General features: G+C 34.9%; 2 protein-coding genes across 3 annotated transcripts; one reads left to right on the plus strand and one right to left on the minus strand.

Annotated features, from left to right (window-relative positions):
• The first annotated feature begins 4,546 nt into the window (after nt 1-4,546).
• On the plus strand, nt 4,547-100,631 carry RASA1 (RAS p21 protein activator 1). Its single transcript, XM_063082929.1, has 25 exons — nt 4,547-5,629; nt 44,033-44,185; nt 45,130-45,265; nt 45,909-45,979; nt 50,718-50,835; nt 53,895-53,926; nt 57,648-57,700; nt 60,123-60,273; nt 64,595-64,673; nt 71,180-71,300; nt 72,031-72,187; nt 79,013-79,100; nt 81,212-81,289; nt 83,619-83,776; nt 84,325-84,401; nt 85,642-85,814; nt 86,137-86,296; nt 87,448-87,590; nt 88,754-88,869; nt 89,628-89,714; nt 92,179-92,246; nt 93,905-93,993; nt 95,462-95,539; nt 97,952-98,086; nt 99,530-100,631. Exons 1-25 carry the CDS (start codon nt 5,109-5,111, stop codon nt 99,611-99,613), a joined length of 3,126 nt encoding a protein of 1,041 aa, XP_062938999.1. The 5' UTR covers nt 4,547-5,108; the 3' UTR covers nt 99,614-100,631.
• On the minus strand, nt 99,318-121,299 carry CCNH (cyclin H). Of its 2 annotated transcripts, none has more exons than XM_063082922.1 (9): nt 121,014-121,299; nt 119,993-120,115; nt 118,210-118,283; nt 116,866-117,076; nt 112,825-112,988; nt 109,402-109,472; nt 106,608-106,719; nt 103,809-103,866; nt 99,318-103,228 (listed from the first exon to the last, which is right to left on the minus strand). In XM_063082922.1, exons 1-9 carry the CDS (start codon nt 121,128-121,130, stop codon nt 103,205-103,207), a joined length of 954 nt encoding a protein of 317 aa, XP_062938992.1. In that variant the 5' UTR covers nt 121,131-121,299; the 3' UTR covers nt 99,318-103,204. The 2 variants fall into 2 exon arrangements, with proteins under 2 accessions (XP_062938992.1, XP_062938991.1); XM_063082921.1 differs by having other exon boundaries at nt 99,318-103,232.
• Nucleotides 121,300-144,179: the final 22,880 nt, after the last annotated feature.

Below are 144,179 nucleotides of genomic sequence, written 5' to 3' on the forward strand. Positions count from 1 at the left end.
GTACTAACTAAATTTGGAGGTGAAAGGGTTACCAGGAGACTCTCAGTAGACCAAAGACAGTAACCTGAATTAGAGACTTTGCAGGATTCCTGAGGTGAAAAGGTTAGTTGGATTTCATGACTGTGCTTCAGGTAGTGTTTAAATTGTTGCTGACATATGCAAAGAGTTGGAGTGTAATAATGAGGGAAATGGAAGAGTCCTATCCTCCCTGACTTCCCCACTTCCCTTGTCCTGAAACCAATTCACTTCCTTTTTTTCTTTTACTTCTATTACGTGGTATTATCACGTAAAGGAGCCAAAGCACAGAAAAGGAAAATAAACAGATGTTCCTGCTCAGAGGAAAATAATAGCCAAAGAAAAACAGACTAGAAATAACAAAGAAAGAAAATTCTAATAAAGAATAATGAAATATGTGCAAAATAAAGACAGAAGAGTAGGGATAAACTAATAAAAAACAAATACATTTTTCTACTCTTTAATCTTTAAAGAGAAGGGATATTTAGAACTAACTGTTCTAAGCTTCTTTTACTATATATAAGTTTAAGTATTTCCAGAGGGCTCCTGATAATTTCCTTTGAAGTTTATTTTACAGCCTCAGAGATCATACTATTCTTTAATTTCTTTATGGTGTTTATAATTTTCATAAATCTTATTTAGTTATATCACATACTATTCTATTCTAGTCTCTGTTGAGCTATTTACTTTTTTCATCAGAATAGTTCCTTTAAAGTGCTTCTCGTCAATGTTATTTTCTCAAAAGATCTTCCTAATAAGGAAATTTGTGCCCTCGAGGATTTTAAGACGAGGTCAAGAAATGCAGTGAGGATATTAGGGTAAGAATTAAAGGCTTCCTTTCAAAATTGTTGGATCAATGAAAAATTTTGACACTATGTTGACGAACTTGGAAGCCTATTTGTATAGCTGAATGTTTGCAAGGGCACGGAATACAATTTGGGATTTTTACAATACAGCTGTAAGCTCCTTGTCACTTCTTATCAGAAACTATTCACATATTTGCTCTAAACCCCTTGAGTTTCTCTAAAATTAGTCACCCTTCCACATATTCAAGGTATCCAAAATATATACCAGCCAGCTGCCAAAAAAAAAAAAAAATTGCAAAATAGTTTGGAACGTATTACATTCATATTTGAATTGCCAATAAAATCAAAATGCGTCAACTTCATTTTGTTAAATTAAGTTTTCAGTTTCTTTTCATCCACAAGTCTTTGCCCAGTATTCTTTAGTATTTAGTCTTCATTAAATACTATATTAAAATATCTCAAGTAACTTTTCCAAAATCATGGATATAATAGATTCTTTTACTAAGGATAAAAGCAATTTTGAATTTCCTCTCTTTTTGTGGTATATCATTCTGTTTTCAGTACCTCCCTGTTTAGTATTATCTGTGAATTTAATTAAGACTTTACTTCTCTTTGTTCACTGATACTGTATGAGACCATATCTAACACCAATTTCTGCAGAATTCTTGTAATGCCTCTTTCCAAATAGATATTTCAGAGTTTTTTTGTTGTTAATTTGACTTGATCTTCAGTTTTTGAATCATGAAAGTTCAAGAAGAATATTATGTCAGGAAATTCAAGGGCTTGAAAGAATAGAAAAGGGAGACACAGAAATAGAAAGTAAAGGAGAAATTAACAGAAGAGAAAGAGAACATGAGATATAAATGAGAGAAGGGCAGAAAGTCAAGGCAAGGGAAGCAGGAAAAAAAAGCAAAAATAAAGAAGGAACATTAAAACCTTTTGGAAAAAATTAGTTATTAAAGATAACTCATTTGGGATTAAGAAAGTACACAAGCAGTAGTAAAGATCAAAGCATAGATCTGTTCAATAATAGGAATATGTAAAATATTTTTAAATATCTTATAAAAATATATGTGCTTATCTCTTTGGATGAAAAGGACAATACCAACTCTAAGGTTAGACAAACTAGGTAAGATATTGATCTAGGCTGATTTACAAACAGACATAGTAGCTCCTTCCTACTAGTCGAGAAATTGATTTGAAAGATTTGAGCTGATCTGATGCAGTATTTGTTAAAAGGATGGAGATCTGTTTAAAGAAGCGTGTTGAGGATGCCTGGAACTGGGCTATGCAATAGGATAGACGACAGATTCTATCTGTAGCACAGTTTTGTAGATACATCTAAAAGTAACTAGAAAACAATGTAACTCAGTGTATATAGGGTTAGACTGCATTAAATATTGACCTTTAAGTGCTAAACAATTTCAAAAAAGGAGGAAATTCTGCAATTAGAGTAGTGAGCCCGATCAGAACTCTCACACAGCATACAATTTGTGTGTGAACACTTAGAAAAGATTGGTGATAACCAAGAGCTGGTGATAACCTGCCAGTCCAATGTCCTGCATTCCAGGGCTGATGGTGGTGATTGGGGCAGTGGTGTTGGAAGACTGGGATGCTAACACCCTGTGGGTTTTCAAGCACAGGCTACATGAACATTTGTTGGAGATGTTGTACTTGGAGTTCATGCATTAGGCAGTAGGCACAGTAGTTACTTAGATGGTTTTGTCTAACTCCGAAGGTCTAAGTTTAAAAGTAAAAGGAAAATTGTTCTTAGGGAAGCCACTGTAAGTAATGTCAATATTTTCTTAAATATTGCGGAACTACTTCATTCTGCTCTTTCTCAGATCCTAACCTCCTTTATAGAATAGCACCCACCTAATGAATGACATCCATTTTTTTTTCCCCCAGAACATTTTGTAGGTATTGCATACATCCTTCTTAATTAGCATACCATACTCCAGTATACTAGTTCTCAAACTTGTGTGCAATCACTTGGAGAGCCCATTAAACACAGATTGCTGCACAGTTTTTGATTCCGAGAGTCTGGGGAGGGACCCGAAAATCTGCATTTCTAAAAGTCCTTAGGACATTGTTGGTCTGAGTCCACCCTGAGAATTCAGCTCTTGTGACAAGTCCATCTTCACTCTCCCAGCAGTTACACTGCATAAGAGGTAAGCACAATGGAGTCCCCAGGACTACTGTTGAGTCAAGTTTGATTGTTGTCACTAAGTAAATACGCCTATGCAAACATATAAAGGAAATGTCTTGCCTGCACCTTGCCACCTCTTTTAGTGGGTCTTTTCCCTTTTTCCTGGGTTTCTATTAACAGCTCCTTGCCATTCGCAATGTGCTCCTGTGTTGGTTTGATCATCCTTAACAGAGAAAATGTTGATCTCAAAGATCAGTATTCAGTGGTATTCAACGTGGAATCCCTATTGGAAGAATTTAAAAGGCAAGAACAATACGTGAATCCAAAAGGGCAAATTGCCTATATTGTAACTACAGACAATGTGAATGATTCCTCCATCTATATGATCGCATATAATTGTTTCTATTTATTTTAATACAAAGAGCACAACAAAACCTCTCTTCGTGGCTGTATTAAAGGTGAGATTTGTTTATGGATAATTTTTTGAACTATATATAATTAAACTGGAACTCTGGGACATTTTTGTAATGGAATCTGAATTTTTAAATTTCTATTGACGGCTGGCCAGTACAGGGATGGAACCCTGGACCTTAGTGTTTTCAGCACCATACTCTAACCAACTGAGCTAACCAGCCAGCCCTGGGACATTTTTGACATTTAACTTGTTGGAAGTGCTTGCATGGTGGATCAAGCCTGTGGTCTTTTGAGCAAAAACCAGGACAAAAGTGCATTGATTAGTGTTGTCTGTGGCAACATTCCTCTTCACACCTCTTGGTCAGTAGGCAAGAGACTTGTAATAGCACAGGTAAATGTGGTATGAGAGACAGTTGGTGGAGAAAACAAAACATAGGTATACAGTGGTAGAAATCTGACTTCACAACCACTATTTCTACCAAAATTCTCAGCCCTTCCTATTTGGCCCCCTTTATCCATGTCGTTCCCTTTTCTTGAGTTCCACAATCTAGTTTTTAATTTTATTCTTTAGTGTGCTACAGTCATACAGTGATTTATATCAGGCAATGAAAATGAAGAAAACATTAGTAGTAAGTCTGACCCTGACCTTCGCAGCAGCTCCCTGCCCTCCTGCTGTCTCGTTTTTGCACCGTCGTTTTTCCTACCGGTCAGGAAGTACGAACTAGCTTCCGGGCATTTTCCTTTCCCTTTCCCCACCCCCCCTTCCTCCCTCTCCACCGCCTCCTAGTCCTTCTCCTCTCTCCGATTTTTTTCTGCGCTGACTAGCCACGTGCTCAGGTACCCATCCCTCCCCTCCTACCCATCACACAAAGCCCCGTGTGGCAGGCGCGGGCCGCTCGCCAGCCACACCGTGGGGAAGAGGCTGCCGCGCCGCCTCGCGCTCAGAAACGGAGATGGACAGCTAGCGCGGCCACGCACCGCGCGTCCCCGCCGCTTCCTTCCCTCCCAGCTCTTCCTTTTCCTCCCTCCAGGCCCGGTCCCCGTCGCCCCCGCGCCGGGAAAGCGCCTGCGCAGAAGCTGTCCTTCCCTCCTCCACCCTTCCTTCCCTCTGCCCCTCCTCCCTGCCCCGCCTTCCTTTCTCTGTTCGGTTTCACTAACTGAGAGCTCCAGGTAGAGAGCAGTTCAGCCAATTTCCCCACTACCCCGCCCCCTTTCCTCCTCATCTCCCCACCCCTCCCATCTCCAGCCTTGTGGAGGATGAAGCGGCTGCAGTGGCCCCAGCCCCAGCAGCGGCACCGGCGGTGGCTGCGGTGGGGGTGGCCGGAACTGGGGTGGTGAAGACGCGGTGGCGGCGGCTGAAGGGGCGGCAGCCGCCTCAGCCGCTTCCCCTGTGCTTTCCTTCCTCTTTAGTGCCGCCAGGAAGTTTTCCGCTTCTGTGCATGTGTGTGTGCGTGAGTGTGGGTGTGTAAGGTGAAGTTTGGGCGGCGTTTGTGCGGGCGTTGGGTTTTTTGCCCACTTCGCTTCCCGTAACCCGGGCAGCTCCGGAGCCTGGGCTGTGGCCCGAGGAGGAGGCGCGGCGGCGGGCTTTCTCCTTTTGTTGTTGTTTCCTCCGCCTGAGGAGCTGAAGGGGGGACGCGCCTGGGTGGGGCGGCTCGGAGCCCCGGCCTGGTGGCCCCCGGGGCTCCCGGGCGGGCGGGGTAGGGTAGAGTAGAGCGGGCTTCAACATGATGGCGGCCGAGGCCGGCAGTGAGGAGGGTGGCCCGGTGACTGCCGGAGCAGCAGGAGGCGGCGCGGCAGCAGGCTCCAGTGTCTATCCGGCAGTGTGTCGGGTGAAGATACCCGCGGCTGTGCCTGTGACGGCCAACCCCTATCCTGGGCTTGTGGAGGCCGGAGTGGCCGGGACTCTGGGTGGCGGAGCCGCTTTGGGGTCAGGGTTCCTAGGATCCGGGTCTGTGGCGGGTTCACTGGGGGGAGCCGTACTGACAGGAGGAGGTGCTGCTGCTGGCGTGGCTGGTGCTGCTGCTCCCGGACTTAGTGCAGAGATGGCTTTAACCAAGGGAACCACTTCGTTGCCTGCTGAGACCCTCGGACCAGGCGGCGGATTCCCCCCTCTGCCGCCGCCGCCTCCTCAGCTGCCCTCTTTGGGCGCTGGCCTGGGGACAGTGGACGAAGGTGACTCTCTGGATGGACCAGAATACGAAGAGGAAGAGGTGGCTATACCTCTGACTGCTCCTCCAACTAACCAGTAAGTCAAGACTGCTATTTAGGGTTTGGGGAAGCTGGCTCCAGGAAAGAAGTGGGAATGAAGAGGTAAAACTAATACCTTATTCTTTCAGTTGTGATTTATTCTGAAAAGTTTTGAAGCTTCAGGTTTCCTGCGTAGGGATTTAATTTGATCACTCATCTTCCCTACAGGCACATACTCCCTGGCGTCTTCGCAGCATGTTTATTGCTCCTCTGGGAAGATGTAAAGTTTTTAAGATGGGAAGCATGGGAAAATGTGTATCCAATGAGAACCGGATATGATTCTGCACCTTCCAAATTGTCCCAGGATTCAGCCGTTTGTAGCTGCCAAGGCAGTCATAATATATATTAACCCGCGTGTGTTCCCTGCTGAAGCTAGATGATTAGTGAGAAGCTTTGAATACAAATATTTAAACGTGTACTGTAATGCTGTGACTTGAAAAGTGCGTTGGTCAGAATGCTTTGTTTTTGTTGTACTTTAAATCCCAGCTTCTGTCTACTGAAAGCATAGTGCTGCAGAAAAGTTTTTAGATCACTGATGAAAACGTGGGTCAAAGAGAAAGGAAAGGAATTCTGTGAATTACAAATGTGATTAAGGGCCCATACTCCGAACAACGTAAATCATTCCATAGAATTCTCATTTGTTGATATTCGTGTCATGCTTTTATAGTTAACACTTCGGGAGTACAATATTGAGCGAAACAAAATTAATAGTGCTTTCCTCCAACACTTTTTCTGGTGGCCAGTACAGTATTCTATTTGAAAATTAATTCTGACAGTTTACTGCAGAATGTACAGGACAAATGACTTTTTTTTTTTTTTTTTTGTATGAGTTAGTATCTCCTCCTTACTTGTTCTCTTCATAAGGGAAATTAGGTATTTATTTATGAAGGTGGACCTTGAGATGTTGAGATGGAAAGTGACAGTAGCAGGCAAAACTTGTTTTATAGATCCTTCACATCAGTCTTAATTGATCCTGAGTATTTCAACAACCTTGGTGAATATCAGGAAAGATTTGGTTCATATGTTGACAGTCACTCTGGACGATTAGTAGTAATTTTTTTTTTTTGTTGTTGTTGTTGTTGTTTTGTTTTCTAATAAGCTTCTTCAGAGGATTTAGAAAGGACTTAAAAAATTAATTAGGAAAAGGTTCTGTAATTTTAATCCTTTTTTGACTTAAGGTTACATTTTTTGATACTTATGGTAGAAAAGTAAAGTTAGTTTTATTTACGCCAGCCACAGTATAGGAATGTTGTATTCCTTTTATATTATTCACTGCAGATTTCAGTTTTTTTGTCTCATTCCAACTTACTTCATATTTATGTGTTGCAGAGTGTTCTGAGAGTGTTCAGAATTAAATTTCACAGCACTGCTTGCACACCTTCAGTCTTTTTGAAAAAAGTCAGCTAAATGTTAAGTGCTCACTGCATGCTTGGTACTGTGGTTATAATAAACAAAATGAAACTTTTCATACTGGAAGAATCTACTCTTTTGCTGGTTCATAACTGATTGATTTAAGCATATTCAGGATATTGTAGTTCAAAAAAATTTAATAGACTTTTTTAGAGCAGTTTTAGGTTCTTAGCAACATTTAGTGGAAAGTACCATGTTCCCATTAAATTTTTAATAATAAGAATGATTGAAAAATTGTTTGTGAGAAGTCTGTTGTGTGATATTTTCATCATTATTATAGGTATTTGGGAATAAAAGTAATATTTGTATGGCTGTATATGATTTGTTTATGTTCTGAAAAGTACCACCTATTGCTTGTATGTTTTTAAAATTTGCCACTGAGAAGTACAAATTTCCCTCTCTTTTTAAATCTTAGATATCAACCCAGCGTCACTGGAGACAATACACAGTGTAGTGGTTAAGCATGCAAATTCTGAAGTTAGACAAGATTTGGGTTGGAATCCTAACTGCCACTTACTAGCAGTGTGATCTTGGAAAGGTCAGTTTCCCCTTCTGTAAAATGGGGATAATAATGGTACCTCCCTCATATGGTCTTTTTAAAGATTTAATTAGAACCCCAATCATATTCAGCATAGCATCTGGCATATAGTAAGTGTTTAATAAATAAATAGTCCCCCTTCCAAATAACAATAATATAATTTTATTGTCGTTAAATTGCCTACTTACTCTTTTGATATAGGGACTCCCTTATTAATAGCTATTTTAGAGAACGTTTTGAACTTCAAAGGCAAGTCTACCATGATTAATTGTATTAAAAATTTCAATTTATCTTTATAAGAGCTTCCAAAAGTAGGTTCTGCAATTTTAGAGGTAAAATATCTGTTTTTAAATGAAAGGAAAAAAGCCTTAGTAACTTGGTTAAATAATGTTATGTCTTTTGTAAAAGTATTGAAGAAATATTTTAGGAGTAACTGGTCACCTTAGTTATTGAAAGTATGGTATTAAGGAGGTTTAGGTCACAAGTGGTTTGTTAGACTCAAGTTCCCCGGTCAGGGAGTTGAACCTTGTTTCCAGCTGGTTTTGTGCTGTTGATCACAAGAGAGTCAAATGACAATATGCAGATAGACCAAAGCAAATATATTAACACTTACTATTTTGTATCTTGTTTTTCTATGTACATGGTGAATCATTAGTCTCATGTTTATTACTAAGCGTTTTCAATAGTTTGGTTAAGGCTGGAAAAGTTTGTGTAATTTTCACTATTACATTTATTAGATTTTTTTTATTTTTGCAAGTTTTGAGAAAATTAAAAAAAAAAAAATTCTACCACACTTTTTTCTGCCACAAAATGTTCTATATCTAAAACTGCTAACATATTTCTTTTTCAAGCGAGAAAATGTTAAAGGAGTTTGTCACTGGTACTCTCTGTAACGTTATGGAACTGCTTTTTATGTGCCTCGTTATGTCTTTCTCTCCTCTGTAGCGGTGAAGAATGGTGGGAAAGGAGTAGGTATAATACACCTTCAGTTAAACAGATTTTAACTGTCAGCCTTTAGTAGCAGGGAGACCTTGGCAAGAATCCAATCCACAGATATATATTGCTTGCTCTTACTGTATTTGGAACACTCAGTAATTAGTTGCCACCATTTAGAAATAGGAAGATTTAACACTTAAGAAGTCTGGATTTCTAGCATCTCTTGAAAAATCACAAGATTTTGCTATACCTGGTAGCCATTCCTGCTTGAGAATAGATTGCTAGAGATGAGTAGTAGTTGCCCCTTTTAGGTAGGTACTGAGCTCTCCAGTTTGCTGTATTCTCCACTCCGCCTGCTTTGCCTTTGATATTGCTATTTCCCTGGCATCTGGCCTAGATCTTTCCCTGAACCTAATATTCAGGCTTCTCAAGCCTGAAACTTTAATGGAAAGGAAACATGGAATGTAAATAGTACCTTTCTTTTTCTTAAAAATCATTTTACTGTCTCTACAAGAATAAAATCATACTTAATTTAGTCAACTAATTGCTGAAGGTTAATTTTAGGACATGTAATATTTATTGATTTTGTTATTGAATTCATTATAACTATGAGTGAGTCATTGTTTCTTGGGGGTGAGAATTGCAAAGATTAGTTATGGACAGAGTGGTTGCTGACTAGTATTCAGATATTTTTACTGTATTTGTATGATTATTAGAGCAATATAGTAGGTGCTTCAAGGGTTATAACAATGAGTAAAATGCCTCTTTTCTCAATGAGTGCCTCTTCCAGGGGAGTTTTAGGTCTAGTAGGAAGTTAAGTAAACTATGATTCAGGCTAGATTAAGATAAATGTCATGAGTGAAGTATGAACAAATGGTCATAGGGGTTAAAAAAATAAGAAGTTTGTATAATTAGGGTCGGTAAATTCCTTGAGGAAAAGTGTCAGGTATTGTTTCTCCTGCTGCTTAATAATTTTCTGAGCAAGAGTTTATTGGGTTCTGATGCCCTTTTCCTAATGATTCTATCAGGTCAAAAAGAATTGAGTTAAATGAGTATAAACTTTTGGCCCTTAGTGACAAGTCTGTTCTACTGAACTCTTAATTATTATTTACTTGTGGTCGGTCTGGAGAGAGGTTGAAGTGGGTGCCTGTAGTTACTGAGGTACAGAACACAGCCAAAAGCTAGAATTGGTCTGGATCATTGATTAGCCACTCTGAGGAAACCAGGCAAACATTACTGACAGAAATAAAAAGAAAAAGGACAGACATAAATTAAGAAGAAGAAAGGTAAAATTTCTGGTTGTTTTATTCCTTTCTCCTTACCGCATTAGGGAAATGGGCAGAATGTCTTTAAGAATACTAAAATACCCAAAATAGTACTTTGGGGGGAAATTTTTTATAATTATTAACAATAACAATTATTACCACTGGCATTTCTTGGTTGCTTACTACCAAACAGGAACCACTCTAATTGGTTTACAAGTATTGTTTTGGTTATTTATGGCTGCGTAATAAAGCACTCCAAAACTTAGTTACTAAAACAATAACAATCATTTATTTGCTTTTGATTCTAAAATTCAAGCAGGGTTTGATGGAGTCTGCTCTACCTGTCGTCTATTGGCTGTAACTTTCAAGGTGGCTTCTCAACTCTGAAATCTGATGGCTCAGCTGGGGTGGTTGGGACAGCTGGCGGATAGCTGGGCATCTCCCTTTCTTCCTCCCTCCCTCCCTGTATCTTTTCCAATTGAAGAAGCTTGGGCTTTTCATAATGAGGGAGCATTCTAAGAGGACAGACTCCAGTGTGACAATACTTACAAAGCCTTTGTTTTTCTCATATTTGCTAATGTTCCAATGGCCAATCCTAGTTACATGATCCAGTCAGATTTAGTATGGGAGGGGACTATAAAAGGGAATGAATACTGGAAGGTGAGATTTCTTGAGGGCATCAAAGTCACAGTATACCACATGTATTATTGTATACTAGTGGTAAAGGATGGGGTGGGAGAAAGGACAAATAATTATGAGTGTTCCCTTAGAACCCAAATAATAAATTGTGTTTCCTTAAATGATTCAAATATCACCACAATCGATGTTACTTTTTGGCTACCATTTTCTTAATTTTAAACCAAAAATATTGAATATGGATGTTGGTTATGATTCATTGTTTGAATATGCACGTATTTGTATGATAGGTATGTTATTCTGAAATCACTTGTAATACATTTCAGTTTGGGGCTAAGTTAAAAATAGTTATTAGATAACATACTTATGGTAACTTCTCCATGTCTTATCACATCTCAACAGGATTTGGGGTATGATTTTAGGCATTTTAGTGGTTATGTGATTTAGTGAGTACAACAGTGAACATTATGGGGGACAAAAATAAATGTAAAAGAATGTACAATCTAGTTGGGAGATGAAGTAGAGAAATAAGATGATAAAGTTGGTCTGCAGACATGTTGTACAGGTAGGTTTTTCAAATTCAGAGGATAGTTGTGGAAGAGTTGAAAAAATGAAAGTAAATGAAAGAATGATATTGAAATTTCTTGTCATAGTCCTCTTATTGGAATTTTATAGAGAGAAAGTTTGACTGACTTTTGTAGCATTGGTGTTTGATATTATAGTCCTAAGATGATATGCATACATACATAGAATTTTAGTGATAGAACTCTTTCATTACCCAGGTACAGAAGTAGACTTAGATAGAGTGTTGCTTAAGTTCACGTAGCAAAGTTGTGGTAGAACTTGGACAGAACCCAGTTCTCATTATTTTTCAGATATCTTCAGATTTGGGTAATATTTATAATTAATTTTTTTTTTTTTTTGAGGGAACCAAATGACAAAGGCCCAGTATTTACTAATCTCATTTGCTGTATGTCTGATACTTTACATAGATTATCTTACAACTACATAGGTGTTCCTTGGTATCTATAGGGAATTAGTTCTTTGTGCTTGGCAGATACCAAGATCCATTGATGCTCAAGTCCCTTATATAAAATGACATAGTATTTGCATATAACCAATGCAGGTATACTTAATCTCTAAATAATGCCTAATATAGTGTAAATACTATGTAAATAGTTGTTATACTGTATTTTTTATTTGTATTATTTTTTATTGTTGTATTGTTTTTTTTTATTGCTTTTTTTTTGCCAAATATTTTCCATCTATGGATGCAGAATCCATGGATACGGAATCCATGGATACGGAGGAGGGCTGACTGTATAGTGAGAATAGGTATTATCCTCATTTTTATTGCTGAGAAAACTGAGTGATAGAGCTGGAATTCTAATGCAAATACTATACTTTTTTGCTTTTTACTCTGCCTTGCCCCCTTCCAGTATGTAGAAACACACACACACACACACACACACACACACTCTCTCTCTCTCTCTCTCTCTCTCTCTCTCTCTCTCTCTCTCTCTCTCTACATACACACATGAAGGTAGTTGAAAAAGTTAGTGGAAAAATGGAATTGTCTATCTAAATATGATCTCTCTAATTTTTAAATTAAACTTTCTATTTTGACAAAATTGTAGATTCATATGCAGGTTTAAGAAAATATAGAGATGTATTCTTACCCATTTTACCTCAGTGATAACATCTTGCATAAGTGTGGGATAGTATTACAACCAGGAAATTGACATTGATATAATCCACTTATCTTATTCAGATTTCAGCAGTTTTACATACACTCATTTGTGTGTGTTTGTGGTGCAGTTAATTCCATGAAGTTTTATCACATGTGCAAATTTGTGTAATCCTCACCATACTAGAGATACAGAATGGTTTTATCACCACCTGGCTTCCTTGTGCTGCACTTTTATAAGCAGGCTGTCCTTTTTCTTCCCCTCCTTTTTTCCCTAAGCCCTGGCAACCATTAATCTTTTCTTCATTTTGTCATTTAAAGAAATTATATAAATGGAACTATACAGTATGTAACATTTGGGGATTAGCATTTTTACTCAGCATAATTCCCTCAAAATTAATCTAAATTGTAGTACGTATTAATACTTTGTTTCTTTTCATTGCTGAGTAGTATTTCATGGTATGATGTACCACTGTTTGTTTATCTTTTCAGCCATTGGAGAACATTTGGATCATTTCCAGTTTGGCTGTTGTGAAAAAAGCTGCTGTAAACATTTGTGTATATGTTTTTGTGTGAATATAAGTTTTCATTTCTGTCAGGTAAATGCCCAGAGTATTATTGCTGGATTGTATGGTGGTTTCATGTTCACTTTTATAAGAAACTGCCAATCTGTTTTCTAGAATGGCTTTATCTTTTTACATTCCCACCAGCAATGTATGAGTATGAGTGATACAGTTTTTCTGTATCCTCACCAGCATTTGATGATGTCACCATTTTTATATTAGCCATTCTGATAGATTTTTGGGATATCTCATTGTGGTTTTAATTTGCATTTTGCTAATGGCTAATGATACTGCAAATTTTTTCATGTGCTTATTCGCCATCTGTATATTCTCTTTGGTGAAATATCTGTCTGTGTCTTTTGCCTATTTTCTAATAGGGTTTTTTTTTTAATTGTTGAGTTTTGAGAATTCTTTACATATTGTAAATATTAGTCCTTTGTTTGTTGGATATTTGGTTTGCGAATATTTTCTTAGTCTGTAGCTTGTCTTTTTTCCCTCTTAACAGGGCCTTTTGCAGAACAAGAGTTTAATTTTGATAAGGTCAAATTTATTGATTTTTCCTTTTATAGATTGTACTTTAAGAGGCAAGTCTAAGAACTCTTTGCCTAGCTTAGGTCTAAAGATTTTCTCTTGTGTTTGTTTCTAAAAGTTTTATAGTTTTGCAATTAAGTGCATGATCCATTTTGAGTTAATTTTTGTATAAAGTATGAGATTTAAATTGAGCTTCAGTTTTTTTGCCCTGTGGGTTTCAAACTGTTCCAGCACCATTTGTTGAAAAGGCTTCACCTTCCTCCATTGAATTGCTTTTGCACTTTTGTCAAAAACCAGTTGGGCATATTTGTGTGGGTCTACTTCTGGATTCTCTGTTCTGTTGATCTGTGTCTCTATGTGCTAATACCACATTTTTGATTACTGTAATAAGTCTTAATATCAGTCAGAGTGATTCCTTCAATTTTACTCCTTTTTGTTGTGGTTTTAGCTATTCTAGGGCTCATGCCTTTACATGTAAATTTTAGAACAAGCTTAGCCATGGCTACAGGATCTTTGTTTGAGTCTTCATAGGAATTTCATTAAACCTATAGGTCAGTTTGGGGGAGACTTGAAATCTTTACTGTATTAACATGGTATGTGTCTCTTTATTTAGGTCTTCTTTGGTTTCTTTAATCAGCATTTTGAAATTTTCAGTATATAAGATTTGTACATCTTTTGTTAAATTCATCCTTAATTTTTTTGTTTTCTTTGGAGTGAGTTTGACTTATTGTCTTTTAATTTTAGTTTCCACATGTTCACCGTTGGTATATAGACACATAATTTTTATTTTTATTTTTTTTTATTTACTTTTTAAAAAATAACCTTTATTTTTTAAAAGCTAAAATATAATTTTTTAACAAAAAAGAAATACAGTTGATTTTTGTATGTTGGTCTGGTATCATAGTCTTACCTTTCAGTCGTAAGAGTCCTTTTATAGATTCCATGGCATTTTCTACATAGACAACCATGTCACCTGCAAATAGGGACAGTTTTATATGTTTCTTTTTGATCTGTGTGTCTTTTATTTCTTTTTCTTGTCTTACGTCAATGGCTAGAATTTCTAGTTCTATGTTGAATAAGAGTGGTGAGAGTGGACATCCGTATCTTGTGTCCAGTTGTAGGTAAAAAATATTCAGTGTTTCACCATTAAACATGATGTTAAATGTAGGCTTGCTTGCTTATTTATTTATTTATTTAATGGGTGCTTTTTATCACATAGAGGTAGGTCATCTCTCTTCCTAGTTTACTGAAAGTTTTTATCATAAATAGGTGTTGGATTTTGTTAAATGTCTTTACTGAGTCACTTGTATAATCATGTGATTTTTTTTTTTTTTTTTCTTTAGCCTGTTGGTATGTTAGATTACTCTGATTTTTGAATGTTGAATGAGCCTTGCTTACCTGTAATAACTCCTACTTGGTCATGGTATAGAATTCTTTTCAAACATTGCTGAATTTAGGTTTCAGTCTAAGTTCATGACAGTTAATGGTCTGTAGCTTTCTTGTGATATCTTTCTCTTTTTTAAATATCTGAATAATACTGGCTGTAATAGTATGGGGTAGGATGTATTTCTGCCTCTACTCTTTTTTGGAAGAGTTTATAAAGTATTGATATTATTTCTTTTTCAAATATTTGGTAGAATTTTCCAGTGAAACCATCTGGGCCTGGGACTTCTTTTTTTGGGAGTTTTAAAGTTATGAATTCTTTTGTTTTCTCTCTTTTTTTTTTTGTCAATATTGCTAAAGGTTTATTAGTTTTATTAATTTTTTCAAATGATCAGCTTTTTGTTTTATTGGCTTTTCTCTGATTTCCTGTTTTTAGTTTCACTGATTTCTGCTCTTTTATTATTTCCCCTGTTCTGCTTGCTTTTTCTAGTTTCTTGAGGTTGCAATTTGAGACGATTGATACCTTTCCTGTTTTCTAATGTCAGCATTTGATGTTATACATTTCCCACTTAGCACTGCTTTAGCTGCATCCTACGTCTTTTGATATATTATTTTTACTTTTATTCAATTCTGTTTATCTTTTAAAATATACTTTGAAACTTACTCTTTGGCCCATTGATCATTCAAAAGTGTTTAATTTCCAAGTGTTTTGAGACTTACAAGACATATTTTTATTACTGATTGCTAGTTAGAGAGTTTTATGGTCAAAGAACATACTCTTATGATTTTAATTCTTTTAAGTTGAGTTTGTTTCATGGACCAGGATATGGTCTATCTTGGGGAATTTTCAGAAGGCACTTGAAAAAAATGCATATCATGCTGTTGTTTGGAGGAATGTTCTATATATGTCAGCTAAATCCTGTTGATTGATTGTATTATTTAAAACTTTCAAATCTGCTGATTTTCTATTTAGTATTGAGTCTCTCAGAGGGGAGTCTTGAAGTTCCAACTGCAATTGCAGGTTTGTTTATTTCTCCTTTCAGCTCTGTCAGTTTTTACTTAATATATTTTGAAGCTTGGATGTTTGGTTTGTACACACTTAAGATTGTTATATATTTTTGGTGGATTGATCCTTTTATCATTATATAATGTCCTCCTTTTTTGTCTTTGCTCCAAAGTATATCTAATGTTAATACAGCCACTCCTGCTTTTTTGGTTCGCTTGCAGGTATCTTTTTATGTCCTTTTACTTTCCCTATGTTATATTTTAAGTGAATTTGTTGTAGACAGTTTATAGTTGAGGCTTTTTTAAAAAAAATTCACACTTCAATCTCTGCCTTTAATTGGTGTGTTTGTTTATTTTATTTTATTTATTTTTTCGGTCACTTGCCTATATGGGGATCTGAACCCTTGACCTTGGTGTTATAACAGCACTCTGTAACCAGCTGAACTCACCAGCCAGCCCCCTAATTGATGTATTTAAACCATTTACATTTATGATAATTATTGATATGTTAGGTCTTAAGTCTGCCATTTTATATTTTGTTTTCTGTTTTTTATTTCTCTGTGTCTTTTTTCTTGCTTTCCTACAGGCTCTTTGAATAGTTGTTAGGATTACATCCTGATTTATTTATAGTGTTTTTGAATGTATCACTTTGTAGCATCTTCTTAGTAGTTATCCTAGATATTAAAATATGCATACATAAGTTACCACAGTTTACTGATATAAACATTTTACCAGTTTGAGTGAAGTGTACAAACTGTACTTCTCTTTATCTTCTCACTTTGTAAATATCACTGTCTTGGATATTTCTTCTACATGCATTAAGGAGCGTATCAGATGGTGTTATAATTTTTTTATTTTGGTAAAATAAATGTAACGTAAAATTTTACTATTTTTAAGTGTACAGTTCCATGTCATTAAGTACATTCACATTGTTGTACAAGTATCACCAGCATCAATCTCCAGAACTTTTCCATCTTTTCCAAGCTGAAACTCTGTACCCATTAAACACTAACCCCCTATTCCCCTCTCCCCCAGTCATTGGTAACCACCATTTTACTTTCTGTCTCTATGAACTTTATTACTCTAGGTACCACATATAAGTGAAATCATACAATATTTGTCCTTTTGTGGCTGGCTTATTTCACTTAGCATGTCTTCAGGGTTCATCCATTTTGCAGCATGTGTCAGAATTTTCTTTTTCAGACTGAATAATATTCCATTATATGTGTATATCACCTTTTGTTTGTCCATTTATCTGTAGATGGATGGACGCTTGGGTTGTTTCCACCTTTTGGCTATTGTGAATAATGTACATGTAGTGTACAAATACCTGTTTTGAGTTCCTGCTTTCATATACCCAGAGGTGGAACTGTTGGATCATATGGTAATTCTGTTTTTAACTTTTTGAGGGATCACCAAACTATTTTCCACAGTAGCTACACCATTTTACAGTCCCACCAGCGATGTATGAGGGTACAATTTCTCTAGACCTTTGTCAATACTTCTTGCTACTTTCTGTTTCCTTGATAATAGCTATTCTCGTGGATGTGAAGTGGTATCTGATTGTGGTTTTGGTTTGCATTTCCTAATGATTAGTGATGCTGGGCATTTTTTCATGTACTTATTGGCCTTTTGTGTATCTTTTTTTTGAGATATGTTTATTGAAGTCATTTGCCCATTTTTGAATTGTATTGTTTGACATTTTTGTTGTTTATTTGTAGGAGTTCTTTATACATTCTGGATATCAATCCCATATCAGATATATGATTTTCAAGTATTTTCTCCCATTCTGTGGTTTACCTTTTTACTCTGTTGACAGTGTTCTTTGATGCACAGAGATTTTTAATTTTGATGCATCCCAACTTTTTTCTTTTGTCTATATATTTGTATTTCAGCCATTGGCTATGATTTTACAACCTCTGGAGTAGAAAGTAGTCTCTTGTTTTTGCCCATCTTTGCTTTTTCCATTGTTTTTTCTTCTTTGTTCTAAAATTCCTTCTTTTATTATTGGAAGAATTTTCTTATCTGTTATTTAAGGATATGCCTTCCAGTGACAATTTCTCTTAGTTTTCCTTTGCCCGTGAATATCTTTATTTCACCATTGTTGCCAAAAGATAGTTTCATCAGGTATAGCATGTGTGGTTGTTAGTTCTTTTCTTTCAGCACATAAAAATTTTGTGCCACTTTCTTCTGACTTGTGATATTAGATGAGAAATCTGTTGTCATTTTTGACAATATAAGTAATGTGTCTTTTCTCTGTGGTTGTTTTAGAGATATTTTTCTTCGTCTTTTTTAAAAATTTTAATGATGATTATGTCAAGACATAATGTCTGTGGGTTTACCTGTTTGAGGTTTGTTCACTTCTCAAACTTGTAGGTTTATGTTTTTCTCCAAATTTGGATATTTTTGGCCATTATTTTTTGAATACTTTTTCAACTTCATCCACTTTCTCTTTTCTTAATGGGTCTCCAATGATATGGCATTAGATCTTTTGTTATTTTCTCACAGGTCATTGAGACTGTTAATTTTTCAGTCATTTTTTTCTTCGTTGTTCAGATTGGGTAAATTCTATTGATCTGTATGTTCTCAAGTTCACTGATTCTATCCTCTGTGATCTCTACTAATTGAGCCTCCAGTAAGTTTTTAAAAAATTAATTAATTTTAAGTTGACAAATAAAAGTTGTATGTATGGTGCACAACATGATGTTTTAAAATATTGCATACATTGTGGAATGGCTAAATTAAGCTAATTAACATGTTCAATATCTCACATACTGAGCATTTTTTTACACTGAGAACACTTAAAATCAGTGATTTCAAGTATACAATACATTGTTATTAACTATAGGCATCGTACTGTACCGTAGATCTCTTGAACCTATTTCTCCTGTTTAAATGAAATTTTGTTTCCTTTGATCAGTATCTTCCAAACCTCCCCTCCAGTAAGTTTTGTGTGTTTGTCATGGTAGGGTTTATTTTTTAATTGCAATTTTCAATTTGATAATTTTCAATTTTTTTAACTTATATTTCTTTTCTGAGATTTTCTCATTTTGCATCCATTTCAGCAGAATTTGTGATTGATTGTTGAAGCATTTTTTTATGATTGCCTGCTTTAAAATCTGTAAAAAATCTTGTCGGAAAAATAGAATGATTTAATCATGACCCCTCGCCTTCCTCTCAGGTTGCCCGTGGTACAGCACATTCTTTGTAAGCAAATTGTATGTTGGGGGTGGGGCTAGTGTGCATGCACGGCACCACGACCTTGGCTGGCATCTGCCTTGAGCATCCGCCTGCGCGGGCATGCTCTCCAACCTATGGCTTCCAAGGACCTGTTTGCTGGTTACCTAGCTCATAGACCTGCATGTAAGGGGTCTGGTGACCCAGCCTGGCGTGTGAAGGGTTTGTGACCCAGTCCGGACAACAGGCTTGAGGGGTCTGTGAGCTTCAGACCCAGCCCGAGCCCGACAAATGGATCACTCAGCAGGATTACGGGCCGGTAAAAGAGCTCGACAATTGGGGACGTCAGTAGGATTCTGACACTAGCCTAGCACCACAACTGGTGTGGTCGTGGAGATCCCCCCCCCTTTTTTTTTGGAGGGTGGTAGGTAAGAGGATCTAAACCCTTTTCCTCCCTAACCAACTGAGCTAATCCGCTGGACAACCTCCCTACCTTCTTGCCCCCAGAAATGATACCTCTTTATATGCATTTACTTATGGATATTTGAATAAATAAATATGAGTACCTCCTTAAAGCTGAATGAGAGCAATAATAGATCTTTTTTTTTTAAAACAGGTTTTTATCTCCTTTTAAGAGTATTAGTGTTTTTAAAACTAAATCATTGTTAGCTTTCTTTATTGAGCATCAACTGCATAAAAATTCTTTCATACATTATTTCACTTAAGTGACTATTGGTTGCTCTCTCTGAAGATAGATAGGTAAATAGGTAGATAGTGTGCTTGGTCGTTTACCCATATCAATGGAGTTTTAGGGTAGCTGCCAAAGCATGGATTTACAGCACATTCCTAATGACTAGGTTAAGAGTGACCATATGAGAGCTTAGGAATATTTCACTTCTTTTTAGTTTCTTCATGACTAAGAAAGCTAATCCAGGTATCTAGAGTGGAATTGCTACTGTACATATCACTTATGGGACACTGCAATGCTTATTGCTGGTGGTAGGAGAAATAAAATTTCAGTTAGATTTTAATAGTACTTTGGAATCGTGAGAATTCTCTACATTTGTCATTGTTGACAGTTAAAGAGAAGTTAACATGTTCAGGTTTGCCTCTGGAAGAAGAAGAAAAAAGAGTTAACTGTGTTTTTTTAAAAAGTATGTACAAGGGCACTTCAAAAAGTTCCTCGAAAAATAGAATTAAAATATAATACAAATCTTTCTATGAACTTTTTGAAGTACCCTCACGTTTGCTTTTAGTCATTATATGAATTTGATTAATTTCTCATGGAGTTTGGAAGAAAGGAATGCAAATTTTACACTGTCAGGAGACTGTATCCTCTAGTTAATATTATAATTCTTGAATATATCTTCCTTTGTGACCATTGGGATCAGAGTCTTTTATCATGAAGCCATTTTAAAAATAATAACAAAAGTGAATAGGAAATGCCCAATATTTTTGTTTTGAAGCTTTTTCAGTGACTTATTTTATGTAGTGTGATAAAATAACATTTGACTTTAACAGTGTCAGAAGTCCTACAAAGTCTTAGGGTACTGTGGAGAAATAGCATCTTTTAATAAATTAGTATTAATTTTTGTGGAAATTGTGTTATTTGCCTAGTGCACAAGGCTAGCAAGGGAGTTCAAAAGAAGAAAAGTTGATATGTAATAGCTAGGAGACATATTGTGTTATGCTTTGAATGTCAAGGTAAGGGTTAGCTCATTGTAGTGTAGATAATGTGAAATCCACAAAATGCAATCCGTTTCTCAGAGTTTCAAAATAATTTTTTATTTTTAAGATTTTAGTCAATTTGCCTCTTTTTCTCTGTCTTACCCACCCCAGTCTAATCAGTAACTAAGACTGTTCTGTTCTACCTTAAATTGCTTTAGAATCTTAACATTTTTTTTTTATCTCCTATCTTTTGGTTCAAACCCTCATTTCCTCTTTCTTCCTGTTGGAGTAGTGTGTTAATTTTCTCCTCGTTCCTGATCTCTTCCTCAGCCGATCAGTAACTTTTTGTTAATGGCTTTCAATTTTTTTTTACTTCATCCTAAGTAAAAATTAAGAAATTCCTTGTACATTGTAACACAGAACTTATTATGTGTATGTCTAAATAAAAACAAAAGAAAATGAAACCAAAGTTTAATGAAAAATACCCTTTTCAATTACTGCTTGTGATGCATTTTATTTTCTTTTTAATTCTGTGTGTTCTGCTTAAAAAAAATACTGATGGAAAGCAACTAAATTGAATTTGAAACTCCCAACAGTGTAAAAAAACTGCTTTGTATTACTTATATGATCTTGTAAAGACATTTTATACTCTTTCTTGAAACATTTTCATGAGTCTCCACTTTGTAAAGAGTAGTGGCTTTTAATCCAATTTTGACCATGATTCACCAAAAGAAATAGATTTTACGTCTGTGACCTAGAACACACATATAAACAGAAACAAAAGTTTGGTGAAAAACTATTTACCCTTACTACCTGTGATGCATTCTATTTTCTATTCTGTACTGTTATCTTCTATTTTACTTAATTAAGAAAATACTGATTGTGATCTAGTAAATTGATTTCTTTCCCCAATAACTTGAGACTTGCGTGCTGATACAAAAAATTAAAGCCACCTTATTATGTTCTCCAATATTTTATGTTTCATCAGTACTGTAGTGTTTGTTCCTTTAAGTTGCTATGTAGTTTTATGTCTCTCCATTTACCATTTCTTCTGTCTGGGACGCCTTTCTCCCTATCTTGATTGCATGACATATTCTCATTCATTCATTCTGAATACAGTTGAGACATTACGAAAGGTGGCATATTATGACAAAAAATAAAGGTTTCTTCTCAAATAATGATAACAATGATCTCATCAAACAAACTTGAAGAAAAGTGTTTTCTCAGCAAATTAAACCACAATATCTCAGTTAAGTCAATATGCAGTAAATTATAGAAGTTTTGTGGTTAGAAAGCCTGACAGTAACCTGCTTGGTGTAGTACTGATGTATAAATAATGAGGATTGTAGTAAAAGGCATGGTCATAATGGAGTCATAGAAAATGGAGCCTTATTAAGGATTAGCTTGTCAGTGATCATCAAGTTCAAGTGAGTGTGATTTTTCAGCCCAAAGTAAACCTATTTGTTTCTGATGCAGTTATTTATTGTTTTATTATGTAAATGTTTTCATTAAATATATGAATTGTCTATAACCTTTTGCTCAGATTGCATCTCACTAAGCAAACTCCATCATAAGTTTTTATGTTGAGAAATTTGAAATTACAGAGAAGTTAGGAATACTGTACCAAGAAACCATATATCCTTTACCTTTACAATTTGCCACATTTAGTTTATACCCTTTTTTTTTGTATATATTTAAGGTGTACAACACAATGTTTTGATAAACATATACACAGAGAAGTAATTACTATTGTAGAGTAAATTAACATACCCATCATCTCACATAGTTAAGCTTTTGTGTGTGGGGGGGGGTAAGAGTACTCCCCCAAATACGGAATGCTTCACAAATTTGCATGTCATCCTTCCACAGGGGCCAAGTATATATGCTGCCAGAGTGAGCACTGTATATGGTTCCTATAGAAGAAGGGGAACATTTGACACCTACCTTCTGGTGATAGGTGATATTGAAGTGAATCGTACATTTTGCATTTATATAGGAATCAGAAACCTATATAAATTTTGAAAGAGTAAGTCAAGTATGTAATGAAATGACATCTTAATATTATATAGAGGCAGCAATGCTAAGAAGTTATGCTGTTTTCTTGTGGTTTTTTTCATTGGATACGGTATAATTTATGGCCAAGAAGAAATGACCAATAAAGCAATAATAAATAGATATTTTAGTGTTGCTTATTAAGATTTAGAGGAGCTTCCCTAGCTGGGAAGCTTATCCTATTTATTAATGACGAAATGTGGTAGAAACATGATAGAAAACTTCTGGATAAAATCATATGCAATTGTATTTGAGCTAATATCTACAATTCTTTTTTTTTTCTTTTTTTGGCAGCCAGCCTGTATGGGGATCCAAACCTGTGACCTTGGTGTTACAAGGCTGCGCTCTAACCAACTGAGCTAACTGGCCAACCCTATGTCTACATTTCTAATTGCTTTGTTCTAAGAATGTTAAAATGATGAGTTTTAGAATAATGCCTATAATAGTTGGGGGTGGAGGAGCTTTTTTATATAAAGAGATACTCAAATTTTTTAGCACTGAAAAAGTTGAAAAAAATGAATGGATATGATTACACTTTACATAATTACTTAATGTACAGCGAAAGTGAAAAATGGTGACAAAATCCTGAGATATGTAAAAATGCACATGCCAAAGAGGCAGAAGCATGGAATCCTGTCATATCGCTGACCTTAGTGGGCATGAGGCATTAGTCATAGAAAGACAGAACAGATGAGACAGGTCTAGGGCCTGGCTCTGTGTCATCCATTGACTCTGATATTAGTATGCACTGCAGAGTCTTAGAGCAAAACGTATGTGAATTTTCAAAAGTTATTACAATCTTGGCCTATACAAACATTTTGCAGTATTGAGGTTTAAGGGAGATTAAGCCCAAAATGATGTAATAGATGAGCGGGAGGGCAACAGCTGGATCGTGCAGTTATGAGGTGTTAAGTGTGGATGTAACTTTGACTGCCTAATATTCTTTTACACATACACACGCACGCAAGGAGTTCTTCAAAACGTTCATGGAAAGATTCATATTGTCTTTTAATTCCATTTTTTGCACAAACTTTTTGAATTACCCTCATGTATTAGTCCGTTTTTGTGGCTTATAAAAAAATACTTGGCATTGGGTGATTTATAAAGAAAATGAAATTTATTGCTTACATTTTCTGAGGTAAGGAAAACCACATCTGGTAAAAGCCTTGGTGGTGGTGACAGTAATGGTAGAGTATCACATTGCGGATATGGTGGAGCAGAGAGAAAAAACTAACCTCCTCCTTCAGTCTCCTTTTAATGCTTTCCAAACCATGCCCATAACCATCATTTTTAATTCATTCGCTATGGCATGGTCCTACAATCTAATCACCTCTTCAAGGGCCCATCTTTCAGTTACCATAATAGGGTTTCTGATCCTCAACAGTTAATAGTGGGGATTAAATTTAGGGGGAATGTTCAACCTAAGACATCTCATATATCCACACATACTATTGTATATATTATATATACACTATTATATATTATATATATAAAGACTTTTCATATATATACACACACCATTATATATATAATATGTTTTATGATATATAAAACATATGTACACATACTACTGTTTTTAAGCACGCTTCCTTAAATGTTGAAATGAACATATGAAGAGTTCTTCTGTATTTAGAACTACTTTTTTCTTAAGTTTGCTTTTTATTGAAGTATAACACACATAAAGCACAAGCATAAATGTTGGCTCAATGAATTTTAGCAAGTGGATGTACCTATATAATCCATACTTAAAACCAAGAAAACAGTATATTAATGGCATCCTACATATCCTTTTGTGAATGTTCCCAGTCTAATACTCACACCACTTCTCCCAAGGTAAACAAAATCCTAATATTTTTGACTTTCTGAATTTTATATAAGTTGAATCATATAATACATATTCTTTTGTGTATTATGTTGTTAACTTTATGTTTATGAGACTTATCCATGCTGTTGCATGTAGCACTATTTCATTAATTTTCATTGCAAATAGTATTGCGTTGCGACTGTGTGAGTGTATTATCCTTTTTACTAGTGATGGACGTGACATTTAGGTTATGTCTAGTTTTGTCTATTATAAATAGCATTACTATGAGTTTTCTGGTAATGACTTTTGATGAACTTACGTATGCATTTATGTTAGTTATATATCTAGGATTAGAATTGCTGGGTCATCGGATGTTCATATGATAAGCTTGGTAGATAGGTAATGCTAGATAGCTTTGCAAAGTATTTGTATCAGTTTACATTCTGAGCAGCAATGTATGAGAATTCTAGTTGCTCCATATTCTTGTCAGTGCTTGTTATTGTTTGTCTTTTTCATTGTAGCAATTTTTGTGGGTGACGGTAAAATAGTCCTTGTGGTTTCAATTTATATTTTTCTGATGAAATGACTAGTGAAGGTGTGTATCTTTTTATGTATTTATTGGCCATTTGGATAACCCCTTCCATGAAGTGGCTGTTCAAGTCTTTTGCCTAGTTTTCGATTGGTTTGTCTTCTTTTTTCATATTAATTTCTGGTTCTCTATCCTTTGAGTCCTTTGATGAATGTGTATCTTACAGATATCTTCAATTGTCTACTTTGTCTTTTCACTCTCTTATAGCTGTTTTATGATGATCAGAAGTTCTCAATTTTAATATGTCAATTTTTCCCTTTAGGGTTGGTGCTTTTTGGTTATGTTTGAAAAGTCTTTACCTGCCCTAAGGATATGAATATATGTGCCTATGTTTTTTTCTAGAAGCTTTATTGTTTTATCTTTTTCTTCTAGGTATAACATATATATGGAATTGATTTTTGTGTATGGAGGAAGGAAGAGGTTGGATTCACTTTTTCAGAAAACATGGATATTTAGTTGACCCATTTCCATGAACTAAAAAAAGCCCATCATTTTCAGGTTTACCATTGTCATAAATCAATGGCCATGTATGTGTGAGTCTGTTACTCACATCTCAGTTCTGTTCCATTGGTCTACTTGTCTATCTTTGCAATAATTCTTGATATATAATAGCATAACTAATTGTTCTTCTGTAGGACCCTTAGGATGTGCTTTTTTCATTACTGAAATTGTAAATTTGTGAACTTTTTCTTTGCTCGTTCAGCCTTATTAGAATCTAACAATTTTATTAGCTTTTCCGAGAACGAATTATTGATTTTTTCCCCTGAAGTTTTATGTTATACCTTTGCTTTTGATTTCATTAATTCTGTTCTTTTCTATTTTCTTTATGCCTTGTCAGGTTTAACTTTTCATTCTTTTTCTAATTTCTTGAGGTAGATACTTAAATAATTGTTCTCAGTCTTTTCTTTTTTAATATAAGCATTTAAGGCAACAGATTTCTAAGTATACCTTCAACTGCATGTCACATATTGTTGTATGACCTGTCTCCATTGTGATATCTTCTTTGATTCAAGAGTTAAGAAGTATATTGCTTAATTTCCAAATATCTGGGAACTTTTAAGTTTTGGGGGGAGTTAGTGTTTCCTTGATTAATTTCGTCGAGGCCAGAGAACATAATCTGAATGATTTCAGTCCTTTGAAATGAGGCTTGCTTTTAAAATGCTTTAGCATATGGTCAGTTTTGGATAAATGTTCCATGCTCACTTGAAGGGCATATGTATATTCTTTTGTTCTTGATGGGATTTTCTTTATAGGTAAGTTATATTTATGAATCTTGGTCATATCTTATTATGTGTTCACTGATTTTTTTTTTCCTCTTGTCTGCTCTTATCCACTATTGAGAAAAATATGGAAAGTTTCTCATTGTACTGCAGCTGTGGATTTATTTTTAGAGGATTTGTCTATGCAGAACTATGTATAGTTCTGTTTTTGCTTTAAATATTTTGATATATTACATTTAGAATAGCTTAAATTCTTGACAAATTGATCTCTTTGTTATTATGAAATGTCCCTTATTATCTCTAATAATAATGCTTTATTTTTTTTGGTAGCTGGCTGGTATGGTGTTACCAGCACCACACTCTCTCAATTGAGTTAACTGGCCAGCTCTGTAATAAAACTTCTTGTCTTAAAATCTAGTTTGACTAATATCAACTTTCTTTGATTTGTGCTAGTATGGTATAATCTTTTTCCATCCTTTTACTTTCAACCTTTCTGTGTTTTTATATTTAAGATGATTTTCTTATAAAATATTATAATAATCTAATAATTATAATTGTTTCATTCAGTCTGACCATCTTGTTTTTTTAGTGGTTGTCCTAGAGATTTCAACATGTATCATTGGATTATTATTACAGTCTCTGAAAATATTTACTTTCATCACTTCCCTAGCAATGCTAACTTCTGCTTTTTATATTATTGTCCTGAATTTTTTTGTATATATGCTTTAATATTCATTAGATATTATTATTGCTTTTACAGTCAGTGATTATTTAGATTTACTCATATATTTACCCTTATTGATGCTCTTTAGATTATACTGCATTTTCATCCTTTGTGGAAATGTTTTTCTTTTGCCTATGGAACATGTTTTAGGGTTTTTATTTTTTATTTTTTTGGTAAACACCTACTGTCAACAAAATTTATTTTCTATTTATCTGAAAACATATTTGTTTTTATTTTTGAAGGATGTTGTCTCTGTGCATAGGATTCTAGGTTCACAGTTATTTTCTTTCAGAATTTGAAGATACTCTATTCACTCTGTCTTCTAATATTTCTGCTGCAAAGTTAGCAAAGATTTTTATTGTTTCTTTGAAGATAATGTCTTTCTGTTCTGACTTCTTATAAGATTTAGTCTTGTCTTTGGTTTTTAGCATCTTTGCTGTGGCTTTCTTTTTCTTTTTTTTATCTTGCTTGGGGTATATATAGCATCTTGAATCTTTGGGTTAATATCTTGCACTGGGTTTGGAAAATGCTTGGCCATTTTCTCCAGATTTTGCTTTTGTTCTGTTCTTCCTCTTGCCTCCTTTCTGGGACTCCACATGTATGTTAACTACTTTTTTTTTAAAACTGTCCCATTTATCTTTTATGCTCTTTTCTTCATTGTCTATTATTGTTTTCTTTTTGTGCATATTTTCTATGACAGTTTTAAAATTATTACCTTTTAAAAAATATCTCTAATGTGCTGTTAATCTCATATTTAGGTTTTTTTTTTAAAAATTTCATATTTAGTTCTTAAAATTACTTTTTCAACATTCCAATTTTATGGTTAACTTTCATCTTTTTATCTGTTCTGTCTTTTCCTATATTTTCTTGAATAATTATTATGTCTCTGTTTATAATTTTAAAATTTATTCACCTATTAGTCTGAAGTTGATAATTTGAGACTTTTTCTTTGATTAGTCTTGCTAGAATCTGTTAATTTTATTTGTCTCTTCAAGAACCAACTTTTGGGTTTTTTTCCTGATGTTTTCTATACTTTTAATTAATTTTTTTTCCCTTGTTTGTTTTCTTTCATTTTGTCCTAACTCTTCGTCTACTATCAAGTTTTATCAGCACCACACTCTCCCGAGTGAGCCACAGGCCGGCCCATACTATCAAGTTTTAATTAAATGCCAGATTTTATGTTTGACCATTTATAGAGTATCTGAATGGTAGTTTGCTGTAGAGGATAGTGTACCTTTTCTTCTGTTAAGCAGATAAAATGCAGTCAGATCACCTTAATCACAAAATATTTAAATACTCCATTTTGCTCTGCAGTCTTTGATTAGCTTCTTATCTGTTTAGCTGAAGAATTTAGTAAATGTCTCTAGAGGAGAGATAGTTCAGCCTATAGTTCAGTTTTCTGTTTGCCTTTTATGATTGGAATCCTGGCTCCTCAAGTCTGTGAGACTGACAAAAGTTCTGCTGGACCCAGGCAGAAGTCCTGGGTCTTTTGATGAATTCTCAGCCTCTTGCTCTCAGCCTATTTCACAGTAGGCAAATACTCTCATGGAAAAAGTGGCAGAGTGGTTGCTGAATGGCACCTTACGTCTTCAGGTTTTACTTTCTTTGAAATCTTCATTCCTGGAGTTCTGATTGCCTCAGTAGCTTTAGGATTATCTGAAATATCCAAGAAATGAAAAGAAAATCTCCTGTTACTTTTTTTTTTTTTTTGGTGTATTTTATTTGCGTTTTCTAGATATTCTTGGTTGGAAGATTATTCTTGCATATAATAATAACAAGTATTATATGGTACCTTTTGTTAAAAAAAAACAAAAACAAAAAAGAAAAATGCAAAAAAAAAAAAAAAAAAAAGCCAGGAAAAAGTCTCCACTTTCTTGTACCTCACCAATCTCATTTTTCTTAGTAGTAGCCATTGCTAATGTATAGGTATATGTGGATTTATATATGTATAACATATACATGTGTATATATAACATATATGATCATGTTATGAGTGTTAAGATTATTATATTTTCCAATAGGCAATATATATTTGCACACAGGGAAAAAATGCAATATACATAAAAAGGTATTCTTTAATTTAAAAAGCCTCTTCTACCACTAGCTCTCAGTTACCCAGTTACACATTATAGGGTCGGCTATGTACTATTGTTTTGCACATTGACTTGTTTAGCAGATAAATTTTTCAGAACCTATCTTATGCCAGGCACTATTCTAGATGCTAAGGGTAAATTAATTAAAAGATGAAGATACGTACTCCTTTGCAGGTTACATTTTGCTGGGAGGGAAAAGGCAATAAATATAATAAATACATATATAAATTACGCAGAATGCTAGAAAGTAATAAGTGCTATGGCAAAAATTTAAAAAATTGGATAAGATAAAGAGGTATTGGCAATGTCAGAAGACAGAGAGTTATTTTAAGTAGAATAGTCAAGAATAGGACTCAATTGAGTTGAGATTTTTGTGCACAGACTTGAAGCTACTATATGGCAGGCAGTATTACACAGGCAATATGTTTGTGTGCTTGTGAATATTTCAACCATCTCATCTTTTAAGTAGCTACGTAGTTTTCTATTGGATGTACATATTTTATTCTGATCTCAAGTCATTGTTTTATCTAATCTTATGATATTGTAAACAGCTACATAGTGATCCTTATGTGTGTTATGTGAGCACATGCATGCATTTAGTATTTTGCCTACTTTTATATTGAAATACTCATTTTTTTAAAGACAATTATTTTATTTTAACATTGATTTTGTACATTTTTGTGGGGTATAGTGTGTTGTTTCAGTACATGCATATACTACACGGTTATTCACTTTTAGAATATATAGCATAATTTTGTACCCTTCACCACAACTTCTCCTCTCCCCTCCTCTGGTAACCATTATTCTATTCTCTGCTTCTATGAGAACCACTTTATTATTATTTTTTTTTTTAGATTCCACATATGAGGATCGTACAGTATTTGTCTTTCTGTGCCTGATTTACTTTTGCATTGACATGCTCATTTTTTGTACTATCAAATCTTAATCTTCTTTGTGTGTGTATTTCTTTGTTTTTTTGGCTTTAAAGCAAAGATTGTCATATATGTCAAGATTTTATATATAAATCTATAGTTTTTATAATTTGATTTTTAAAAGGTACTTTAATATCTTAGGCATTTATTGTGTATGGTTTGGGAACCGAAGTTGATTATTTCTAAACATATAACTGATTGTTGCAGCAATATTTATTGAATACTTTTTTTGATATGCCTCTCATTATACATTAAATTTTTATATGTGATAGGGTCCATTTTTGGAATTGATATGTACATTATAGTTCAAATATCTGCTACTTGTTGGGTGACCTGGAGGGAGGGGAAAAAGAGAAAGAAGAGAGAGAGACATGTTTTGACCAGAGGAAAGACTTAATGTTGTTGGCTGTGGCAAATAATGTCAAGGAGCATGTTGATTTTGAGTATCAGTTAGATAAAAATTGGCTGATTTGAGTTCATTTCTTTGTGAATAACTAGATTTATCCATAAGTAGGACATTTCTAAATAATTGGTGAAATTATGTTAAAGGTAAGGAACACAGACAGCAAAGTGTCAAGTAGAAAGTAAGGAATTTTAAAAAGAGTTTTAAAGAATTCCATAAGTGTATGATTCAGCTGAGAAAAAGTAAACTAAAGAGACTGGAATTGATCATCAAATGTTTGTAGGTAGAAGAAAGATGTTGAAGCTAGGGAGTTAAAAAAAATCTGAAATATATTAGTAGAATATAAGGATGGTTGAATTAATAAATTATTTGGAAATAACTTACTTTTGAAGTTTCTAAAGTTATTTCTTATAACAGAGTTGACCTTATTTAAAAGCAGTGACAACCAATAATTCTTACGTAATGGAGGCTGGGCTTATTATAAAGAAATAGAGAGGAAGGAATTAAAATTTGGTTATAGTCTTGATGATAGTCTTGTCTTATGTAAAAGCTTACAGACTTAGCTGAGACTCTTTGAGTAAGGTTGGAATGGTTTCCCTGGGAGAGACAGTGTCTTGTAGTCTGCTTTCACTAATTATAGTGAAAATTGGTTCTTAAAGGTTGGAGTTCCCTGAGACCTTTTCAAGAGGTCTGTAAAGTCAAATCGTTTTTGTAATACTAAAGCATTATTTGCCATTTTCACTCTCTTGACATTTGCACTGATGGTGCAAAGCAATAGGAGGAAACACCTGTGGTGTCTTAGTATAAATTAATGCATTGGCACTAAACCGTACTAGTAGACATTGTATTCCTTGCTGCCACATACTGCCAGAAAAGAAAAGAAAAGAAAAGAAAAAAAAAAAAAAAAGCCAGTTTCATCAAGAATGTCTTTGATGGAAGAAAAAAAAAATTATTAGTTTTATTAAGTTGCAATCCTTAAGTGTATGTCTTTTTTGTATTCTGTGTGTGTCAAAATGGAAAGTACAGATACTGCTGCATCCTGAAGTGCAGTGTCTTGAGGAAAAGCAGTTGTATGTTTATCTGAGTTGAGAGCTAAATTAGCTACTTTTTTTTATGGCACACTAGTTTTACTTTGAAAAATGATTAACAGACAAACTATGGTTATTCAGACTTAAGTATTGGGTAGATGTTTTCCTGAAAAGAAAATTAACTGAGTCTGTCACTTCAAGGAAAATAACTTGCAGTTTTTGGTGCTCTTAAGCATAATTTGAGCTTTCAAGAAAAAAAAATAGAATTTTGGAAACCTTGTATCTGCAACTGTGAGTTTAAGAGCTTCTTAAGGACTTTTCTGATGAGATTGGTGGTGGTTGTTGGAAGTCCCTAAGGCCACCCTCAGGTTCAGTGATTTGCTATAAGGACTAACATAACACAGCAAAGCTATTATAATCAAAGTAATAGTTTATTATAGCAAAAGGATACAGATTAAAAGCATCGACAGAAAAAAGCGCATAGGGCAGAGTCCGGGAGAAACTAGATTCAGGCTTCCAGTTGTTCTCTTCCAGTGGAGTCATATGGACAGTGCTTAATTCTCCCAGCAACAATGTGTGACAACATGCACAAAATATTGCCAACCAGGAAAACTCATGTAAGCCTTGGTGTCCAGGGTTTTTATTGGGGGTCGATCATGTAGGCCTGTAGTGTCCATGAGACTGACCTTAGTAACTCTTATCAGTTTGACTCCAGAGGTCAATCTGATATTACATGGACCAACGCCCCCACCATAAATCACATGGTTAGCATAAACTGTCTGGTGTGGCCCAAAGCTCCCAGTAAACAAAGGCAGGATATTTTAAGGACTTAGAGACTTAACCTTTCTATGGAATATCCAGAGTTGAGACAACCTAGCCCTCCTGCATTAATCCTTTACCACATAATGGTGATATAAGGAATGCAATGTTTTGATATTGTAAATGAAATGTGTTAATGTCTGGAAGTTCTGTATAGCTCAGTGAACCAGTATTTTCAAATGAGTGTTTCATGATGCTCCTCATGATATGCATGAGTAAATAATAGACCAGTGGATTTTAATGGAATAGAATATGGGTTTTTATAGATATGGTCAGATTCTACATTTTATATAGCTTATAGGTAACTATATTAAGTAACAGTCTTCATATACTGTGAATCAAAAATACACATTAGCAGATTGTTTAGACAGATATGAAAATCCAGCTGTCTTCTGTTAAGTTAGAAGACAAAATGTAAAATAATACTTCTCTTTTCACATTTTTTTTGAAAATATATTTTACATAGAGTATGTTTTCTATATTAACAAAAACTCCATTATGTGTTATTTTTAAATTAATTAGTTAACATTTAAAATTTTCTCAGTTCTAATTTCTAATACAGTAAATATTGACAGATATAACCCACATGAAAGTTTTTTGGGGTCCAGTAGTTTTTTAAATATGTGAAAGGGCCCAGAGACCAAAAAGCTAGTCTAAAGGTTCAAAGGGTGGGATGAACAACTAAACTAAGGGAAACATAGGCTTTCAACTGGGATCTCAGGGATAATGGGAACCAGGAATTTGAGTACTGTCATGAATCTTGTAAACCTAGGCTAAAGTCGGCATCGTGCTGACTTCACCAATTGTAGAGCTACACTACTATGCCAGTTGTCAAACTCAGGCTCTTTTATCTGCCCGTAATCCTGCCAGCTGGGCCAATTGTCAAGCTAGGGCTGTGTCTGGCGCTCACAGACCTCTCAAGCCTGTTCACAGACTGGGTCACAAACCCTTCACATCCCAGGCTGGGTCCTCAGACCCCTCACATGTCAGGCTGGGTCCCCAGATCCCTCAAACACCAGGATGGGTCCCCAGACCCCTCAAACGCCAGGCTGGGTCACCAGACCCATCACACACAGGTCTATGAGCTAGGTAACTGGCAAACAGGTCCTTGAAAGCCTGGTTGGAAAACATGGCCGTGGGCGGTTGGATGCCTGAGGCAGTGAACTCCAGCCAAAGTGGTGGCACTGTGCAGGCACACTAACTCTGCCCCCACACACAACCTATTCACAGAAAATGCTCAGCAAGATTCTGAACATTGAGGGGTCCTGACCATTTTCCTATATTTTCCCAACAAATCTCCATTCCATCTCTTTATCTGTTTGGCTCTGCTGGTTTCATTCTTTCTTATTATAGACTGGCTCTTCCAAGTTAGTGGACATCCTAGCAAACAAACAAATACCCTTTCTTTGATCTTGCATCTTATAGCTTTCAGAGATAACTCATACAGTTCAAGTGTGAAAAAAATACTTGAAATTTTGATTCTGCTTGGTTCAGGTGTATACCATGGAATGATCAACTGTGTGTAGACCAAATTCTTGAAAAAAAATGAAAGCTTCCTTGTTGAAATTGGGGGAGAAAGAGTTCTCAGAGAGGGGTTGTGTTTTCCTTAATTAGAATGGGTAATGAACAGCCAGCTTCCAAATCATTGCCTTTGAGTGTTAGCAAGTTGTGTAGCTTGCAAATGTTATGGGAGTTTGGGGGAAGAGGGAGGTTGATGCATCCACATGATGGAACTCATATTTCTACCTCAATTTTTCTACTGACAAAATTGAGGTGATCACATAGCATTTTATGATAGGTGGTTTTTATATTTAAAACATCACTTTGGGCAAAGGTCGTCTTTAGCTGGTATTGAGGAGGTTGAATTTTGGCTTTGCCTGGAGGTGTAGATATTCTCTGGAGGGAAGAGTGATAAAAGATCTGTACAATGGGGTGGGAAGACAATGCAGGCTGAGGAAATAATAGCTTGAATGGGAGAATGAAAGCATTCTTCAGTTTGGCTAGATATGTGGATTCCAGAAGGGGATTATGACTTTAGAATTTCTGTGTAGGCTGAGATTTTTGACAGATTTGTTTATCTCACCTCCCACCCACCAATGCCTACTATGTTCAAGGTGTTGCTAGACTAAAGAATTATGAAGATGACTTAAATATCCCCAGTATCCTCAAGTACCTTTTAATTTAATGGAGAAAACAGATGTGATTTTGACTGACTATATTACAGATGAGATAAAATATCAAAAAAAGTGTAAGAAATAAGCTGGGTGCATGGTAGAAGATTAATTATGTGCACAGGATCAAGGAGGTTACACTTGAGGTAGGCACTGAAGAATGAAACAGATTTCTGTAGGCAAAGGGTAGCAAAAAGGGCATTTCAAATGAAAGGGATACCATGATCAAAGAGGTAGAGGCTTGAAAGTGCATGATATGCTTGTTTAGGAACTGGCAGGTAATCCAGTGGAGACTGACCAAGTCATAATGGTTACTGAATGCCATGCCGGTAGTTTGGACTTTATAAGTGATAGAGCTGTTTCAGTTTTTGACTTGGTATTCAGGCATAGCTTTTTCTGAAGGTAATATTATATGTGTATAGAAAGATGGAAGACCAATAAGCCTGGAAGACCTGCTGCAGGAATTATTTCAGCACATGAGGAAGAAGGATATTGACAGTGGGAAGGGAAAAGATAGGATGAAAAAAAGGGCATTGAGAAGGTGGAATTTGTAAGGCTTTCTGACTGATTGGATATGAGGGAAAGTCAGACAGTGATGAGAGGGTTCCGTTAGGTTGAATCATACCTAATTGCTTTTTTTGCCTTAAAAAACAGCAATATGTGGTTCTGTTCATTGTTTGGGTGACTGGATTGATGTTAATAACAAGTAAAGGTGAGAAGCAGGAGTGAAAGAAGAAGTTAAAAGAAAGGCTAAGGGAAGAATGATGAGGTCATTTTAAAAAATGTGTTGGGACTGAGTCGTTAGTTGAGATACCCCGATTGAAAGATCCTGCAGATGTAGGAAATGCAGTTCTGTCTTTAAGGTTGATGAGTTAGCATTTACATTGTTAAATACTCTTTATTGTGACACTGAATAATATGATGGATATGTGACCTCAATTATATAAGTGGCATTCCCCGTTTTAAGTTTGTTTTAGAGACCCTAAACAGAGGCTTCTTCAGTATTGTACAGGTTGAGTATCTGAAATGCTTGGGACCAGAAAAGTTTCAGATTTCAAGTTTTTTCGGTATTTTTTCAGTATACTTACCTGTTGACCATTCCTAATCGAAAAATTTCAAATCTGAAATGCTCCAAAGACCCATTTCTTTTCATCAATATGTTGGCACTCAAAAAGTTTTGGATTTTGGAGCAATTTGGGTTTTGGATTTTCAGATTAGGGATACTCAACCTGTACTTTTTTTTGGGGAGGCATTGTATTTGGAACTAGGCAGAATGTGGTTTCCAGATTATTCAAAATATGGAGGGTTTTATATTAAAATGGATACATTATCTGATTGTTATATTCGCTATGTTCAGAAATCAGTACAGAATTACATCACAACTCCTATTACTGGTTAATAGGCAAAAGCTTTTTTTGAAAAAAAATCTAATGTTTTAAAATAAGTATGCTTTCTTTTGAGTTTTTCAGAGAACATCTTAATCTGGAGTATATATAGAGTACTGTTTAATATCTCATATTACAATGACTGATAAGGGAGGGAATTGAGCACCTGCTGTTGATACCATCTTATGTACTATTGAACAAGAAGTAGCAGCTTGAGAATAGTAATTAGTCTGTTAGTTTTCCATTATTTTTACATATTAGAATTAAGTAAATTAAGTAGTTTCCAGGAATTATGGTTGTTTTGCTTTAGAAACAGTGTTGATTTAAAATAAAGTATACTATAAGTAAAAAGTCTAATTTTAAAAATGAATATATATGCTGATCCTTTGGTTTCTATTATTGAAAGTTATTTGGAATTGTAATAAAAATTTTCTATGGCTTCAATAATTTATTTGTAATTCAATTTATTTCTAATTTCATTAAAGTAAAAAAAAATATAGACAGTAGATGTTCAAATCAGTATATCAAAGTAATACATTTTAAACTGACATTTTGTGGATAAATTCCAAAGAGCTATTAATGTTTAACTTCTTTGTACTAGAATGCCATGAGACCAGATCTATTTATTTGAAAAGACAAGCTAGAAGAGTATAAATTTAAAGTAAATATGTTGAGTAATTAATCTGTGCCTTGGCTTCTCTTGCCTTTGAAAAATGCCCTTGGTTACTATAGTTATTGAGGGCCCCTTGGTTTCATAATGCACTTGGAAAAATGTGAAAAATAGTTGTGGAAAAATAATCGGCTTTTCAAAAGGCAATGAATATCTTATTCTGATTCCCATGTACACAATAGTTAAATTTGACAATCACATAAATACTTCAAAACCCAATCCTTCTCTTCATCTTTCTTTTCCTTAAATTTACGACCTCTCTTCCTCAGATTTCACAGAACTTCATTTCATGTGTCAGAAGTGCCATTATCTGAATATCTTTCTTTGAGATTTCTAGATCTGTCCCATAGACACTGAGAATTGAGAACATGGAGAGGTTCTGAATAAGGAAGTTGCATTATCCTCCCCTTATCTGTTTTTAGTACCCTGTGCCACAGGCATCCCTGTTCTGGGAACTTCCTGCATATAAACTGTCAGAGCCTCTCACTATTACAGATGCAAAGCTGTTTTCTGGTAACTTGTGGACTCACTGATTTCTTCTTCCATGTAGGAAATGAGCTTTGGGAATTAAAGTTACTCTGCAGTGCCAAAGAGTCTGAGTTTATGGGGGAAGTTACCTGAGTGTACTACTTGAATATTACAAATTTATGCTAACTTTATCTGTACCTTTATTGCTGCTTTGTAGGCCTTTTGCTCATATCTTCCAGACTTCTAATATATATCTAATATATTTCTCCTTAGCTGCTCTTCCTTGGCATTTTAACATAATGTGTAAAGCCCACATCACTCCTTGTTAGATGGCCTTGATTATTACTTTGAGAAATTTGAGTGTATGTATTTTCAAGTTTACTCATCACTTTGCCTCTTTATGATCTTAGGAATTAGGCTAGATATCTGAGGTTTCTTCCATCCCAGAAATTTCATCTCAAAATAATTTTCTCAACTTTTTACCTTGAGGCAACTGTGTATTTGTCTTTTACCATCACAGGATTACAGATGTCATTTTTCTACCCATTTTCTTTTGTCTCTTCTGTTTGAAGGAAAAGATGACCTTCCTCCTTATTAAGACTGATCATTTTTCTTGTACTCTTAATCTCATCTTCTCTCATTGCCTTTAAAGCTTTACTTTGTCAAATATCTTCCTTAACTTTTATATTATATAGTTGTAATGAAACAGTTTTCATGAGGATGCTAAGTTTAGACTAATGGTATTGCCATTAGTTTTAAAAGTAATGATATATTAGCCCATTTTCTGTTGCTTGTAACAGAATACCTGAAACTGGGTAATCTATAAAGAAATGAAATTTATTTACTACAGTTTTGGAGCTAGCAAGTCCATGCTCCAGGAGATGCATCTGATGAGGGCCTTCTTCTGGGTGGGAATTCTGTACAGGGTCTTGTGGTGATGCAGGCAATCACATGGCGAGGATGGCAAGAGCTTTCTTAAGTGCTTTCCTTGTAAAGCCACCAGTCCACACCCCTGACAACTCATTACTCCACGAATGGACCAATCCATTTGTAAGAGCATAGTCCTCGTGATCCACTCACCTCCTAATGGCCCCGTGTTTCAAATACCATACTCAGATTTCCTGCCCTCTTAAAACTGTTACAGTGGGGATTAAGTTTCCAACATATGACCTTTGGAAGAGACATTCAACCCACAGCAAAGGATATAAGGTTAAGATTCATTGCCAGGCTAATATATTCCTGGCATTTTTAAGGGTGCTTTTAAATACTGTATATAAATTCCAGAGAACTAGTTCAACCCCAGCTTTTAATTTAACCCCCACAAACATTTATGGACTACCTACTGTGTGCAAAGCACTGTGCTAAGAATGCTATAGGGGATATAAAATCCATCAGGATTTGGTCTTTTAGAGGAGTTTATATCCTACTACAGGGGATATGTTTAAAAAAAAAGTACTATTAGATAGAGGAAGATTAATGTCTGAATGAGTTTAAAGGAGGGAGGTAATATATCCAGTTAGTGGGGATATAAGTGGCTTTATGAAAGTATACTTTTGGCTGGACCTCAGAGTAGAATAGTGTTTTGACAAACAGAAATTGAGTGATGAATGTGTGAGAGAAGATATGGTCAAGCACAGATAGTATTTGTGGGAGTAAAGCAGTCTAGTTGGGTGGAAAAAAGGTAGGATGGAGCCTTAGAATGCCAAGTTGAATAGTTTGTACTTAATTTGGTAATGGATAGTCCTTTGTGAGCATTAGAACTTAATTAGAGTGAAGTGATTAAGGCTGTGGTTTAGGAAGAGCCTATTAGGCAGACGGATCTTTCCACAGTTGTAGGAAGGGTTAAAACAATATGAAAGGGGAAAGAGTTCCTGAACTACAGTAATAGATGAAGGAATGGAAAACCAGAGGATAGAGGTGCAGCATACTGTTAGAGGTGCATTATACAGTCTGCACTCTGTATCCAAAGGTTCTGTACCTACAGATTCACCCAGTTGTGGATCAAAAATATGGTATTTGTAGTATGTGGAACCCAGGGATACAGAAGGCTTTTGGTGTCTGTGGGTTACACAAGGCCACCTGCAGGACTTGAGCATCTGTGGATTTTTTTTTTATGTGTGGGTGCCCTGGAATCCATTCCCTGTGATTACTGATGGATGGCTATATAAGGTGGCAGTAATTTTATGGCTAGGGAGATAGGAAGCAATCAAAGTTGCATTTGAAATTTTGAGCCTTGACAATAGAAAGGATGCTGGTGTCATTAACAGTATAGAGGAGTAAAGAGGAAGAGGATTGTGTGCGCATTTGTGTGTGTGTCTTTATGGAGGTAATTGCTAATTTTTTAGATTTGGATATACTCACTTTAAGGTTCAGATTCATAGCAGTACTTGTTAACTTAAGCCTGGAGCTTTGGAGAGAATTTAAATTTAGAGAGGGAAATTTGGGAATCATCCTCATAGAGGTTATAATTATAATTTATACCCTTCGAATAGTTATAATTTTGGGCGGCTAGAATATATGACAGTGCTGCTTGCTTAGGAAATACTCTCTCAAAACGAAAACTTCTTTTGGACTGTGTAAATATATTACCTATTGCAAAAGGAAACAATATTTCTGCTGTTACCTTTAATTTGATCTGAGATATATAAGTACATACATGCACATACATGCACACACAGTCTTGATATCTGCATGAAAATATAAATATACCCAAGAATATCTAACGTATACACATATATATTTCTTATCAAATTTACGTGATGTGCAGTTGGTGTAAGGAGTACTGCACCAATTTTGCTTGGTCTAGTGGTTGTTCAAGTGAATTTGCCAGTGAACAAATTTTATGCATAATGACAAAAAAAAAAAAAAAGACCAACTAAAGTTACTTATATGTATACAGTGAATTTTCTTTACTTTCCCTGTCACTTTAAGAAGTCAGTTTTTTTTTTTTTAAACCTTCAGATGACACTGGAAGACTATAGGAACTGTGTATGTTGAAAGAAAATAAGGGAGCTTTAGGAGATTTATAGTTTTAACAAATATATATTATCTTATAGACCAGGCTGAAATAACCAATATGATTTTAGAAAAGACAGGCATATGTGAGAAAATCATCTCATTAGCATTTTGAGAGTTATAGAAAAATTTTCGAAGTTTGTAGTATGATCGTGCCCACAGATTCCCAAGTGATTCAGATGACAAAAGATTCCTGGCAATTGGATTTCTGCACATGTTTCTCGGTAAGAACTTTGAGGCCTGTTGGTGACAAAGCTGAAAGGAAGAGCATAGTGGAAAGTAAAAGTAATCTGCTGGGAACTTCAATTTAGTTTTCTTTTTAGAAAAAAGAAATCTATTGATGTTAGCACTATTTTAATTGTTTTCTGCTCTAGTAAATGGTTTCCATTTAGGATTGTCAAGTTAGTTTTAAATGCTTGTGCAGTTTGCATGAAGTGTCTGTCTACATTTACACCAGGTTGTTTTCTTATTGCGTAGATTTCTATATTCTTTCTGATCAGACAAGAAAGACTGAAAACACCAAATCTCACTAAGACTCCTCAAATGTGCTCCAGCAGTATGCAGTTCATATTTATAAAAAAAATTCATGTGACTACAAGTTTAAAAGTAGAACGATACCTGCAACTTGTCCAACCTGTCTCTTTTATTATTGACTTATTTAGTATATAGTTTTATCTTGGATGTTATGATATTTTAGATAAATTGATTTGTGTTTCTGAAAAAATGAAATCAAGGGACTCCATATCTGTCTAAGATTTCTCAACAAAAAATTTCAAAGCTAGCTGAGAAGAAGTGTACATTACCTCTTGAATTTCCTGTTTCTTTTCCCAATTTTCCTTAGAGAGACAGTGAAGTTTTTTTTGTTTTGTTTTGTTTGTCTTATTTTGTTGTTTCAATGGCAAGGAAGGACCAACTAGGTGACTTCTAAAGACTTTTCCAGTGTTATATGTTATGAATCAACACTTCTTCATTCAGTGAACACTTTTTTAAAGCTTATTATTGTTGTGTGCCAGATACAGTCTGGAAGTTATAATTGCCACAAATGTAAGCAGATTTATTAACTTTAATTTAGGTGATTGAGCCCACTGTTATTTTGTAATCTCATGTTATACTCAAAATATCCTCAAACCCCCAGGCATTAAGTGTGAAACTTAATGCCTGTGTTGCTTTGAAATATTCTAGACTCCAGTTGAATTTCTTGGTTTTTTTTGTGTTGTTTGTTTGTTTTTTAAAGCCTATTTGAAAATAATCACAAACAAAACTACCCTTAAAAAGAGATATAATAAGGCTTTGACTGTAAACACTTAGAGTAATAGTGGGGCTGATATATATTTTCTTTCATTTCTTTCTAATACTGCTATTATAACTATTTGTAGAGGCCAAAAATGTAGACTTTTTAAAAAAAATTAACATTTATCAATAACAAATATCTATTAGGGAATTATTTGCTTTTCAGAATATCATATTTTTTGTCATTGGGGGTATATTTTGAGAAATCATATTTCATATTATTTTTTATCTAAAATAGAAAGAATTATATTACAGACTTCAGAAAGTTATGGTAAACAGCATTTTCTTGGCTGCTGGGATTAAATAGAATATATAATTCTTTATGAGGGACTGCCATCTTAGAAACTTTGAATCTGTAAGGAAACATTTTTATGTTTATAAAAAAGGTTATGAGTTTAAAAAAAGAACCAATGACTCGTGTTTAATAGATACAGAAATTTACTTAGGTTTCGTAAATCTGTGAAGTATCTGAATCATATCATACCACGTTGGGTTTATTTTGATTTATTTGTAAAACAGTTGTTTTAGCTGCATATCATAATGCTGTGTGCAATTTAAAGAAAATGATTATTAGCTAGTGTAATGCTAATGATTTTTCTGATTTCCAAGTTTTTAAATGGGATAAAGGTCACAAGATCTATCAGTTTAATTGAAGTGCTTTTTCTGCTTTTGTAGTACCTTTAAAGTATTCTTGTTACTATGATTCACCCTGATAATTTGGAGTGAACAACAAAGATAATTTAAGAAATTCTGAGTTTTAAGACCATTTCATTTTCTTTTCCAGTATACCCAGAGCATTTTAATGGTTTTAGGTTTTAACACTTTTTGAGGATTATATTAACTACATACATGTCTTCAAGCTGACTGTCGGATCATTTAATTGCAGTTTATTGTCCATAATCACAGATTGACATATTTTGCCTTATGTGTGTGAAGCTTATGAGCTTTTGGCATGAAAGGGAATCACTGATATTCAGGAAATAAAGTTGTTTTTTTAGATTAATATCTCTGTTTTGAACTGATTATACCTGTTTTAATGTTAAGATCTTATGGAAAGTACATATACGTAAAAACTAAAAATTTCAAATAAATATATCTTTAATATATTAATAAAGATCGTTAGGTATTTATTGTAAGATAGTAATTGCGTAATGCCTCGTACACTTCGAGGTGACTTTGCAAGATGAAGATTAAATAAAATCTTTTAATCTTTATATTTTGCCTAAAGAACAACAGAAATTTAACAAATACCAAGTATACAAAAGTAGGGATTTGCTTAAAATTGTCATTAATTTGTCTTCCTTCAGTGTGTAAATTCAATCTGTAGAATAGCTACACTGCTTTAGGTAATAAAGAATGTACCAGTTTTTTATTATAAGGGTATCCCATATATTTTCACAGCTATATAAACTTCTAGAGTGAAATTTGAAAATTTTATTCTCATATTTCATTAAATTTAAGGTCTTTAAGGGATTTTTAGTGATCTCTAGTCTAAACTTCTCCTTTTAGATTAAAAAATCCCCAAGCTCTTACTTGTCGATTGTCTTTAAAGATAATGTCGGACTAAGACTTGGATTTTAGAGGAATGCAATATTGATAGTTCTTTCCTTACTTTTTCTAATACTAACAGTTTACCATCATGTTTTTCCTATTAAGTTATGATGAAACTGTGTGGTTCAGTTTTTTATTATTTTATTTTTAGTCTTATGCATAGATCTCTAAATAAGTAGGTTTTCTTTTTAGAAGAAAACTAACAATTATTTCAAGAAGTTTTAAGTTTTTGTGGTTTTGTTTAGTTTTTAAAAATAAACTAAGGAGTCAAGAACAATAATCTTTCCTTAGAGCAAGCTTACAGAAATAGTCATATAATATAATAGCTTTATCATTGGCTTATTGTATAATATTATATAATTAAATATATCAGTGTAATATGAAAGTTTATTGTTTTCCTCTGATATTTTAAGTTAGACACTAAGTATCTGAGGATAACTTTGGGTAAAGAATCAAAAATGTAAAAATATTTTATAACAATTACTTTGTAGATTTTTTACCATGCCCATGACAATTTTGGTCTAAGTGTGCTTCTGTTTATATAAGTCCATTAAACCTTCATAGGCATAGACTGGTAACATGAATGATGCTAGAGTGATAGCCAGTAATTTAAGCAGATCATCTGATAGTATATAGGTATAATATAGTTAAACTGAGAACAGGAAGGGTAAAGGGACAAAGGTTCTGTTTTTTCTCCACATGTTTAAATAAATTTGGGAAGTTGAGTTCAAATGTATGGTCATGGAGGAGATCATCTTAGGATCAAAGGAAATAATAAGTTTCATGTTGAAATAGGAAATTAGGATAGTAGCCTTTACACAGTGTCATTTGGTTTTCTTAGCCCAGGGCACAAACATTTAAATAGAAAGAAATGTTTTATTTTCTTATAGGTTCCATGTGCCTTGTTATGTTAGTCTTGTAGTAAATTAATCATTTGTTTTCATTTGTCCATCTTACTCTTATTTTTCTAAGTAAGGATTTGATTGCAATAAGTGATTGTATTTTGAACAGATAGACAATCCTGGAGGTGAGGAGATGGGTAGAAATGGAAGAGCTTTATAACATATGGGGGTAGTTCAAAAAATTCATGGAAAGTAGAATAAAATGTAATACGAATCGTCCCATGAACTTTTTGAAGACCCCTTTTTATGAGATGATTGGGCCTGAATTTATAGAACAAATTAAAAACTGAGTAAACGAAATTTTTTTGAGAGACTGAGAAGAGGTTAGAAACAATAGAGTTAAAATTGGAATAACTGGTTCAGAGTAAAATGTAAATGTTTAAGTTACATGTACGTATTTAAAACCTCTAGAAGTATGTTTTCAACTACCCATAGTAATTTTATGCTTGCTATTTTTATTCTAATCTCTTATTTTTTTCTCCCTAGGTGGTATCATGGAAAACTTGATAGAACTATAGCAGAAGAACGCCTCAGGCAGGCAGGGAAGTCTGGCAGTTACCTTATAAGAGAGAGTGATCGGAGGCCAGGGTCCTTTGTACTTTCATTTCTTAGCCAGACGAATGTTGTCAACCATTTTAGGTAAATCTTAATTCCTATTATGAGGCTACATAGTTATTTTGATGTATTATTCATAAATGATTTAATCATTGATTGAGAGAGGTACTGTTGAATGTTTTGTTTAAAAACAATATTGTTATTGGGTATTACTGTGTTTACCCCCAAAGTGGTACTTATCACTTTTAAGGTATAAAGAATTGCAAATGAACTTTGAATAGTAAAGCTGAAATAAAGGAAATGTATATTTTTAGACTATGGAATAACAGAAAATGCAGAAAACACTAAAAATCAGGATTTGTGCTCTTTATTTCATTTTAGCTTCACTATTCTAAAACTTTGTAGACATTCACTTCAATGAAAGAGGCATGTAGATTTTCAAGTACAAATATCAAAGTCTGTATATATAAGTATATTTACATATTTTATTCTATTTCATTTCTGTGGAAGAAATTGAAAAAAAAAATCATCTTGTGCCTATAATATTAACCAATAAACTGTGTATCCCTGATATTTAGATTTCAAAATAAGGTTTTAAGAATACTATCGTATCTTAACAGATAGTCTGTGAAATTGTAGTTACACTTTGCGTAAATATTTCAGTAGATAATGTGAGCTACTTCTAGCCAGAGAAAACTTACTAAAATTGCTAATTTAGTATTAAATTTGGAAAGTGAGGGGAGGTATCTGAGGGTGAATTTTCAAATATTTGATCAAATTATATAATTGAGTTTTATAAGTCTGATGTATATTTCATTTCAAATGCACATATATATATTTTAAAAGAAATAACTGCTAGTAATTTGTATATGATGAAGACATTAATAAGTGATATTTTAATACAGGGATATAGTTAAAAGGAAAAGATTATAAAAATTATGAATTTATAATATCTATACATAAAACTTGGTCTTAAAAATTGGCTATAAAGATTTTTGTTATGCTGTTTTTTTTCCCTGTCCAAATAGGATTATTGCTATGTGTGGAGATTACTACATTGGTGGAAGACGGTTTTCTTCACTGTCAGACCTAATAGGTTATTACAGTCATGTTTCTTGTTTGCTTAAAGGAGAAAAATTACTTTACCCAGTTGCACCTCCGGAGGCAAGTAAAACTTGAATAAAATATCAAAACTTTATTTTATTATTTCACTTTAATAATGGTAGTTTAGCTCTTGTTCACTTTCTTAGGATGTTTATTACAATTCAAGAAGTATTTGTTGTATTGATTTTAATTCTGGTTGTAATGTCAGTTAAAGAAAAACTGACAACTTCTTTAAAAAAATACCAGTTTTCTATAAGTTTGTATTTAAGCAACCAGATTTTTTTTTTTAATAGTACTGTATGGTAATAGCCTAACAAATATTTTTGAATGTGTGAAGAGTACTGATTTTATAGTGCTAATCCTGAAATTGCTGCGTGATTCTGAAATGCCTACTGCCTCACCAGAAAAAGGTTAACTTATATCTTCTGTGAAGTTTTTTAAAAATTAAATGAGCATTTTCATTACATGAGAAAAACACATTGGTTATATTTTTTAAGAATTTCTGTAAAAACAACAAAAACAAAAACAAATATTTCTAGGTTCTAGGTATTTAGAGTCTCAGTAAAAATTAGTTTGAATGATCTTGTGGAGTTTATAATGTGGATTTTACTAGCTTCAACTTTCTGTGGACATACTTCTTTTGATTTTGAGACAAAAAGACTATCTTCCATAAATGTTTTTTTTTTCCTTTTATGGTTTCCAGCCAGTAGAAGATAGAAGGCGTGTACGAGCCATTCTACCCTACACAAAAGTACCAGACACTGATGAAATAAGGTATTTTATAATATAGTCTCATGTATAGGCATTTGAAATAGTCATTTGAAAGAGTTAAACTTTGGAGATTTATTGCTTTTAGACTTAGAAGATTTTGGAATTTTGAAGAAATAGCGTACAGAAAAGTAAATGTGCCTTTACTGTTGGGTCTGTTGGTCCTGTACTCCTGGGTTAGCTTATGTATTCAGACTGTGTATTTGAATCAAGGTGGCCACAGTGAAGATGACAGGAGAAATAATTTAGCTTTTATTACATTGTCTCTGACAAAGTAAGAAGAGTTCTCTCGTAATCTGTACTCTGTTTTAATTTTTATTACCATATGGCATTTATGCCCCAGCTATAAATGATACTCAAATGATAATTAAGCTTCTCTTTTACATAATGGGTGAATAATTTTAAATGTTAAGAATGTTATAGAACTATGGTTGTATACATTTTTTTTGTTTTTATTATTTCCATGTAATTTGATTTCTTATATAATTTGATAATCAAATTATCAGTGTCTTTCTATATGCTATTTAACTTTCCAGTAGAAACTTTGTTTCTTTCTGGTAAACTGTTTAGGCTACTTCTAAATAATTACTGCTTCTGAATATGTAGTTTCTCGTTGAAATCAATAGCAGCATTTAAAATGTAGTGAGTGAAAGCTTTTGAGATACTAAAAATTTTTGAAAATACGGTATTAAAAAAAACAAAGGTTCAGGTATCTGAGTCTCAAAATAGGAATTTCATTTTTATATTATCTTCAAAATAATGACTTCTCATTTAATTCTTACTGACACATCTTTGTTTTTGATCTAAGCTGGAAAGCCAGTAAAAGAAAGAGCAAGGAGGAAATGCATGAAGTAAAAGAGAACAGTGGTAAATTACAAGTTCAGGAATTTTAGGTAATTTGTAAATTCCCTTTGGGATCATTTAGGATAGCTGTTTCCAAAGTTTGGTCCTTGTAACTCGGGGGGTTGTTGAAACTCATTCAGAAGGTCCATGTATTAGTCAAGATTCTCCAGAGAAGGAGATTTATTACGAAGAATTGGTTCACACACTTATGGAGGCTGAGAAGTTCCACAATCTGCCATCTGCAAGCTGGAGGCCCAGGAAATCCAGTTGTGTAATTTAGTCCACATCCAAAGGCCTGAGAGCCAGGGGAATCTATGGTGTAAATTCCAGTCTGAGGGCAAAAGATGAGATGAGATGTTCCAGCTCAACCAGTGAGGCAGAAAAAAGGGTTGAATTCTTCCTTCCTCCATCTTTTGTTCTTTTCAGACCCTCGACCTATTGGATGATGCCCACCCACATTGGGGAGGGCAGGGTATGGGTAGTCTACTGATTCAAATGCTAATCTCATCAAGAAACATCCTGATAGACAAACCCAGAAGTAATGTTTGATCTGGGCACACTGTGGCCCAGTCATGTTGACAAATAAAATTAACTATCACAATCTGTGAGATCAAAATTATTTTCATAATTATTCTAAGACATCATTTGCCTTTTTCACTGTGAGTTTTGCAGTGATGGTGCAAAACCAGTGGATTAAAACTGCCAGTGCCTTAGTAGAAATCAAGGCAGTGGAACCAAGGCATATAGGATTCTACATTACCACAGACTTGCAGGTAATCAAAAACAGTTTCATTTAAGAATGTTCTTGATGAGGCAGCAAAAAAAATTTATTTTACTAAATCTCAGCCCTTGACTACATGTCTTTTTAATATTCTGTATGACAAAATGGAAAGTATGTTTAAAACACTTCTGTATACCAGAGTTCAGTGTCTTGAGGAAAAGCAGTGAGTTTAGAGCTGAGCTAGCTGCTTTTGTGCACACCATTTTTACTTGAGAGAATAACTGATGGGCAAACGGTATGGTTATTTTGACTTTTTTTTGAAAAAGAATGTAGTGAGACTGTTACTTTGAGGAAAATAACTGACATATAGTATTGTTGCCAAAGACAAAATTAGAGTTTTAGAGCAAAAATTAGAATTTTAGAAACCTGCCAGCCATCAAGAGTTTAACACCTTCCCATACAATGGGTTTTCTGATGAGATTGGTGGAGATACTAAAGAATGAGATTATTTGATATAACATATGTGTTAACAACTGGAAGATCTGCATAGCTCAGTGAACCAATATTTTCTAAATGATCAATGCATGATGTTAGAAAATTATGCATAGGTAATAAATTCATTCAAAATGCAAGATAGACCAATGGATGTTGTTGGAACGTATAAGGAAAGTTCACTGATACATAATTTTAGATTCTGCATTACAACTAGTCTTCAAGAAAGTACCACTTGTTGAACTTTTGGTGTAATATCATAGAATATCTATAATTATCTGAAAAGGCTAGTAGAATACTTGTCTCTTTCACAACTACTTATTTGTATGAAGCCAGGTTTTCTTCATGTACTTCAAACAAAAATATTATAGCAACAGATTGAGTATAGAAACAAATATAAGAATCCAGCAGTTTTCAGTTATGCCAAACATCGATTTGAAACACTGTAAAACAATGATATTCTTACTAAACTTGTAAAAGTTACTTATTTTTCACAGTCTTTATGTAATGAGATATATATCACTTTTAAGGGAATATTCAGTAAACATTTATGTTTTAAATTCTAATATGATAAATATCACTCGATGTAATCCGTACAAATAAAAGCCATTTGGGATATCAGTTTTTAAGAATATAAAGTGGTGTGGAAAGATTAAAACAAAATTGCGAATTGGTGATCTAGGAAGATGGGAATTTACACAAAATTAGACATAAATTTTAATTTGATGACATAAATTTGTATGAAGTTATGAGTCTTTTTAAAAAAATTTGTTCATACCTGTGGATCTTTTTTAAGGTAAAAACATATCTGAAAATTAGTGAGATTTAATAAAAGTACTTTAACTTCTTTTGGGAGAAAATGCAAAATAATACAAATGAACTTTATGGTTATATTGTTTATACTAGTGAGCTTTTTAAAATTTTTCATTTTTGTGCCATAAAAATTGGTATAGTAACTAACAATAACAGAACTTGAAATTAAAAACATTACAGTTAGGTAGGAAGAATAAATTTTGGTGTTTAATTGCATAGTAGGACGACTAGATTTTTTTTTTTTTGACCGGTAAGGGGATCATAATCCTTGGCTTGGTGTTGTCCGCACCATGCTCAGCCAGTGAGCGCACCAGCCATCCCTATATAGGATCTGAACCTGCGGCCGCCGCGCTACCAGCACCGTACTCTCCTGAGTGAGCCATGGGGCTGGCCCAGGACAACTAGATTTAATAACATTGTGTTGTACATTTCAAAATAGCTAGGAGAGAAGTTTTTGAATGTTCTCCTCAAAAAGAAATGATAAATGTGTAAGATGAAGGCTATGCTAATTACTCTGGTTTGTTCATAACACAGTATACACATGTATTGAAATACCATGTTGTATTCCATAAATATGTACAGTAAAAAATTTTAAAAATCTCTTAGACTACTTTCAAATAAGAAATGAAATTTACCATTTTTCATTTCTGTTTTAGTTCTTGTCTGTATGTACCCTCTTTTTCACATCCATAATGATTTTCTTTATTGTGCTTATTTAAGTGTTTCTAGAAAGGAAAATTTTATTTGAATGTCTGTTGCCATTCAGTTAGTGAAATATTGACCACCATTAAGAAGGGTTGTAGAATCAAGATAGAGTACAATATTCTGTGATTATTCAAATACAGAGTAAAGTAATTGGTAAAAATTTTGTTTTCTGAAACTTGTCCAAGGAACAGGAGAGCTTGAGATAGACCAGAGAAAACAGTTAAAGTCTTAAGGGATATGAGAAGAGATTTCTTAATGGATCTTTGGTTTGTGAATATTAAGAGTGAAAGTAAAATTGCTGAAAAATATATGACAGATACGTTTATAGATACAGGGTCATTGATAGCATCTAACTGATCTTGAAACCTCAAATGTTCAGAGGCATTCTTTCAAGCCTGTAAGGAAAAATTTGAGGAATTTACTTATGGTTTTACATTGATGACATGCATCAACAACTTGTTGCCTCCATGATTCTGTGAAGGCTGAAAACATCTAGGTTCCAGTGAAAGAAAACGAATTTATGTATGTGTCCCCCTACTCTGAAATTGATAACAGAAAAAAACATGAATGCCTTCGAATAATATATCCCTTGTACTGCTTTTAGACAAAGAATGCTATATTTGTTGGACTATGGGTGTCTGAGTGAATTAAATAAGCCCTAATGGTTTTTGTAAGAAAAATGTCAAATGACATAAACATCTACATGATAAAGCTACTTGTGCTTATCTAAAATAAACATTTTTTGAAGTAACTATATATTGTGTTTGTATAATGTGTTAAATTATATTTATTTTGTGGTTTTGACTTTATAAATAACATTGAAATGTAAATTTTTCAATTCAGTTTTCTTGGAGCCTGCAGTTTGTATATAATTAGTTACTGTTTAGAAAAATTCTAATTTGAATCTAACAGTAGTCCAGTGATAGTAAATAGTGTGGTGGGTACTGTTATTAAACCCATTTTATGCATGAGGAAATTAAGATTCAGATTACTAAGTGTCTTCAAAGTTTTACATGTTGATAATGCCAGAAGCAGGACAAAAACTTTAGGGTATTTTACTCTAATCCTTTGCATTTTCCAATATTATACTATGTCTGTGTTGTGGTATATGACTATTCAAATTTCCATTAAAATTTTAAAAAATTTTAACTTCATAATTGTTATTTTCAGTTTCTTAAAAGGAGATATGTTCATTGTTCATAATGAATTAGAAGATGGGTGGATGTGGGTTACCAATCTAAGAACAGATGAACAAGGCCTTATTGTTGAAGACCTAGTAGAAGAGGTGGTAAGTTTTTTTCTTTTCTTCTCAATTCCAGATTCTAAGTATTTTGTAAAGTTTTGAAAGTTGTCCGTAATTAGGAAACTTAATTATGAATGCATTTCTTTTATAAAAGACTTTATGTTTAAAAGACCATTAATATGAGGGACTTTTCATTAAAGTCTGCTTACTGTTAATAAATGATATTTATTTGTAAAGAAAATAACCAAGCCATCATGTAGCTGCCAATTAGCTTTCATGATTTTGTATGAATTAAAATTGTATTAATATTTGTGTTTATTTTTATCTTTTTTTGGTCCTCTTGGTCTTTCTCATAAATAAAGTTATGTCAAAATCTCAAATGGTTGCACATGTTTGGTTTCAAATTCTTTATCTTTTAAATATATGTATACTTTTCTAGTGACCTTGGAAAAATTCATTTGTATTACACATAAATTATTCACATTTCTACATTTTGAATATTCCCCTTGTTTATGTTGCCATCATGTAATAAATACATTATTAGTTGTCTTATCACACATTATAAATTACCATATATGTGCATTTTTAGATAGCAGGTCACCATTCAAGCAGCATTTGTACTTCAGAGATAATACTCAGTATCACTGAAATATATCAAATGTTATATTATAATTTTGGAATTCACTTTCCCTTGCGGATATGTCCAGTGGAGAATATTTTTCTTTGTTAGTAATTCTCTTGTGTGCCCATTTGGCAACCAGATCTTGATATATAGAAGTAAAACATACTTCTTATATGGAAGGGTAGGAGTTGAGGAAACAGTATGATGCATTGCACTCTCATACTCACATGATTACTTAGTGAAAGACCTGAGATTAGAACTCCTCCATATTCTTAGATTGGTATTTCTGTATTCTACTGTAGGAGAGATACTTCTTCTATATAGGCAAGAAGTGTTTAAACTGAAGCATTTTACTGCTGTGTTGGTTTTCCTACAAAATTTCTTAGTTAAAACTTTATGTTGGGTTTCCCTGTTCCTGCTACACCACCCTCTTCTCCATCCTGATCATTTAAAGGAATTACAATGTAGTTGAACTCTTCTTGAGCTCTTGGAATTTTGGATGAAATTTAACAAGGCAAACTTTAATAAGGATAAGTGAAAGTTACCCAATGTATACAGAAAAATAATAGCAACACAACCTAAGTTAAGGAAACATGTCCTAACATCAATACAAAGAATGCAAAAAAAAAAAATTAACTCAGTATGAATGGACAATGTGATGTCACTGATAAAAATGACTATATTCTTTGTATAGTATGACTATTATTTTGAATTAATAGTGGAATAATTCCAAGTTAGAGTTATAAACAAGTTTTACTCCAATGTTTAGAATAATTTTCCACAACGGACTTTATTGGAAGGTAGTGAATTTCTTATAGATTGAAAAGCTGTTTGGACATTGTCTAGATTGTGAAGATGTTTCAGGCATTCATTTAGTTGCTGAATTTAAGGAATTTCCCCCTCTAAAATTCTAATTACTGTTCTCCAAACACATTTATACTTTATTTCTTAACTCTAGAATGTATGCTCTGTGAGGGGAGAGATTTTTTTCTCTGATTCACTGATGTATCCCCATTGCCTAGAATAGTATCTGGCATTAGTAGGCATTCAGTAAATGTTTGTTGAGTGAATGAATGTCTCTATGCCTATACTTTTCACTCCTCTTTAACACTCCTGCACTGCTAGAATTCCTTGTAAAATTTGATTCATCTTTACTAGCTAAGTTCACATGTCACCCCTTCTTTCATAGAGGTATTGCACCTTTCTAGATTCTCTTAGGCCAAATTGTTTCCTCCTGTGTTTCCATAGCACCTTGTTAATCTTCATTCTATTACATTGTATAAAATTAATTTATGTATAAACCTTCTCCAAGAGATTAATTCCTTTTGGACAACGATCATGCTATTCATTTTTATAGTTGTTTTTTAGCACACTGCCTCAGATATAGTAGGCATTCAGTGTGTGTTTGGTTTTAGTTTGATTAGGTATTTCAAACTGAGAGAAGTAAATCCATGTATATAGTTAGACCATTTTTCTACTCTTTCCTTCATTATTTATTTGATGAAAACTCAGTGCCAGGTGCTGTGCTAGGTACTAGGACTACAGTTCAACAGGTATTCAGTGAAGATTATGTACCCAGCATTGTGCTGGTGCTAGTGCTAGTGATGGGGGTTAACAAAGAATGGCTAATATCATAAGAAGCTTGTAGCCACTATAGCGGAATGAATAATACTAGTTTATCTTAAAAAATAGGAATATATAAAGTTCAAAAGATGATTAAAGAAGGATGTCTTTTTCAGATCTCCATACTTGCCAGCCACACCCCCACTCCCCCTCCCCCAAAAGGATGTCTTTTTGTATTCAAGGTAAAACTTGATATTCACTCTTTAGGGACTCAGAATGTCTCACTCAGACAGTAGCATTTGAGATAGATCCTGCCTAGATGATTTAGGTTTTATCTGATGGGTAGGAAGCAGTGAGTAGAAAGGACATTCTAGGAATAAAATGAACAAGCTACAGTGGTGGGAGAACTAGAAAATAGGTAGTTATGTGTGACCATAGTATAAGTACCTAAAGAGAATTGGTAGTATGAGACAGGAAATATAGACTTGAGTTTTACGGTAAAAAGGACTTTGTAGAATGAGGAATTTGTAGACAATAGAGAGGTATTAAAAGTTCGCTTTAAAATTTTTTTGTTTTTGTTTAGTTTGATTTTTCTTAGGTTTGGTTTTTCTTAATGCAGGGCAAAGCCGCATTAAAATGAATCCAGGTTGGAATGGTGGGGTGGGACATAGAGGTAATTAGACTGTTGGGCTCCTGTAATAGTTTAAGAAAAGGGAGGGTGTCTGAATTAGAATAACGGCGATGAGAGAAGAGTAAGGGAGAGAGTTATGGAAAGATATAATGTCTTGAACAGAAACATCTTTTCTTGGATACACATAAATATGAAGGGCAGTGTGGAGATATGTTTGAAGATATGCTTTTAATAAAAGTAGATTAATAGTTAATTACATAAAATACTGTTTTAATGTCTTCCCTTTAGGGCCGGGAAGAAGATCCACATGAAGGCAAAATGTGAGTTTATGTTAATTATGAAAAGAAAAAAACATATTGTAAACCTACTAATTGGAAAATTTTGGCCAAGATGTATTTTAAAAGGCTTTTTAGACTGATTAATTTTTTTTTTATTTGGCTCAGGGAACTGATGTCTAAATATTTTCTTAAGGACCTAGTATAAAGTTTTTTTAAAAAAATAAAAGGTGGCCTATATGTACATACAACTTTTATCAGCAGACTAAAGACTTTCTGGTAAACATTACATTAATAACATTAGGAGTATCACAATTCCTCACATTTTTCTTTATTTTTTTATTGATTATTCATAGTATTTCTTGTTTTTATAGCCACGTCTTTTATGCATTTTATAGTTCAGGCTTTTTGGGGATGGGAGGGGTCGGAGAACTTTTCCCCAAGATCATGGTTCTTCACCATTTTAGTAAGATTTTGCAAGGTCTTTCTTTTCATAACCTTCCCAGACTGATTTTATGTATATCAGTTTTCTTTTAAAGATCATAACTGTTAATCCCAATTCTAATAAACTGTTCATCTTCTAATGTATTCTCAGTAGACCATTTTTTTCTTCCTATCCTGTCAGCATTTATGAATGGAATGTAAGGCTTGCCTCAAGTATTTTCTTTTTCTGTTATCTAACCATTAGAACATAAAAAACATTAAACTGAATACTCCATTTGTAGTCACCTTACTTAGCTCGCTGCCCTTCCTTAAGTGTAATATATCAGATACCTTCTGAGTTTATTTATTTTTTATTGTTTCATGTGGCTACAAATAGACTCCATTAGTGAGACTGTACCTTGTTGATTATATTAGTTTGAAGTCAGGTGCTGCAAATTCTGATTACTGCTTGTAGTAATCAGATAGATAAAGACAATGTAAGCAAGTGAAGTGGGTCAGGTATATATATTCCCATTTTTCTCCAAACACAATTATCTTGCTCTTTCTTATTTTCCCTCTTTGATAGAGATCAAGGTGTAGATGGAACTATTTCCCTTCTGTCAGAAAACAAAACACTGTTAAGCATGGTGATAAATGTCAACTGACATTCACTCTTGGTGTTAGGGAAGACTGTGTGAAGTAAAAAAACCAGAAAGTGTCTGCCTGTTGTAAGGTGACCACTCTGTCTAGTTGATGTGTAGAATAATGTGAGTCTAGTATTATGAAATCCTGATTTTCAGGGGAAACTACTTAAATCTAGATTTTTATCCCTAATTTAAATAAATAGCATAGATTTTTAAATTAAAAAAGTGGGTCAAATGCCAGTAAATATTTAAAGCTACATTCAGTTTTCTCAAAGTATAAAGTATAAATCCCACTTTCATTGGAAGTCTCTTATTTAATACTATTGTCATTCTTCCATTTTTTTACTTTATAATTTCTTACTCATATGGTATTTAGCATAAGCTAAATTTGCATTGTTTGTTTATTTTATGTGTATCTGTCCTCTTTAATTTCTGAGGACTGTGGCAGTAAAGTGTCTTAAGTTCTTAAAGGGTCCTCAGTAACATCTGTGAGTACCCTTTGAAGTTAAATAGTTAGTATAACTTTGAATTTCTTTCCAGCTCCCTATTTCTACAATGTAGGGACCAAGTCCTGATGATTTTATCTCCTAAAATATTTCTTGAATGATTGCCCTCTTCTCAGTCTTAAATAACCTTATTCTAGTAGTAATCTCTAAGTTGATCTCTCTTGATTCTTTAGTCTCCTCAAATCCTTTCTCAATACCCAGAATGATATACTTAAAACACATATTTGATTTCTCACTATCACGGCCTCACCTAAAATCCTTAACTGATTTTTTTACTATCTTTACTTTGGCAGAGCTGGAAAAGACCATCTGTGATTTGGCTCTTATGTCCTTTACTAGTCCTATCACTTGCCATTTTTAGTTTTATACTGTCCAGTTTGTAGGTTTTCAAACGCATAATACTATTTGTCTCCTTTACACCTGTGCTCAATCTGCTTCCTAGGCCAGACTTCCTCTCCATTCATACTTAAAGGCTTAGCTCATTTACCACTCCCCACTAGGAAGTCTTCCTTCCTCTTCTCCCCTACACACTAAAGAATTGGTGCCTGTCTCTGTTATTCTCAAAATGCCCTCAGCAAATACCTTAGCACATCACTGCACTTATTCTATTTTCTACATTGTTTTTATAGTTACACAGTATTTATATCTTTTTTTTTTAACTGGAGTGGGACTTCTTAAGAGTAGGGACTCATCTTTTTATCACTGGTACAAACTTATGTGCTTGAAATACAGTACATAAATGTTGTATAGTAATAAACATATAAATGAATGAAACTCTAATCTCTTCAGAAAATGATATTGCCATTTTGGCTTCAGACTGTCTTCTTATTCTAAAAATCTCGTTCATCTCTAAACCTCGTCTGTTGCTTTTCCCCTCCCTTTGAATTTTCTTTTTTTCTAGCTATAACAACATAGGATTAGCTTTGGAGGTCATGTAGTTGACTTGCCCCCAGAATAAAGAAATCCTGTTCTAACATTTGTAGTGAATGGTCATTTGACCTATGCTTGAATGCAGTATGGAGCCTCACTATCTTTTAAGACAGTCTAGACTGCTTTAGTTGTTAGATACTCTCTTTGTATCATTCCTAATTAGCACTGGGAGGACCAGGAAATCTGCATTAGTGAATTAATGGTTGGTGTAGCGTTCAAGAGAGAATTTAAAAGTTTAACTTTCGTTCTTGTGAAAAAGTAAAAATTCAATATTTTCATACTTATACCAGTAATAGTATGGATAATTTAAACAAGAATAATTTTATGGATAGTGTGAACAAAATCTATAACACTGAATTTTAGAACACTTATATGTTTTAGTCCTGTAACATATTTACTTTCTAACTTGTTCTTTAATCCATCATTAAGAATAATTGTAGATCCTGAGAAACAGCAAAGTGATAGAGAGGTGATCTGGAATTGTCAGCTTGGCATTAAAATGTGTTTATCAGCAAGGTGGATAATAGGGCTTCAGGAAAAGAAGAGATTTATCTTAGTGTGTATGCTATATATCGACTATACTGCTATTTATAATAATTTCTAAAGGCATAATTTAAGAATACAGAATTTAAATACTTTAGTAATCTAATTTGATCGGCCGTTAGTTCAAATATAATTAGGAACACTAAGTTCTTCTTTTCTTTCAATTCTTGATGTTGATATCCACTCATTTGCATCACCCAATCTTATTTTCTAGCTTTTAATAAAGTATGCAGCAACATCTTGATTTTACTTGAGGAGAGAACTTAATATATGTTATAGAAAAATATACTTGGAGAAAAATATGAGAAAATATAATTCATTAATTTCTTTTTTTTCTGGGCAATTCTGGAGTAGGCTCTACCTATGCTACCCTTTCTGCCCCAAACTTCCAAAAAAGAAAAAAAGAGCTAACTATGAAGTAAGCACATAACAGTTTGTCATTATGAGGATTAAAATCATTGATATTTTTGTATTGATAATATAGAAATTATAGTTTATACTAGATAGTTCCTAGTTTTTTTATTTTATTGAAATTGAGCATAACATGTTTACAAAATGTACTAACAGAAGTAATGGGAATGAGAGAATTTGATCAACTGCGTTGCATTTATTTCATTATGTCAGCTTGAATTATACTCATGTTGGTTGTTTAGTTTTGATCATATGATAACGGCAAAAAGGACTTTTGATTTATATAATTTAATTTGTTCTCTTTTTAAGATGGTTTCATGGGAAGATTTCCAAACAAGAAGCTTATAATTTACTAATGACAGGTACTTGTATATTCACTTGCCTTTTCTAATGTCTTTATTTAAAAAGAATAAAAGAGTCAATCATTTATCCTGTACTTTGCCTTTGCATTCAGTTAATATTTATGCATATTGTATTTTCTTGGCCAGCACGGAAAAGCTGGTATTTTTGTTTTTGTTTTTGTTTTTGGTTGAAACATATATGTAATATAAAATTTAGTAAAGTCGATTTTTCTTCTACCCCACGCCCCTATCCTCTTCCTCAGAAATAATACCAGAAGACAATTTTTTTCCTGTCTATTTCTAGAAGATTTCTGTGTATATCTTCCTTTCTTACCCCTACACATACACACACTTACAGGAATATGCAACACATTTTTTTCCTGTTAGGATATATATTGGGAGATCATCCCGTATCTACAGATACATATTTTCATTATTCTTTTTAATGTCCAGAAGCTTTCCATTATATAAATACCAGAATTTACCAGTCCTCTGTAGAAAGATATTGTATTGTTTTAATTTTTTTCATCGTTCAGCTACAGCAAACATTATTGTCTTTATCTTTGTGCACTTGTGGGATTATATAATTGAGCCTTATTTAAAATGTATTAATTTTAATATTTTCCAAAAGTCTTGTGGTTTTAGAGAAATGGCAAGTAAAAATTGACTTCTATTATGGGATTATTATTTAAAATAAAAAGCATTCGGTAATTGTTAATTCTTACTAAATATTTAAGGCTGAATTAATATAATTACCAAATATTTGTTCAGTAAAACACATCATATAAAGATTTGAGACAAGTTTAAGCCATAACATGTAATTTAGAAGTCTTAGTTCTTTAAAAATACCATTGTTTAGAAGTTTCTGTATTTGATGAAATAGATTCTTATGGTGAGTAAACTTCTGATTATTAAAAATGTGATCTGAATTGTTGTTTTAAGCCATAAAGCACTTCACTTTAAGACTTTGCTCTTTTGAAAGATTTGAGGCAGTTTTTGAAGGACTTAATTTTGTTGTGAGGATATAGATTAAGTAGGTTCAAAAAATAAAGAACATGATAATGCTGTATGGGAGGGATAGAGACCAAATGCTAAACCAAAATGACATGCTGTCAGCTTTCAAAGTGGGGCCAGATATATTTATTTTAGTGAATTTATTGGATTTTGTATATAAGTTTATATTTTGGAACTTGTACCACTAAATATTTCAGGCACTCTCTCTTGTTTTAGGCATGTAAAGTTGAAAAGGAGCTAAACTTAATTTCCTCATGTTAGTTTGTATTTTCTTTGGGTCATTTGCTCTTTTGAGAATCTGGTGGGATTTTCTCACCTGAAAAGTACACATAAGCACTTATATGCACAATTTTGTACATAATTCCTATTTTATATTCTATAAGAAATATAGAGAGTATTCTGGATTCTTGTCACCAAGATTTGTTGTATCAACTTAGGAACACCTTCATTTCAGCCTACATTAAATTGTACTTTTAGTTCATTTCTGCAACTTTTTTTTACTTATGTATTAAGCCTTGAAGATTCCATTTTAAAAGGTTTATTTTTTTACTTCTTTGTATTGAACATGAAGTTATTTGATAGTAAGTGCCTTGGCTAGATGATTGAACTATTAATAATTTACACAAAAATTACATCAGATATTCTAAGTGTTTATTATGTGTTCCTAAAAACAGTCAAGTTCTGATCTTTTCTCTGTCGTTAGGACTTAAATGGAGAAAAAGCAAAGCATTTCAGTATTTAGAGTCACTGCCAATTGAAGATGTCAAAAAGACTTCCCTAAAATTAACATGAAAATATTTAATATATGAAAATTTGCATCTGTATGTATTCTTAGGATCATACCAGGATCATACCTGTTGAATAAAACAATGCCTGTGCTTTGGTTTTGATAATTCACACAAATATTTCACTTGTTTCAAATCTACCTTTGTAAGCTTTTGGTACTATTCTCTTTTATTACAGTTATTACTTTTTAATGATTAATTGGAAATACTGATAAGATGCAGAGTATTCCCAAGCAAAATTGGTTTTAAGCTTTTAGAATTTTAATAACGGGATTTACAAACAGAATGTAGCAGTTTTAGCCAGTATCCCCTAACTGTGGTTAGTTTATTCTTTTCGGGTTTTGATAGATAGGCACAGACATTATTGACCAGAAGTTACTACTGCAGAATTTCTGTTCTGTATTTTTATGTAATAAAGTTGGTAAGCTGTATCAGAGATATAGTAGGCAAGCATCATTGGTGGTTGTGAATCATAAACCAAAAAATACCAAAAAAAATTGTTGTAAAATGTCTTAAAAAAACAATTCTTGGTGAAAATTTACATATGTTTAATACTTTGAATGTACTTTGTAATTATACTACTTAACACCTTTTGTTTTTTATTTGATAATTAGGGAATAAAACTAACAGCTTAATTTTTACAGTTGGCCAAGTCTGCAGTTTTCTTGTGAGGCCCTCAGATAATACTCCTGGTGATTATTCACTTTATTTTCGGACCAATGAAAATATTCAGCGATTTAAAATATGTCCAACACCAAACAATCAGTTTATGATGGGAGGCCGATATTATAACAGGTAAATCGTTAGAAGTTTTTAGTTATCTCTTATTTTTGGCAAAAATAGTTGAAATCTTGATAATCTATAAATCAGATTCAGAATCATATGCAAGTTCCCGACTTTTTAAAATTGCAAGATCTTTACTCTGATTTAGTAGCAGTTGTGTCCAAGAATTTTTTAGACAGTATCAAACATGAATATAAATTAATGACTTGTAATTTGTTTCTTTCCAAAATAATTTATGTAACTTAAAAAATTATTTATACACAATCTATTTGCAACAAATATGCTAAATACATATATTATCTGCAGGAGGAGCAAACCATCTAATCTAAGAAAATGAAAATATATTCTTTTATCAGTGAGACATTTTAATAGGAAAAAAGGGTTTCTAAAATGTTACTTGAGACTTGTACAGATGTTACCAGGTAATTGGGTTGTTCTCAAGTTGGTATTTCTTATTTGTAATTACTGGTTTCTACTTCTTACCTTCAGAGTAAACTCTTTGCTTGTCTCAAAACTCAGGATGAATTTTAGTTACTTAAGAGAATAAAGTAGTACAGGAAAGCATATTATAGAATATCAGCATTTTTTCTGTAAAATAGAAAGTAATCTATTTCTGGATGTAAAGTTTTCCCCACACCTGATAACTTTACAGTAGTAGCATTGTTTTCCTCTTTTGGAGGCTGGCATAAACTTGTTCTAAAATACTGACATCACTTAGTGAAATCCCTCAATACCACAGCAGCATTCACCATCCCAATTAGAATTTCTCTCAATTCCAGCTTGACCTTTGAGTATATAGAGATCCAGCAGTTGGTTTATCTGGAAAACAAAAGAAAACAAAAAACCAAAATCAAGTTCTTCTAGTTGCTTACCAGAAATTCAGTGGACAGTTACGTATAAGACATCAAATGGAAAATGTTAGTCTAGGCAGTTGGATTCTTTTGTACACCTCATGTATAAGCTACTTGAGTACCTTCTACATTACAATCTGGGTTCTAGACATCCTCACTGAAAATCCAGCTATCTGCAGTTTGAGATCTTATGAAGGTAAATTAATTTTTCCCATTGTCCAGTTTTCCAGAGATTTGGAACATATAAAATTATAAATGGAAAACATAGCATATTCTTAACTGAATTAATAAATGCCCATATTGAGATTTTTATAAAGGTAAAATAATTTACATAGATTTATATTTTTAGAAGTATGTTTTGTTTATTGACTTAAGCATCCTTAGGATACCTACATTCTGCAAAGATGGAAATTCTTTCTACATACTGGAGAGAGTTGGTAGAACATATAAAAGTAGTCTCTTTGTTGATAAAGACTGTAATGGAACAAGAAGAAAGAAGTATTTGAAGTACATTTCTTTCTAAATTATTGGAAAACTATTAGTCTACTTATAAAATGAAGACTTAAAAAAAAAAAAAAAGTTAAATATATGCTAATTTAGTGGCCTTGACCATTCACCCAAACCTTTTAGATATTTTATTTTCCCTATAGATATGTTCATCTTATAAAGTTGTTTCTGGTGTTGTTAATTTTTCTTTTTTTCTTTTCTTTTTTTTTTTTAAAGCCAAAATTATGTGAATCTGGTGTTTGACAGTTTTTACAGTTGATTTGAAATATATATATATGTATATGTGTGTGTATATATATATATATACACATACACACACACTCTATTTTCATCATTAATGTCAGTAATTATTCCTGGGAAATCATTCCTAGGAAGACACATTTTTGTGATTGTCATTTATTGTTTGGATATAGATGTATAAAGTTAGATTATTTAATAAATCTATTTAATACAGCCATTCTATGTTGTTCTGTCTCTCCATTAACTGGTATGTTAGATTTTTGGTAAAAAGAGGTAACGGTTATGTCTCTTTCAATTAGAAACTGTTATGATCCAACTTTAATGTTCCTACATCAAAAATTTTAGAAAAGTAGGAGAGGCATTTAACAGCAAATTTAATTCAGCAAACATTTATTGACCAATCTACTTTGTGAAGTATACTGTGCAAGTCCTGTGCCTATAAATTAAAGAAAAAAGATACAATTTCTGCATTATTGGTGCAAAAATTAGAAAAGACGAGTCTATTAGGAAAGATGGTATGCAGACTATGATAAGCTTAGGGAATGTACAAATATGCTTGGGAATCAGCAGGAAAGAGAGTAGTTCAGGTGGTGGTGACGAGGAGGAGGGAGGATTTTGGTCAGACCTTGAAGACTATCAACATTTTCTAGGCTTCAGGAGGAGGGGTGCACAGATGTATGTACTAAGTGCATCACTAAAAGTAAGGTACTGGACATAGTGTTTCTAGAAACTCACATTTGCTTCACAAATAAATTTATACTGAACATGTTTCAGTTTTCTGAGATGTAAATTTGTCTGATTTCATGGCTAGAACTTTTATGGAATGTCCATGAAATTTTGGTTTGTTGTGTCTCCCTTGACTGTTTCTTTAGGTCTGTGTGGGTAGAATATGAACTGAAGATTAATTTTTTTTTTAAAGCTTATAAGTCCAACTTATTGGTAAAAACGTATCTGACCAGTTGCCACTCACTTTTAAATTTGCTCCTGGATAATATGAACCATACTTCACAACAGTTCCCTATTCTTTCAGCTTATGGAAACAATAATATTGTAATGTTGAGGTGTGCTACACAGGATAGACTGCATTTTACCGTTACTGAGCCAGAAACCTTTGATGTTCACTGATTTTCATAAATTTGATGTTTTTTGGGCCGGCCCGTGGCTCACTCAGGAGAGTGCGGTGCTGATAACACCAAGGCCCCGGGTTCGGATCCCATATACGGATGGCCGGTTCGCTCACTGGCTGAGCGTGGTGCTGACAACACCAAGTCAAGGGTTAAGATCCCCTTACCGGTCATCTTTTAAAAAAAAAAAATAATAAAATAAATAAATAAATTTGATGTTTTTTGCTTTAAAACACAGTAGTCATCTCTGTGGTGGTATCTTAGCTATCTTCAAATATATTTCCTGATTTTCATTTTTCTTTTAGCATTTTTGGATTTGCGTGGTATTACATTTTTCCTTTAAAACTTTATGGCCTTCCTTGTCCTTTTTATGATAATACCTTTTTGTCTCATTTTTACTCCACCCCTCTGCCAATATTTAGTTCATGTTCATGTTTTTTAAGTCTCTTGTTTTGCTTTTTAACATTATTTATATTTGGTTTAAATTAATTTTATAATATAGGAAAGATATCTTATATTTGAAGGTATATATGTGTGTGTGTGGTGTGTGTGTATATATTTGGAGAGAGGTGTGTGTGTATGTGTATAAGTATGTGTGTGTGTATGTCTCACGCCAAATAAAAGATGTCTTTCCTCTACTACAAAATTAACTTAAACCAAATATAAATAATGTCAAAAACCAAAACAACAGACTTGAAATATAGACATACATATATATTCCAATTATTGTATCAGTAGGAAGAACTATTTAAAAAAATCAAGTGGTAGGTTAAACAAGATCTGTTTGGAGAAATGTTTCTTAGGTGGCTCAAAAATACCCATTCTCCAGGATATTAAAGGAAGGTTTAAAATTCCAGTATTTAAATATTCAGGACAATAAAGTGGCCTATTGATTATAGAGAAGCATGCTTTTATATTTAAAAAAAAATCTCATGGCATGCTAAAATTTGTGTTAAAATACATTATATAATTGTATTTTCAGTTTTGTTTTATTTCCAATATTTCCCAAATATTCAGAATAGTTTATAGCACTTTTACTCAAATTTATCAATAAGCCTTTCCCCCATCACAACAATCCTACGTATAAGATTAGCTCCTGATTTTCCTTTGTCTTTTCTTTTCTGTTTTGCCTCTACTCTCACTTGCTATTCATGTGTTTTATGACCTAACTGCCTCTGATATAAAAGCAGAATGTGTATATGTTTTGATGATTAAAATGAACTCTACTCCCTAAATAAATACCTTTTCTCTGTCAGTTCTTCATTGTCAGTATCTCAGAAATACTCTTGTGAGAAAGTAGACTTTTAATCATTTCTTCAGGTTGACTCTGAATATGGCATTGTTTACTTGGCTGTCCACTTGACATGTAATAGGAAATTGAAATATCTGATTCAAGTATTCTGACCTGTAAACCTATGTTGGGAACATTCTTGTTTTTCTGAAATAATGTGACTGTTTTTATCATTTATTCTATTAAATATATTCAGGTTATATGCTTTGGGAAAAAACTTGCTAATAGATAATCCTTGGTAACAAGGTTTATGTGTATTTTAAAAGTTTGCATTTTTATGAGACAGATTATGTCAATGTTAGTAATTTTTATTTTAACAGCATTGGGGACATCATAGATCATTATCGAAAAGAACAGATTGTTGAAGGGTATTATCTTAAGGAACCTGTACCAATGCAGGTCAGTGTTGTTTTCCTTTTTGCAATAATTAGCATTTTATTTTAAAATGCATTTTGTTGGTATGTTTATGCATGCATTCATACAGTTGAAATTGTATAAAATTTAAAACTGGGGCTGGCCATTTGACTCAGTTGGTTAGAGTGCAGTGTTACAACACCAAGGTAAAGGGTTTGGATCCCTTTACCAAACCGGCCAGCTGCAAAAAAAAAAAGAAAAGAAAAGAAAAATTTTTAACTGTAGTTTATTTAGATTCTTTCCAAACACTAATTATAAGAGAATCCCTTAGTTTTTCTCTGTTGATTCTAGATAGTTAGGAAGGCCTAGGTGACTTTTTGAGAATAGAAGCAGTGGTGGAGGTAGAAGCCAACTTGCACCAGGTCAAGGAGTGAGTTTATTTGGAGGCATAAGTAGAGATAGCAGGGATAAATCACAGCCATAGCCAGTAAGGAAAGGAAATAAAAAATGATAGGAGAGGTTAGGGCTAAAGGGGGTTATATGTTTTATTTCTCTTTTCATTAGCCTGTAGTTTTATGATGAGAGAGTTTGAGCATTGTCTGTATTCTTTGAGTAAAGACTATAGTAAAGATAAGTGGCAGTGATGGGTGGAAGATGGGTAGTGGCAGTATCTGATGTAACAAGGTCCTAAAGAGGGCAAAAGTGAGTAAAATCCAGAACCTAAGAGGAAAGATTGGCCTTGAACGAGAGAGCCTGTTAAATATTAGTTGCTTAATAAAGCACAGGGTGATTAGCCTCTGTTTCTTGCTAATTATAATTTCTGGAAGTGCAGTAGGGATGGGGGAAGCAGGGGTTAGAAAAAGTGCTTCAATAGTGATTAAAATTTTGCTGTATGGAAAATGGAGCTAGTGATATCCCAGGGACATAAAGAGGGATTGTGAGAGAGATTTTGGGTACCCAGTTGAAATTGTACAGTAACTTGTAATATCTCTAGTCTCACAATTTTTCCTCCTTCTAACAAGTTAATTTTAGATGCTTATACCTACTACTCATTGCAGTTACTGAGGAGGGAAATCATTATTCTAAAGCTAAATATAAGTTCAAGAATCGTTATAGTCTTACCATATTTTAATAATATATCTTTCTTTGTTTCCTCATGCATTTCTAGTAGAATGTGAGGTCCATGAGAGCAGATATTTTTTTTTCCTTTGAATTGTTTTTCCCCAGGGTCTAGCACAGTACCTGACATTAGGTATGCATTCAATAAATATTAATTGAATTGATGATTCTACTCTCCAGCAGGAAGAACCCACTTCACTCTGCCTGTATTGTCACTAATAAGTTTTACATTTCATTGTGCTCTTTCCTGTCTCCATGTCAGTCTCTCCCTCTCTGCCCATATGAATACTGCTAGTTTAAAATTCATCTCAAGGTTTGTTTTCTTCTTGGACAACTTTCTAATAACTAGTCAACTTGGAGGTACCACTTTTGTTGGTAGTTCTAGCAGACCTTTCCTGCTCACTGTTCTAATTGCTACATGTGTAAAACAGATTTTCTTTGGGGGGAGAAAACATAGTGTGGTGTGCACTATATAGAATCCTCTGCTGAGGGTCTTTTATTAAGGGTAAGAGAGGTACCTTTGTCTCTAGATGATAGATCACACCATACAGTTCCATTGCTATGTCCTTAATTCTAATTCAAATTGGATGTTTGAGATAGTGATGGTTTTAATTTTTTTCATAGGTCCATAAATTTTATTTATCTACAAATTAAATCATAAATTTTTCCCATCCTGAATTTATGCTTGAAATTTTCTAACTTAATTTTTTACAGGTAGAAAAATAAGTAAGTAGCATGTGACATCTAGTAAACTTTTAATACACAAGTTGTAATGTTGCTTTAAGAATACTTCAAATATGTAGTGTGCTTCACTCTTGTTTGTGTTACTGTTTCATTACAGAATAAATCTCAAATTGTTGTCTTTTGCAAAGTACGTAAAATCAGTGAATACTTAAAAAATAACTGATGCTGATTATAAAGCAGTTTCATTGCTATACAGAAAATATTAAATACCATTTGTAGTCTCTTAATTTGAGCCTGGAGTGAAAGTAGGTCATAGTAGAAGTTTGAGGGATCATAACACTCACTTATCCTTCCAGCAGGATTCTAACGATTAGAGAACACAAAGGCTAGTAATATCCTTTTACTAATGGACAAACTGATTATCTAGCAAAATCAGCTCCCCCTTCGTCTGCTCCGACAACCCCCTCCATATGACTCTGCCTACCTAGACTCAAGCTAAGATACTGGAACAGCAGGAGCACAGTCTTAGCTAGGTCTGCTTTCTTCCTGGAACTAACACTTCTTGAAACAGGCATTAAGAAGAGAAGGAGCCTTATGAGACAACACACTCCGGAATAAAAATAAGTAACATATTTGAACACTATTTTAGGCACTGTTTTTTATATGAATTAATTCATTTAGTTTTTCAACGACTTGATGAGGTTGACTGTAAAATTGTGCCTATTTTACAGATAGGGAAACTGAGACCAGAGAGGTTAGGCAAATTACTTAAGACATCAAGTCATCCTTGATTCTTCTCTTTTCTATACTCTCTATATATCTAATCTGTCGGGAACATCACGCTGACTCTGCTTTCAAAATATATCTAAAATATGACCATCACCAGAATCTGACTTCATCTCCCTGTTTCTACTTTTGTCCGTTTCTACTGGATGACAGTGAGGGGTATCCATTTAAAATGTGGGTGAGGCCATGTCTCTCCTCTGTTTAATACTTACAGATGTTCTACATTTCATTGATAGTAAAAGCCAAAGTCCTTACAGTGATACACAAGACCCTACACTGGCATCCCATTAGTTCTGTGACTTGTCCCTTTCTCCTCTCACTCTTTTCCACTCATATTTGCGTGTGTGTGTGTGTGTGCACGTGCGTGCGAGCGCGAAAGATGCTAGGCTCTTTCCTTCCTTAGGGTCTTTGCTGTAGCTGTTCACTCTACCCAAAATGATTTTCCCTCATATGTCCAGTTGCCTAACACTACAACTTGCTCTATCTTGCAAGGCACTTAACCATATTCTAATGTACAAGTTTGCTTATTATGTTTATTATCTTTTTCTCTGGTTAAAATATAAATCCCATGAGGATAGGATCTTTGATTTTGTTCACTCATATCTCAGGAACTAGAACAATGCCTGGCACCCAGCAAACATTTATTGAGTTAATTTATTAGATGGAGTTTTCCTAGCCATTAAGGGATATAGGCAGGATTCGCAACTAAAGTCTGATTTCAGGAGCCTTCATACCTAACTTGTAGGCAAAAGCTTGGTTCAATAGTTATTACACTCTCACTGATCAGATTATTTACTACGCTTGGGAGGAATGTATATGATCTGAGATGTCCTTGTCCAGAACTGTGTAGAGTAGGCAGAGATAAGGAACACATAGAGAAGCCTTCCTTCCTATCGTTCAGTGATTTACTAGGACATGGAAAGTGAAGTTGTGTTCTTGCCTATAGTGTCTACTATATTGGAATCTTTTAAGATTTGCTGATCAGTGTAACAGGCCCAACCTTAATATTTAATTTTTAAAAGATGTATCTATATTACTTGAAATCAGTATTTAAATCCAAATATTAGCGTAGTAATATGTCTTAAATAACAGACTACAAATATGCCCCATTCTGCAGCTAATACTAACATTGAAGTAAAGATTGATAAGCACAAGTCTGTATTATCAGGAAAATAGTCATCACTATTTGCCATCTGGCACCAAAGTACCCTTTAAAGTTTTTTATATTCTTAAGTCATTTTACAAGTAATTTACATAAGTAAGGATAAAGGGATAATACTAAAAGAACCTTATTAGAAAATGTAATAAGAATTTAAATGTAGCAAACCCAAATTTTTGTTCCATATTTCTCTGGTTGTTAAGGCTTATACATCTGAAGTGGGCCATGTCTTTTAAATGTTACTAACTGTTCTTCAGCTTTTGTGTGTGGACCTGGAACATACTCATCTTATAAATTCTGATTTCAGATACATCTCTAGTAAGTTCTTTTTATGCTACTCTGGTTCTTCTTGTCAAAGTGTAATACCAATTTCAGATATTAAATACATCATTTCTGGGTTCTAGCTTATGATTCTTTCTTGTTCTTGCACTTGTCTCATCAAAATGTAGTACTTCGGGCGCTGGCTGGTTAGCTCAGTTGGTTAGAGCATGGTGTAATAACACCAAGATCAAGGGTCAGATCCCCGGCCAGCCGCCAAAACCAAAAGACAAACAAAACAAAATGCAATACTTTTGAAAACTGTGATGACTGATAATTTTGTTGGAGAGTATTTCTTTGCTCTACAATTGTAAAATAATTTTTATGTTTAGATTTATAATCACCAATTAGAATGATCAATACAGTGAATTTTTTTATTTCTACATTATATGTTTTCTTTCAGTAACCTTTTTATATAAAGTGCCTTCAGTATTTGTCCATTAACTAAATTTTGGTGCATGACAAAGATGTAAGAATAGTATCATTTCCTCTTAGGAAAACAGGATAATCCAGGTTCTTGTCACAGAATATTGCATGATAACATTCTTGTTTAATGACTTAACTAGATGAGAACATTTTATTTTCTTTTTGTTCTTAGAAATTATATGGTTCACTCCGTGATTCTTGAGTTTGAGAAAATTCATCAAGTGTTGTCATCTAAAGAATCACAGCCTAAGACTTTGCTTATCAAAAGCAATTCTGCCATCACAGTAGAGTCCAGAGTGCTACCATTTCTTTTTATTCATCTTATCATTTTTCTAATAATTGTCACACATCTTCCTCTGTAAGTTTCTGCTCTTTACCATTAAGAGCAGAAAATTAAGAGTTCTGAGTTTTTAACTGTGTTCAATGAAAGCTAGTGAAAAGACAACAAAAAATGGCATTTTGTTCTTTTTTGAAAGATGCTGCAATACTTGGCAACACAGTAACAAAACCAAAGAGGATGATGTGATGGAAATGATTTATTTCACTATTGCATCATCCTCTAGGCCAGGGATTGGGAAAGATTTTCCATAAATGGCCAGATAGTAAATATTTCAGGTTTTGCAGGCCATTCAATCTCTGTCTCAACTGTTAAACTCTGTCTTCATAGTTGGAAGCAGCCACAGACAATACATAAAAGAATGAGCATGGCTGTGTTCCAGTAAAACTTTTATGTCCAAAAACAGGTGGCAGGCTGGATTTAGCATGCATGCCACAGTTTGCCAGCCCTGCTCTAGGCAATTCATTCCTCAATTTTCTTATTACTTTAGTATTTTTTGGCATGTGGGAATAAATGTTGAGTAATAATGAAATAGTTTCTAGGATGATGAAACAGCAGAGTATTTCTAGATATAGGAGAAATAAGATCACAAGTATCCTGTGATATATCTTAGATTTATAAGAGGATTGAATGGATCCATGAAGTCTCTAAAAAAGACTAAAAGTCATAAAATATTAATCCTAGTGAGAACTCAAAAAAGAAACTAAAAACAATTGAAATTGAGTCCAATGGACCCCGGTAGTAAAACTGTAGATTGATTTATTCTGTAAAGATCATGATGAAAGCACTCATTTCTTTATATTCTTCCTGACATAATTCTTCTTTTTGTTATTTAGAGGATTTAGCAATTAATGTCAGTTCTGCCATACTGTGACATATGCATTCCTAAAAATGACGGCGTTATATAAAATGTAGCAATAAAAACTACAGGGCTTGTGGGAAAAGTGGGGTTAAGGGGTTTAACAATCAGAAACTTCATCATTAGCACATGAAAAAAAGATAGTCACCTAATAAAAATGTAGCATAGTTTTACATATGCTAAATGATTAAGAAATATTTAAATACTACAATAAGTATGGCACTTTACTTTGAATAAAAGACCTGAATTTTATTATGTGGAAGTGGCCATCAGAAGGAGTGAAGCATGAGAATGTTGTAAAGTTGTAGGAGGATTATCCTAAATCAGACAGAGTTATAACATCAGATGTGAATGGATGAGTATGGCATATAACACACTTGATGAACTGAGGGAACTGCTAGGTATTTGAGGAGTGTGTGTTTCGTATATTCCCGTGTGTCTAAGCTCAGCTTGGTGCAGTTTTCTGTGTTCACTTAGTGTTTCTCATGGACATGAATTTGCTTCATGTGCAAATTGATTCCTGACTTACCAGTTATGTTGGGACAAATTCATGTTTTCAAAACGTGCTGTAAAGTATAACAAAACTGACCATATTTTTGAAAGCAGTTTATTAGTTGTCCATGGGATATGTTCTTGGGAAATGGTAAGGAAACCTTTTTGGGAAAGTTGTCCATGCTCTTGGGAAACGATAAGAAAACCTTTCTGGAAATTTCGTTGGAAAGGAAAGGATCTCTTCTTTATGTGTTATGTTTATCTAGATTTTAGTAGTAAACACTTTGCTTTTAATTGGTAATCTATTTTTACTCATTTTCAATATTCCATCAAGAATTCATGGAATAATTTTAATATTTTTTAAAATTCAGGATCAAGAACAAGTACTTAATGACACAGTGGATGGCAAGGAAATCTATAATACAATTCGTCGTAAAACAAAGGATGCCTTTTATAAAAATATTGTTAAGAAAGGTTATCTTTTGAAAAAGGGTAAGTAAACTTTTAAGACTAAGGATTCAATTTCAGTATTTTATTGTTAACTCATTTGATAGAGGCATTGTAAATATTGGGCATAAATTTATTATTGTAGTATGTATTTCGTAAAATTCATACTTGTTTAGAGTATATCTAAGCATCCTTCAAAATTTAGAGTCTGGGTATATTAAGTCCACATTTCCAACCAGGTCCTTAGATCCTGAGGTAGTTCCAGTGCAAGGTGTTTTGTTTTATTTTTTGCTCCTTCCTCCCATGCTTTTTTATTTTTTTTATTTTTTAAGAGAAATTCCTTGGAACATTGATGGTATAGATGTTGTTATTTTATAGATTTACCTCAATTTGATATTAAGACATGTTAGGGAGTTGGGGTGGGGATGGGCTGTTTAGTGGAATAGTTTTTTCCTTAAGACTGGAAAAGAATTACTCCAAAACAGGAATTTTGAAGATTTCATCATAACGAAATCTCTAAAGACATAGTTAAGGTATCCTTATCATTTCTTCTGTGATTCATTAAAACAAGCAATTTAACAACAGGCATTTTTCTATAGATAAGTTACAGGTATTTTCTCATTCTATAAGGATTGACATATCGTTCAAGCTTTGGAATAAAAATTGAAGTATATTTAATTTTTATTTTTTGCTACAATAATTGTTTTGATTCTAATATATATGATTTCACAGTTTACTTTTTGGCTAAGGTAAGACAATTTTTTTCTTTCAACAGGCAAAGGAAAACGTTGGAAAAATTTGTATTTTATTTTAGAGGGCAGTGATGCCCAACTTATTTATTTTGAAAGTGAAAAGCGAGCTACAAAACCAAAAGGATTAATAGATCTCAGTGTATGTTCTGTCTATGTTGTTCATGATAGTCTCTTTGGCAGGTAAGAAATTGGTTTCCTGTTTTTCTTGTGGAATTGTTTTTATAAGTGTGTGTATATTCAGATCATTTCAAAGCATAGCAAACCAATTTTGAGAGCTCTAAAATCATCTTCTAAAAATGTCAGATTTACTTTTTAGGGTATGTTTTGTTCTCCTTGCTTATTTTAGACTAACCTATGCATAAAATCCTACTCCACTATACTACATAGAAATCTTTAGAATGACATTTCCTGTAGTAAAACTTGATCGGTATATAGCATGTTTCCTCCCTGTTCCCACCAACAGTCTTTTGAGTGACTTACTTTGAGTCTTGTTACCTTTCCTCTGATTTTATCATGTTCTATATGAACTCAGTGCATCCAATAGTACTAGGTATACTCAATTCTGCTCTTAACTTTATAGACATATTCCTAAGAAACTTGATGTTAAAAAACAATCATAATATTAAAAAAATTGTTTCAATAGGAAAAAAGATTTTAGATTGGATGTTAAAAAAAGAAACATTTTTCTTACACTGATTTCAAGGGATTTTTAAAAATAAATATAAACGTATAAGCTAAATCCTGAACATCACAAGACAAATCCAACTCTTGATTATATCTGGATTTTTGTTCAAGAACGATGGTGTTTCTTTACCTTTTACTGTTAATATTATCAATAATCATCCATCCCAGAGTCTTTTTAGATATATGTATCACTTTTATTACCTATTTTGATTAGTAAAAGACAAAGCAGTTAAAACAAATCAACTTGCTTTTCTGCTGCAGGATGGCATTTCTACTAATACAGAAGTTAAAATTGTTTTCGTTATTGTAGAATGTATAAGGAGGTTCTTGAAAAGAACAGAACTAACTTAGATTTCTTTCATTGTTACTTCTTTATAATTGACTTTAATGTACAGATATTTATTTTCCCACCATGAAGGGGCAATTTGGTGATTAATGCTGGAAAGTCATCAGATTCATAAGATAAAACCAGTAGCCTTAATTTAAAAAAAAAAAGAAAAAAATCAGCTCACTTATAAGGCCACTTAAGAAATTTATTAAATCTTTTAAAAATTATTTATTTATTTATTTATTTATTTTTCCCAAAAGATGACCGGTAAGGGGATCTTTAACCCTTGGCTTGGTGTTGTCAGCACCACGCTCAGCCAGTGAGTGAACCGGCCATCCCTATATAGAATCCGAACCTGTGGCCTTGGTGTTATGAGCACTGCACTCTCCTGAGTGAGCCACGGGCCAGCCCTAGAAATTTATTAAATTTGGATTGCTAAACCCAGTAAATCTTCCAAGTTTTATTTGCTTAAAAGTTATTGAATAAGTCAGTGGCGCCAAGCACTTTATGCTGGCACCGAACCATTAAATGTCTACTTCTCGTGAAAAAAATTGTACTGTAAATTCCAAATGAGAAATAGTTTCTTCTCTTTTCCCACTTACCCTCTTCTCATAGATCTGTTCCTTCAGAATCTGGTTAAACTTGGGAAGCCTATTATGAGATCATGGAATTAATACTTAAAGCTGAAACAAAAATGTTTCACATAGAGTTGGAAAATTGTTTGTTTTACCAATCTGATGGAAAGTGCAAACTTTCTTTGGGGCCAGAAAGTAAAAGAAGTAAAAGAGATACCATTTACAAATATTAGTATTCAGGTAGTATTATCAATAAGTGCATTCATTAATCAAACAAATTGTACATACATCAAGAGACTACGTTTTCACTGCAGACTAATGAATCTACAGACATTAGAGAAATACCTGAAAGAAAATTACAAGCCATTTAAAGAAGTACCAAAACTATTAGGGGTAAAATATGCCAAACAGTGAATAATCCTTTGAAACAAAAAAGATCCTATGGAAATGCTGTTTAAGTTTACGATTGATGATGAGCCTTCATGACTGGAACATTTAAAGGTTTTACATCAAGCATTCATTCTGGAAAATAATCAATACAGAGATGGTCTTATACATAAATTTGTCTGTAGAACTGAATTCCATATTAAATAATATTATAAAACGGCGGCTCCAATAAAATCCATGGTGGTTCAGGTGCACATGTTTTCAGTTTTATGTGAAAAAATGGGATCAGAATACCTACTGTTTAATGCTGAAGTATCTTAGCTGTCCAAAATAAGAGTTTTGGTGTTAAAAGTTTTTGACCTACAGTAAAAAGATAACTTTTTGGTGAATGATTTTCACTTTGCAGATTTATTGAAGAATAGGTAAACTTCCTCAAAAATTATAAGTACAACACAAAAAGATATTAATGTATTCTGACAGTTTATGGATTCAAAGCAGAAATTCAACCTTGAAAAAGTGAGGTTAAAAATGATTCACTAGTGATACTTATACTTTGAATAATATGAATCTTAAAAAGAAGTATTAAGACTAATAAAGTGATATCTGTAAGTTTGAGGAAAAGCTGTAGCATTATTTTGATGTACTTTATGTGAAAAGGTGCATTTAAATTGAAAATCTGCATTATCAAAACAAAGGTCCACATCACACTTGACAATTAAAGAAAAAGAATTGCTAGACTTAAAGGGAAGATCTGATCCTTGAAGTATAATTTAAAGAGACTGAATTATTCCTACTCTGGTTAATAACCAAGAAATGATGTATTAATCCATTTCTGTTGCTTATAACAGGAATTCTTGAAACTGGGTAATGTATAAAGAAAAGATATGTATTGCTTACAGTTTCAGAGGCTGGGAAGTCCAAAGTCCAAGGAACACATCTGATGAGAGCCTCCTGTGGGTTGGTAGTGACTCTTCACAGCAAAGAAGGGTGTCACATTCTGCGGATGGCAGAGGCAGAGAGAGCTGCTAAAGCACTTTCCTTTTAATGTTTTCAGAACCATGCCCGTGACCATCCTCTGATGGATTAATACATTCATGAGGACACAGTTCTCAGAACCTGATCATCTCTTTAAGGCCCCACCTTTCAGTGACCATAATAGGATTTCCCACCCTCTTAACACTGTCAGTGGGATTAAACTTCTAATAGTATATAAAAACTTGGGGGACACAATTCAATCCATATCAAAGGAGTTTCTGTCAGGTATGGGGGAAAAAGCAATAAATATATGTTTACTATTTACTATAAGGTTGTATGTAGCTTGCTTCTTTGGCAAAGTTTCTTATTGAATGTGACTTTCAAGAATTTGAGGATATTTAAAAACATTCTAGTCATGAATTATATTTAATGACAGCAAGTCTAAAACCTGATATGAAAAACTTACATCCATGAGAAATAAGCACGTCTCTCATTTAAAAAAAAATTGAGATTTTTTTTCTTTTTGAATCAGTTTAATATGAACTATTTTTTGTGTGTGCCTTACTGTGAAATAGTTGGGAAGCACTAAGTGAGGAAGACTGAGTGCTAAAGAAAACAGCACCAGTAAAGTATATTTCAAGAAAATGAGAAGATATCTCTACCACATAATAGGACAAATGAAAAATAGGTTTCTATCAGAGAACAAAAGGGGAAATTGTGTATGAATGCTGTTATCTTTTTCTTTATAATGTTATATATGGCAGGCATTGAACATTTCATGCTTTATGTAAATACAGAAACTGATACACTGACCTTTAGCGTTTAGATGAAGTCTAATATGAAACTTAATTGCAGCCTTCTGCAGTAGATGATTGTGTGCATTCTAAGGCCCACTGCTGAAGGAATGTTGGATGGACAGCACTGCTTGAAGGGCTGTCATGGCTCTAGTTGCACAGCTGTGCGGTTTTTCCAGATTTTTTTTAGTATTTTTTATTTTGTTTTGTTTTATGATGCCAATTTTAAGTACAGTTTTTTAACCCGTTATATTTTCCACTTAATATACAATGTCATTTCTTTTCCTTGTGTATGTATTCCATATTCAAGTGTTGAGAATGCCTCGTAATTTACTATAGATCCTCAACTTTGGAACTGCCACAGAATTTGCTACATGTATGGGTCCCTCAGTGTTTTACTGTGTTATTAAGAGGTCTCTCAGCACTCTCTTTCTTTGTATTAAACTTCTGACTTTTAATACTGATCTGTTTATTTATTTGTTCATTCATTCATTTAATTTATGGTGGCTGGCCAGTATGGGGATCTGAACCTTTGACCTTGGTGTTATAACATGCTCTAACCAATTGAGCTAACTGGCCAGCCCAACACTGCTTTACTTTAAATATTAACCATTTTAGAAGCACAGGTAGAAGGACATTTCAGTGATACAAATTAATTCTAGTGAATATTTATGTGGGAATTTTTACATAAGCTGGTTCTTTCACTGTGACAGTATCTGTTGTTTTACCTTCATTCATGAAGGATGTTTTGATTAAATTTTAGATTGGCAGTTATTTTCTTTCACCATTTTAACGATTTCTACCTTCCAACATTGTTATTATCATTCTAAGTGTTTCTCTTTTAGAGGTAATGTATTTTATCTTTCTCTGAATGCTTTGAGATTTTTTTGTTACTATACATTTTTAGTGCCTATATTTTTTTTAAAAAAATTATTCTAATGTTTGTACAGCTTCTTCAACCTAAGACCTGATGATGTCTTTTGTCAGTTTAGAAAAATCTCTTGGTTAGTATGTCTTAAAACAGTTCTTCTGCTACATTCTCTGTCTTCTGGGATTCCAGTTAAACGTGTTGCACCTTTTCACTGTGTCCCATGTGTCTCTTACATAGTTTTCTATCTTTTTCATCTTTTTTTTCCCTCTGTGTGCTTCAAACTAGATATTTTCTTCTGATATTTCAGTTCACTAATCTTTTCTTCTGCAGTTAAATCCACTTATTGAGGTCTTAATTTTATTTATTACATTTTTCAGTTTAGAGTTTCATATGATCCTTTACTTGTGGACCCAGCTTTCTTGCAAAAGTCTTATTACTTTCTTCTTAAACACTTCAATTATGGTGTCTATCCTCAATATCTGGATTATGTATATGTTTTTCTCTGTTGTCTTTTTTCTCTTAGCTTTCAGTCATTTGATCCTAATTCCTGTAAAGTCTACTTATGTTTGACTGATGATGGACACTGTGTATGAAAAACTGTGGGAACTATGGATAGTGTTATTGCCTCCAGAAAGGACAGATGGAGTAGGTGTAGTTCATCTTTATCCTTTTAGGGAATCAAGTGGAGTTTGGGTTTCAGTATTGGTGAAGGCTGTTCTATTTCTGGTTTGCCCTTATTGTGAAGGCATAGCCCTTCAAGGATTCTCACCTGAGTGCTTTTTCTTTGAAGGCCCTGAACTCTGTTTTTCTCTCTCAGCACTGTGAAACTGCTGGATATGCTGGTTAGCTTTTTATCCTTTTAACTGCTGCTTTCTGCTTAGCATCTTTGCTTCTTGCCCTCCCTACACTGTATAGAAATTGACACATACCTTGAAAGGAAAAGCTATGGAAAATGTCAGGCTCACCTCAGTACGATCTTGGTTCCTCAAGTCTTAACTGCTTTGGTGTTCTCTAGTGCCTTCAAACAGCTGTTTTTTGTTTTGTTTTTTATATTTTATCTAGCAAGGAGGGGTTAGTCTGATACAGGTTGCTCTCAGAATTGGAAATTTTCAGTTGACAGTCTCCATGATTACTTGTATGATATTCTCAAAACATGAAAAGATAGTTTTTATCTTTAACAAGTATGAAGCTTGTACTTTGGGTATTTTACTATGGCCTCCTAACATTAAAGCCTAAGATATAATCTTTATTTAAAGCAGGAAATAGAAATAACATTTATTGAGTTCCAGAAACATTCACTAAACATTTTATAAACATTTTCAAGTCTAACTGGAAAAAAAGCATGTCTCCAAAAAAGATATAAATTACTATTATTGTATATATGTGTCAAATGATTTACATGAGGGTACTACAAAAAGTTCATAGAAAGATTCATATTACCTTTTAATTCTATTTTTTCTATGAGCTTTTTGAAGTACTTTGGTAATGGTACATACTAAAGGAAGACAAGAACTAACACTACTGTTGTACACTACTGTTGTACAGTACCGTTGTATACTACTGTTGTACACTACTGTTGTAGTACACTACTGTTGTACAGTACCGTTGTATACTACTGTTGTACACTACTGTTGTAGTACACTACTGTTGTACAGTACCAGTGTATACTACTGTTGTACACTACTGTTGTACACTACTGTTTGTTGTAGTACACTACTGTTGTAGTACACTACTGTTGTAGTACACTACTGTTGTAGTACACTACTGTTGTAGTACACTACTGTTGTAGTACACTACTGTTGTAGTACACTACTGTTGTAGTACACTACTGTTGTAGTACACTACTGTTGTAGTACACTACTGTTAGGTCACTTAAATTTCAGAACAAGCAGATATATGAGGAGATGATGTTTCCAATTTAACAGATGAGGAAAAATGAATTTGTAAAAGTTTGAAAATATAGAAAATTATTACAAAGAAAGTTAAAATCACCTACAGTCTACTTAGAGATAATCACTAAGAACATTTCTAGTCTTTTTCCGGTGTATATAAAAAGTTTTTAGATTAGCTAGGTACAATTCTAGGAATTCTGTTTTAGTTTCTAACTTTTCTATTTCTAGTGTCTTTTAGAATTAATTTATACAGTACATTCTTTTTTTAGTTTAAAATTTGAAAGATTGATAAAATTTTAATAGTGCTGACAAAATTTTCTAAAATATATGTAGTTGACATTTTCTTTTTAGTTATGATCTGGTACAATGGAGTATTTCTCTAAATTAAGAACTATAATTTTATATAAAATATATATATTGTGATTTTTTTAAAGTTGGTGTAAATGTTTTAATATTTTCTGGTAACCTTCCTAATAACTTTTTTGTTTGCATTTTAAAGGCCAAACTGTTTTCAGATAGTCGTTCAGCATTTTAGTGAAGAACATTACATCTTTTACTTTGCAGGAGAAACTCCAGAACAAGCAGAGGTAAAAATCATTGTTTCTTAAACTTTTGAAAAGCTCTATGTAAGCTGTGTTTTCTTATTAACTAGTTTAGAAAACTATCACATTTAAGATAATGTGATAAAAAGGGTGCCTGAAATCAAATGGTCTTTTTATTTTGAGAAATAAGAACTTTCATGTGTAAGAAGTTTTTTTTGAAAGAAATGCAGAAACAAACTCAATGAAGGGTTATTGGAATAAAAACTCCATTTTAAATTGACTTTTAAATACTCTGTGATGTTGAGTCCAACTGAGAATGCTCATTTAAGATCCTCTCTGTATAAAAGTTATATTCTTAGTATAATACAACGGCAAGCCAGTTAGTTTTGCTAACAAGAATTGTTATTCTTCACTGGTTGAACCTCATGTCTGAAAATAAAAGTTCATCAAGAGGAAAAATATTTTAGGAATTTTCTTTTGTATATATTCTCTAAGTCTAGATATGTTTGCTTCACTGCCATTGATCCATGTGCAATGCCCTTCTTATAACTTTTATTAATTTTTAACTAATTATGTGATGAAATAATGCTTTTAAAAATTTTCTTAAAAATATTTAGTTTTCTTTGAACCACAATTCTGGTGTGTTTACTTGTATCTTATACAAAAATGGCTATATTTCTGCTTATACTCTATGGAAGGAACCTAAAGCTAGTTAAGAGATGAAAGAGAGTGGTTTTGTTGGAAGTAAGAACTTAACTTGCCAACCTTGGTATGAGGAAGATGCTCTTAACACTGTGGATCCTAGCATGGGCCCCTGACATAAATTATGAAAATATTAGACTCACGGAATAAATTTGATGAATGAACCATTGTGTTTTATGGCTCATAATTGAATGTCATATTTCAAATCTTAGTAAAATACCGTAAGCAAATACTCACTTCATATATAGTGAAATGAGCACAGAAAACTTTGTTTTGTAGGTATGCATCACTAATTCTTAGATAAATAGGGCTCAGAACATCTTGGTAATTTAGATATTTTTTAAAATGTTAGAAACTGAGTTTGTTGTAGAAATTAAACTTCAATATCCTATCTTCTAGTTACTTTATCATGTTCTCTCTTTCTGAATAAAAATGTGTCACATACCTTGGTGACATTTCAGTATGTTTTGCAAGCCTTACATAGAACATTTTCTTACTGTATTTATGCATACTCTTTCCATATCACTTATGGTCAAACTCCCTTTGACTTTAAGTGATATTTCCAGTTTTTATTGATTTTGGTATGCTGTGGGGTCTCTGGTTTCTCTCCTCTACTTTTAAGAGCTATGGTAATTGATTTGGTTTTCATTTTCTCAACTATAAAGATGTACTCTAAATATTGACAGAGTTCAGATTCATTGAAATAGCCAGCAAACTAAAGACATAATTGAATAAAGTAATGGTACATAGCTTTCCAGAAACATATAAGCCAAAGTTATATTTAGATTTATTTTTAAAAAACCTAAATTGTTTCTTCCTGTCTCCAGGGCAGTAGATATTTAAACATTTAAAAAATATAGCTGTAATTTAATTTGAATATTAACCTGATATGTTTTTTTAAATCTAATGTTATATTTGAAAGGGCTTACAAATAAACCAGATCTCCTCATACATTTCTACCTTATATCATGGTCTGAGGTAAAGAATAGAATGTTTGTCTTCAAATCAGTCATCACATTATCAGTTTGTTTTGCAAGTGATACTCTCGTCTTCTCACAAAATGTATCAAGTTAAATTCTGATTTAGCTTACCTCAAGTGTAACAGTTTAACTATATATACATAGACTTTTTACCCCAAGGTTGTATTTGTTTGGGAGAAACAATTTCTTTAATGTAAATTTTATTTTGCGGCTAATTAATGGCCACTGATTGGTGTACTTAACATTAACTTAGAGATTCTACACAACCTCAAGCCTTTTTTTACAGAATTATTATAATTACTTTGATTATTTTTACCTTATTGGAGCACAAATAAAGTGCAATATAGTCTGAGAATAGAAATGGCAGTCTAGAGAAGGAAAGAACTGTTGAATTTGAAAGAAACAAATTGATGATGGAAATCAAATAAACAAGTGTTCATTTCTTTGAAATACTGTGGGATTTTTTTTTTGTAGGATTGGATGAAAGGTCTGCAGGCATTTTGCAACTTACGGAAAAGTAGTCCAGGAACATCAAATAAGCGCCTTCGTCAGGTGAAACTTAATTTTCTTTTATTTGTAATTGTCACATTTTACTCTATCGCTTTGCTCTTTACCTTTTTTAAAAAAATTTTTTTCTGAACTATTTTGGTCAACATTTCTTAAGAAAAGAGAGGTTAATCTTTTTAGGCATTTTAAAGCCATGCTGTCACTTGCTTCAGTAGCAGAAAAAAATCATTATTTCTTTATGCAAGAATGATTTGTATGTGCCTTCTGGTTCTCAGGCCATAATGCCAACTTTTGAGTGCATATGAAGGATTATTTATTCTTCTACTTAAAATAACAATACCAAGGTTTGGCCCCATGGCTCACTCGGGAGAGTGCAGCGCTGGTAGCACCGAGGCCACGGGTTCGGATCCTATATAGGGGTGGCCGGTGCGCTCACTGGTTGAGTGTGGTGTGGACCACACCGTGCTGAGGGTTGCGATCCCCTTACCGGTCAAAAAAAAAATAACGATACCAAGCCAACAACAAAAGAAACTATTCTGTTGGGTACTTTTATTTTCTTCTTCAAAGAATTATTTTGGCCTGTTTTAAAAAAATAGAACTAAAGGTACATATTGAAAAGATCATCTGACTTATATAATAGTAATACCAATAAAGTTTTGGGTTTTTCATTCTATAGTAATTGCTTTTGAAAGCTATCACATAACTCTTAGAAAATATCCAGTCTTATTTGAAACCTTAGTTAGCCTGCCCTGAACTGTGATTTTTGGAGAATTAATCTTGGCTTTCTTTTTTTTTCTAGATATGTAAGGGCAACTTTTTACCCTCCATTTCTTGGCTTTTTTTCCCTTTTATAGTAATCCTTAGATAATTGGAAGAAGTTAGGCAAATTTTGACATTCTTGGTATTTTGAGGAAAGTTTAATACAATATTTATTTGTTGACTGAAATAACTCCTGTTCTATTCACAGGAATTCCGAAAAAGCTCTGTGAATTTGACATACTGTTCTACTGGGAGTGGATAAATATTTATTACTTAGGTGACTAAATAATTGCTGTAATCAGAATTCTGGTCCTTTCCCCTTGGATATTTAATTATACACATTATTACCATAGATCTTTAAAACATATTGTAAGCTGTGGAAAATCAGATTGAATTTTTGCAGATAAGAGCAAGTTGTGTCTTGTGTGAAACTTTATCCATGAAATTAACATTTGTAGTTATAATATAATCATCGATACTTTGCAAGAAGTTTATGGAACAGTGCCCCAAAGAAATCAGAAGTTTAAAATGGATAACTCATTTTAAAAAGGGACAAGACGATGTTGAAGATGAAGCCCATAGTGGCAGACCATCCACATCACTTTGCATGGAAAAAATTAATCTTGTTTATGCCCCAGTTGAAGAGGACGGATGATTAACAGCAGAAACAATAGGCAACATCATAGACATCTCAATAGGTTCAACTTACACAATTCTGACTGAAAAATTAAACTGAGCAAACTTTCCACTCAGTGGGTGCCAGAACTTTTGCACCCAGATCAGCTGCAGACAAGAGCAGAGCTTTCGATGGAAATTTTAAGCATTTCTTTGAAGAACTGTAACAGAGATGAAACATGGCTCATCTCCGTATAATCCTGAAGACAAAGCACAATCAAAGCCATGGTTACAAGAGATAGAAATGTCCAATCAAAGCAAAAGTGGACCAGCCAAGGGCAAAGGTCATGGCAACAGTTTCTGGGGATGCTCAAGGCATTTTGTTTGTCGACTTTCTGGAGGGCCAAAGAATGATAACATCTGTTTATTATGAGAGTGTTTGAGAGTTAACCAAAGCTTTAGCAAGAAGAGGCTGGATGCTCCTGCTCATTCTTCTCATCAAACAAGGGCAATTTTGCAAGAGTTTCCATGGGAAGTCACTAAGCATCCACTTTACAGTCCTGATTTGGCTCCTTCTGACTTTTTTGTTTCCCAATCTTACAAAATCTTTAAAGGATATCCATTTTTCTTCAGTTAATAAAGTAAAAAAGACTGCATTGATAAGGTTAAGTTCCTAGGCCCCTCAGTTTTCTCTAGGGATGGACTAAATGGCTCCCTTACAAAAGTGTCTTGAACTTGATGGAGTTTATGTTGAGAAATAAAGTTTATATTTTTTATTTTTATCTTTTAATTCCATTTTTCCATGAACTTTTTGAAGTTCCCTTGTATTTTACTGTATGTCATGTAAAAGGGAAACTCTAACCAAAGCTAATATAGTTTGAGAAAAAGAGTAGAATAAGTCACTATTTGGGGGTTTTTATTTTATAGTAATTGCTTTTGAAACCTATTAATGCATAATTCTTGAAATCTGGGGTGATAATTTTTGTGTTTTTTTTTTTAGGTCAGCAGCCTTGTTTTACATATTGAAGAGGCCCATAAACTCCCAGTAAAACACTTTACTAATCCATATTGTAACATCTATCTGAATAGTGTCCAAGTAGCAAAAACTCACGCAAGGGAAGGGCAAAATCCAGTATGGTCGGAAGAATTTGTCTTTGAGTAAGTTTTATTTTATCATTATATTAAATCCTTTTCTTTTACCATATTGCATTTTCTTTCCTCTTTTTTTTTTTTTTTTTTGTCTATATCTAAACTGTTAGAACAGGGCACCAAGTCCAGGTGTTTTAATAATACATCATTTTTATTTTCTGTTTTATTTGTTCACCTTAATTAGTAAAGTGCTATGCCCTTGATTTTTCACATAATTATTAATATGACTTAGTATTACCAACAAGTCCAAAAACATTTACTTACCCACATGTACAAAATGTTTGCTAAAGTTTCCAGGACTTACTTGAGTGAATTGTTGGGAGTTAAGATGTTAATGATGCTAGGGAAAGTGAAATTTGCTTGTCTGTATTCCTGTATACCAAATAATAAAATATATTGTGAATCTAGTTTTAAATATAGTACGCTCAAGTTTTTTTTTTTGTTGTTGTTGTTTTTTTTAGGCGGAAATAGGGGGCTTATTTGATACTACAAGTAAAGTAATCAAGTAGTTTGATGCCAGAACATTTTGTTAATTCTTTTTCTCCTTGCTCCTTTAGTGATCTTCCTCCTGACATCAATAGATTTGAAATAACTCTTAGTAATAAAACAAAGAAAAGCAAAGATCCTGATATCTGTAAGTTGATACAGAAACTCTTTCTAAAGTAAAAAAAAAAAAAAAGAAAAAAAAGCATGTTTTATATGCTTTTAAAATTTTTAATGAAATGTAGTCTTAAAATGGAAATTAAAAAATAAAACAAGTACAAATAGCATAATGTGAGATAGTTTGTTTATGTACTTGTAAAAGTACTGATTGTTGAGAAAGAATGTATCTAGGTAAAAAAGACCAAAATGGCTAAATTGTACATGCTGTAAACTTAAGCCCTTGAGGTTAAAATACATATCTATCCACCCTTCCCTCCTCAATGAATAATAATAAGAAGAAAATAGTTACAGTGGTCCTCTTTCTTGGGGGTTTCCCCCCTCCCTTCTTTCTACTTTTTAGGTTTTTCCTACTTTCCTGTACTTAGCATATGTGTTAAAAAGAAAAATGCTCTATTTAAAAAATTTCTCTAAGCTAGAGTATGTTATTTATTGCTTCTGGTAGTGAGATGCTTCAAGTTCTTGTTCTCAGCAGCACACCTCTTCCCAGCCTGTTATTACTAAGACAGTTGGCAATGGGATTTGCAATTCACATCAGGGTGAATTAGGCTAATACCATCTTAAAACTTTGGCTTAGGGAAGGAAGTGATATGTATTAACAGATCAAAGCCTGGATTTTTCTCTGTAAAATGTTTATTCTTAATTTCTGTAACACTTAAATGCTTAACATTTTTTAGTGGTTCCCCATGACTATTACAGTAAAATCCACCCCCCCCTGGAAATGACATAGAAGGAAAGCCATACCTTCCATTTTGGACTGCTCTCTTTTCCTCTACCTTTCTACTTAGCTCCAGATCCTGTTACAAGTCATCTCAAGGATTTCCTGTTTGGAATGGATTTTTAACCTCCCTAGGCTCAATTAGATATTATTTCTTCATACTCCAATAGCATTTACCACTGTTATAGTACTTATCACATTGTACCATAATTGACTTTGTGTCTTCTTGGCAAGATTGACCTCCATGCAAGTCAGAGAGTGTGTGTTAATCATCTCTGTACCCCACATCCCTGCCTATCACAGAATCTAGCACTTCACAGGCATTCAGTAAACGAATGAAGTAGCAATTAAGTATTGAATTTATGACCTTATTGAAACTCCTTTGATTAAAAAGCATTTAACAATATAGAGAAGACTGAACATTGGGGAAATTTTCCTGTTTGGCTAATTATAGTGTTGTCTTTTTAGACAATAATCATTTGTTTTTCTTTCAAAGTATTTATGCGCTGTCAGTTGAGCCGGTTACAGAAAGGGCATGCTACAGATGAATGGTTTCTGCTCAGTTCCCATATACCATTAAAAGGTATTGAACCAGGATCCCTGCGTGTTCGAGCACGATATTCTATGGAAAAAATCATGCCAGAGGAAGAGTACAGTGAATTTAAAGAGGTATTAAGTTATTTATCAGTCTAATTATTTTTGATGACATTATTAACAGAAACATTTTACATTTAATAAAAAACATATTAAGTTAAAATGTGATTTCATAGCTTAGTGGCGCATTGACAGCCCAAGAAGGTTTAAAACCTTGTAGTGGTATGATTTTGGTCTAAAGAAACTTGAAATATGCAGGCTACAAACTCTACAAACTCTATTTTTAATAAATTATACAGTGGGACATACTTCTAAGTATAAGAACATATTTCCTGTTAGTCTCACTGAGAATGCTTAATAATATGTAGTTTAACAGTTTTTTGATGTCGTTTTTTAGCTTATACTGCAAAAGGAGCTTCATGTAGTCTATGCTTTATCACATGTATGTGGACAAGACCGAACACTACTGGCTAGCATCCTACTGAGGATTTTTCTTCATGAAAAGCTTGAATCATTGTTGTTATGTACACTAAATGACAGAGAAATAAGCATGGAAGGTATAGTATGAATGTGTTAGTGTGTTACTTTTAAAAATTGGGCTATTAGGTTTTATATATCAAGTATATTTGGACTCTTCGAATATATTAAACCGTTCAATCATATTGCAAAATAAGTTATTCCATTTTTCCTTCATTAAAAACTGCGGATGGGATGTCAGTTCTGGTTTCTTATATTGGTTAATATGGTGGGGCTAGCATTTCTAATACTCATACAGGTTTTTGTCTTGGCAGATTAGTATTAGAAGCAATGAGGAAGTGATTTTTGTGTCCAGAACAATGGTCATAGTGCTTGATTATCAGGAATAGTTTGATATACTTAACATATTCTTGTTTAGTTTTTACTTACTAATTCGTTGCACAGAAGTTGAGTGTCAGTTGTATTTTATTTCTAGCTTCTATAAGACAGGTCGTTCGCAGGCTGCTGGACACATAATCTTTTCAACAGCTTATAAATATATCAAAATAATCCATTTCCACTAAACATTTTGATTTGATAACAGTCTTGCTTCTAGGTTTCCCAAATTGTAAAGTCTAGAACTATTTCTTCCTAATCATAAAAAATATAAAATATATAGATTTGTCAAGGAATAGATAAAATAATGGTACATATTTTACCCTTGGGTTTTCTTTTCTGACAGTGTGTTTTATTAAAATTTTATTTAACTCTGTAGCCATGTTTCAGGCTAGTAAATTAATTTATACTGGGATTTTATGTTATATTATTACTTGGAAATTAATTCATTTTTCAAAGCATGGTATCGGTGGGCAGCAAAGCTGGTTCTTGGTCCTAGTTTTGTCACTAATTGGCTAGTCGATCTTAGACAAGTCATATAACCATTCTGAGCCTTCATTTTTTCATATTAACATGGTGTTGTTAATCCCTTCTCCTGTTTATGATCTAGTGAGGTAACATCTATGAAAGTCTTTTACAGAGTTGTCTATAGAAATATAGGATGTCATTATAACCAGTACTTCAATGCTGCATGCAAAAAGTACATTTACATGGCTGTAATTGTTGAGGGAAAATGAATTCATTTAATTTCCACATGGCTGTAATTGTTGAGGGAAAATGAATTCATTTAATTTCCAATTTGGTCACCTTAGTACAGTCCTTTACAAATAACCTTCTAATATAAATATTTGTATAGATGAGGCCACTACCCTATTTCGAGCCACAACACTTGCAAGCACCTTGATGGAGCAGTATATGAAAGCCACTGCTACACAATTTGTTCACCATGCTTTGAAAGACTCTATTTTAAAGATAATGGAAAGCAAGCAGTCTTGTGAGGTAAGAATTTAATGTTTTAAGTATTTCAGCAAACAGCATATTTTAATTGGTAATACTTTATAGCTAATTACATTTAAGGAAAATATATTAATTTCTAAAATTATTCATCAGAGCAGTTATACCTTCTGGATATATTTATAAAAATGTTTTGCAAAACAGATTTTTTAAAAAAGATGTGCTTTATTTTGGAATTTAGAAACCATCAAGTTGCACCAGAAATTCATGAAAGTACTTTACCATTTCTCCTACTATACTAATGATAAAGTATATACTACTTTATGTGTATATATAGCGTATATTTTATATATATATATAGCATATATTTTTTATATGTATTTATATATACTATATGTATTTATTATAGTGTGCATAACATAAACTGAAGGCCTTGCTAGCAACTTTTGTTGTATAACCTGTTTAGCATTTCATAACATCTACGTTTGTCCTTGAAGGTGTTTTGGGGGGGCAGTGGGAGATTACCAGATAGCCTCCAGAAAAGCAAAGAAAGACATCTTTTTAGGATTAATTATTTAGGCTTCAGTGTAAATTCATAATAAACCATTAAGATAATAGGTAGAATCTCATTTACATGGCTATTCTCTAATTTTATTTTGATGGTAGAGCAACTTACAAAGGAAGATATTAAATGTATTTTTTAGATTGATAAAATGTTTTGTTTTGATAATGTACACTGGGAGCTGTCAAATGTTAATTGTGCACTAACTTGTCAGTTCTTACTATTAAAAGGGGAAGAAGTGAGTGATTTAGAGGTATATCTGCTTCAAAATTCTTATATTCCAGGGACTACTGGAAAAGTTTTGAGTAAAGTTCATGATTCTGCCTAAGGCATTTGGTATTTTTCTTACTCATTAAATGTCTTAAATCATTCAGAAAAGCCTTTTTATTTTAATCATCTCCCCCCGCCCCAAATAAATAGAATTGAGTAATCACTGCTCGCTCTTCAGTTGGGTAATTGGGAATGAATGGTAACAAACCCATTAGAAGGAGTTCCATAGTGCTAAAAACTCCCCATTTATGCAAAGAAAAAAAGAGACTAATACACATTGAAAAATGGAAAAACAGAACCTTGAAAAGTACAACTGCTTGTTTACCTGATTGCATTTATCATTGATGAATTTATATTGATTTATTCCTTCTCTTAGTTAAGTCCGTCAAAGTTAGAAAAAAATGAAGATGTGAACACTAATTTAGCACACCTACTGAACATACTTTCAGAGCTTGTGGAGAAAATATTTATGGCTTCAGAAATACTTCCACCGTAAGTAGTGAAATTTTCATTTGACAAGAGATCGCATATCTGTGTTTTGAAACATTTCTGTTTCTAAGTGTGCAAGTTTTTCCATCGTCCTGATATTATACTCTGAAAAAGCTGTGGTTTTAATCTTTACGAGATGAATTGTTTTTAAAGAAAAGAAGAGTGACAAACCAGAGTGAAATGTGTATATTAAAATGAAACAAACCGTGTTTTTATACAGGCTGATAAATGTCGTTTATATAGTAGTTTAAGGAGTGAAGAGGATTATAGTCTCAGATTGGAAGAGATCATAAAAGACAACTTGTTTCTCCATGTAGTCTGTACTAGAATTTCTTGTTCAAAATGTATACTAAGTATCTGCTTAAAAGTCTTCAGTTAGTGAACTCACTTGTTCAGGTAGAAGAAGTTAACTTAAGTCAAAATCTTTCTCCACAGAACTTGTACTGTTATTCCAACACTTGTTTCATATTTTTCATTAATATAGAAGTAGTCTAAAAATGGTAAAATTTCTTCCAAAGTAAATGTCAAGAAATTGGCTAATACATTGATGGTAAATTTACTGGATTAAGTTTTCCTTACCTCTTGCAAAATATGTCTCTCGTTATTTTTAGTAAAATACTTTTTGGGGGGAATAGGCCAATTACATTAAAAAAGTGTATTTGGTACAATGTGGTATATTTGGGCAAATTAAGCTTTAGGCTGCCATGAGATCAGTATTTGCACTTGCTTTCTGTATTGAGATAATTTTGTTATTTTGGCAGGACACTGAGGTATATTTATGGATGTTTACAGAAATCTGTTCAGCACAAGTGGCCTACAAATACCACCATGAGAACAAGAGTTGTTAGGTAAGGTTCATCAGTTCATTTGTTATATCATTGTATGTAGCATGCATTCATAGACAAGTAGATAATGGTGATTGGAAGAGTAAAAGTATACAATTCAAGGCCCTTCTCTTTGGCTTTTATGCCAAAGCCCTGCTGAATATCTTCTGAGTTCAGATGGCTCTTAAACTTTTTTTTTTTTTAAAGTTACTATGAGACATTTAGCTTCTTTTTGCATTTCCTAAAAATCTTGAACACTCATTTGTAGTCAATTAACTATTTATAGTCAGTTAACTTTTTAAAAATCTTATAGAGTGAAGTTAAAAGTTATATAACCAACAAAATCTGTAGCTAACCTCATACAGTGCTCTTCATATACACAAATATACAAGGGTACTTCAAAAAGTTCATGGAAAAATGTAATTAAAAGATAATACATATCTTTCCATGAACTTTTTAAGACCCCTCAATATAGAGATTGATTTGGTGCTAAAAGGGAAGAGCAATAATTGAACCGTTTAGATATTTGTTTTGTAATCTATGACTCTGGGCTAATCTCCAACTAGAGCCTCTAGTTCTGAAGCTGTGTTTCAGTCATTGTACAATAATTAGGAAGAATTGCCTTGGCAAATCATGGAATTTGGGAGTATATATATGGGGACTTTATTATCAGTATTCTAACTTATTTTTCTAATGAGGAAGCAGATCTGGAGAGGTCACATTGTTTGCCTGAGGTTATACAGAGAGGTAGTGGCTAAGGTAGAAATAAAGCAAAGCTTCTGAGGCCCAGTCTGATATCCTAAATGCTATTGCAGGCTTTTGTTAAGCAGACCAACCAACTCAAGGCAACTGCAAATTAGTGCAAAAATATCAGACAATACAACAGTTTTCTGATAATATATATAATTTATTATATAGAACATTCACTGCCAGTCATGTTATATCTCAAAAAAAAAAAAAAAAAAAAAAAGGCAACCACTAAAGATACCAATATTATACCATTAATTTTGAAAATGTGTTTTAATCCTGCCCCATACCTAAACTTTGTCAAGAGGCTTCTACTCATTTTGCAGATAAAATCTCTCTTGGTTAGTTATGTTGCATAAATATTTAAGAATTGTAGATTCTGTATTTCTTGGTTTTCATGGTGATTGGGAAGAATAGAAAAGAATTACAAGCATAGTATTTCAGCACAGATACGTGTGTGATGTAAATTAAAACTGTTCTATAAACTATAAGCTTCAAATAAGTATAATTGTTAAGCAAATAGCAGGGAATTTTGCTGTGGGGATTGTTTGATGCGACAGGGTATTTTAAGGGGGTATTTATGCCCAAGGTGATGATTTCTCTCCCTAGTAAGCTTTTAAATATGTGTAGGTACCTATGTATCCCTCTTAAAGTCACCTCTAAAAACTCAAAAAGTAAAATTTGCACACTGAAATTCTTAAATGGTTCTAAAGGTAAAAGCTGAGAAGTTGGGTTATCCAGTCTAACAGAGAACAGAGACTGTGCCGATTATTTTAATCTCCAGAAGGAATTTTATAAACTTTTGGGAATAATGCTTGTCTTCACACAGGGCAAGTAAGAGGTTAATTATTAGTGTGGATTCCTCTTAAAAGGAAATTAGAGGAAAATTTTCTACATGAGAACAAATATTCTGTACCATGATTCAAGGAGGCAGAGTAAGGAATATCTATATGAGCGTGCATTTTTACATTAGTACATGGTTCCCAAAGAAAAATTTTTACAGGTAAAATTGTTTTTCACAGCTATTGTTATTCCATGTGCTTTTATACTAATTTTTGCTTATTTTATTACTGTGTAATTTGACTTTTTTTTACTTTAGAATTCCTAATGTCTATTACCTCAAAAATGTTTTCAGCATTCTGTTGTATACATTTTCATTTGTTAAGAAATCACTTTTTCTCTAGAGCAATGGATTCTTATTTTTATATGACTCAACAAAATCGATACAACCAGCTTGATTTATAACAGACTTTACTGGGCTGTTCTGATTAAATAAATAAAAGAAAGAGAAATGAGAGAATGGAAGTTTGAGAACCTTACAGAACCTAAGTATCTATCAAACGTTTATTTGTACTCCTATAATATTTCAGAATTTCTTAGGGTTCCTAAGGACGCTGTTTCTTTTGAGTAAGTATAAAATGCACTACTAGCCTGGAATAAATAAATAATAGCCAAGACAGTTAATGCTACAGAACATTTTCCCAAGTTAATATAAAATTCCAAACTTGGGAAAAATGAGTAGTAATACATTTCAGAAGCAGTATATATATGTTTTTAAAATATGATGCTTTGGCTTACTGTTTTCTTAAGGCTTTTTGTGTTTGGGCTTCCTTAACATTAACATTAGTTCAGAGTAAAGTTTATGGTTCTATGAATATTAAAAATTTTGCTTATATATTATTTTAACATAACATACATGTAGTAGTTTTCTAAAAAAAAAAAAAATTTCCCTCCCATTCAGTGGTTTTGTTTTTCTTCGACTTATCTGTCCTGCTATCCTGAATCCACGGATGTTTAATATCATCTCAGGTAATCATCTTTTGATAAAATTTGAATAAGAATAAACAGCTTCAAACTACTTTGTAAGAATACTTATTTTTTTTTCTTTTAAATCTGATTTTTGCTGTTGTTGTTCTGTATTATCAATTCTAAGACAGGGTAAAGCATTCCAAAGTGCCCTTCCCCTTTTCTTCCTTACACTTCTTTAGCTTCTTTCCATTTTGTGTCTTACCTTTTCTTTAATCCTATATCTGAAGCCTGAGATGGCATGATTAGACACATTCCACTTATTTTTCATTCCTACTTATGTCTCAAACGCTTATTAAGATGACTTTTTTTTTTTTTTTTCTGACCTGTAAGGGCATAGCAACCCCTGGCACGGTGTGGTCTGCACCAGCTCAGCCAGTGAAGTGCACCGGCCATCCCTATATAGGATCCAAACCCTTGGCCTTGGCGCTACCAGCACTGCACTCTCCTGAGTGAGCCACGGGGCTGGCCCTAAGATGACTTTTTACAGCCTGCTTCTTAGCTTTTGCAAGTTGGGAAAAGTTCTGTGTACTTAACCAATGTTAAGACTGCTGCAAGGTGGAGCTTCTTTAAGATCGAGTTAAAGTTGTATCTACAGTTGCAGTAGTGTTCTGTATTATGAAGAAAGTGGCCTTGTTTTCTCTCATTAGGGATTTTTTTTTTTTTGTCACCAGTTATATAATGTTAATCGGCCATTTTCAACTCCAGTTTTGCTTATTACCTATATGTCCATTATGGAATGACTCTCAGATGTTGTAGGTTTCTTTCAATAAAAGGATAACAGTGATATTTGTGACTTCAAATGTAATAAATGAGCCATTATTAACAGAAGGAATCTGAACCATTTTTATGTAGTAATTTGAAGCTCAAAGTAGTATTAAAAATATTTTGGAATGTCTTAATTTTTATTTTTATAGTCATCACATCTCTATAATAATTTTTTTATTGCTACTAAAATAGTTAAATCTATGCATCTATTAAGAATTAAAGGTTTAGGATTCTTTTGGAGGGATTTATCTAAATGTGGGAACACTAGGCAACACTATTTATAGTATAGCTGCTTAAGATACAGAGTTCAGTCTAAAATCAGTCAGTTGTGTAGATTACCCTGTAAGATTCTACTGTGAAATAATTATCTTAATTAAGATTCAGGGCTTATATAACTTCATGTTTCTCTCCTCAAAATAAAGCAGAGGTCCCGGACCCTGTCTTTGTTATTGAGCTTTAAAGTGAAATGTTTGCAGTTGTGGGCTGCAAATAATGTTGGGAACAGGGAATTGGTCAGATTGCAAATTGCTAACCTAAGTGGGTTGAAATTAGCTTTGTGATTTGTCCTGAAAAGTGTGTGGAATGACAGCCTTTTAGTTATAGAGATAAAGCTTTGAGGTATTTTGAAATATTATCAATCAGTTGGGAGTTGCTGAGTTTTTTAGTCCTCTTCACAAAACTAGAAGCACCAATAAGTGTGTTCAGTTTTTCCCTTTTAACTCGTTCTTTTGAATCATACAGGTCATACATTTTTCAAAAAAACATTTATGAGTTCTGAATGGAAAGTTAAGCATTTTAACTGTAAAGAAATATTAAGTGCTAAATTTATAATGGTTTACCTAGAAGTGCCTTTGGATTAGAGTAATTACTTAATAAGCCCACTTCTCTTGTAGATTCCCCATCTCCTATTGCTGCAAGAACACTGATATTAGTGGCTAAATCAGTGCAGAATTTAGCAAATCTTGTGGAATTTGGAGCTAAGGTAAAAAACGTTGATATATGTAATATATGAATAAAACTTTGACATGATCAAATCATAAAATATAGTTAAGTAAATTTTCAGTACTTGGTATTCAGAAAGATAATTTATATTTTTGTTGATATGTTTATGTTTTTAAAATGTCTTTAGATTTTACATTTTAATAATGGAACTTTATCAGCACCACACTCTCCCAATAATGGAACTTTAAAAAAAACATTATAGCCATTATAGAAGACTAATTTTTCAAGATTCAATATACTCAAATTCTCCCACTTTTAAATATAAAAATGAGCATAATTTAAATGTACTCCAATCTATTTTATTATTCATTTCATAATAGACATTTACTGTATATATTAAAACTCAGATGAGTTTTTAACACACCCACACATTACACCATACTGACTTTATATTCTGGTTGGGATCTTACCATGTCACCTGCTTTTGTCACTTAATATGTGAAAGACTTTTTGCCATACCTGGAAATACATAAATTTTATTATTCTTGATGATTACTTATTATGCCATCATGTGCATATTAAGTAGTCTTCTATTGGGTGTTTTGTTTCCAGTTTGTCACTGTTACTGCTTTAACAAGTACCCTTTTACATACCTTTCATAATTGTACAACTTCCTAAACTTTGGAGTATAATTACCAGTTGAAAAAATGAATGCATGTTTTTAGGCTTTTACTATGTATTCTAAGATTGTCTGCCAGCAATAAAAAAATTTTTTTTTGCTCTCACCCGCCTTGCCAAAACTCAGTGGGTACTAGTTGTCTTTTTTTTTTTTTTTCCCCCTAATCTGATAGGCATAGTGTTAAGTGTTTCATTAATTCATTACTTTTAAACCTTCATGTCTCTATATTTGGAATTGCCTATTGAGGCCTTACCATATTGAATTTCTTATTGATTTTAAGAGAGTTTGTTGGTATTAACCCTTTACTGTTTTATAGCATATGTTTAAGTAGGTTTAGGATTTTAGTATAAGCAGTTTGCATGTATGGTTTAGCTTTTGAATTTATCTGAATACTGAGGCAGGTTATGAATAATATATTTTTCTATTACAGTTCTTATCACACTGTATTTTAATTCCCTGTAATCTCTGCTGGATTTTAACATCTGGTGTGGGTCCATGTTTGTCTTGGTACTTGGCAACTAATAGTTTTTTCAGTAATTATGTTTGAATGAAAGTACAGATAAGCAATTTGTGGCTGCCAGGCTAGGTGTTATGATTTGTGTTTGAGTTCACAATTTTTCTTTCATTAAAAATACCCAGTTTCTCAGTATAGCTGTTTGCTTATATGAAAAGGAAAATACTGTCATTATATGATTAATTGTTGTGAACATGTGCTGCTATTGATGGACATAATTGGATTTATAAGAATTCTTGCTACATGTATGGTTTTTGTTATAGATCAGACAATGGTTTTTGTTTCTGATGCATATAATAAGCTTTTTATTTTTAGGAGCCCTATATGGAAGGTGTCAATCCATTCATCAAAAGCAACAAACATCGTATGATCATGTTTTTAGATGAACTTGGGGTATGTATATAATTTTCAAGTACTTTGCGACCTATAGTTAGTATAGCTGGGTTAACCCATTTAAATAACAATCTTTAGAAAGATTTTCTATACAGGAAGAAAAAAAAAAAAAGCTAAATATTCTAATTTACCTTCCTAAACAAAAAAATCTAATTTTTGTTTATGGTTGTGACAATTTAATCTTACACTAAGTGGTTTACACCAAGCATACACTATTGTTACTTTTCGACTACATGATTCATTTTTTAGTTTCTGCCTTGCATTTGTTATGCCTTTAGCTATACCCATCTCACTGCCATGGCATTCTGTTGCCTCTTTAGTTACTTGTACTATGCTGCTGCTGTGTGGGATTTGAAACAAGGTGGACGACCCACAGTTCTGGCCAGGTTAAATAAATAAATAGAATGGAGAATAAGTGTTCTGTTGGCTTTCTAGGAATAAAATGCATGGATTTGGTGTTATGCTTCATTCAGTGTGACTACCTATGCCTCATGTGAGCCTTTATAAATAATAAAATGTAATTAGAAAATTAAGAATAGGATAATTTTATAACTTCCAAGACCCTACATTTCTTAGTGAAGTTGATTTTCTTGACTGAAATTGATTCAGTAGTCTGTGGCCATACCACCCTGAACGTGTCCGATCTCGTCTGATCTAGGAAGCTAAGCAGGGTCGGGCCTGATTAGTACTTGGATGGGAAATTTATTCAGTATATGAAAATCTGTACAAACTAAATATATTAGTAATTACTAATTACTTAGTAATTAGTATATAGAAAAATCAGAAGAGTAGCATGTATGTGTGAATTGAGCCAGGTGTATGACATTGGGTGGCACTGGGGTAGGAGACTGAGGTGCCCATGTTCTGCCTTAATACATTCAGATTCAATTAAAAACAAAAGTCAACAACCACCACACCACTGTGGCAAACAAATTAGGACTGCCTTTGGGCCACTATTTTGCAACCTCACGTATAAAACCTAATACAGGAGAAATTACTTATGACATATTTCCATATTTATAACAAAACAGTGAAATTAAGAGGCAAATGTCCATAATATGTGAACTCTTGGGAAATTTTGAAGATCTGAATATTTCTAATTACCAAAAAACATAGTTGGTCAGTGATTGTTAAATTTTTCTTTTAAATGCCAGTGTTTAGAGTTGCTGGGTGAGACATGTTTGCTATCTTAAGGCATATTTCATGGTCAGGACTCCATAACGCTTTTAGTTATGCCACACAGTCTAGCATTTCAAACTGCTTAGAAATACTCTTCCAGTCTCTTTACATTCTTCTATTCCTTTGTCACCTATATAAATCAAATTCATCTTTGAAGATTCACCTCAAAACATTATTTCCTTTGGGAAGCCTTTGCTGAGTCCTAAACCTGAATAAAATACCTTTGTTCAGCTTCCTAAGTATCCAGTGCATATCTGTGCTACATAAGTCTGTGTTACTATGATTAGTTTATACTTTTCTGTCCTCTCTACTAGACTATATAAGCTCTCTGAAGGCAAACATTGTCGTGTCTTTCATCTGTAATCCTTTCGTCACTGAATGAATAAATGAGTAACCGAGTCAATTAATGAATTAGTAAGAATGAATGTATTCTACCTATTTGTGTTTTTCTATACCGTAGAAAACTGAGTGTTTTTTGCAGTTTTTAGGAATGTATAGCAAATATTGTCACCATTAGGGAAGTGTTCAGATTTATACAAAATTATTAAGCTCATGTTAAAGTTTATTCCAATGTTTGAAATAACATTGATATTTAGTGCTAATAATAAAGTATGATAAACTTATTATAGCAGCTGAATTACTTTATTAACCTTATTTTAAGATACCATAATTAACACTGATTATTTCCACATACTTGAGCATAGTCCACAGATAATTGCAAACCTGACAGGTTCTCACTGCATTTTCATAATGCAGTTCCCACTTAGATGCTGGTCATTTCAGACAAACAGCAGTGGCTTAACAATGAAATTCAGTCCAAGAATATTAAGTGTAGGTTGTATTTAATCCACATTAACATAATACCCACTGTTTATTTGGCATATATTCTAGATAAAAAAAAAAAAAAAAAAAAAAACTCTTTACAGATACAAATCTAATTGTTAGGAAACTCATTGTTGTTTAAGCATAGCAGTAATATTGTACCATATTCTGCCATGCTGTGTAATAAAATGAAACTTGGGTTTCACCTAAACAGAGGTTACAAAACCTGTTTTGTCAGTTATCACTGAATATTACATTTCAATAAGAATCCTTAGAACTTTAAGAGAAGTTTGAGAATTTTAAAAATGTAAAAGAATATTGTGTTAGAATCTACCATACCCAATTAGGATCTTTTCAGAAGAGACTATAAAGATTTGTATTTCTAAATGCAGTTTTATGATTCCCTTAAAGAATGTACCTGAACTTCCGGACACTACAGAGCATTCTAGAACTGACCTGTCCCGTGATTTAGCAGCATTGCATGAGATTTGTGTGGCTCATTCAGATGAACTGCGAACGCTCAGTAATGAGCGTGGTGCACAGCAGGTAGGTTTTTGCTAGCCTTTGTTAACGATGTTTCATTGGCACTTAAGCAGAATGTCAGCATAAGACACTCGGAGGTAACAAATAGTTGGATTCTGGTCAACATTTTTATCAGTTAAATTTTTAAGAGTCTGAATCATAATCCAAGATCTCAGCAGACAGGAATAATGGACCCAGACTAAGATGATATGTTCTTCTGATACTGCAAAATGTCAAATCTTGCTCTTGAGTCTAAAATGTCAACTCTACTGGAAAATGGTGGTGTTCATATACTTTAGAGGCATAAATGAAAATGGCAAGTGAGCTAAGTCAATAGTGATTTTTTTTTTAATCTTTCAGTTTCTGTCTCTCTTTCATACACAGTGCATGGCCAAAGTGATTCTCAAATTGTGAAACACATGAGAATTGGCAAGTTTGATTTTAAAAATATATATCTCAAGCTCCTTATCTAGAGGAGATAAGGAATCTAGAGATTCTGAAGTGTGGCCTTGGAAACTACCAGGGATTCAGATTCAAGTGGATCATAGCTCACACTTTAAGAAACACTAGTCTACGTTAGAATTCTATCTGCTATCTAGACCAACAGATACAGATTGGGGTATTATTGAAAGAGGTAACAGAATTTGAAGGGACTTAAAACTATGTCAGTCAGTACATATACTGAATTTATATTTAAGAACAAAATGAATTGTTTTGAATGGACTCAGCTGGGATAAGAACCACTGAGAGGAAGTTACACAGCAATAGCTTTATAAATTGAGGCACACACTCCATAGCTCTGACTAGTTTCTTCCATAGTTTCAGGAGATAGTGAATACTATCACTGAACTGGCTAACCATTTGTCAGGGATTTTGTAGAAGAGACTACAGCATTGAGTTCGGTGATTCTCAGTTCTCTTCAACCTGAGATTCTAGAATCCAAGTTGTTTTTTTTTTAATTTAGGTAGTAGTCTCACTCATTAGAGTTCATGAACTAATTAAAGAATTTTTAAGAGACAAAGGAGCTATTTAATTTTAGGTTCAATGTAGTCATATTTCTTCCATGATTCCTTAATTTTAAAGATAGGATTTTTCAAAGTGTTCACTAGGCTGCAAGCTCATTACCCTTATGTGGTTGTCACCTGTCATTTATAATGACAAATCTGTCTTCTGGCAAGATGATCTATTCTAGAGGTTGTTCTCACCTGAAAAGATAGGAGAATGCCAAACACAAATTAATTTGTTCTTTTATTGTACAAAAATTATCTTGGTTATGGCCAAAAATATTCAGTTATGGACTGAATAATAGAACCTCACAATTGTATGCTTTGAGTGGAATGGTAATATTTTATGAATTCTTTTGCTTTGATATGGCTTTTTTCAAATCCAAGTTTCCCATCCTGAAATTTCTGACCAAGCTTTCATTTATTTACTAATTATTTTCATACCATTTTTCCTTCTGTCCAGCACGTACTGAAAAAGCTTCTGGCTATAACAGAACTGCTTCAACAAAAACAAAACCAGTATACAAAAACCAATGATGTCAGGTAGCAGACTTCGCCCCAGTGTTCTGCATGGATTCAGCATGCCCAGTATGGTAATTCACATGAGTATAACATCTCCTTTGCTCTTGCCAAAAAATAGCACACCTTTCCACATTCCAGTGATGTGTGAGCTATGCAAACAAAACCCAAGATTCTGCTGGTGAATAACTGTGCCAGCAACTTTGTAAGCTATCTGTGCAGGATATTTGCACTTTTTCCACATGGAATCAATCTTTACCAACCTCTGAGCCTTGGTGTACAGATCACTTTCACAAAACAAAATGTTATGACTGTATCTTGAACTTTGAAAATATATTTTCAGTATATCCAATTGCCAAAGTTTTGCTGTCTCTTGGAAAAAGAACTATGGAATCAACTGACAAGAAAAGGCATTCTCTATTGATAATTGATATAACTGGATTACAGACTGTTCTTACTATAACTTCTTCCTGATTAGGAATATGACCATGACTGTTCAGTGACTTTTTTACAGTTTGTCATTATAATAGGAACAATCTTTGCTGTATACTTTTTAAAAATACTGTGCTTATTCCTCTTGCTGGAACTGGTGGAAGAAAGTATATAGAATGGATCTATTGTTCATCAGCTTTATTTTTTAAACATACCACTTATTTTGTTGGAATTGTCTAAAACTGTATTTAGATCTCATAATGCTTTTGTTAAATGTTTACAACAGTAAATAGTTTGAATTCAATAAATATTATTGGTCATTGTACTGATCAATGCATGTTGCCCATTCAGCCATTTTATAGATACCAGTTTCTTTTCAGTAAAAAAAAAAAACTAGAATGCTTTTGTTAAAAGTATCCATTCATTAATTTCAAATTGGTTTTTTGTGCTACCCCTTTGATTATGCAGACAACCTCATTCACTTAACTTACCCATCTTTGAACTTCTGACTACTTGTTGTATCTGCTGGATATTTAGTTTGACTGTATAGTTTTATTTGCTTCTTGTATGTGTATTTTTGTGAAGCACTCACAAGGGTTTAAGTTAAAAATAAAACCAAGGGATATCTTGCATAATTGATTACTTCTGTCTAAATATAGCTAAGCATTTAATTTTGTTATTTTCTTCCTCTTTCAGGGGCAGTTCAAACTTTAGCACCAGAGCAAGGCTCAGAGAGAAGAAATCTGAGATCAGTATTTTTACTAATGGTCTCTTTCGGAAAGGATTTCATTTTTTCATTCAGTATATATTTGTTAAATAACAATTCCTTCCCTTGCATAATTGTCCAAGGGAGACAAGACATTGAAAAGTATGTGGTAGAATATCATCAGTAATCAAATTGGGTGAAATAAGAACCAAGGGAGGTATTAGGAAAACCAGTTCCCACAGTAAAGAAAAATTTTCTATTATATTTGAGTTGATATTTTAATATAAGAAAAAAATTTCTAAAGGCCCATATTCCAAAAGCAACACTATTCTGTTTCTCCAATGTATAAAATACAGGGAAAAAAATATTAATCAAGGGTTTAAAGATGTCTGCTGAATATAATTTTATGCTATAAAAGGCAATTATTTGTATGGAAGCAGCTTAAGCTCATGTAGATTCAATTATAGTTCAACACTGATACCAAAAAACTCAACATATCCTCTGTTCCTTTTCCTTGATATCATTCCATTCTGTCCCTTCTTATCTCTATATGATATAACTTTCCTTCCTCTTTTCCATTCCTCCTGCTTTTTGGCTGGACTACCATAATAGTGTCCCAGTTGGTCTCTTTCCTTGGTTTACAGGATAGACGATAGACTGGAAGGGATGTGGACTAGTGCTATCTATCTCCTAAAATGTTTTAAAAGGCAAAAAGCTCCAAGTTGTAGTGCACTAGGCACCGTGGTTCCCTCCCATTAATCACACCTGAGTCTTCGGCCATACTATCCTGTTTGCCATTCTTTCGCCTAAAATGCTACTCCCTTTTCGTTTATCAAAAAAACACAAACCTGAAAAACTTATCCTGCTTTTTATATTTTAATGACATGTTTGTCACTTATTTTAGTAGGCCCTGCAGTAACTAGCTAGACAATGTTGAAATAAAATCTCTCAATTTTTTTAAGGTTGCTGAGTGGGAAAATTTTCAAAGGTAAATGTGGACCTTGCTCTGATGCCAAAGTTTAAGAGATCTGAAAGGGAAACAAGAGATAAATTGTGAACATTTTGAAATTCTGTCTAGAGCCTAGCAGCAATGCTACTTAACCTGGACTGCACTGGAGAATTTTAAACTTTGGCTTCTTCCACCCTGCTTTCATTCCAGAATGAGGAGGAAACAAAAATCCAAAAAAAGTCAGCCTATAATATAAAGAATTAAGAGAGATGAATATGCATATAGTAAATATTATCCTCATATATAAAGATGTAGTTAAAATGGTACCTACCCTAATGGAATGTGCTGCCTTCGATGCACTGAGGTGGTGTGGTGTATTCATACGAATTACTTACATTCAGAGCAGTGGGGTTTCTCAGAATTCCCTTCAGCCAGTTTTCCAGAAAAAATTTGGCATCCACAATTTGGTTCCAACTACAATAGCTAACATTTATGGACCGCTTGTATATGCAGGTACTATTCTAATTAATCCTATGAGGACTGCACATTATTATTTTCCCCATTTTCAACTTGGGAAATTGGGACACAGAGGTATTTACCAAGGTCACATAATGAAGTAATTCATACCTAAATAATTTGGTGCCATAGTTTGTGCTTTTATATTTTTATATCAACTCATTTCAATCTGAATTAAATTTCTTTGACATATTTAATCTAAAAATTCCTACTAACTATAACACCTATGTGGATTCAGTTATAGTTGATCTAATAGGTTAATTATAAAACTGAATATATAATTTGCTAGTACCTACTTACCTATAATGACTTAAGATTATCTAAACATCTACTCAAATTTTTTTAACCCTTTTGGAAATGTTTTCTGATAACTAATTGAAGGAAATATACATTCTTTACTCAGGTTAACTAGCATTCTATACCATATAACAGTTGAAATACTTTCTACAGTTAAGTAGTAACACATGAATAGCTAAGTATATCAGGATGGCATTTGAAAAGCCATTATAAAGATTTCTAGAGGACAAAACACATTCCTTAGCACTTTTTTTTTTTTTTTTTTGGTGGCTGGCAGGTATGGGCATCAGAAGCCATGACCTTGGTGTTAAAAGGCTGCACTCTAACCAAATGAGCTAACTGGACTGGCCAGCCTCCTTACCATTTTTACAGCTGACTACTGAGTTTTGGGTTTTGTGGTGCCTTTTTTCACAAAGGATAGATTTACATATCACATTTAAAAAAACAATATAGGCAAATAAAGTACAGCTTTAATTGACTATCACAAAGCAACTAATTTGATGTTAAAAGATTATCTTAACCAGGTACTATTCTGGCTATTTTGAAGATATTTTTCATAAAACTACAGTGAATGGAAAAAAATTTAACAAATAGGAAAGTTTAATATAGTTTGATGTTTTCACATTATACTTTTTAAATAATGTTAAATGCCAGATCTGCTTCCTATTTCTGTTGGTTAGTTGGCATTGACAAATCATCTTCAAATGATTAGAAAGAGTCTACCACGTCGTCATCAGTCCATTCTTCCTAGGAAGGAAAAAAATGTGGTAAGGATAACATTGAAGCGTAACCAGTATTGTTTACCTCCTTGCCTCCCTTTAGGAAAATGTTCTCCTTTTACCTATACGGATTACAGAAGATAAATAAACCAGGAAAATTTGTAGTAGTTCAATCTTACAGTAATTATGGTGTGGTCTCACCAGACCATTCCAATGAGGAATAAAGGTTACAGCTGAGACCTTTTGCCTCTGATTATTCATTTGCCTTGGCTTTGCCAGTTACAATTTTTTAAAAGGGGCAAAGGAAGAATCCTTGGAGAATAAGGAATAAAGCAAAAATTTAGTATGTGTGTGTATCCATGCTGCCTTCTATGAACGTAAGAAAGATTCTTCATCAAGTACTTATACTGCCGACAGGCTAAGACAGAAGTAAGAAAAATCCCTTTAATAATGGACAGTTTACATAAAAAAGTATGCAAAAAATGAAAAAAACCACAGCTCTATCTGTAATGCGTGTACTCTGGAACAATAAAGCTTAACAATGTGGTCACACTTAGAATGTGTAACAAAAATGACTTAAAGTTCACCTTTGGAGTAAACATACCTCATGTTTGGATTTCTTTGAGACATAATCATCATCTTCATAGCCTTTCCTCTTCTTCCTATAATTAAGCATTCTGAAGATACTTATTTTACATAAAACTACAGTGAGGAAAAAGTTTAACAAATAGAAAAGTTTAATTATAAACAATCCAGTACTGGTAACAGAAAATATAAAACATCCAGGAATAAACTAGCAAGGCTATATGAAAAATAAGGCCTGGATAAATAGAACGAGATGAAGAGTTATTAATAGGAAGATAATTTTTAAATCAATTTTTAAATTCAGTGCAATTCTAATTAAAATCCCAATAAAATTTTTCATGGAACCATACAAGTCTAACACTGATCTGTGAAAGATAATGAAAAAACAGCAAAGAGAATTTTAAAAGGAACAATGTTGGGGGACCTTGTCCCAGTTATCATCGAAGCACACTATAAAAGCTATGGTAATTAAAAGCATGGTATTAACAATTAAACAGATCCATAGGCCAAAAATGCCTACGAATTACATAGGAACTTAATCTTAGAGAAAGAGTATTTCAAATAACTAGGAAAGACATGGAATATTGAAAAATGGGCTGGGACAAAAATTAATATTGGGAAACAAATTATTAAGTGATTCTACCTCACACCATTCACAAACAATTCTAAGTGGTTTTAACAGCCAAACAAAAGGCAAAATAAATACTAATTTAAGAAAGGCATTCAGATATAAAAGCATAAAGCAAAAGAAATTTTCTATATATTAAAAAGTGAAAAGAAACAATAGAATAGATGAGTATACAGACTCTACAAAGCACTACAAATCAAAATAATGCCTTAAAGTAACCAGGGAGGGAAATGCAAATTAAAATACCAATATGATACTATTTTTTTCATCCACACTACCAAAAGCTAAAGATTGATAATATTAAATATTGTACAATATGTATGAAAACATTAATGCAAAGAAAAAAAACCATTTCATATACAGATATATACATACACAAAGAAAAGGTTGGCAAGGGTAAATGCCAACTGACATGTTAACTTCTGAGGTCATGACAGATTTGGGTATTGGTCAAAGAGAACTTTGGTTTTATCTGTTTTGAATGACTTAATGGCAATACAGTTCTTGTGTAATGAAAAACAAAGTTAAAGGATTTTAAAGATCAAGGAAAACAAATACTTTGTCCTAAAGTAGTAGTACTCTTAGTGTGGTCCATGGACCAGTGTCGATCCATAAACTACTTCCAGCCTGCAGTGAGATTAAATACCAAAATTGTGTGTTTTGAAACTTTATAGCAATTTGAGATAACTTTATGACTGTTGAATCTAATAAAATTTGAGCTTATATTTTGTCTTTTTTTTTTCTAATAATTCATTCATTCTTTATTGTATTTTACAAAAGTATATGTCTATAATGAATTTTTTTTAAAAGTCCTTCACAGACAGTTGGAGAGGTACTCAGAGATGTAGAATTTGTTTAGTACAGTATAATGCAGATGATAACTAAGTAAAATGTAAACTCTGACAGGAATTTTGGATTATGGTCCAATCACTTGCTAGAAGGGTAAGATTTAATAGTTTAATGGTCTAATCCAGGGATTGATAAACTTTTTCTTTAAAGAGACAGAGTAAATATTTTCAGCCTTGCAGGTCATATAGTCAGTCTCTGTCACAACTACCCAACTTTTCTGCTGTAGTGTGAAAACAACTATAAATAATACATAAATTAATGAGTATGCTATGTTCCAGTAAAACTGTATTTCTAAAAAACAGATGGCAGGCCAGACTTGGCTGATGGGCCAGTTTGCCAATCAATGGTCTAAGCCCATTTCAAAATCAGTGGGAAAATAACATAATCAGTGCAGCAATACTTTTCTTCAGTAAGTCAACATTTTTTTTTTCTTCTCTGTAACCACTCTATAACATTCCCATTACTCCTGACACCCAGGAATGAAATCTACCAGTTCCAAGTTCTTTGTTAACCCATACTTTGCAGTTATAGCTATGACTATAATAAAACAGTCCTATATTTGCACATTTCGTAAGTCCCTGGATGTCCCCCTACTACAATTGCATAGTTAAGGAATCTGAGTCGTGTACCTTATCTGAAAGGCCTTGGAATGCTGTTCTGGCTTCTTATACATATCCAGTAACATATTCACCAATTATAGAGATCAAAATATCTCAAATGCATCTTAACCGTAAGGTACCACAGCTAATTCTCATTGAATTTTAACAAATAAGATAGTAGAACTTTAGAATCAGAATGCTTTCCAAAGAAAACAAAATATTAGTTTCACCATTCCTATTACCTGTCCAAATCCCCAACTGCTTCAACTCCTAGATGATTAAGTTTAAGTGGATCCTTCCATTTGCAAAGCATAAAATGTATATCTTCCTATTGGTTCTGTCTTCAATACAAAGTCTGTCACCGAAAGAAAATATGCCAAGTTTCCCTACTCCAACTAAAATTTGTCTGGAAAAATATACTTGATCCTCAGACCAGGTATTAGACCTGCACAGAGAGCAATGATTAAAACGGCAGGAAGAAGTTCAGGGATTCACTAAGAAGACCCTGAGATGCAAGCCGAAGAACACATTAGCCATAGCAGGATCAGAACCGTATGATAAAAGCCAAACTATTATCTTGTGTTTAATACTGTTAGATATGTCCACTCAGAAAAAATATGATTTAATGTGGTAAGTCAATTTTCCCCAGATGAACAAACATTTACCAATGAAATGATTTAAAGGACCAGTTAGAATGGATAGATCATATCTATTTGTGAACAACACTGTCACATCTACTTACGTAGTTATATTAAGTGCAAGCTCGGCAGAATGACATCGCTCCAACTTCTGTTTCAGAACTGCAACTTCTTCAGATCTGGGTGGTTCACACTTTTTTACTAAGTTTCTCATGCCTATGTGGAGATACAAAAAGATTTAAACTGAATAATAAAAAGCCTTGTTATATTGAATAACTTCCCATCTTATCGACAGGAAAACAATAACAAAACACTTGAAATTATATGATTGATTATTCTTATCTGGATTTGTATCATTCTGCATTAAAATCCAATAAACACCATACCTTTAGTTGAAGTAATTATGGCTCACTTCTGCTTAGCCTACATCACATATAGCATAAAGATAAACATGCTGTGTGATCTACTCTATTTTTGCAAATCTTAACCATGGTCACTTTTTGCTCAGTTTTAAGGCTTTTTTTAAAAAAAATAAAAATCCCTACATGACTAATTAAACAGGCTTTATTCCCTACCACCAACCATATTCATAATATCCTATTCTATAGATGGTGGGCCAAGGGTGTGCTTCTTGTTTGCAAAGGAAACTTATCACATAACATATAATGAAGGGAGGATAAAATGTGTCAATATCAATATAATAGGTAAAACCAAGTCAATGATCCTTTGCTATAACAAAATGCAGACCCTATACAAAAATGTCCCTTTTAGGTTAAGGGCAAACTACTATATTAGTAACTTTATAATTGCAAAAATATCTTCAAGCTGATCTTATTTGTTATTCAACTATAATAAGCCAAAGAATACAAATCTCTAAATTTATTAGAGGAATGATAAGAGATCCAGGGCTGCTTATTAGCCAGGCATTTGCTTCAAATGGGCATTACTACTGACTTATTCCATAATGCAAATCAGTGTTTTCAAATGAATTAATACTTGTGACTCAATACCCTTAGGACAGTATCCATGTTCTGAAAAATTATGAATATCCTAATACTGTTAAAGCTCTGAGTATTTTATGAAGAACTGTTCTCATTTTATATTAAAATAAGTGGAGCAAAATTAAGGTACTGAGAAGAAATCAGTCATAAAACTGAGCTATAAAATAAGTACAGCAGATTATCTTTAAGGCCCCTTCTACCTACTAAATTCGATGATCCTAATATCTATGGTCAAATTACAATTAGCTTTGAAAGTGAACCCTCTACTGTTATAACTGAAGACCTACAGTTTATGATTCATTAATCACATTTCCATCAAAGAGGAAAGCCCTCAAGATCACTTCAAACAGAGAATCAAGAAATGATACCTATGTGCCATAAGCATCTTATCTTTTAAAACATAAAACACATAAATACGTACACCATTTATTATCCATCCAAGATCAAAATCTTCAATTTTATATTCCATTGGTTTATTCAATACTTAATTACAAAGTGAATAAGAACAACTGGCACAAAAAAGTTTGGAACAACTTTTTTACTGATTTACTTTTAACCCTGAAGAGTAGCCTAGCAGCCATAAGCATTCAGTGTGCCAAGGGCAAGAATGAAGAAAGGAGAGGACTGGCTAATCCAGCCAATCAGTTAAGTGGAAAGTCTGCTCTCAACCCTTAAGACGGGGTTTCTCAACACCAGCACTAATGACATTTTGGGCTGAAGCATTCTTTGTTATAAAGGGCTTATATTAGTTTCCTGAGGACACTATTACAATTATCACAGACTTGGCTTAAAACAACAGAAATGTATTTCTCCTTATGATTCTGGGGCGCAGGAGTCTGAAATCAGTTTCACTGGCCCAAAATCAATGTGTTGGCAGGGGCGCAGGAGTCTGAAATCAGTTTCACTGGCCCAAAATCAATGTGTTGGCAGGGCCACACTCTCTATGGAGGCTCTTAAGAATCTATTCCTTCCCTGTTCAGTTTCTGGTGGCTGTCAGCATCCTTTGGTTTATGGCCACATCACTCCAATTTTTAAGGCCAGCTTCTTCAAATCTCTCTCTGCTGTCATAACATTGCCTTCTCTGGGTATGTCAAACATCCCTCTACCTTTCTCATAAGGATCTTTGTGACTGCATTTAGTCCTCACCTCAATAATCCAGATTCATGACACCATCTCAAATTCCTTAACTCACCTGCAAAAACCCCTTAATCTTTTTGGTTAGGATGTTTTTTGTTTTTTGGGTTTTTTTTCCTCCACGTAAAGTAACATTCACAGGTCCCAGGAATTAGGACCTGAATATTTTTTAGGGAGCCATTTTTCAGCCTAGCAGGGGCTGTCTGGTGCATTACAGGATGGTTAGCAGAATTCTTACCTCCACCCACTAGATGCCAGTGGCAGTCACTACCACCCTCCAAGTTGTGACAGCCAAAAAATGTCTCCAGACATTGCAAAAATCACCCCTGGCTGAGAACCACAGCCTTTGTAATATCAACTAACAAAATGACTAGCAAATAGCATGTATTAACCAGTTAAAACATTGATTTATGTGCAAAATGGAAGTTCCAAATTTAAACATTATCCTTCTTAGTTCCCTTTCTTTAGATCTTTTTCACATATTTGTGCATACTTTAAAAGGATACTGTTTTAAATCTGTAAAGCTCTTCTGAATCTGATTATATTTCACTCTTGTGATAAGTTCTATGAGTGAATACTTCCTTATGTACACCTTCCGTTTTTCTCCACCAATGTTATCTTTCATGCATCCATGATACAATTATTCAATGAATATAAATCTAAACATAAATCTGTTATCTCAAGTTACATAGCAAAATGATATTTATTTAGAAAGTAGCTGTGTAATGGAAGAATATTTTATAAAGTGTTATGTTTTACTTACTTTTCATTATATCTAGTAACTGTGACAAGCAAGTTCTATTCTCTCTCAGCATCAGACTCTCTGATAAATAACTGGTAAAGAAAGGAAAAAGGTTTTAATCTACTGAAAACATACAGCATATTGAGAAACATGACATCATCAATTATTTTCCTCCATGTTCATTTCATCATCAAGGGCAATTCTGAAATTATTTTAAAACATTACATAACAGTGCTGAACTCCATAAAAGTATAATCTACAACTCTTACTTTACTACCACTTTTCTTAGATTAAAAGATATTTAGTATTCAAAGTTAACTTACTTAAATTTTATAATATACATATATAAGCTTTCAGAGGGAAAATAGTAAGAAAATAACAGCAGTAATAGCAAGTACAATGTCTACCTGTTTAATATAGAAACCCTGAGTCTAACCTCATTTTACAGATGAGGAATCTGAATTACAAGGATGAATAAGTCATGATCTCATAACTTACTCAAAGTAATAAAGCTAGCAAATAGCAGAGCTGGAATTTGGCACTAGTAAGGATTCTCTCTCCAAATAATATCAAGGCTATGTGACCTACAGTTGCACTTCTTGGGAGTAACAGGTATTCAAGCCAATGAGAATATCACCCTGTGCTCTAGAAACCTATTACATCTTATTTCATCAAGTCCAAATCAAACGTGTTAATACTTTTCCATCAATGCAATATAAAGTTCAATTACCTATTTTTCTCAGAACCACTGACAGTATGAAGATTATGAAAATATAATTTTCTATATTTCAATTTTTATTTACTATGAGGATTTATGTACCTGAACTTGATCTATAATTGATAAAAGCCCAAATGAACAGATTCTCAAAGCATGAGCAGTTTTTCAAACATAAATGCAAAATATTGATTTTTCTCTTGGGGAAATAAAGTTACAAAAATACAAAGCCATGCTTTAAGAACTGCTAGCTGGCTGGTTAGCTCAGTTTGTAAGGAGCACAGAGTTGATAACAAGAAGGGCAAGGATTCGGATCCCCATGCAGGCCAGCCACCAATCTTTGTTGCTATATGTCTTTTAAACTAATCAGATCATTAAAATTTTATTGCAGATTTTGATAACTAAGTTTGATAGTACATCTTCATCATCTATTGTGGGAATTAATTTTGGATATGGAAATCAATAACTCCCATGATAAGTAATGCATATCTGGTTATAAATAATTCAAAATAACTAAATTAGTTTTTTCCTTTCCCTTTTCTCCCTAAAACTCCTCATGCTTTTGCCATCTTCCTTTCTTTTTATTCTTCCTTCACTTTCGATTTCTTAAGCATAACAATGATATATTTGGTTCTGAGAGTTAGCTGAGCAGACTGTTTACCTCTGTGAAAGATTTTTTTTTTTTGGTAGCTAGCTGGGAGATGTGAAGATTTTTAAGTTAGCGACTTTCTTTTCTTTTCTTTTTTTTTTTTTTGGTGCTGGCCAGTGCAGGAATAGGTTAGCAACTACTCTTAATCTCAATTCTAAATTAGAATTTTAATTTTAATATTCTGATTTTTTTAAATCTACAGGCAAATAAAAATACCTAAAGACTCAAACTAGAAGATGAGAAATAAAGCTCTAAATCCACAAGAAAGAGAAGAGAACCCAGAAATAATAATACAACATCCTATGAGCAGTAATTTTGAGGCACTGTCCAGAATATGACAATAGCACAAGGGCTTTCCCTTTTTGAAATCAGCAATAAATGTAAATGCACCTTCCACATATAGCAAAGTTTGCCTGTAAATCAGCTGTAAGTTAAAAATGATGAGAGCATTCACCTAAAGGAAAAAAAAAAAAAAAAAAAAAAAAAAAAAAAAAAAAAAAGCTCAAATGTCTACCGTCCCTGGGAATGCTACAAAAGCCTATTTAATTTGCAATGAACCCAAGGTACCACAATTTCAATATTGCCTATATGGAATTATAACTAACTAAACCTCTAAAACAAAATAAACTCTAATATGGACCTTAGGATGCTTCATCCCTTTCTATCTACATAACTAAAATCCACTGGAGAATTTGCATATACACAGCTTAAGAGAAGATGCTTGAACAGATTACTCAAAATTCTGGTTATCTGAATTGTGGGAAAAAAATTTTTTTTTCCTTACAGAATGGAAGCTCCACACCTAAACTCCATAGATACCAATTATTTAAATGGTTATCTTTCCTAACTAGGGCAGGGATTTATATTTTGTTCATTCTTACACTCCTGAAGTGTAGTACAGTGCATAGTAGTACATAGAAGGCACTCAATAAATGTTTGCTTGGTAAATAAATGGAAGTATAAATCACTTTGGGATTAAATATAAATATTTATATACAGCTGTATTTATAAAGAGAAGGCATACCATAAATAAAACAAAATACAAGCCCCACTATCCCTTATCTTAGATGCAGCGGTGTTATGAAATTCATAACTGCTCATGTCTTATTAGAAAAGTAATGGTATACATAATATGAAATGTGAAATACCCCAGTGATGCCTGGACAGCATCCTGTAATCAGGAATATTAATATTTCTGCAAAGAAACATATTAAATATTCCTAAGTACAAGAAAAACTAAATCACATCTGTTCATGTTTGCTGCCATATTATCAATAGATTTTGAAATTATGGATTTCAACTTTCCCAATCACAAAGGATATAAAGGAATACAGTCACAAATGAACCTTACTTAAAATCTCAGCATGTAAAATAGTTTTTAAGAAAGTTTTATCATCTATTTCTAAGAATGAAATCATGCAGAACTTCAAAGGTCATATATAGAGAAATTAAATGTAGAAACTAAAAACTCTAATTTGCTGGTAGCCTGTGCTTCAGTTAGTTATCAATGAATATGATAACATAATATGTGTATATTAATATTTAATTAATCTGTGCACAAGATACTGTTTTAAGAATCATGTATACTGCTAATCACAGAGCCTGGTTCTCAGTGTGCATTTATGTATTAGCTATTACTATTTATGTTTCAATTACAATACATTTGGACATCCCCTAAAACCCTACTCATTCAACAGGTTTTTACTAAAACCCATGTATCACACATGCTTTCCAGCGAGGGAATGATGATAAAACAAGGCAGACATATCTGCTGAACTCAAGTCGCTTACCAGTTCATAAAACTTCTAAATTTGCCTTGTAGTGACAACTATATCAGTCTTTCGAGGATCACCTGTTTTACTTCTACTTTAGTCATAAATGTATTCTCTTAGCTCAACAATACTTTGCTTAATTTTTTAAAGATTTCCTTAAAAGGCGATTTCATTTCTTCTCTCACCAACCTTCCCAACCACAAGAGACATAAAGGACTACAGACACAAATTAACCTTACTTAAAAGCTCAGACTTCATGAAGAAATGAACTGAGTGACTGAATCTGAATCTAAAACACAAATCAATACCTTTCCATAGTAATTCCAGCCCTGGAGGCACTAGATAAAATGGCAGTCAGGGCAATTTGTGAAGGTGTGTACAAAAGGCAAGCATCCGTCAACGCAATTCTGTTAAGAAAGTCATCAGCTGTTTTCCTCAAAATCTCTGGATTCTCCAACATGGGGTAACGAGTCTAGAAAGAAAGTTTGCAAACATTACCGTTTCTGAGGGTTTAATGGAGTAACAGCAGTTGAAAAATATTTATATTCACCAGAAAGTGCTTAACATAAAATGATTTTATAAAAGCAACTCCTTTCCTATACCCCAAAAAGAAACGATCTTTCCGTGTAAGATTGTTTTGTATTCATCATAGAATGTAGGAAAATTGCAGTCATTAAATTCTGAATATTTTCCTTGATCTATCTTCTCTGATATTATTGCATAATTCAATGGCTCTCAAACTTTGAACACAACCACCCCACAGTAAGACATATATGCTTTAAGATAACGTATCTAAAGTTCCCAGCACTTGACATTATTCTCAATTTATGTTAATCCCTTCTCTTTGTCCTTTTTCCACCTGAGGAGAAAGGAAGAAAGGCAAAGGGAGGCTCTTAGAGATTCCACTGGGTCTAAAGTAGACCCAAGAAATACATATTCCCAGGTAAACGCTTCCCAGGCTTCTGTTTACTTTTACAAATGAATCTTGGTTTTATTAAAACCAACTAGACTTCCTCAAATACCTATAGAATTATTTTTAGAGTATGTCCAAGTAATATGGAAGATCTCATATTTTCTCACAATTCCTCATATCCTTTAAGATGAACCCTAAAGCCTACACCCTAAGATTTATTTCAGATACCACATTCAAGACCTGGAGCAGTAAGAAATCTTTCCTACACTCTGAGACAAAATGTCCAGACTCAATTGTGCAGTCACACCTACGCCTTGTTATTATCCAAAATGCCTGACCTCTGATACAACAAATTCAGACTCTCCACTCTGACCACAAACGCCTTTTCCCAATACATTTGCTCCATTACTTGACAGCTATTCTCCCTCTGCAGAACCTTTGACCACTTATCCTCTACGTGCTTCCACTCACCAGAGTCCTCTGGTCCTCATTTCCCTCCTAAATTCCCTGCCACAATTTGCTGCCAACACATTTCTGGAAAAACTTCAACAGTACTTGAACGCAACCATCCTTTTGCTTTGCAACTATACCGATTTCCAGGTACTGCCAGAGAAAACCACACAACAAAGAGGTCTGATGTTACTATGAACTTATGTTCCCTGACCTCAGCAAGGCTTTTAACACTGCTTAGCAATGACAATCCTTCATAGAAAATTTGTTCTCCCATTTTTCAGTGACTATGGTAAACATTTTCCACCTGTCTCAGTGTCGTTGGTAATTCTCACATTCCAACACTCTCAGAAAATGATCTCTGCTCATTACAAAAAAAGGCCACGAAAGACTTATTCCCTCTAAGGCCAGTTATCCTATCTTGCTGCAAATCCCAAGCTGAACCCTATAACTTACTCCAAAGAGAAACTTGAGGTATATATTTTCCATTTTTCCTTTAATCTTTCTCCCACTACTAGCTACCTGCATCAGCATTTAAATATGCATCAGTCTCTTCATTAAAACAAAATGCAAACACAAAAAACCCTCCCCCAGCCAGAAACCCAAGGTTCTTCCTCTGTCCTCCCTCTCTATATGCAATCAATCCTCAAGTTCTGTTGACTCTACCTGCTATCTCAGAAGTCCACATAGCTCTCTCTATACCCACTGCCACTATGTAAGTCAAGCCAATCTTCATCTTTTGCCTGGACTACTCTAACAGCACTGCTATCCCTTCATCCATTCTAATCCATTCACAACATACCTGGCACACACAGATGCACAATACATATCTGATGCAGGTTGACCCATAAGGCTGCCAATGGGACTGCTTTAAGCTGCAAACTAATCATGGCACTCTCTAAACTTAAACCTTTCACTGGCTTCCCTTTGCTATATTCAAAATTTTTAACATTGCCTCCACAGTCTAGACTCACTCTGCCACCTTCTCAGGCAGCAGCACTCTGTGGCACTCTTCCCCCTATATCTCTAGGTTCTGTTTTGGATTTTTAATGCACCATGGTTTCTTGTATGAGCCTTTGACCAGGGAGGCCTCTCTGACTGAAATGTCCCTCTCTTACCTAATTCCTATTCTTGCTCTAACTTTCACTTTGAATGACACTTTCTCAGAAATGTCTTCCTTACCCCTCAATCTGCTATCTCCCTCTAAGATATCTTGCATTTTCCCCTCTGTAACATTTAGCACACTGGATATACAGTTGGCCCTCTGTTCTGTGGATTCCATATCCATGAATTCAACAGACTGCAGATCAAAAATATTTGGGAGGAAAACATAGTACAATAAAAAATACAAATAAAAAGCAATACAGTATAACAACTATTTACATAGCATTTACATTATATTAGGTATTATAAGTAACCTAGGGCTGTTTTAAAGTACACAGAACAATGTCTGTGGGTTATATGTAAATACTATGCCATTTTATACATGGGACTTGACCACCTGCAGATTTTGGTATCCTTGGAGGTGTACAATGATTGTCTAAACCATTAGATTGTAAGGTCCGTGAAAGTAGACTTTGATATCCCCAGGGGTGTATAATGATTGTCTAAACCATTAGATTGTAAGGTCCATGAAAGCAGATTTTGGCATCCTCAGGGGTGTATAATGATTGTCTAAACCATTAAATTGTAAGGTTCATGAAAGTTGAGAGTGCTCCTGTCTTGTTTCTGGCTACACCCTCAAGTACCATGCTTGGCATATAGAAGGTATACAAATTGAGCAGCTCAACTGAGATGAAAGAACCGGTCTTAATATATTTAAAATTCTTATAGAAGACTTTAACAGAGTTAATTGTCCAAATGCTATGTCATTCTGTCACAATGTAGCTTCTTGAGATCAGTCTACATTTCTGATGGTGATGTAGTGCTCAATTTCTATAGCCTGAAATGCTGACTCAAGAATATAAAAGCAGCAGCATTTCAGCTGCTTCCCTACAAAGGGTGATATCCATAAGGTCTTCTAAATCCTTGCTCCACACAGGCCACAAAAGAAATCAAAACTGTTCTTTACTGTTCAGTTTTCCATCACCACCTTTCAAAGCTTTGCTTTCTTTTCACTTTTATCTGACTTTTACAGGAGGATCAGTGGAGTTAGTTAGCTGGAGTAGTTTTCTGTTCTTGTCTTATATAAGGAAACCTGTGTATTTATCTTAGGATACTCTCTTCTTATAGTGACCAATAAATAAATAAATAAATAAGACCACATTTAAAAACTAAAAAAAAAAAAAAAAAAAAAAAAAAAAGGAAAGAAAGAACCAGTCTCTGATGTCTGTTGGACTTTATTCAGCCTATCCAAGTTCTCTTGTAGGGCCACAACAACTTAGGTAGCTTTTTTTTTTTTTTTTTTTTTTTTAAAGATGACCGGTAAGGGGATCTTGACCCTTGGCTTGGTGTTGTCAGCACCACACTCTCCCGAGTGAGCCACAGGCCGGCCCTTAGGTAGCTTTTGTCAGTATTTATTTACTTATATTTAATGCCTGTAGTGACTCAAATTCACAAAGCATTAAGTATATAAGTCACTTAGTAATCTTCTAGTTTAAATTTCAGACTTCTTTTTATGGTTCTTTAAGTCAAAAGGCCCAAATCCATAACAATATACTTCAGAATTAGAAGATTTATCTTAGCCTTCAAAAGCATTACTCTAAACAGTAGTTTTCATGATGTTCCCTGGACCAGGATTTGCAGATCACTAAATGAGAAACTCTGGAGTCTCACCCAAAAATTTGAGTTAACAAGCTCCCCAGGTGATTCTGATGTACACTGAAGTTTGAAAAGTATTGCCCAAGAAGTCCAGACAGACTAAACGGTTGCACCCATGCTGTAATAATTAGGATGATTAAAAGTTATAAAATTTTGTATTCTTTTAGTTAGATAACAACAGCAAAGGAGTACACTCCACTAGTTTATTTTGTATCAACAAGTTTACCTTTAAATCAATGAGGAAGCCCTCAAATGGTCTGTAAGGATTGTGCACAATAAGGTGAAAATTAAGTTGCTGTATAAGAAGTAATTCATATTCCAAAATCTGTTCGAGTGCCTTCTCCTTTCCTAGAGGACTCTCCCGAAGGTTTCCAACAAACTGAGGACTAGATACATTGAATTCATCTACTTTGCAGGCCAAAAATGCACAAGTGAGCCTAAGGGAAAAAATAAGGGGAGGTAGAGAGACATGCCTATACTTTGAGAAATATCTAAATATTTCATTTCTAAAATTATGTTCTAAAGTTGCATATTAGTTGCAAATGACTGTGCTAGACACTGCAAGAAATTTAAAAAAAAAAAAAAAAAGGTAGTTCCTATACAAACTTATCCAGTAGGAGACACAAAACAAACTATAAAATTAGGTTAAACCATCTAACATAGCCACAGCATTCAACCACTGTCTCAACAGCAATTGCATGTAGTTCAACCTAAATATCTGGAAAAACAAAATAACTGAGGAATAAGAGTACTTTGTATGAGCTCTAGATGAAACAGTTAAAAATACAACAGTACACACATATATACCACATGAGTATGTGAAGAAAGGTAGATTAAAGGAACATTGTGGAAGGCCATTAGTGGAAGTCTTTGAGGTCAATTGAGTAGGGGGTTATTACCTCAGGGACAAACCTATAAAAATTCACCTGGCTACTATGTGAAGTTCAGAGTGAGAAACGAGTAAGAAAGTTACAGCAAAAATCACGACTGATAGGATCCCAGCATTGGCCAGCCACCAAAAAAAAAAAGAAAGAAAACAAAACAAACAGTAATAATGTGATTGACAGCAAGCTCTCTAATAAGTTCCATACTAAATGCATCTTTAATGATAAGCATAGTGCTTAGCAGACAGCAGAAACAAAATAGACCTTTGTTCAATTGAAATGATTATGGAGCTATAGGATCTGTAAACTGGGTGTGGGGTGAAGGAGTCACCACAAATGATTCTCAGTTTGAGCACCTTGGAGAACAAAGGTGTCACTAACAGAAAGAGATACTAGGGAAGTAGCTACTTTGAGAAAAACAATTTGAATTTGGACAAGTTGAAGTTCAGATGCCATCAGTATTACAAGAGATATAGGTAAATAGGACTCTTAAGTTTTGAACAGAAAAAGAAGGCAAGTCTAATAAATTACCCTTTATTACAACATCAGTTCCCTCCCCTGCCCCAATGTCTCTCTCTCTCTCTCACACACACACTCACAAACACAACCCACCCCCACACAAATGCTGAAATAGTATTAACAGTCTTCTTAAATGAAAACGATAAATTAGACAAACTTATACTCACATTATTATCCGGGGGTGATATTCCATTACTGAGTTATTAAGATAAAAACGCTTGAAATACATACAGGCTGTACCCTAAGGTTAAAAATATGTATGTTATCAGGCTCTATTCACACAAATGTTACAGGTCAAACTGTGTGGGGGGAAAACATTTACGCAAAGGTTTCTTTGAAAAGGTTCCCATACAAATATCAATTGTTAATTTTTCTTTAATCAAAATAAATTGTGATGAATTACTACAGAAATGCCTTAGCGAAAAAGACCCTTTCCTACCCTGTGGCTGTCCATCCCCAGCCCACCCTGAGTAAACCTTCCTATGGTCACTGGATTTAAAAATAGGTGTTTATGTATGTTTATTTATTTTAGAATTAAGAGTAACAAAAATGTTCTGAATTAGGAAAACTCAAGGAGAAAAATGCAAATGTTCACAGAAAACCAATCTTATAAAAAATATTGACAGAATAACACAGTTGGGGAAATAAGCCTTCTCTCTAAATCCACTCCAAATCTGTGATATAACTGTGATCACTGCTGCCAGACTGAACTGTAGAAGCAGCACCTACCATTTATTGAATGCATCCCATGTAACAAACTGTGCCAAGCACAAAACTATCATCCTATTTTAATCCTTACAATAGCTTGGTGAAGAATCACTATCTCTACAGAGAAGGAAACTGAGTATCAATGTGGTTAACTGACTTATTCAAGGTCACACATCTAATAAGGGACAAGGCTAGATTCAAGTACCTGCCTGTATTTTCAACCACTACGTCATTCGCTTAGAATAAAATAACCACTTATCTATTTTATGATAGAAAAAAGACTATTTCCTTTTAAATATATTTAAAGTTCAGTTCTGTCATTTTATGTGAAACAAAAACAAAATTCTTCACCAATCACAAAAAAGCATGTTGTTAAAGATAAATTCCACAAAAAGGTAATTCAACGATTCAGTTTCTACATCCAAAAATGTCACTTAAACCTCATTTTACAGTTCTTTTACCAGAAAAGAAGATAGAAACTAATTAAGTTCTATCTAAAGTTAAGTTTACCAGAGATAGAAACTAATTAAGTTCATCTAAAATTCTTCATGAATCTTTGAAAATACTATTGGACTTAAACCTGTGAAATAATAACCAAGGTAAAAACATTTTACACATCCTCACACTCCAGCTTTTTTTATCTTTTAGCTTTTTAATCTCAGCTATCTGTTTCTCCTCAACACTGCCCACCCTAGCATAAAACAACAGGGTCATCAGAACCATACATCTGGAAACAATCATAAGACTTTTTTTTAAGGTACATTTCCAACTTCTACTAATCAAAGCTTAAAAAAATTTTATGGCATGAGTTTCACCTGGGGCATTTGATTACAACTGATGAACAAATGCATTATTTCAAACATGTATTAATTAGGTATGATAGAGGTGAAAAAGCACTAGTTCATGTTCTGGTCCCAGTTCTCTTTCTCACTAGTTGAGGACTTTGAGGAAAAGTAATTTAGTATTTTCTTTCTCTATAAAATGAGGATGTCATAATCTGTCCAGTAGACCTCAATATTCTTTTGACTGTTAAGTGAGACTTGAAAGACTTTGTTTAAGATATAACACAGAAATTCACGATTTATGGCCTTTATTGAAAAATATATAATGTGGCAAAAACTGAATATAGCCAAGGTGAATTTTTGAGAGAAAAGTGGATAGAGAACTTAGTTACAGATTTAGAAGGGGTCATATCATAAACCAGCTAAAGGACATTAAAACTTCATCACTAGCATAACTCACCACAACAGACCTTGGCATTGCTGGCTTAAACACTGAACAGAATTCCAATAATCTTTTCTCATAGTATTTGCAGAGTATCATTTCTTCCTGAGGCTCAAGAAACACTGGATCATTTGGAAGAATCTGTAGATCAAAAATCACAAGTTCAGCGAATTAAACAATTGCAAAATATTTTTCTGTGTTCAGATTATGAAATAGAGGTGAGTTAAAGGTAAATGTAAAGTAGCTGAGTACCAGTAGGTTGGGAGGCACTGAATATTTGCTGGAGTGAAGCCTGTGCTAGAATGAGTGGTGGAGCTTCAAGAAAAAATTAAACCAGGCAGGGAGTTGGAACAGAAAGGACTTGGCTAACAAGTCACAGTCCAAACCACTTTTAGTCAACTAATTTGTGCCAAAGGTCTGTCTCCCTCTCATCCAACCCATTTACCACCAGCTTGCTGGGGGCTCTTTCCAGAATTGAGTTATAATTCAAGGCTAATTTCCCATTTTATATCTTTCAAATGTTCCTCAACCTTTCAGTATAAATTTCAAACTCCTTACTTCCGCTTACAAGTTCTCTGACTACTTCTCCAGCCATTCCTACATAGGTACTCAGCTTCGGCTACACAGGACCACAAGCATGTCACGTACCCGCCCTGCAACTTCTGATCTCCCACTTTGTACCTGTGGCGCCATTTGCCTGGAATTTCCCTTCTCCATTTTCTCCCCATCAGCTACTGGGAAAAGCCTCCCCCGACATGCTCGCTTGCCCGCACTATCTTTGCACCCTACAAGTCTCTTCTTCGCCACGTTATGGACTGGGTGGTTGTCTGTCTGCCACTCAACTACAGGGACGGCGTTGTTCGTCTCTTGTACCCACAAGACATGGCAAGGTACTCGCTTATTATTTGAACAGGTAAACGCACTCCGCGCCGCGCAAGCAGTGGAGGAAAGGAGTGAGGTAGCACTGGGAGACAGAAGAGCTCCCGCAGGTGTTCAGAGTTTAGAGGCCGGGACGGGGGGCGGCCGCAGGAGGCCTCACCTTCCCGTTGGCCACCGCTTTGCATTTGAATTTGCGATTGGCGTCGGCCCGCAGTCGCGCCAGCTGCTCCTCACTGGCGAAAGTCCAGTGCCGCTTCTGGCTACTGTTGTGGTACATCGTTGAGTCGCAGACCAAGCCCCAGGAGCCTGGAGTAAAAGACCCCAAACGCAGCAACCGGTGGCGCAAAACAACTATGCCAAAACCAGGACCCAGCAGAAGCCCAGGGAATTAGGCTTGGCGGCGCGGGCGCGCTGACGTCACGTTCACGTGCCGAGTCCATGCGCAGTCGCGTTTCCGGGGCGGACTAGGAGATTATCTTCTGCGTTTGGACGGCCGACTACTGCGACGCAGCTGGGCGGGGCCAACGGGCCCGCTCCCTCCTTTCTATGAGTCTGGGATCCGCCCCTTCCAGGCAAGATTTAAAGGAGAAGCGACAGGCAAAGGTGTCCAAAAGGGACATAAATTGATGTATGGAGTAGACGGACATAAATTCACATTGGGTAATCAGAAGTGTGGAAAGGACTTGGGAGGGTGTCAGCTTTTAAATATGGGCCTCACTAAGAAGGTGAAGTTTGAGCAAAGGCTTGAAAGAGTTGCAGAGGTTGATCAGTCATGTGGGGACAGATCATGGGGCAAAGAGAATAGTTAAGGTCCTAACGCAAAAGCATTCCTAGCTCTTTTAAGGAAGAATGTGGAGACCGGTGTTCTCAGAGCATTACCAAAATTCTTGAGGAAGGGGAAAAGGTTAGAAAACTAGAAGCAGTGGGTGTGTATTGGTCCTTACTGATCTGCCACTGATCTGACCTTGTCTATTCTTTTCCTGTGCTTCTTTTCATACCCTTCTGTTGATAACTAGCCAGTCCTTTCCTATTTCCATCTCTGAAGCCAAGATATATGGTAGTTTTAAGATTTTCTTGAGACTCCCATCTTCATTATTGCCCCTAGAGAGACTAACAATAAACCATCATTAATACTTAAGAGATTTAATAACTTTTTTTATTACTATTGGTACGTTCAAAATTGCATTTGAAATACAAAATTTACATTGAATCCAAAAGCCCTTGCTGGTTTTGATATTTGTCCCATTTAGGCATACCTTATTCTTTGTATCACACATCCAGTTAGAAAGATCAGTTTACCTATAGCAAGTAGTTTTTCTAAAAACAAATTAAAATCAGATAAAGATAGTGAGACCCAGAGAGTTTAGTCTTGAAAAATTCACACAGGTAAAAAAGAGGTGGCAGGATGATTTAACTCTGCTTTCTATGAAAATGTTTTTAGAGGCTTAAGAAAGGGAGAGTCTTTTCTGTTTGTTGCATTTTTGTTGGGTGCAGTTGAGGGTAGAGTTTGCCACAGTTACTTGAATTCCTCAGACATATACTGTTTGTAGTTTGTAATTTTGGAGATACAATACTCTCCTTGAATATGTGGGTAATCTGGACTAGAAACTTGGTTAAGAAAAGATGTAAGAACCCAAATGCCCCAAGGGATCACACCCTGATCACATAAGCCCTTCTCCGCTGCCCCCCATCATGGCGCTGGTTGCCCTTCTCTTCCGCATTCTCCTTCCCGCTGGCACGAATCGCACGCCAATCAGCTCCCCCGCAAGCCCCATGCGGTATGCTAAATAGGGATTGTATTTTAAACCAATCAGCTTTCCCTTAAAACCCTATATATGTGTGTGTGTGCTGCCTAATAAAACGAGCTCTCTCCGGTGGATCGTCAACTGGTGTCGACTCGTCCTTTCAAAAGAGAGAAAAAAAAGTAACTAGAAGATATGGTGATGCTAAAGAAGGACATGGCAGGTTATGAGTCCAGTGGATTGTGAACAACCTAAAAGGTTCTCTAATGAGAAAAGAAGAATAATTTAAAAGAAAAAAAAAAAAAAAAACAGATACAAAAGATAGACATGAAAAGAAGTGATCTAGACAAATGAGTGTACGTATAAAATCTTAGAGTCATGACAGTTATGTATAATATATCGATTCCCTTTATTTTGTTTTTCTCAAGGATATTTGACAACTCCTCAGTTTTATGTAAAGGAAAATAAAAATGGGCATTTGGGGGAGTTGACAGTATGATTTCCACAGGGATATGAGTAAAATTGCTGAATGTCATAGTTCATTTAGGAAGACATTTGAAAAACCTGATGTCACTGGTGTAACTAGTTTTTAAAACCTTTGACAAATCTCAGTCTATGGAAATTAACATTGACCATATTTTAGGATGTAGTAGGATTCGGGCTGTATCTAAATTAACCATCTACAGAATAAAATTGTTGCTGATGTCCAACATTAAGGCTTGTGTATGATTCCTTTTTATTAAAGTGGGAAGGCTGGATACTTCATTAGTCAGTCAGCCTGAGTGACATTGTGCTGTTCAGTCTGTTGAGTACCAATTTGTTTCTTTGCTATTGCTACAGCAGAAAGGCAGACTTGGGACTTAGAACTTGGTGCCTTTACCTATTTCCAGTTCCAACTAAAAAGTAGCAAGTGTTCCTCTCCGCTCTTATTATTTTTATTTTATGGAAAATTTCAAATATCAAAAATAGAGAGAGGGGCTGGCCAGTTAATTCAGTTGGTTAGAGTGTGGTGTTGATAACACCAGGGTCAGGAGTTTGGATCCCCTTACAGGCCAGCTACCCAAAACAAAAACAAAACAACAACAACAACAACAACAACAAGAAAAAACCAAAAACAAACAAACAAACAAAAAAAAACAGAGGGAAACATATTTCAACAATTATCTGTAAATGGCCAATCCTCTTTCACCCTCCACCCCACCCATATCACTTTTAAATCACAATTTCCCTGCTACTAGATGGAGATGTTTCAGACAAACAAACAAATAAAACAGAGTCTATCTTCGCAGAAAAATAATAGAGAAACTCACAACTTCGGGACAAAGATATTACTGTTCCACCAGACACTACTCAGAAGTGAAATATTAACAGGCAAGATTTCAGTGACTTTTTAAAGTAAACACATCTCTTTTATTGTGCTGCCTTTATCAAATTGTGTTAAAATATGTATTTTAGATATTTTAGACCAATTTTAGATATTTTGACTGCAGGCTTTACCTCTAAACCAAGGGTTGCCAGTCGGAGATCAGGCAATACAAAACAGTTGTCATCTGTTGGCCACCACAGAAATGCTCTTCCAAAGTTTTTCATGAGAGTGTTAAGATTTCTTCTCTCTTGTGTCAGGACAGTCTTCCCTTTTCTTCAGCTTCTACCCTAATGATATTAATGTTTTGGGAAAAATAAAAAATGAAGAGGTCAGACTGCCTGATCTTATGAGAAAAGGAAGAAAAAGGGGAATTAGAAGGGTGGTAGAGTGACTGAAAGGACAAGTCGACACCAGTTGATGATCCACGGAGAGGGCTCATTTATTAGGCGGCACACACACATATATATAGGGCTTTTAGGGAAGGCTGATTGGCTTACGATACAATCCCTACTTAGAGGGCAACCAGTGCCATGATGGGGTGTGGCTGACAAGGACTTATGTGATCAGGGTGTGATCCCTTGGGGCATTTGGGTTCTTGCATTCCTCCGTTTTTCTTGTTTTAGGAAAGGGGACGTTGAAGTCATCGAGCTACTTCCTGCTAAACTGGGGCGTTGTGTGTGTGGGGGGGCAAAGGGAGGAAGGAACATAAATACCCATTATGAAACCCCAAAGGAGGGTGGAGAAACAAGTAATTTCAAAAGGGGAAAAGTCCATAAATGTTCCTTGAAGCCACAAGTCGAATATGCACCGGTTCCATTGTTCATAGTTGGAGACTGGAGGGAGCAGCCAGACATCAGTGGCGAGGGCGTGTAGGAATGCGTTTCCTCTGTAAGGTGGTGTCTCTTCAGCATCGGCTGAGGCGCTCACGAGATGAGGTGGGGGGTTCATCGGTACCTAGAAGCTGGTAGTTTCTAAGCAAAAGCTGGTTAAAGGCCTGATTAGAGATTTTTCCCACTTGGGTTTGAAGAAACCTAATGATGCAGGGCAAGAAAAGGCAGGTTATGAGGATAAAGATTAGAGGTCCCAAAATGGGCCAAATCCAAGTTAGGATAGGGTTTAAGATAAAAGAAGAAAAGGGGTTAGAACTGGATGTGGTTCGTAGGCTGGAAGCTAAGTTGGTGAGTTTGATGATGTTTGTTTCTACTAGACCGGATTCATTGATATAATAACAGCATTCTTCCCTAAGGAAGATGGAAGTACCTCCTTTTTCTGCAGTGAGGAGGTCTAGTGCTCTGCGGTTTTGGAGGGTGACCTGAGCTAAAGAGGTGATCTGTCTCTGTAGAGAGAAAAGAGATTCGGCAGTGGAAGTCAGAGCCCCTTCAAGTTTAGAATTGATGTAACAGTTCTGAATTGGAGTACAGAGTGAGTTGAGGGACGATGGTGACGAGAAGGCATAGGACAGTAAGATTGGACAGGATGGAGGTAGAGAGGGTTCCATTGCACCAGAAGAAAGAGCCGGGTGGGGCGAAGGTGTGGTTATAAATGGTAGAGGAAGGGAAGCGTTTAAGGGGACGGCCACCAGGAGCGGTTGCATGAGAGATCTGTTGCCAGGTATAAATGGGTGACCCTGGGGAGCTAGCACAGGGGCCTGAAAGCTCCCTGGGTGAAATGAAAAGAACAGGAGAAGGCCAAGGATGACAGGACATGGGCCTTCCCACTTAGGGGTTAGGGGGGTTTTGGATTCTGGGGAAGTGTAGAATACTAATTGGCCTGGGCTGAGTGAAAGGTTATTTTTGGAAAGTGACGGATCTGGAAGTAGCCAGTCCTGGTACTTCCATAATTCGGTGCGAAGGTGGGAGAGCAAGGGTAAGGCCATGGTGGGTGGTATGGGTCCTTCAGTTGCTGTGATCCCTGGGAGTAGGAAGGGCCTACCATACATGACTTCAAAAGGGGAAAGATTGGAGGGCTTTTTTGGAAGAGCTCTGGTCTTGAGTAGAGCGAGAGGTAGAAGACGGACCCAATCAAGGTGTAATTCCAGAGACAATTTAGTTAGTATGTCCTTTAAGGTTCTGTTGGTTCTCTCTACCTTTCCAGATGCCTGAGGTCGGTAAGGGCAATGTAACTGTCAGGGGAGAGAGAGTGACTGGGAGAGTTTTTGTATTATCTGGGCGGTAAATTCAGGTCCATTGTCAGATTGAATGGAAGTGGGCATCCCAAATTGTGGGATGATTTGGGAAAGGAGAGTCTGGGCTATGGTGGAGGCCTTTTTATTGGATGTTGGGAATGCTTCTACCCATCCTGAAAAGGTATCAACAAACACCAAGAGGTATTTGAGGTGCCGGACAGAAGGAATGTGCGTAAAATCGACTTGCCAGTTGGCTGCGGGTGTGAGACCTCTGGCCTGGTGGGAGGGGAATGGCTCAGGTTTGAGAGGGGTGTTAGGATTGGTACGCTGGCAGATTGTGCATGAGGAGGAAATTTTTTGCAAGAGGGCTTTGTCAGATGGGGTGATTGAGAAGAAGGCTTGTAAAAACTGGGATAAAGCTTGGGGGCTAGAATGAAACAGGTCATGGAGTAAGCGAAAGAGAGAGGACTTATCATCATTAGGCGGTTGAGGCTGAGAGGGTGTCTGTGAACCCTGGGAGCCGTATGGAAGAATGGGAAGTTGGTTTTGTGTCTGTGGGTGCCGTGCCGCAGTGCGTGCGGCGAGGTCAGCCTTACAATTCCCGCGAGTGATTGGGGAATCGTCCCTCTGGTGGGCTCTGCAATGAATGACTCCTAATTCACAAGGTAAATGGGATGCCTCAATTAATGTGGAGATTAAAGCTGAGTTGGTGATTGTGTTACCCTTGGTGTTAAGCAGACCGCGTTCTTTATATGGCAGCATGAGAGAGAAGTATATGAAAGACATATTTGGAGTCCGTGTATAAGTTAAGAGTTCTTCCTTCAGCTAGAACGCAGGCTCGTGTGGCGGCGATAAGTTCAGCCTGCTGGTTGGTAGTACCCTTGGGTAAAGGTTGGGCCTCTATAATCGAATCAAGGGAGACTATGGCATACCCTGCGTAATGAGTGTTTCCTTCCCTGAATGAGGACCCATCCGTGAACCATGTGAGATCAGCGTGAGATAGGGGTCCCTCAGTGATGGAAGAGCGGTAAGGAATAAAATTCTGAAGGCTTTCTACGCAGCTGTGCAAAGGCGTGTTGGGGGAATCTGGTATAGGCAGTAGAGTAGCCGGATTTAGGGGTGGGCAGGTAGTGAAGGATAGGGTGCAGGATTTTCCAGAAACGAGGATAGGAGGGTTAGGATTCTGGAAGGTGGGAGGGATTGGAGAGCCTTATAGGTAAGGAGGTCTTTTAGGTGATGTGGTGAGAGAATGGTGAGAGGTGCCCCAAATGTTAATTTGGATGCCTCCTTATGCAGTAACTGCCCCGCTGCCAGGGCTCTTAAACAGGGTGCCCAGCCTTGTACAGTGGGGTCCAATTGTTTTGATAGGTGTGCTACAGGGGCAAAGGAGGGGCCATAATTCTGTCCTAGAACGCCCAGAGCTTGTCCCGTATTTTCATGAACATAGAGGAAAAAGGGTTTAGTTAGATCAGGGAGATGAAGTGCAGGGGCTTGAGAAAAGGGCGCTGAGGTGAGGAGAGTAAAGGTTCTTCAGGGGGACCCTTACTCATATTATAGAGAGGTCGGGCTAGTAAAGAGAAATTGGGGATCCATGCTCTGAAATATCCGGCTAGACCCAGGAAAGATAGGATCTCTGTTTTGGTTTTGAGGATGGGCAGGTCAGTAAGGAACCGTTTCCTGTCCAGGGTGATTTCCTTCTTTCCCGGGGAGAATGGATACTGAGCCTGACAAATATATTTGGAGGGGTCTTTTAGTTTTATGTGTACAGGGGAACACTGGGCCAGAGCAGGGCTGGCAGTTTCCCAAACTGTGGGGTTAATAGGGTGCGTTAGGATGGGTAAGGACTTCCTTGGAGGGGTGGAATCAGTAGGATCTTGGGCTTGAACTAGCGCTAGGAGGAAGGAAACGGGGGAAGAAGAAGAGGACAGGGGCAAAGTAATGGAGACTTGAAGCTGTGACAGAATGTCCTGACCCAACAAGGGGACAGGGCATTGTGGCATAACTAGAAAAGAATGGGAGAAAACGGATTGAGTGCCTTGAAGGCAGCAGGTTAAAAGAGGGGTTTTTTGGGGAAAGATTTGTTTACCTCCTACCCTGGCTATAGGAGAGCTGCTGGAGGTGGTGGGGCCTTTATATTCCCTTAAGACCGAAAAGGTGGCTCCAGTGTCCAGGAGGAAAGATATTGGGTGGCTGTCCACAACCATGGATACCCTGGGCTCCTGCTTTGTTATAGAGATGGTCGGGAAGGGCCCAAGGCTCCGTCAGTCCTCCTCAGCGAGGCCCACCATAGGTGGTGTCCACGGTTCAGGGGACTGTGGGGCAGTTGGTCCCTCACACCTTCAGGTGAGGGGGCAATCAGATCCCCAATGTCCCTTCTTTTTGCATTTTGGACAAGGAGTGGTAGGTGGCCTGGGGGTGGGGTAAGCCTTGGCCCAATGCCCTTCCTTTCCACATTTAAAGCAGGCTCCAGGTGGAGGCTTAGAGTTGGAGGCTGTGGGAGGGCGCCCGGGGGGTTTGATAAGCTGGGCCAACATCTGGAAGTTGGCATGGTCGGCCTTTTGTTTTCGACGTTCCTTTTCCTCCTCCCGATTATGAAAAACCTTGAAGGCCACTGACAGGATTTCGGTCTGAGGGGTTGCAGGACCCTGCTCTAATTTTTTAAGTTGAGTTTTAATGTTGGGGTAGGATTGGGCCAGGAAATAGGTCATAAGGACAGGCCGGCCATCTTCTGAGTTGGGGTCTAAGTTAGTGTATTGTTGAAAGGCCTGAGTTAATCTATTGAGGAACTCGGAGGGAGTTTCCTCCTTTTTTTGGACAATTTCTTGAATTTTTTTGGAAATTGACGACCTTGCGAGCCGATTTTTTGAGGCCAATTATTAAGCAAGAGGCAAAACGGTCTTGAGCCTGGATTCCCTGGGCTGTGTTATAATCCCAATTAGGTTCCTGTTCTGGGACTGCTTGGGGGCCTGGCAGGTGATTCGGATTGGTACGATGGGTGTCAGTGGCATGGGTTTGGGCTGTATCCCAGACCCTGTGGCGTTCCTCGGGGAGGAGGGTATTGGCTAGGAGCATGAAGATGTTATGATGTGTGAGGCTGTAGGCCTGCAGGATTTATTGGAATTCTTTAATGTAGGTGGTAGGGTCGGTAGAGAAAGAGCCTAGTCTTTTTTCTAATTCTGTAAGGTCAGCTAGGGAAAAGGGAACATGGACCCTAACTACTCCTTCAGCCCCAGCTACCTCACGTAGTGGGGTGATTGTTAAAGGGGCAGGGGGAGGTCCTCGGGAACGGGTGAAAGGGGGGCTTGGTGGGTCAGGAGTAGGTGAGGGTAAAGACGGGGGAGTGGATGGCGCTGGAGGTGCAGAAGGTGATGCGGATGACGGGGGAGGAGGAGTGGACGCCGGAGGCACTGGGGGAGGAGGAGGTCGGTAGGGTGGGGGTTCATCAGCAGGGTCGAAGGTGGAAGAATCGAGGGGTGACTGTGAAGAGGGTTTACAGGCTAAAAGGACTTGAGAGGGAGCACAGGAGGAGCAGAGGGCGGGGTTCTGAGCCAAGAGGCGAAAAGCCTCAATGTAGGGGATCTCCTTCCATTTTTTTAGGTGCTGGCAGTAGTTAAAGAGGTCTCATAGAATATTAGGATCTAGTGTGCCCTCAGCGGGCCATGTGTTTTGATTATCTAAAGGATAATAAAGCCAATCTTGTGTACAGAATTTGGTGAGGAGTTTGGGCTCAATATCCGGCCTGAGGGAAAGGTTGGTGAGGTTTTTCAGAAGGCATTGAAGTTGAGAGTCCCCTAGGGAGGAGGAGGAAGTGCCCATTCTGGTCTCTTAATGGGAATTTAGACAGAAATCGGACAGAGATTTAGTGATAGGACAGATCCTTCGGCCGGTTGGGAAAGGCGGGATCCTAGAGGGCGTCCCCAGTAGGTCACATCAGTCCCGGCAGGTTCAGGTACGAACCAGGAGGAAAGAAGGGAGGTGTGGGTCGTCACTCAGACCTCCACTTCTCTAGGGCAAAAGCCCGGTGCCTGAAGGAACCTAGCGCCAGGATTTTCTGGTCGGGTCCCGGACCTGGGAAGTGGAGAGAAGAGAGTGGTGAACAGGAGGGTGAAGGAGAGAACAGAATGGGGCTTTTAACCTCCAAAAATGAAAGTAAAAATTTACCGGGGCTTTGGAACCTGTTATAGTTTGGGAATTTATGGTGGTCGTGAAGACCGTGGTGGGGTGGGGTATGGGCGTTAGGGGCTACCGGAGAATCTAGACTCCCTGTGGTAGCGTGAAAAAGGGCTGGTGCCCTTTAGGAAAGGGGGCTTACCTAATGATGAGCCGGTCGTGAGTGGAAGGAGCCAGCGCCAAAAAGAATGGACAAGGGTGGACCATCAATGGTGAGCGGTGGAAGGGAGGCCGATTCGAAAAGTGTCGCTGCTCGAGAGAAGCTCCATCCCGGGTTTCGGCACCAAATGAAAGGACGAGTCGACACCAGTTGACGATCCACCGGAGAGGGCTCGTTTATTAGGCGGCACACACACACATATATATATAGGGCTTTTAGGGAAGGCTGATTGGCTTAAAATACAATCCCTACTTAGAGGGCAACCAGCGCCATGATGGGGTGTGGCCGAGAAGGACTTATGTGATCAGGGTGTGATCCCTTGGGGCATTTGGGTTCTTACCGTGACCAATAAATGGGTGCAACTTGGAATAATTTTGCAGTCTTATAAAACATCTTATTAAGTGGCCTGATTAATTTATAGTCCTCATTTGCCAAACATATCAACATACTCAAATCCACATAGTTTCTGATCTCAGGGCCACAAAGAAAAAAAGGGGTGGGGGGAAGAGAATAAACTATATCTTGTAAGAACCCAAATGCCCCAAGGGATCACACCCTGTTCACATAAGCCCTTCTCGGCTGCACCCCATCATGGTGCTGGTTGCCCTTCTTTTCCGCATTCTCCTTCCCGCCTGCACGAATCGCATGCCAATCAGCTCCCCCCCTAGCCCCATGTGGTATGCTAAATAGGGATTGTATTTTAAACCAATCAGCTTTCCCTTAAAGCCCTATATATATGTGTGTGTGCTGCCTAATAAACGAGCCCTCTCTGGTGGATCATCAACTGGTGTCGACTTGTCCTTCACATCTATGCTTTCAAAAACATACAGTATCTTTCTCACTGTTGAAGTGAGCAGGACTGAAGCCATGTTGGAACCTAAATCTGCACAGGCTTAAGAAGAAAAAAAAAAGACAGTTTTTTTTCCTTCAACATGTATTTCTCTTTTCCCATGGTAATTTGATATTTTGAACCTTGGTTACAGGGCAAGGTGACATTATTTATGTAAATGTAAAATTGTTTACCAGTCAACCTGGAGTTGCAAACTTGCCACAGACGCATATTATCCAGATCCTGAGAAACCAAGGAAGACATCAATAAAGCTATGCTGATTCCACCCTAAAGCAAATCAAAATCCTGCAGGACCCTGAGATAACGTCAAGGATGAGAACAGAAGCCAGATGGAGCCTCGATAAGAATTTGCACCTGGCCTCTTACACATCCTCCTGCCTCCTGCTTTCCACTCCCACATTCCATTCCCTCAATCCCCTCTTTAAAAACCCCTCAGTAAAGCTGAGTTTTTGAGATGGCTTTAGTCTGGCCATTACACTTTAGGTTTACTGGAGAGATGGGTTAGCCTACCATCTCTCCTCAGGTTGCCAGTATTCCTGAATAAAAGCTGACTTCTGTTTTCACCAACATTTGATTTTGGGATCATTTGTTTTTGTTTGGGGCAGGCAGCCAGACTTGGGTTTAGTAACAAGATTTTGGTGAGCCACAGCCAGGAGATGATTACCCTGGGGTAATAGATTTTGGCAAGCCATGCCAGGGTTTTGTACAGGGTGGGCAGCCAGTCAGACTTGGGTTTGGTAACATTACTTTAAAATCTGACATGAAACTGTACTCCTTCAGCTACTGACATGGGTTTCTTACATTTTATTTTTAAAATTAGTTTTTCTGACATTTTAAATATAGCTTTGCAATGACTATTCAAAAACTATTAAGCCCTTTGCAGTTCTGTCTGGCTAATAAACAGTTAATATGGGATCTAAAATTCTTTCCTAGTTTTATTCCCAGTTGTTGAGTTACAACTAAGAAAAGAAAAGGAATTGCCTGCAGCAAACACCTAGTTTCTCCAAAACAGAGTACTGCTAAAGGAATAGAAAAGAAATAAGAAATAGCATTTAAAAAACATTCTTGATCTAATGTGACCCACCCCCATAACTGAAATGCTTTTGTTTTAGGACTATTTAAAATTAAGGTGTAAAGAAGGCTTGACAACATACTAAAAAGTAAATTCTATAAATCCATGCCCAATTCAGCAAATACTTACTAAATCACCAGTATATACAAGGCCTGGTTCTAACTGCTAGGTGCTAGTGACGATGGTGATGAGGACACAAAAATGACTATCTCACAGTCTCTGCCCCAGAGTCCTTACAGTATAGTAGAATGATTATTACATGTACAAATGCAGTCCTCTCTCAATGACAGCAACCTTGGTGAGGGCTGACAAAGACTCTCTCCATTAACCAAAACTTAAGTCAGACTCCTCTGAGTTTTCTGCCTGATTAGTCCACTCCTTGGGCTTCCCGCTAGGCCCTTACAGAATCCAAATTAAGCAAGAATGCTGCTAAGTCAGTTTAGTGAAAATCTTCTACCCTAGGTGTCTGACAACATCTTACACCTTAGCCTGCCTTCAGCAATAATGTTATCAAGTCAATTTGACATAAGAGGTGTTCAGTTTCCCTGGGTTCCGCTTTGAGGACATGCCTCTGGGTTTCCAGCTGTACTCTAAGGTCTCAGGCCTTCTCCTCCAGACTCACCCCTGGAGGAAATTTCCTGTTGCCAGTTAGACCTATTTTCAGCACCAAAATGTGGAAAATGAGATTACAGGGCTGGCTTATGCAAATCTAGTGGCTGGGCATGCTCAATAGAGAGCACTGAATATTCTTGGAACATGACTGGAACATGTGATAGAGTCTGACCAATGAACATGCTCCAGGAAGAGACCAACTGAGCATGTGCAAGACTAAATGTTACCTAACTGGGAACCATCGGCTTAATTTAATATTCATTAGATACAGAAAATATAAAAGCAGAATTCCAGCCAAAGGTAGAGTTGTTGCTCACTTCCCTGGAGGCAGCCCACACTTCACCTTCCCTGGCTGAGGAGTGTATGCTTTAGTTTTTATCAAACTCACTCTCAGCAAGCGGCTGCTCACTCTCTTGAGCTAGCCTGCATTTTTTACTGAACTTTAAGTGTATGTTTTTCTTGCTTTTGTGTTAGACTTGATTTCTGTGCTGAACTTGCTTTTGTGTTCAACTTGGTGTGGGCTCTGCTCTATCTCTGGAGCTATGCTGCACTCTCTCTCTGGAACCTGTATTTTTAATCTATTATATTAAACTTGTTGTCGCTGTGCACTGCGAGTTTGCCCTTGAATTCTTTCCTGTGGTGGAATCAAGAACCCGGTAAAAGGACGGGGTGGGATGAAGCCAACTGTCAGCAACCCCCTACCCCGCCCCTACCTGCGACATGAAATTTAGCCAGAAATCCCTTCTCCTTGATCTTTCCTCTTAGTAATTTTACATCTACTGACCCCAACCCCCACCCTGCTCCTTGGTTATAAATCCCCACTTGGTCTTCTTGGAGTCAGAGTTGAGTCCAGTCTTTCTTCCCCACTGCAAGAGCCCATTGCTGTGGTCCCTGTACCTATCTTGATGACTCCCTTTGCATAAAGTCTGTCTTGCCATTTTTAACAAGTGTCATAAATAAGACAAACAAATGAAAGATGCTTAATCATTTTTTGGCCTTACACACCATGTGACCATGGTGAAATTTAATATCCATTTGAAAAAGTGATTAATAATCACATTCTCACTGGCTGAAAAAAGTGAAGAAAAAGTTGTCCTCCCACAGTTGGATTAAAATATCCTTCGGATATTGCTGTGGATTGAATGTCCCCCGAAAACTCATTGAAGCTTACTCCCATTAGAACGGTGTGAAGAGGGAGGAAAATCTGATTATGATACTTGAAAGGTGAGGCCTTTGAGAGGTGATTCAATCATGAGGACCGGGCCCTCATAAATGGTTTAATCCATTCATGGAAGAATGGGTTGTTTTGTGCACAGTTCTGATGGCTTTTTAAGGAGAACAAGTGAGAAGGTTAGCTCTCTTGCTCATTTCATTTCTCTTGCCTTGTGATACCCTGCATCACCACAGGATCCTGCAGAGAATTCCCACACGGGAGAAGGCCCTCCAAGATATGACCCCCCTGGATGGTGGACTTCCCCGTCTCCAAACTGTAAGAAATAAAATTTAAGTCTCTATAAATTGCTCAATTTCAGGTATTCCATTATAAATAACAGAAAGACCAATATGGTTATAAAGTTATAAAAATTATCAACTTTTTTAGTTATTCTTCAATTGCTTTAGAATATAGAATTTAGGTGATAAAAATAAAGGGCTAATTTATTTTCAGTTTCTCTATCAACTGCTCATGTTCTAAGACGGGAGTTGGCAAATTATGGCTTACAGACCAAATCCAGCCAATGCCTGTTTTTGTGTGGTCCACATGTTAAGAATAGTTTTTTTATTTTTAAATGGTTAAAAAAATATCAAACGAAGAGTAGTATTTCATGAATCATGAAATTAATGAAATTCAAATTTTGGTGTCCATAATTGTATTAGAGTTCTCCACAAAAAAGAATCAATAGGGCATATATAATACTCTGTATTGGAATTGGCTCACACAATTATGGAGAGTAGGCTGACCCATTATCTACTGTCTGCAAACTAGAGACCCAGGAGAGCCAGTGGTGTAAATTCCAGTCCAAGCATATTAGGAAATCAATGCCACATCTCAAAAATAGTCAGGCACTAAGAAATTCTCCCTTACTTCACCTTTTGTTTCTTAGACCTCCAACAGATTGGAAGAGTCCCACCGACACTGGGGAAGGCAACTTGCTTCAATTAGCCTACTGATTCAAATGTTAATCCCTGCCATGAACATCGTCACATAAACATCCAGAGCAGTGTTCAACAAAATGTCTGGATGCCTCACGTCCCAGTCAAATTGACTCTTAAAATTAATGATCACAAGTTCACCCCTTGCCAACTTGATACCCATACACATCTCCTTAAGACATACTTAATCTTCAAATAAACTCAATAACGAGGTCATAATTTCATTTAACATGGTACAACTATCCCACGTGTAACTGAACACGCATTACACTGTTCCCCAGAAAAGGAGGTAAAGCCCTTGAGTAATGTTTACTCTTCTCCTTGATATACCATAACTTAAATACTGTGATGTAAAATTAACAATACTTAAATATTATAATAATAAGTTAATACATCTTCTGTTATATGCTAAGGAAATAAAAGAAGGAGAAAACAAATACATATATACACAGACACATACATACATACACACACAAGGAACGTATTTATAGCAAAGGGAGAATACTTGTAACAATGACAGTTTTCATTTCTGTAACTGGTCACATGGTTGTAGCTGATATTTCTAGCTACCTTCTTCTACTCATTTTGTATTTTCTTTGCATTTAGTAAGCATCTCAGCTGGCTCTTTACCTGGTGGACTTACCCAGACCTTCATTACTCAAGGGTCTGGGGCATTAGTAGTCCTACTTGGATTGGGTTGTAATATTCCATTGACCTTAATTGCTGAGCATATAGTACTAAGAGACACCTTAGAGGATCTCCTGTATTCCAGACATATTCTTACCTCCGTTGTAGAATAGCAGTCCAATTTCCTCTTGGTAGTCATGATCAATCACTCCAGACAAACAGTACTCCCTTCTTTGTTGATTCAGAAGCTTGAGGAATCCGAAGTGGCCAGGCAACAGTCTTAACTTCCAGTTCAATGGAATTATTATGTCTCCTGGTGGAAGTATTTTTCCCTTTGGAACTAAGACCTCTAAGCCAGTAGAGCATAAGGTCATAGAAACAGAAAGCAAAAATTTTGCTAGTGGGTCACTAGTAGTAAGAGTGAATGATACCATTCCTATTTCCACCTCTTGATTACTGATCCATGAATCCTTGCTCTGGAAGAAACAGCTTCACATGCTAGATGCTGATTCAGAGCATGTGCAGCCTTTTGAAGAAACTTGCCCCAGGACTGCAAAGTATTGCCACCTGGCTGGTGCTGTAACTGAGTCCTCAAAAGTTCTTTCTACTCTTCTATCAATCCAGCTGTTTCAAAATGGTGGGAAACATGGTAAGACCTATCAATTCCATGAGCATAGACCCATTACTGAACTTCTTTTGCTGAAGCGAGTTCCCTGATCAGAAGCAACGCTGTGTGGAATACTGTGTCAGTGGATAAGGCACTCTGTTAGTCATCAGATCATAATTTTGGCAGCGGTATTGCATAAGGGAGGGCAAATCCATATCAAGAATACATGCCTGCAGTTCCCACTGTAGGGTCTAGCTTACAGGGAAGAGCTGTCACAGAGCTCTTCAGGTTGTTGGGGTTCCCCTCACTAATTTGTTTCTTACAGCATTGGTAAAAGGTATGTCTTCTGGACTCTCCTAGTACAGATGAATAGGTCTTGAATGACAATTTTACTCTAACATTTAAATTTCCCTAAGTCTTTAAATTCCTTGCTTTACATTAAATGAAGGCAAGTTTATCATTTCCAATTCACTCACTGTGGGCCATCTTTTGGAACGTTTTCCAGCCAATCAGTCCAACAAACTGTTAGAGCCTTTTCTAACTCCCAGAGCTGCAACAGAATCTCTGCTTATTATGAATAAAATTTGGCTTGATCCAACTTTATGTTCTTCCTTTCTCCCCACACTTCTAGTATTCATTTCTACACATTTCCTTGATTTCTGTCTGTATAAATTAGAACGCTCAAGTAGTTCTTTTAGAATATAGCACACCTCCTCATGGGTAACACCTTATACCTCACCTTTAGAAGCCTGTTGGGACTTGAGTCTAGTGGCAGGTCTGGAAGCAAAGAGGAGAGGGATGGTGGGGTGAGCCTTGAGAAAAATCATTATTGGCTTGCATGACAAATTGCCTCAGGGGAAGTCATAACAGTTTCCTCAGGCAATGCTGGGTTAATCCCCTTAGACTGGGGGTGGAGAGGCTGATGTCAATGCAGTGAGGAGGCCTCTTGCATTGGCAAAGACTCATCAGAATTTAGGGGCACGATGTTCCCAGCTTCATCAAGATCTTCCTACACATTCCTATCCCAACTTACAGGATCTCATTCTCTCTCAATCAATGCCCTCACCTTATTTATTTATTTTTCAATTTTATTTTTTGGGGGCAGCTGGCTGGGATGGGGAATCAAACCCTTGACCTTGGTGTTACAAGCCTGTGCTCTGACCAACTGAGCTAACTGCCAGCCCCTGCCCTCATTTTAATAACAGACATATTTCAAGGCTGGGAATTCAACTTGACATGTAATTCAGTCAGCAGTAGGGTGAGATTTTGCATTTGATTTTCAGTGATCTCAGCCCTTGGGCTACAGGAAATAAGGGCCCCCTCGAGGACACACATATAGAAACCTCCAGGTCATTTATGCTGTCCTTGAGCTGGGAATTTGAATCCTTGAGCTTATCTTTTTCTTTCACCACTTTGTCTAGTGACATTGGAGCAATCTGCCAACCTCATTATATTGGTTCATTTTCCAAAATAGTTACTATACATAGCCACCCAGCTCCTTGCTTCTTGTAAGTGGTTGATTAGGAGTATACAATGCAGATACTTTGTATATCTCTATCACCAGTTCATGCCATAAACTATCAGTGCTCTTATGTATATATTTATTATAAGGAATTGGCTCACACAATTATGGAGGCTGAGAAGTCCCATGATCTGGATCTGCCTTCTGTAAACTGGGAATCCAGGAGAGCTAATGGTATAGCTCCAGTGTGAATCTAAAGGCCTGAGAACCAGGAGAACCAATGGTGTAGGTTCCAGTCTAAGTGTAGGAGATAGATAGAGAGAGTGAATTCTCCCATATCTCACCTTTTATTCCATTCAGGCCTCCAATGGATTGGCTGAAGCCTACTCACTTTGTAGAAGGCAACCTGATTCACTCAGTCCACTGATTCAAATGCTAATCTTATCCAGAAATACCCTCACAGACAAACTCAGAACAAAGTTTAACCAAATATCTGGGCATCCCATGTCTCAGTCAAGTTGACATATGAAATTAAACACTGCAACAGTCAAGTTTTGTTGGAACACAGCTGTGCTCATTCATTTACATATTGCCTTCCATGGCTACTTTCATGCTATAGCAGCAGAGCTGAATAGTTAAGACACAGACCCAGTAGCCTACAGGATCTAAACTACTTACCATCTGATGCCTTACAGAAAAACGATTGCTCACTGCTGTTCTAAGAGAGTGTTTTTAAAGTTTTAATATGTGTACAAATCACTTCAGGATCTTGTTAAAATGTTGATTCTGATTCAATAGTTCAGGGCCAAGATTCTCCATTTGTATCATGCTCTGGGGTAAGGCCAACACTGCTAGACTGCAAACTACATTCTATTTCTCAATTTTTGCTTTTGTCACAGTCCCTAACTACAATGCCTTAAACTTCTGCCTGTGCCTGTTTCTTTTGGGACCATCGAACTTAAATCCTGTTACTTCTGTGCGTATTCCAAACTTACTCACTGCGAACTCTTTTTCCTCATTACACTTACCTTGTTTTACTCTTCTGGTCTTTAAATGTATTCTGTGTTGCCTTGTTATCTTCCTTTTTAACGTGTGACCTTAACCTCTCCAAAAGGCTTAAACTCCCTCAAGGTAGGGATCCTGCTTTTAGACACTGTCACTTATCATGCTCACATTATTACCTTACATACTTTCAAAATATTTATTAAGTTAATTACTGTCCCATATCTAAAAAGGCTTTTTTTTATCAACAGTAAGCTTTCATCACAGTACACTAGGTGATATTCTTATTTCCTGACACATTTCTAAAACTAATTCATTTTTTCTTTTTAATAGACATTGATACATATCAGTGGTAAAGATTATGTTTCTTCCAGAACAAAAACAGTATTGAAGTGAAATACAAGTCTTAGGATTGATATATTAAATCAGACCATAGAATTGAAATTTAAACTTGATTCAAGCCTTAAGATGAAAAGTATATCTTAATTATGAGCTGAAAAACTGCTTATTGTGCAAATTATTTGGAGGCTAGAGAATTAGAAATGCAATGTTAATTTCTCTAGTTTAAAAATCTCATTTTCAGAATTTGCTTGAAGAAATATTGATAAACTGCAATAAACAATCATGTATGAAAGTTTACAGACTATGAAAATACTTTATTTTGCCATTAAGAATCACACATTCCAGCTTTTGAAGAGAATTATGTGAGTAGTTAAATAAGATGAGAAACTTCTGCAGTCATAAAAATTAGTCAATTTATTTTGCTCTTCTTCTAATCATTTTAAAATTTCTACCTGAATTATTTCAGTATATCCCAAGAATAAGAACAGTATCATTATGAAGCTACTTTCAAGGAATCCTACAGACAGATATAAAAAACAGTTGTAAATGTTTGGCATTTCAAAAGTCCTCAAAGCAACACTCTTTACATATTTTACCCAAAAATATATGTGATAATTTCACTATTTAATACATTTGAGACCAATAAATGCAAATACATACCTTTTTCATTAATGCTGTGCCCAAGGAAAAATTGTAAAGAAATTTCATATGCAAAGCATTATATTGGGTTTGAATAAAGTATTTGAGTTCCAAATAGTTTCAGGTGTCAACACATTTTTCTTCTAATCAACACATTATTTCTGTCTTTTTAAATTTATTTCTACTAATATCCTCATTTTCACAGACACCAGGATCAGAAAGAAAAAAGCCATCAGCCGACTTGGTACATCACAGTTTATCCACATGGTGGAGCCATGTGGCTAGATCCTGGAGACACCATTTTTATTATACTCATCGTTTTGAAGTAACTCATGGTAAATCCAACCAACCAAATTCCTTCTTCCTGCATGCAGTTTTCTCTAGTACTATTATTTTAGTTCCATATTATCTCTCACTTTAGCATAGTGCAGTCTTGCTCCATTCCATTCTGTCTTCTACAGCAGAGGTTCTCCAACCTGGACTGCACATTAGAATCACCTGGGCACTTTAAAAAAAAAACGTTGTGCTGGGGTTCCTATCTCAGGATCATTTAACAGGAATCTTTGCAGGGTGAGGTCTGGGCATTGGCATGTTTAAAGCCTCCACAGGTAATTCTATCCTGAAAGCAAGGTTGTAAACCAATGCTCCACACTACCACTATAGATACCTTTTTAAATTACAAATCTAATCACACCATTCCTCCAGTTAAAATTATTTATAGGCTTCTCATCAACTTTAGGATAAAATCAACCTCCTTAACAAGGCTAACAATCCCATTCAACATCTGACTATTGCCTATCATCACCACCATCACCCACACCTCAACTCACATAGAGATCTGGCCTGCAGAATTGTGAGCAGGCTTCTAAACTCAGACTTTTTTCCACTTCCAGGCTTGTGCTCATATCCCTAGCAACTAATACACTAGGCACTAACTCATAGTTATTGAATAACTAAAGAATAATGTAAAATGGCTTTGTCTTACTTAGGACAGGGATGTTTACTTCCGTTAAACAACTCTCAATTGTTTGCTTACTTTTCAGCAGCTTAGAGCATAGAATGCGGCATCATATAAACAGACAAATATTAAATATATTCTAGAGAAAACAACTTATTCAGTGCAAAGGTAGCACTGAAGTTTCCTTAGGAATAGCTGATTCTACATTGTACTTCTTTTCAGTCTAAATGTCTCAACTCTAACATTTGTGTTTAAATCAACAGAGAACAGACTGCTTGCTGTGGGTGACAGTGCAGATATTCTTTTTAAATTAGTGGATCCTTCAATTCACTGGCTAGTCATTTAGAACCTTTGGTCTTATAATATTTCCCATCCTAGAAATGCTATGAACCTAACAGAACTCAATTTTCAAGACTGGATATTCTTGAAGAGTAAGTGGCACAATTTTGGTTAGGTCCACCTTCTCCATTAGGCACAATAGGCACCGTTCCTAGGCATCTTAATGCTTTTAGGGGTCCACAAACATGTTCTAATATCTTTTAAATCAAAAGAAAAAAATAAATTCATAGGTCTAAGGAAATTCTTTAATATAAAATAGTAATATAGTCATCTTTATGCTGACACAGTGATAAAATACAATTCGTAATTATTTTTATGGATCAATGATCCCAGAAAGGCAAAAATACCTAGGACCTAGGAGTCATGTGGCCCTCATTTCAGGGAAAGTAGGGAGGAGCCCTCTAGCCTTAGAATGTCTCCTCAAATGTGCCTGCCAGATGATATAATGCTGAAAACAGCTGGTAGAGTATCTTGGTCTTTATTTTCAGACCATCAATATTTATCTCAATACATTTTTTTTTTTTTTAGAAATTGGGTTAGTTGCTGATATTCATATGTTAAACTATAAAATGTTCCTCCAATTTGCCTTTGACTATGGCATGTACCTTTCATCTATCCAAATGAGTCATTTGGCCTTTAAAAGCCACTTTTTTTGAATATACAAATCTTGATGTTGCTCTGTATTAGTCTGTTTTTGTTGCTTATAACAGAAACATCTGAAACTGGGTAATTTTTAAAGAAATAGAGTATTTATTGCTGACAGTTTTGGAAATTGGGAAGTCCAAACTTCCAGGGAACACATTTGGTGAGGGTCTTGTTGGTAGGTGGTGACAGCAACACAGGGTGTCACATGGCAAGAATGTTGGAACAGAGAGAGAGCTTCTCACATGCTCTCCTTTTAAGTCCATCAGAATCATGCCCACAACCACCATTAAATCATTAAATCATTAATCCACTCACTATGGCATGGTCCTCACAATCTAATCATCTCTACAAGGCCCCACCTTTCAATTACCGTAATAGGATTTCCCACTCTCAACAGTTACAGTGGGGGAATTAAGCTTCAATGAGTTTGGGGGGACATTCAATCCACAGCATGCTCTAAGAAGAAGCTGACAATACTAGAAATGGGTATGGTCATAAAAACAATACTACCCTGTCATGTACACTCAGTCTTCAGAAGCAGTCTTCTAAAATGCTGCCTAGTGAAAGAGGTTGCCAAAGTTTTCAAGTTTATGAAAATAAATGTTTTTGAAAGTGTTAATCATTGCAAAGAGCTCACATTTAGCTGAGCACCTTTGACATCGAAATCCATAATTAAAATATGGATGATATTTTGGTGCAATACTAAATAAGTGGTTTTGCTTTTCTAATGTAAATTCAAACATGTGCTGAACCAATTAACTTGTGTTTTTGTGATATTGAATAGGCTTGATATAATTCTTTTGTTTTTTAAAAAAATTTTTAAATGTAATTCTTTATTAAAGATAAACAATAAACTCTACTGCCTTTATTGATCCTACCAGAGAATCCCTTTTTGGTGATCGATAGGGAAACTTTAGGGTTGATGGTCCTTGATAACTACAATGTGTTTAGAATGCGTTTCTTTGCTATGTACATATGTTTTTTTTTTTTAACCTCAGTGCCATACTCATAAATAGTAGGAGGCCCTTAACTATGTGGGTTCTGGCTCCCTAGATGTCATTCAAGCTGCGTACTTGAATAATAATCCATCTTTTTTCTTCACAAAAAATAAACCAATAATATTGATATAGGTAGGTCATAATTTTAAAGTAAAGGTGGACTCATAATTGTTTAACCTATTGTTGTGTATATTTCTTTGCTTGGTTTTCCCAGCTTCCTTCCCTTCTTCTGGGATTAACAACTACATTTAGTAAAGATTGTTAATCATAATACACTGTACACTGTGCCCATAGTGATTAGTCCAAAGAGTGGGCACTTGACATGTGTTGTGCCAATTCGACTCCTATTTAAGAATTTAAACCTTTTTTCTTTCTTCGTCTTCTTTTTTTTTTTTTTTTTTTGTTTTGTGGCTGATTGGTAAGGGATCCAAATGCTTGATCTTGCTGTTATAAACATCATGCAAGAATTTAAACCTAAGTTAGAGGGATGAGCCCTTTTATCTCAGATGGTAAAGATATGAAGATATTAATCTAGGATTTGCCAGTGGCAATGATTCAGCCTTGGACTGAGAGTTCTAAGCAGGCAGAATAATAAAAGATAAGAGGAAACCAAAGAAAGAAAATAAGAAACAGAGTGCTGAGTCAGGTTCCAATTCCTGGGCTGCTGGAAAACCTTGGTTTTTGCTGTTCCTGGTCCTGGTTGTTCTTATTCAGTCTCTGTGCTGTTGCAGTGTTCTTTGAATATATATGCAAATACACTCACTGTATTAGTCTGTTTCCATTTCTTATAACAATATATCTTGAACTGGGTGATTGTAGCAAAATAAAATTTATTGCTTACAGTTTTGGAGGCTGGAAAGTCCAAAGTCCAAGGAACACATCTGGTAAAGGCCTTGGTGGTGGCAATGGTGACCCAGGTATCTCACGTGGCAGAAATGGCAGAGCAGAGAGAGAGATCCTTTCACATGCTCTCCTTTTAAAACCCTCAGTACCACGCCCATGACCACCATTATTAATCCATTTATTAGGCATTGTCCTCAGAATCTAATCACCTCTTCAACACCCCACTTTTCACTTATTGTAATAGGATTTCCCACCTTCTTAACAGTCACAGTGGGTATCAAGCTTCTACTACATAAAACTTGGGGGACACAATTCAATCCATATCACCCAGCTTCTCCTTTAACACTCTTCTTATCCTAGCCATACCTTAAATCTACCTATACCTTTAAGTAGAATATTTTAAAACATTAATTGATAATGAAACTTCACATATGTTGTTAATCCGTTGATAAAATTGGGGATTATAGGATTTGGAGATTAAATGAAATACTACATATTAAACATTTGATCAGTGCATGGCATATAATAATTCAATTAAAAAGTTATAATTTTAAAAACTATTATCTTCCTTGATTACTTGTATAACACATTTAGAAAACTATAATAACAACATATG

This window comes from Cynocephalus volans, chromosome 2, assembly GCF_027409185.1.
Source record: "Cynocephalus volans isolate mCynVol1 chromosome 2, mCynVol1.pri, whole genome shotgun sequence".
Classification (NCBI taxonomy): Eukaryota; Metazoa; Chordata; class Mammalia; order Dermoptera; family Cynocephalidae; genus Cynocephalus; species Cynocephalus volans.

Excerpts from the sequence above, each read along its gene's own strand:
- RASA1 (XM_063082929.1), top strand. The coding sequence starts at position 5,109 with ATGATGGCGGCCGAGGCCGGCAGTGAGGAGGGTGGCCCGGTGACTGCC. Across the intron at positions 5,630-44,032 it reads ACTGCTCCTCCAACTAACCA|GTGGTATCATGGAAAACTTG; the intron begins GTAAGTCAAGAC and ends TTTTCTCCCTAG. Across the intron at positions 98,087-99,529 it reads ATGAGCGTGGTGCACAGCAG|CACGTACTGAAAAAGCTTCT; the intron begins GTAGGTTTTTGC and ends CCTTCTGTCCAG.
- CCNH (XM_063082921.1), bottom strand. The coding sequence starts at position 121,130 with ATGTACCACAACAGTAGCCAGAAGCGGCACTGGACTTTCGCCAGTGAG. Across the intron at positions 117,077-118,209 it reads TATCACCCCCGGATAATAAT|GCTCACTTGTGCATTTTTGG; the intron begins GTGAGTATAAGT and ends TTTTTCCCTTAG. Across the intron at positions 103,867-106,607 it reads CTTGCACTTAATATAACTAC|GAAGAAGAGGAAAGGCTATG; the intron begins GTAAGTAGATGT and ends GCTTAATTATAG.